This window comes from Stenella coeruleoalba, assembly GCF_951394435.1.
Source record: "Stenella coeruleoalba genome assembly, chromosome: 6".
Classification (NCBI taxonomy): Eukaryota; Metazoa; Chordata; class Mammalia; order Artiodactyla; family Delphinidae; genus Stenella; species Stenella coeruleoalba.
In genome coordinates this window covers 122,535,453-122,678,974 of record NC_137151.1, presented here as the reverse complement: position 1 = coordinate 122,678,974, position 143,522 = coordinate 122,535,453, and the positions used below count along the sequence as shown (strand labels likewise).

At 51.8% G+C, this 143,522-nt stretch overlaps 1 protein-coding gene across 1 annotated transcript; it reads right to left on the bottom strand.

The window, feature by feature from the left end:
* Window positions 1-35,876: 35,876 nt before the first annotated feature.
* Window positions 35,877-131,017, bottom strand: SH3BP4 (SH3 domain binding protein 4). Its single transcript, XM_079924406.1, has 5 exons — window positions 130,715-131,017; window positions 56,578-56,825; window positions 49,448-51,795; window positions 39,316-39,504; window positions 35,877-38,039 (listed from the first exon to the last, which is right to left on the bottom strand). The coding sequence occupies exons 2-5, from the start codon at window positions 56,693-56,695 to the stop codon at window positions 37,815-37,817; spliced, it is 2,880 nt and encodes a 959-aa protein (XP_079780532.1). The 5' UTR covers window positions 56,696-56,825; window positions 130,715-131,017; the 3' UTR covers window positions 35,877-37,814.
* Between the last annotated feature and the right edge of the window lie 12,505 nt (window positions 131,018-143,522).

Genomic DNA, 143,522 nt, shown 5'->3' with positions numbered 1-143,522 from the left:
GATTGGGTGTTGTGTTCACTGCTGTAACCCCAGCATCCCATGCATGAGCTGCCCAGTGGAGGTGCTTAATACGCGATCGCTGGGTGGATGAACCGTCCTATCAGGAAGACAAGGCAGCCTTAGTGCACATTTTATAGACGAGAAAAATGAGGCCCAAAGAGGTTATGCAGCTTGTCCGAGGCCCCTACTTGGTCACCTGTCAGGGCCAGGCGGTGGATGCACAGGTGTGGAAAGGGGCACACGCATGGTGGGAACGGACGGACAAAAGACAGGCTGGAAACTCGGACGAGGCCACGTAATTTGGACTTTTAAATCAACCAGAGGAGCTGGCTGCAGCCAGGGTTTAAGCAGGTGAGTGAATGTTCACAGGAATAACTTTTACAATTGAAAGAGACAGGCTAGGGGATTATTGACAGTGTTTTAAAACAAGAAGAAAACTTAGGGAGCAATTAGCCTCATTTCCTCATTTAATAAGGTGTAAAATTGGCACCAGAAGTAATAAACTTACTGGTCCAAGTTAGCCTGCCAGTAAAGAAAGGGCCAGAACCGAGGTTTTTTAAAAACTCTCAACACGGTGCTGTTTGTTTATGATGCATTGAGATTGTTCAAGCTTTTAATCGAGCGCCAGCGATCCTCTGTCCTATAATAGAGGCATACAGCTCTGTTTAAGAACTCGTACTGAGATAAACTGTGCTGGCTTTCTGATGTGGTCTGTGTTCTTTTCCTACTGTCATGTAGGAAACTGGCCTCCCCTCGGCAACTCAAAGCAGCCCCTTTCTTATCTCGTAGTTTCCGTGATGACGGTTGGCTGGGTTCTCTGCTCAAGGTCTCACCAGGCTGAACTCAGGGTATGGCCACAGGGGCTGACAAAGTCTCAGGGTGCTCTTCCAAGCTCTCCTGGTTGTTGGAAGAGCCCAGTACCAGCCGCCTATAGCCCCGAGGCCCCGGTTTTCTCGCTGACTCTCAGCTCCTGGAACCTCCCCCAGGTCCTTGCCATGTGACTCACAGCTGTTTGCTTCTCACAGTGGTTTGCGTCTTCCAGGAGGTGGGGAGCCTTAGAGGAGGTCACGCAATCACCTTGTCATGTAATGTAACCAAGCATCCATCCTCTCCCCCATCCTCACGCGTCCACCGGGAGGGGGTGTCAGTGAAAAACAACGTTGCCTGCCATATCAATAAACAAAGGATGCTGCAGCCGTCAAGCCATCACATTGCAGCCATCCCAACGGCGAGCCCCAAGGGAGCTCAGGATGGAGACAGGATGCCTGCTCTCAAGGCATCGGCCACTGCAGCCACCCCTATCCAGCGCACCCTGGGGAGACTCAGGATGAGAAAGCTCAGGAGACTGGCCCCAGGGAGCTGAGCTGCATATCAAAGGAATGATTTCCAGGAGCTCAGAGTTTTGCATCCTCCCATACAAAGAAAAGCGCTAAACTCCTTAACTTAAGATATCTGTGTTTTTTTTGTTTTTTTTTAAATTTATTTATTTAATTTATTTTTAAATTTTTGGCTGCATTGGGTCTCCGTTGCTGCACGCGGGCTTTTCTCTAGTTGCTGCGAGTGGGGGCCACTCTTCCCTGCGTTTCGCGGGCCTCTCATTGTGGTGGCCTCTCTTGTTGCGGAGCACGGGCTCCAGGCACACGGGCTTCAGTAGCTGTGGCTTGCGGCTCCAGAGCACAGGCCCTGTAGCTATGGTGCACGGGCCCAGTTGCTCCGCAGCATGTGGGATCCTCCCGGACCAGGGCTCGAACCCGTGACCCCTGCACTGGCAGGTGGACTCCCAACCACTGTGCCACCAGGGAAGTCCCTAGTTTTCTTTAATTAGCAGTAATCTTTTGATGTTCCTACACCTGGTCTTTGTTGCAAAAACTCTAGCTCCTGGCTTCTCCCTTCCCTCTTTGGAGCAGTCCCTCAGAGCTATGAGAGGCTGTGCCCTGGGCTTAAGTCCTCAGTTTTGTCTGCCAAATAAAACGTAATTCTCAGCTCTCATGTTGTGCATTTTGTTTTAGTAGACAGGGGTTATACCCAGGAGTACCCCAGGGGGCTGGAATCTTGCAGGCACCCTAAAATCCTGCTATAACACAACTGGTGAAACTGCTCTCCTTCTGTGGCATTTCATCAGGATTCTTTTGAGTTCATTTCCTACCTGATTTCTGAGAAAAACTTCTGGGGGCAAATTGAAGAAAACCTCCAAGTCGACCTTTGCAAGAATGTAACAATTTAACAACATTTCATGCGGATGTTAATGCTGACCTCGCTTTGAACCTCAGTACATTGACTCCCCACCAGAAATGGCATGTTTGGAATGCGATTTTGTTTTATATCATCCATATACCCAGCTGCTGCACCGGCACAGGTATCTCTCAGGGCTGCTCAAAGCTTTAGCTTTCAAACCCCATTTCTACCACATTTGCCAGAGCCCCCGCCCTTCTGTGAGTCTGTGAGCTGTCCTGCCCGCTTCTGGGGGCCCCTCCGTCCCAGGTTGACCTCTAGCCTCCTTCCCTGGTGGAGGCCTCGTCAGGAGAGGAAGATGGGGAGAATGAAAGAGCTTCTGAAAACTTCTTTGTTCGCTTTGATGTTTTGGAAATTCCATGAGGAAGGAATACAAAGTTCTTTTGTCTCTAGGGCACTTAATTAATGAAGAGTCACCCAGAGGCAGAACTGAGGGATTAAACCAACAAATACCAAATCTAGGGAGCAGATGCCTGGGCAACCTATTTATTTATTCAGCCTTTGTGCTGTGTGTGACTGAGCTCCATAAACGCTCTTACAAGAGGGGGAAATCCTCCACCAAGAGGGTTTCATACAAGAGAGGGAAAGAAGAGTCTGTTCTCCTGTCCCTCCTGGCTTCCCAGATGTTCCTTTGATGCAAACTCCCTGGCTCTAGGTCCCTACCTTCAGCTGATGACCCAGCTTGTCACAGCAAATGCCCCCGAGAATAACACAGCTTATAAACAACTACAGTGGCTTCTGTTTGTGTTTGTCTCTAAGAAGAAACTGTATTTCTCTATGAAAGTGGTTATTCTACCATAAACTATCTCCAGCTAAAATTATTTTAACAGAGTATTAAGCAATGATTTTAGAAAATTTAAGGAATTGTGGGGAGCAGCCATTATAAATCCATAAAAGATTGATTTTTAGGGCTTCCCTGGTGGCGCAGTGGTTGAGAGTCCGCCTGCCGATGCAGCAGACACGGGTTCGTGCCCCGGTCCGGGAAGATCCCACATGCCGCGGAGCGGCTGGGCCCGTGAGCCGTGGCCACTGGGCCTGCGCATCCGGAGCCTGTGCTCCGCAACGGGAGAGGCCACAACAGTGAGAGGCCTGCGTACCGCAAAAAAAAAAAAAAAAAAAAAAGAATGATTTTTATTGCGCAGCTCTGGATTGATAATAAAATCAAACTCTGATTCTCGGAACGCTTTCTGATTTGATGCTCTGGTTAATTTAGTTTTCAGGTGACATGAAAGCCAGTCTAAATACTTGTTTCAGTGCCGATGTGGAAACCGTTCCTAAAATGTGACGGCTGGAAAACGTAGACACTCCCCTTTTGGAAAAGAAAAGGTGGTTAATTCTCTTGCCTCCCAAGTTTACTGGACGGAATAGGAGCCCTTTAAGGACTCTTGTGATAGCTACGTTTTAGGATGTCTGCCCAGCTCAGAAGGACCGCTTTACACTGTCCTACCCTGGTGAGCTCTGGCCGTGCTTGCGGAAATGACCTTGGCCGCTGGTCGCGCGGAGCAAGCATCTGCCCAGGAGACCCAGGCAGAACATTTTCCCTGGGAACTCGGGACTAGGACCAATAGCAAGAGGTCAGCTTCTCCCAGCAGCAGTGGTAGCCCGTGAACTTGGGAGCTGACACAGCCATTTTCTATAGAAAGTCCACCGTGTGAGCTAAGGAACAGAGAAAGCCGGTCTGTTAGGGAAGAGGATTGAAATAAAGGTGAAAGTTGGAGAGTGTGTTCACCCTGGTCCCAGCTCCAGCTCTTCCTGAGGCCCAACTGCATTTCTGCCTCTACCTTCCATGGCCCCCCTTCTAGCCTTCCAGGAAATTGCCCATTTCCACTGAAGCTCATTCCTGTTACCTGATGTTACGGATGTTACCAGCATCCCAAAGGAAGAGAACCCAGTCCCTGAGGCCGTCATGCTGACCGCTAGTCCCCTGGGGGGCTGGGTTTAGCTCCTCTTCCCCGTCCTCTGTTTTCTGGTTCCACCATCTCCCACCATCCTGGCATGAAACTGGGATGTTGCCTTCAACGTCTCCCTCTGTCCCAGAGCCAATCAGATGCCAGGACCCATGGATTCCTCCTCTCTCCATCTCTCCCTGTGCTGACTTAAAAATTTTTTTTTAGTTTGAGATAATTGCATACTCATATGCAGTTGCAAGAAATAAGACAGAGAGATCTTGTAAACGTTTTACCCATTTCCCCAAAGGTAGCGCCTTGCATAGCTATAGTATAATATGGCGCTGATACAGAGACACAGAGAAGACCATGCGAAGACCAGGCAGAGGTTGGCATGATGCTTCCAGAAGCCGAGGAAGCTGTGGCCACCTGAAGCTGGAAGAGACAAGGATTCTCCCCGAGACCTTTCAGAAGGAGCACGGCCCTGCTGACACCGCGATTGCAGACTTCTGCCCACCAGAACCAGGAGAGAACAAGTGTCTGCTGCCTTAGCCACCTGATGGTGCTGGTTTGTCACAGCAGTCCTAGGAAACTGATGCTAACCTCACTCAGGGCTCCTCATTTGTGAAATGCGCTGTGTGTGTGCTTGTTTTTGTGCAATTTTATTTCGTGTGTAGATTCGTGTGACCACCACGACAAGACAAAGAAAAATCAAAGAAAATTCCCATCCCAAGGATTCCTTGTGTTGCCCTGTCATAGCCAAAGCCACTTCCCTCCCTTCACCCACCCCGGTCCCAGGCAATCACGCATCTGTTCTCATCTCCATAACTGTGTGCTGTAAGGAATGCAATATAAATGGACTCACACAGCATATAACCTTTGAGACTGGCTTCTTCCACTCAGCGTGGTTCCCTTGGGATCTTTCCCAGTTGTGTGGGTACCAGTGGTTGGGTCCTCTTTATTGCTGGGTAGGATTCCAGGGTATGGACGTGTCTCTGTTTTTAACCATATTCACCTGTGAGGGACCTTCTTGTTGTTCCCAGTTTGTGGATATTATGAATAAATCGACAATGAATATTTATGTAATCATGAGTGTGGAAAGAAGTTTTCGTTTCTCTGGGATAAATGCCCAGGAGTGCAACGGCCGGGTCATACGGTGAATGCATGTTGAGTTCTGTAAACAGCTGCCCACGCTCTTTCCCAGGGTGGCCGCGTATCATTTTACATTCCCACCAGCCACGTGTGAGTGACCTGGTTTCCTCTCATCCTCATCAGCCTTTGGTGCTGTCATTATTTTTTGTTTTAGCCATTCTGGTAGGTGTTTAGTCTCCTAACTCATTGTGGTTTCTGTCTGCATCTTTCTGACTAATGGTGCTGAGTATCTTTTTATGTGTTTATTTGCCACCTGTATGTCCTCGACTGTGAAATATCTGTTCGTGTCTTTTGCCCATTTTCCAGTTGGATTGTTTTTCTTGTTACTAATGAGTTTTGAGAGTTCTTTATTTATTCTAGATGGAAGTCCTTTGTCAGATATGTGGTTTGCAAATCTTTTCTCCCAGTCCATAGCTTGTCTTTTCAATCTCTTAACAGGGTCTTTTGCAAAGCAAAAGTTTTAAATTTTGATGAGGTCTAATTTAATCACTTTTTCCTTTTATAGATTGTCATTTGGTGTCAAGGCTAAGATCTCTGCCTATCTCTAGATCCTGAAGACTTTCGCCTAGGTTTTTTCTCAAAAATTTTTTTTCTTTCTTTCTTAGATTGTTTTTTTTTTTTTTTTTTTTTTTTTGCGGTACGCGGACCTCTCCCGTTGTGGAGCACAGGCTCCGGACGCACAGGATCAGCGACCATGGCTCACGGGCCCAGCCACTTCACGGCATGCGGGATCCTCCTGGACCAGGGCACGAACCCGCGTCCCCTGAATCACAGGCGGACTCTCAACCACTGCGCCACCAGGGAAGCCCCTTTGATTGTTTTTTCATCGAAGTATAGTTAATTTACAATGTTGTGTTAGTTTCAAGCGTACAGCAAAGTGATTCAGTCATATATATATTCTTTTTCTGATTCTTTTCCCTTACAGGTTATTATAAGATACTGAGTATAGTTCCCTGAACTATACTGTAGGTTCTGTTGCTTATCTATTTTATATATAGTAGTGTGTATATGTTAATCCCAAACCCCTAATTTATCTCCCCGCTTCCCCTTTGGTAACCATAAGTTTGTTTTCTATGTCTGTGAGTCTGTTTTGTAAATAAGTTCATTTGTATTATTTATTTTAGATTCCGCATATAAGCAATATCATAGTATATTTGTCTTTCTCTGACTGACTTACTTCACTTAATGTGATAATCTCTAGGTCCATCCATGTTGCTAAAATGTTTTAAATTTTACATGTAAGTCCATGGTCCACTTTGAGTTCATTATATGAGATGTTAGGTTTAGGGAGAGGTTTGTTTGGGCTTTTGGTTTTCATGTCCACAGTTGCTCTGTGCTAACTTTTAATAACTGGTCCCTGTCCTGTTAGTGTTCCTTTTGTATTTCACTCCCATAAAAACCCCTTGCTCTGCGTGTGGTGTGGAGGGTCAGGAGGGTGGAAGGTGGGATGAAGGGGTGGGAAGGGGAAAAGAGGAGCGGAAAAAAGGGGTGACTGTCTGGTCATGGTTCAGGCATTCTTGAATCAAATGACACAACATTCTAACCCTAATTCCTGACTGCCACTGCCCTGCCCACTCATGGTGCTGTGAGGATAAATTGAGGGCATGTATGAGAAACTAACTCATAACCATCAGCCCTTAGCAGACCTGGAGTTCTTTTTGTTGTGAGTCCCGCGTGCGGTCAGTCAGTGTTATAATGGAACCCCACCGGGTCACTTACAATCCTCCCGTATTTATAAAGCACACTTCTAAAGTGCTTTCATACACTATCTGCCTTTGCTCTCATAGATATTTATTCATTTTCAGTCAAAAATATTGAGACTATTACTCACCCATCCATTTATTAAATGAGCATGTATTGAACATTTTATTTGTGCTCACAGTGAAATAAGAGGGAAAATAGACACAGGAAGCAAAGTAAAAGGACAGATATTTACAAAAAGAATTGAAAATGTTAAAAAAATGCTTCTTCAGTGATCAGACACTGAGTTTCAAGGGCGAGTGAGCAAGCCTCCGGGGCTGCAGAGTTGGCCACACAAGCAGGTTTCCCTGGGGGGTCTGACTCTGGTGAATTCTCTGTACTTGGTTTCCAGTTCTAGTTTCCAGAAACCTGATTCTGTTACTGCCCTGAGAGTGGTTCTATCTCGCAAGGAAAGACACAAGTTAACTAGACTCACAGCGACTGATGTATAAACCTGAAACTGCTTTCTCCGTCAATCATGGGAGATGGGATTGTTGAAGGGGTGGCATGTCTCAACTTACAAGGCTCATTCTTCTGCAGGCTGGTCCCAGGGCAGCTGGATGACACATGCTGCTCTGTCCAGATAGAACTGAAGCCAGGCCGGTCTGGGGGTGTGGAAGGTCTCTCACCCACTCCTGGGCAGTGAACCGAGAACGCTTAGTCAAGCTCCCCTCACCCCCGGCGGGGCTGGCGTGGCCCTGCCCATTTTTGAGACCAGATTTCTATGCCTGATCAACAGCTTTCTTCCTCTGACACGGCCTGATACAATTCATCAGGTTTCTGTTGCTTAACTTAAAATCTGGTCTGCCTCGCCTCCCCAGCATCACCGCCAGTGTCTCCCAGCTCATCCTCCTTCCGATTTGGGCGATCCCCCAAGTTGGCTGCCTCAGTGACTGGTGATGTCCAGTGTACGGAATTGACCAGCTCGACCCCTGGTTTTTAGGAAACCGTGTCAGCGCAGCCCTGAGTTCTAGCTACAGTTTGACACACAGGGTTTCTATTACGTTGGGATAGGCTTTTCAAAATGAAAAATTGAGACTTTGGAGTAGCTGTGAGCTTTATAACAGCACTTTCTCTTCTCTTTTTCACCGCCATGTGTGGACCTCTAGGGATTCATCCGTATGCCTCGTTCCAAAGCAGCAGCTCATCAGGAGGAAGAGGTACATGGGCTGAGAAGGAAGAAGCACAGGGGTGCAGACAGACAGGAGGGCCGGCCTGCTCTGGAGGTGCCAATACGTTACCTGGCGAACACTTTTCCTTGTTTATGTCAAATCACTCTGGCGCCGGGCAGCTGAAGAATTCCGGCCATTAACCCCAAATCCGGATAGGATGGCTCCTAGGAAGGCTTCACACTGCAAGGAAACTCACCATCTGATTGACGATCACTTTCTGCCAGAGACAGGCATCCCCTCCAGCCCGGCTGCAGCTGTATGTGCAGAGAAGGAGGCATTTTCAAACGCTCTTTCACAAACTTATTTCACTCAGTTTATAAGCGCCCCAAAGGGCAGACAGAAGTATCCATCACATGTGAGAAAGTAGGGCACTGTGACTAAATAAAAGATTGCCCAAGGTCACTCTGCAGCTGGGACTAGAGCCTGAGCATCGGGGCCCACTCTCCTCGGGGTGACCCGGGGAAAGCCCTGCACGTTCTCAGTCTGCCTGACCTTGACCTGACGTGCAGGGCAACAGCAGAAGCAATGTAATTTGCCTTGTCTACATGGCCTTCCTGCTGGTTGGAAAGTGTTTGCTGGTGGGTGTGAACAGGAGCTGGGGATGGGGTAGGGTGGTGGTGGACACCATCAAAAGTCTGTGTCTTGGGACTTCCCTGGTGGGACAGTGGTTCAGACTCTGTGCTCCCAATGCAGGGAGCCTGGGTTCGATCCCTGGTCAGGGAACTAGATCCCACATCATGCCGCAACTAAGAGTTCGCATGCCACAACTAAGGGGCCCGCCTGCTGCAATTGAGACCCAGTGCAACCAAATAAATTAAAAAAAAAAAAGTCTGTGTCTTTGCAAAGTTATTAAACCTGTGAAATTTGCACAGTGTCCAGCAGATATATATTGCGATTTGGGCCCTCTTCTGCCAACACAGGGGATTGGGAATGGGGATTCTAACCGGGCCTGGAGAAAGTCAGCCGAGGATCCTCAGGGTGGAGTCTTCACGTCCTTCTGGGCAAATGGGCCAGGGGCCTGTGGCCGCTCCCTTACCCTGCTTGGGCCTTGAGTGGAGGGTTTAGAGTTGACTCCAAGCCCTCAGTGGCACCCGCAGACCCAGTTTTCTGTGCATTTGAGCTCTGGGCTTCTTTGCCGCGTGGCTTTCCTGGTGTTGTGTGGGGAGGGCTGCCATCTGCCCCGTGCCCGTTTTCAAGGACTCTTAGGATGGGGAAATCAGTGATGCGATTCTCTCACCTCTGACCCGCATGCCTGAGCCCTCACACACACAAAGCTCTTGTGCACGTGACGAATCACACTTGCCCCTGTATGTGGGGGTGGGGTGGGGGGAGCAGGGTGTCACCAGGAGGTGCCGGAGGCCAGTTCAGTTCATGCTCAGAAGCTTCTCATCCCTGGGCCCTGCCGTCCTTGTCCTTTCTCGGCCGGCCTGAGGGTGGGCACCAGCTCCTGCAAATCTGAGTTACAGAGAAAGCACCTCTTCTGTGACCTGTAGGACGCTGCGTCAGGGATATGAAAGATAAGATAGCTTTCAACTTTCCCAACTTTTTGTATTGAAAATTTTCTAACTTATGGCAAAGTTGAAAGAATTATCTTGACATTGATTCATCACCTAACATTTGGCCTCATTTGTTCCCTCCCTGTACGTGGGTATATATACAGACATTATTTTGCATATATCTTGTGTATGTATATGTACACGTACGTATGTCTGTACCTATATCTGTATGAACTTGAACTATTTGATATTTGGAAGTTGCAGGTATCCTGATGCTTTACTCTTAAATATTGGGTTGGCCAAAAAGTTCGTTCGGGTTTTTCGTAAGATGTTACGAAAACCCAAACGAAATTTTTGGCCAACCCAAACTAAAAAAAAAGACATTATCTGTTATCACCATTTATACTACTGTTGCACGCAAGAAGTTTAACTTTAATATAATAATACTATCTAATATTCAATCCATATTCAAATTGCCCCAATTATGTCCTTTATAGGTTGTTTTAAAATCCACGATTCAATCAAGAATCATGAACTATATTCAGTTGTCACGGCTCTTCCATCTTCTCTAATCTAAAGCAGCCCACTGTTCTCTTGTCTTTCATGAATGATATTTTCAAAGAGTCCAGGCTGGGCTCTGATTTTTCCCTAGTGTCCCATAATTTGGGACATTGTTTTCTCGTGATAGATTTGAGGATGGACGTTTTCGGCAGGAATACCGCACGGATGGGGTGTGTGGACAAGTGCACCCCATCAGGAGCCACACGCGATGACATGCGTTTGTCCCGTTGTTGGAGATGTTAAATTACCATTTTAAAATATACCTTATCCTTTAGTAAGTAATCTGTGAAGTGACATTTTGAGATGATGTGAATATCCTGTTCCTCAAAAGCCTTCTACCTAATGGTTTAAGCATCAATTATGATCCGCACTTGAACAGGTTATTACATCAGTGGCTCTAAAACGGCGCTTTTTCTAATTCTATTGTTTCTTCTCTATTAATTAGCTGGCTTTATTCCTTAAAGAAGACCTGTCCCTTCACCACTTTTTAAAGGTATTATTTTGGAATCATGTGTACTTTTCTAAAAAATTCAATGTGTTACAATCAAAAATCTTTTTACACCAAAATCATTCCAAATTTGTACAGTGAGAGACCCTTCACGTCTGCTATTTTCATGTGCCCTCATGCGTCTTTGGACACTTCCTTCTTTCTGACATTTTAAGACATTTCGGACTGACCTTATACTTTCCCTGCTCCAGGCCTGGAGTCTCATTTTTCCCTTTGGTGGAGAAAAGTGTTTAGAAACCAAGATCTGGGTACTAGGTGTGCTCCCTGCAGCTGTGTCATTGTTTTCTTATCTCTTCAGTGGAAAAGGACTCTCTCTCTCTCTCTCTCTCTCTCTATATATATATATATATATATATATATATATATTTGGTGGTACGTGGGCCTCTCACTGTTGTGGCCTTTCCTGTTGCGGAGCAACAGGCTCCAGACGCGCAGGCTCAGCGGCCATGGCTCACAGGCCCAGCCGCTCCGCGGCATGTGGCATCCTCCCGGACCGGGGCACGAACCCGTGTCCCCTGCATCGGCAGGCGGACTCTCAACCACTGTGCCACCAGGGAAGCCCCAAAATATATATATTTTTAAAAATCATGAGCTCATACTGATGGTGCCTTTACTTCCAGTGCAATGTCAGAGGGTTTGTCCTCACATTCCCACATCTCATATTAGTTTATCTCCCATCACAGCAAGAATCCTTGTTTCAAGAATCCTTGTTTCCCAACTTCCCTGGTGGTGCAGTGGTTAAGAATCCGCCTGCCAATGCAGGGGACACAGGTTTGAACCCTTGTCCGGGAAGATCCCACATGCTGCGGAGCAACTAAGCCCGTGCGCCACAACTACTGAGCCTGCGCTCTGGAGACCGAGAGCCACAACTACTGAGCCCACGTGTCACAACTACTGAAGCCCACGCGCCTAGAGCCCATGCTCCACAACAGGAGAAGCCACTGCAGTGAGAAGACCGTGCACCACAACGAAGAGTAGCCCCCGCTTGCCGCAACTAGAGAAAGCCCGCACACAGCACTGAAGACCCAGTGCAGCCAAAAATAGATAAATAAATTTATTAAAAAAAAAAAGAATCCTTGTTTCCAACATTTATATATTAACTCATTTGCCCAGTCCTAGAATACATGCAAAATAGTTTTGTAATTACTACCCCAATATCACTACTGAAAACAAACTTATTAAGTAAATTCCAACTTTTTTGTGGTTCTTTTGTCCTTAAAATATATCCCACTGGAGGGTCCATAGTCAGAGAAAACTTTTCAAAAGTTACTTGAATTCACTGTTTTTTTTAATGTGGTTATGATATCAATTTGATCTATAGTTAGACTCATCTATTTCTGCTTGTAGTCAATTGTATTTCATCCCAATAACAAAAGCCCAGAAAAATAGAGTCACTTTATATAAAACATGTATACAGCACCATGACAATGAAAGATATTATTCAGGAATTTAAAATGAATTTCAAGTAAACAGAAGATATTTCTCAAGAGATTTGGTAACATAAGGTTGACCAGACGTAGAGGATGTATTTTTCCGTCACTGTTCTTTTGAGCTATCTTTGGAGGTGTAGGGACACTTCCTAAATAGTCACACAATAAACAAGGGCAAAGATGAATTTGAGATGCAGGAGTAAACCCTAAAAGATGATCATGGACCAACCAAGAAAGGAAAAATAGTGTCTGCGGAAGGAGTACACAAGCGCCTAGTAATCTCAATGGATGCAAAATAAAATAAAATAAAATAAACCCTAGGATGCACTGGATATTAAGACTTGCCAGACACTTTTTTTTTTTTTTGGACTGGTAAATACGGTATAGAAGTAACTGACAAGATAGGGTCACACTGAGGACGGTCTGTATGAAACGTCAATGTTTTGGGTCATTTTTCCACTGATGTAATATACTGTTGCATTGTTTTTGGGTCATTTTTCCACTGATGTAATACACTGTTGCATTGTTTTTGGGTCATTTTTCCACTGATGTAATACGCTGTTGCATTGTTTCTGCTGGAGACGCTGCAGCCTTTCGATCTACAAATTGTTTTGACCAAAATTTGGCAGCTCAGTGACTACCTTACATCTTTATTTTCCCAAAGTGTGATACGTAATATTAATTAAGATTTCGATTCTCATGGGATTCATAAATTCCATAATTTTTAAACTTTGTGATACAAATAACTCCGACCTCCCCAAGGAGCTACTGCACATACAACAATAAAATTAAAATGTCAGATGTGAATGAAATATGCTTTTCTGCCTCAATAAATAACCGAATACGTGCATACTGTGAACTCAAATAAATTCCCCTGTGCCTCCTCTTCAAGTTACCTAGCAAGATGGTGATTCATCATCCCGGGTTTCCCTGGAAACCATTGATAAGATTTCAAAGCACTTCAAAACAGTATAACCCTTCTCTTGAGATGTTTCCTTGCTTGCCTAGGAAACCTGTCTCTTATTTTGACTCGGGAGTGGACGGAATGGAAATTCTTATGCCAGGAGCAAGATGGTTTCTGAAAATTCCTGAGAGGAGGGTCAGCCCCGAGCATGAGGGTCCACAGATGTTTCCATCTCTCCACCCACTGGATTTAGTCCACTGCCCTCCTGTTAGGGGCCCTCACGTCCAGGATGACAGGGCTGTGGGAGATCTCTGCCCCGAAGGCCACAGCCCTCATTCCTCACCATCCTCCCGCACAGCTGGAGGTGTCAACTTTTGGGAAACATGGGGGTGATGCAGTGTGTAATATCGTGGGTCCCTCTTCTAGGTTTCTTGCTGTTACCCAGATAATTCATAGAGACCAAGCCTGGAAAAGCACGTCCCACCCTCTCCTTCTCCTCCAGCCCAGAAGCTGTGGTGGTAGGCAAAGGTCTGGGGGAGGGGGGTGTCAATCAGGGCCTCCCCTGTCCCTTCCAGCCAAGGTCCGGTCCATGCTCCCAGCTCCCCAGGGAGCAGAGGGAGTGCAGCACCGAGGTCAAGGTCAGCCTCTCCCCCTGGTCTCATCAGAAGATGCCTCAGGGCTCCAGGGGGCTGTGGGGGGGGGGGCGTGGCGAGTGTCCCGTGGGGATGAAGACAGGGAGGCAAGTGGAGGGAACTGTGTGGAGACCCAACTGGCCGTGTGTGTCCAGGAGTGGGCGTGACTGGGCAGTGGGCCAGGACGGGCTGAGACCAGAAGGAGAAGAGTCCAGCCGCCACTGGTGGGAGGCTCCATGGGGGAGGGGAGGGAGGGGAAGCCCAAAAGGAATGTTCCAGAAGGAGTTGGAAGCATCAGTTTCCAGCCACAGGGTGAAGAGCCTCCTTACAAACACATAAATCCCCTTTTTAGAGAAAGCACAATGATTTTCAGGAAAGTAAAACTGTGTCACTCAGGCTCAATTTTGTTTTTTGTTTTTTTGGGGTTTTTAAAGATTTTTTTTTTCTTTTTGATGTGGACCATTTTTAAAGTCTTTACTGAATTTGTTGCAGTATTGCTTCTGTTTTATGTCTTGGCTTTTTGACCACGAGGCAGGTGGGATCTCAGCTCCCCAACCAGGGATCGAACCCGCACCCCCTGCATTGGAAGGTGAAGTCCCAACCACTGGACCGCCAGGGAAGTCCCTCAGGCTCAATTCTGAGTGATGAGTTTGACTCAGGTTGAGGCCTGATTCCCGGCTGCCCAGCCCTGTTGGAGGGAGAACCAGGCCCCCGGTGCCTGGGAGGGCAGAGGAGGGTTTTGGGAGCCTGGCTGCCCCCGGGCACACAAGGTGACCGGACACCACTGAGTCCTTGGGAGACGTGGGTGGGGACCTGGGGACCCTGCGTGTGGGACGCAGCATCTGCAGGAAGCCTGAGGTCGTATGAACTGTTTCTTACCCTCGAGAAGGAAGGAAGACACCCCCGGAGCAGCGTGATGGAAGAGTTGAAGGCCCAGTGTCTGGAGCTCAGGGTTCTGAAGGAGGAGATACAGGTGGGTCCCAGCAGGTAGAGCGAGCCTTGGGGTCCCTCTGCAGACAACTGAGGGAGCCCACAAGCCTGGCGGTGGCTTAAAGGCGGCTGAATGTGCCCCCCTTGGAAAAGTGGGAGATCTTCCTTTCCTCAGGAGAATGGGGGTACAGGCTGGATTCAGAGGAACCGCAGGCAGGTGGAGGGCATAGCTTGCGTCTGGGGCTTTTCACATCCCTGCAGGTGCGGCCAAGCCTGCCGTGCGCCTGCAGGCCGGTGTGTAAGGGAGCCGCGAGGTCTCAGTTCACACCTGGCACCACGCTCCCCTGATGGAGGACCACACCTTGTCAGGTGGGGACGGGCTCCTTCGCAGGCGGCTCTGCTGCTTGGGAAGGAGAGTGGGTCTGCTCCCCTAGCTCCAGGTCACACTCCCTCTCACCTCCTCAGGGATGTCAGTCCTGAATCTCCCTTGATCCTGCATCCTCCGTGTTTCCAGCTACTGGGTGATTCCCATTAGCAAATAAACTAAAAACAAACACCCACAAAACCACCTGGGGACCTTACCTGCTCCTCTGGCTGCTCCCGTTTTCTTCTCCCCTTCACTGCCCAGCCTCTTGAAAGAGCTGCTTTTTACACCGTCTCTCCTCCCATATCCATAGTCTCCTTCTGTGCTCTGTTGGGCCTCGTGGACACAGAATCGGATTCACCACAGTCCTCGATTCCTGGTCTACCCTCGTGGTCGGTCCGTGGCTGCCCCACATTTGTTTATTTACTTACTAGTTAATGTTAAGCACCTTTGAACTCACCACCCAAAATGAAAGCTGGCACACTGACAATGACCTACATGTCACCACATGGTCTTTCTACACCTGCCCATCCCCTGGCTTCTGCCACCGGAAGCTGATCATCACCCTGACCCTGGGTGCGTCCTTCCCCGGCTTTCCTTTCTGTATAGTTTTATCACCTTGCTGGGTAATAATGAAGAGGTCTTCTCTCCCATTCCCACGTCTTTGCTAAGGCCCTAGGGCCGCAATGAACGTTCCTGTAAAAGCTTCCTGTTGTATGCGAACACCGTCTCCAGGGTTTGTCTCTCTTTTTTTTAAATTACTTTATCCAGAACTATTTTCAGTGCGCACATATCTGTCTCCCTCAGGAATGCACACAACAGCATGTCCTGTTTCTACTGTCCTCATGTAAAGTTGTCACAAAGTCCACTGCAAGGATGTGGCCCTTTACCTGCCACCTTCCTTATGGGATGACTCACAGCTGATGCAAATGATTCCACCATGAGCGTACTGATGGCGTAACTTCCTCTGAACTCAGAATCTTTGAATCTAAGATCTTCTGGAAGCTTCTTCACGCACACGTCTGGTGCTTGGGCTGGGGTGATTTGAAGGCTGATGTTTGACCAGAGCTCTTCTCATGGCCCCCCATGTGGCTTGGGCTTCCTGCAAGCATGGCAGCCCCACAGGACCCCGTACATGGCGGTCAGGATTTCAAGAGCAAATGTTCCAGAGAAATGGCAGAAAGTAGGTGGTCCCTTCTGTCCTGCTTCAGACATCACACAGCATCACTTGGCCACACTCTGCTGGGTGAAGAAGTTACAGTTCTTGTAGCTTCGAGGGGAGGGTGCAGAGAATGCACGTCTGGATGGGAGGGGTGGGCTGGTGTCATTTTTATTTATTTATTTTTTTTAACATCTTTATTGGGGTATAATTGCTTTACAATGGTGTGTTAGTTTCTGCTTTATAACAAAGTGAATCAGTCATACATAAACATATGTTCCCATATGTCTTCCCTCTTGCGTCTCCCTCCCTCCCACCCGGGTTGGTGTCATTTTTAAACCACAGACAGCAAGGGAAGGAAGCCCAGTCTGAAAGAAAGGGCAGCTCTGCTGTGCTGAGAGTTCCGGGAGAGAGCACGGTGGGCTGGAGGTGGGGTGGTGGGAGCCCAGCCTGGGGAACTCTGAAGACTTGGTGCCTTGGTCACATTCTCCCAGAACCTGAGAGCTGGGCAGCTCCACAGTGCCCTTAATCCAGCCACACGGGGAGAAGGACCGACTGTCCAGACTCAAAATTGCTGAGGGGTCCACGCCTCGTGCTCTTCAAGCATCTTCCCCACGTCGTTGGGGCTTGACAGCAGCTCCCTGAGTAAGATAAAATGAGTTGAGGTTTACCTGGAACAAATCCATTCTAATGAGAAAGAAGAGAATCGGACAACTCTAGTAAGAGTGTTTGGGATCCATTGGCTGTTTGGCTGGAGAGAAGGAAGCAGGCTGGAGCTGGCAGAGGGGAAACAGACTGAGGACGGGGGTGGCCAGTGGCCTCAACGGGGCCATGGGGTCGGGAGCTGAGTGGGAACTGATAGTTTCTTAATTGTGAAAATGGGAACCAACACCTCTACGTTACTTTTCCAAAGATAAAATAAGCGTCTATGTGAATGATTAGTAAGAGAATCCCGTGTCCTTCATTTTGTTGTTTTTAAGGTGCGAATAATTTCCCCTTGGGGGCCTTTTTGAGAGAGGGATCTGGGACACAGGGCCACTCAGTGACAAAATCCTGCCCTCACAGCACTCCAAACTCAACCGTTATCCCCCTCTGTGCTCCGTGGATGTGTAAATGTTACTGCTGCCATGGTCACTAGCTGGAGTCCATCCCTGTGCCCCTCACCATTCCAACAGGGACTCCGTATTGGAATCCCCTCAAACCGGTAGATGCCAAAAACTGGTAAAAAAACAAAATACACCAAATTCCAAAACATGTCCTTGATCAGGACCTGTAGCTCAAGAGAGTTTCTCGTGGCAGGGAACGGAAATGCCTGCCCTGTAGTTGTTCTACACGCTCCCCGTGGGTGAGGGGTGGGTGTGGCAGCAGTCACAACAGTGTTTCTCAAGTCTTTCTTTCCTACAAAGTCCCGCGGGGGATTTTCAACATTTTTCACAAAGATACCTGGATTACTAAGAAGATTTTTTACATTGTTTTCCTTTTAAAAAATCTTTCGGTAGCAGTGCCTCATAGCTCTGAGAATACCAACCACATTGCTCTATGTCACTGTTTAGTGGGGACAGGGTTCCCGAGGCGCAGACTAACTTGTGCTCATCCCAAGAGTCAGACAGATTTGGGCATGTCTCTGTGGCCTCTGGGCTGATGTCACCAAGGTCATGTTTGTTGAGAGCCTTGGAGCTTCCTGGGAGGTACGTCATCTGAAGGGGAAGAGCACAGGGTGACCCAAAGCCAACTCGGGAGGGGAGGGGCCACTGTGACCCAGGACAGTGTCTATTACACAAACTGCTCAAGGCCCAGCCCATACAGACTCATGCCTGTGTCTTAGAAAGAGAATCTGGAAATTAAGAAGTGAGCTAGGAATGAACAGACTTAACGTTCCACTAAACTTCTCCCATTCTGCAGTGTGGACCATGACAGGGACAGGATGTAGAATGGGTGGCTTTGTAGCCTGTCCATCAGTGAGCTGGAATCAGGGGCTGACATCTCATACCTACCTGTGGCTCAGAATGTGGAGACAATTCCTAGGAGCTGTGCATGGAATGGTTTCTGCATCAGGCAGTTCAAAGGGCTTGAGGAGAAGGGCAAGCCAAGGAATAGACCAGGATGATCAAGGCCCAGCAAGGAGACCTGGCAAGGAGGCAGGGAGATGAATCATGGAGGACTCCCTTGACTCAAAAACTAAGCAACAACTAACATCAACCAACTAAAACAGACGGCTCTCATTTCTCAGCTGTCGAAGTGGCAAAGATAATTTAAAATGATCATTCCAAGGGGCAGCTAAAACCATTAGGGGAAGAGTTGACAGGCTGACAAGAGCTGATGCCTTTCATCTACCTTAATGTTGCCAAAAGTGGGGAAGCTAGACATCGTGTACCCCCTGAAGCTCTGCAATAGGAAGGTCTCAGACCCACCTGAGAAGTACTATTGCTTATAGATTGAACCTGAACCCAGTCGAGCCTTTAGACCTAACTGCCCATTCACAGCAAATGGGAAGTTGAGAAGAGATTTAAATGATGCCCCAATGCGTCAGCCAGCCAAAGCCAGAAGTGAGACATTCTGTTGGACAAGTGACCCGGAAAATGATCAGATTGTTTCTAAGAAATAACTGGCATGGAAAAACCAGAAGAGGAGGTAAACTGTTAAGATTACAAAAGAATTAAGAGTCATATTATCTGAAAGCAAAGAGTAGGGCAAATGAACCATAAAGGCACTTCTGAGACAATCAGGAAAATTAAAGGTAGATTGGTTATCAGGCAATATAAAGAAATTATTGCTAATCTTTTGGGTGTAATAATGGTATTTTGTGTGTGTGTTTAGCCTTGATCAACTATTTGGTAGAGATGAACACTGGAGTATTTATGAGTGGAATGATATGCTATCTGACATTTGTTTTCAATACTCCAAAGTTTTTTAAAAAGCTTTAAGAGGTCAAATGAAACACAAAGAGTAGAATTTGGGTGAAACGTTGACGTGAGTGATGAGCTCAGGGAGTATGTTTGAGATATTTTCATATTAAAAGATAAAAAGAAATTAGTTCCTCTGGATTGGCAAAGGCGTGGAGAATTTTTTTTTCTTTTTTTTTTGCCGTACGCGGGCCTCTCACTGTTGTGGCCTCTCCCGTTGCAGAGCACAGGCTCCGGACACACAGGCTCAGCGGCCATGGCTCACGGGCCCAGCGCTCCGCGGCATGTGGGATCCTCCCAGACCGGGGCACGAATCCATGTCCCCTGCATCGGCAGGCGGACTCTCAACCACTGAGCCACCAGCGAAGCCCTATTTCAGATCTGTATTATCCAGCTTATCAGTTTCCTTTGGTTTTATCTTCTATTTCTCTCTTCATTATGTTCTTATTTTCCTTAAAATTCTTAAGCATATTTATAACAACTGTTTTAAAGTCCTTCTCTGCTAATTCCATCATTTCTTCATTATCTACATCATTTCTGGGTCTGTCTCCATGACTGATCTTCATCACGGTGATGTGTCACATTTTTTCACACCTTTGCATGTAGTGAATTTTGACTGGATATTGGACATTGTGACTATTGCATTATTGAATGTCCAGTTTTTTTGGGGTTTCTTTGGTCTTCCTTTAAATAGTATTGCAGGGTTTTTCGGCAGTCTGTTAAGTTATTTTTGAATCAGATTGATATTTTTGAGTCTTGCTGTTAAGTTTTTAATGCCAGGTTTAGAGTAGCCTTTACTGTCGGGCTAGTTTTATCTATGACTAATGCATGACCTTCCCGAGCTCTTTTCTGAATGCCTTGTACATTCTGTGAGTTCTCTCCACTTGACTGGTTGGAACTGTGTGAGGTCTGGAAATGGTTAACCTTACCAACCCCCTAATGGTTGTTTCCCTGACCTTGGAGAGTTGGTCCTATGCAGGCACGTTATGATTTTCACCCAGAGACTCAGGGGCACGGAAGGAGGCTTCGCAAAGAGCGTTTTTTTCTGTGTAGCTCATTCCACTCCAGTACTCTGCTCCACAAATTCTGGCCTCCTCGGCCTCTCTGAACTCCAATCCCTGATGCTCAAGTCAGCGAGATCTCTACGACCTGCTTGGATTCCCTCTCCCTGTGCTGTGGTCCAGAAAGTGCCTCCCGGTGGCAATCTGGGGCCATGGTGGCATTCACCTCCTTTGTTTTCCTTCTCTCAATATCCTGCACTGACACACCGACTATGGTCCAGTGTCTGAAAGCTGCCGTTTCCTGTATTTTGTCCAGTTTTCTCGTTGTTTATGGTAGGTAGGCAAGTTCAGAGCTGGTTACACCTCCTGGCTAGAAACAAGAGTCCAACTTCATCATTTCTTTTAAAAAAGTCATATAACCAGTCTAGAAGCTTCTCCTACAAAATGAACCAAGACAGAAATGAGATCTAGTCAAAAATAGAATCAGTATTTTATGTCCAATATGAGGGACACCGAAGGGAAGAAGTGACCATGACTCATTATTTCTTCATGTGTTGTCTTTAGAGGAAGAAAAAAAAAAAGTGGACGAACGAAACAACAATAAACCAGAATAGGAGAGGGAATCAGTTCCTATATGCCTGAAAGACTTTTCAAGAATTCCATCCTTAGAATGAATAATCAACAAGCTCACTGGTTAAAAACAAAACCAAAAATAGAAACAGACGTATCCTTTGCTCCCCAGCCACTGACCAAGAGCAAGTCCGGAAGACTCGGTCTACTACCCACATATAATAGTATCTGGATTCAATACATTGTAAACTTGCATTGATCTCCACGGCAGGCACAGAGGGCTTTGAATTTCCAACAACAGTGCTTGAGTGGAGAGGTGTTGGTACAAAACCACTTTTACTAAGATTGTGAATTCAAAACCAATGAACCTGTTCGAGAGCAGTCAACAAGAAGGGAGGATGAACAGTGAAATGCCCACTCATTTTCTCTTTAGGAAACTCCCCACTCTCCTCTCTCTCTCTCCTCTCTCTCTCTCTCTCAAGCGCTCAGGTGCAGGGCAAAGCAGGCTTCTCTAAGTGCTGGGAGAGTGGTTGGCCTGGTGGAGATCACATCTGATCTTCCAGGGTGGAAGTGGGTTTTCTAGAATGTGGTTCAGGCCAGCCAGGGGGATACGAGCTAGCCACAGCCACCCATGTTCGCAGCTGCAGCTGTATCTCTAACATTCTGAGCTGACCTCCTCATGGACTTCCACTTGTAACACAAAGAATCAAGTGTTTTCCCTGATGTGAGGTTCAGGTTGACTTTGCAGAACTCAGGCAACATTTTGTCTTTCTTCATTTAACACTGGATGTGTATGGATAACTCAGGAGGAAAAAGCAGCAGTGGAAAATATTTGTTTTGCACAGCCAAAGGCTGGTAAGAGCAGTTAAAGTTCCTAAGTTTTTCCAGGAGACTAAAAGGAACTTCAGCTGAGCTCCTGTTGGTCTATGGCAGCCCCTCTATTTTGGTGAAGTTGAGCTGTAAAGTCACAGGCAATGGTATTCAAACCAGACGCCTGTAGGCAATTTTCAGAAACGTGCCGTACATTCAGATCTCTGGGTGTAAAATTATTTTTATAAAACGTGATGGCGGTTTCGTTCCTTTAAGCAACTCTAGGCACGACAGACGATGCTGCTTGAAAGCGACATTAAAAATGGTGCAGGAGCCGCAAGGAGGTTGGCCGAGTTCTCCAAACGAGGGAAATTCTTGCTCTCCGGCTGGCGGCGGCTGGCTGTCTGCCTTTGGATATAATCAAAGCACGCAGCCAAATTAATTCTGTGTTCAGTTCCAATTTTGAGCTCCGTAGGGGCTGTCAGACCAGACCATCCGTGCGGGAATTCGGGTGGCTCAGCAATGTGACCCCACCCCCGACCACCGCCCCACCCTGTCCCGTCCCCAGCAGCCCTCTCCCCTTCCCTTCCTTTCTTCCTCCACGAGTGTTTATTGTGCAGCCAGGGCTGCAGCGGGGAGCAGAGCCCCGAGTCTCATGGGGTGCAGACGTCACGGAAACAATCATATTAGAGAAGGTGTAATTACAAAGTGAGATCAGTTCTCTGGAGGAAAGGGTCATGGGTCTAACAACGGAAGCAACCAAGGCTAGGGATGGAAGAGCATCTCTAGGACACGCTGGGGAAGAAGCTCCCTGGGGGCGGGGCAGGAAGGAGACGATGGAGAGAGACCTGTCTCCAAGGAGGGGACCCCACGCATGCCAAGGAGGCGTCAGGGAACCGAGAGCAGCTCCCAGATGTGATTTTTCAGGTCTCAAATGTGACCCTCTGTTCATCCTGTCCCCAAAGAGTTCTCTGTTAAGGTATAGCACTCTATGGCCTGACAATGCGTTATTTGGGTCCTCCTGAGTCTGTCCAGATAAGGAAATTCTGGCTGTCTCTCATCGGAGAGACCGGAGCACCTTGAGGAGAAGCTGTACCAGACACCCAGCACATGTTCGTGGGCTGACTTCGCCCATGGCACTCATGGCGCCTACATTTTTTCCCCGGGTATCTCTTTAGTTTCGTGTGCAGCTCCCACCGGGACATTTTAAAGATTCACAAGCTGTCGTAGAATGCTTCGAAATACTCTTAAAGCATCAGACTACATGAAATCTACCTCTACAAAAACATTTTAGAGCCGTGATAAACAAAGAATATTTATGTTAAAGAAACAGGGATTTAAATTTATCCTCAGAAACTAAATGAAAGGCCTGACATTTCCCAAAATTACAGCTTTTGAATTACCTTACAGTTATTCCTTTGGGTGGAGAGAAAACATAAATCAAAGGTACTTCGGAAGACTTAAAACATACCAGCATGTGTCACCATGAAAGAGAAGCTATGATCTGAATTCGTTCTCCAATAATCTCTCTAAAAGGCTGAGCAAGTATCCATGTATTTTGAGTTTTCTCTTCTGGAAACAAAGACAATCTTACTCTTTTTTCTTAAGCTGTGGGGACTTCTGTAAGGATATGACACTCGGTATTTTTCCCCTCATGTGTTATATTTTGAGCCAGACACATCTACCATGTTCAGGACAACTATTATATAGTCATAAACAGGAGGGAAAATTTGAACACTGTATTTTCCAGTAGCATCTCTTTAAAATACAAGGTTTTCAAATGTAAAGAAAATGGAAGTTTCCCAAGGGAGAGAATGCTTTCAAGTTTATATTCATACTTAGTTTCTGGTGAAATGCTACCATTAATTAGTGGGTGCTTGGCCTTTGGAGAAACACCACATTGCAAAAGTTTCTTAACAAAATGTCCCCCAAAACAGAGAGAGAGACGGGCAATGGTAGGTGTGATCCCAGGAGGCTGGCTGTTATCCTGTGCGGAGAATGCTTTTAGTTAGAATTCGAGGTATCATCACAATAATAATGTCAGTATTATTTCCTTCAACTCAAATTCTATATCACTGTCTGAACAGTCACTCTCTGTGCATTTATACACCCGTTTGGTCATTTGGTCCAAGACCTACATCTCATCACTTCCGGCACCCACTTTTCCTCCATCAAAATTCCTCGCGGGTGATCCACATCATTGCCGGCCCCAGCCCCAGGCGTAGGGTCCTAGTTCGGAGGCTCATGGCATTTTTTGTTGATAACAGAGGCGCCCTGGAGAGTCTGCGCAGAATTGGAACTTCGGCTGAATCAGGCACAGGTGGTTGCTTCATTTACTCTTTTCTTGTAAGTCTTTTTTTGTTTTTTGTTTTGTTTTTTGGCGGTACGCGGGCCTCTCACTGTTGCGGCCTCTCCCGTTGCGGAGCACAGGCTCCGGACGCGCAGGCTCAGCGGCCATGGCTCACGGGCCCAGTTGCTCCGCGGCACGTGGGATCTTCCCGGACCAGGGCACGAACCCGTGTCCCCTGCATCGGCAGGCGGACTCTCAACCACTGCGCCACCAGGGAAGCCCTGTAGGTCATTTTTATTAAAATGTATTTTGCATTAAACTTATAAGCTTAACTCGCTAAACTCATAAACCTTCAACTTAGACGGTGCTGTACGTCAATTATATCTCAATAAAACTGAAAAAGAAATGCAGTTTGCTTCCATCAGGAATTTTTCCCCACGTCCCAGGCTGTGTCATGCACTTTTGTTGGAGTTACATTGGAATAGTTTAAAATCATATGATATTCAGCTTTGACTCTAATGGCATGAACGGATGCAGGTCTGTAAGTTACAGCCCCAGGCTGCACTTTCACAATGAAAGTATGAGGCCGGTTTTCAGGCCCAACTGACCGAATAATGCATGCTTGCTACTTCACGGTGCAGGAATAGGTCCAGACACACACGCTCCCGTGCATATGTACGGGCTCCACTTGGGGTCGTGCAATTGGCACTGGTCCCTATTCCTCCATCCTATAACAGGATTTCTAGTTGGTTTATGGTTACACGACAACCAATTAGTGAACAGAATGCTCCCCGCACCAGGCTCCCTTATAGCTGGGCGGGGGGCTGTTTGAGTGTGCGATAATGAAACACAAAGGAATTCTACTGAGTGCAGTTGCCAGGAAGGTTCTTGTTTCCCTTGCGAGAAAAAGACAACCGGCAGATCCCATACCCTTTGCCCTCTCCCCCTCTTGCTGACTGGAAAATGGACCTGGTACCCAGAGATGCAGCATGAAGCCACAGCCTAAGGATGGCTGTGAAGGGAGATGAAAGTCTAGTTCCCTGAGCTTGTGCATCAGCCCTGGACCGTGCACTCAGCCTGGGAACTGGTCAGGTTAGAAAAATAAACCCCTTCTTCGGCAGAGCCGCTTTCCGCCAGGTTTCAGCTGCATTCAGTCGAAAGTGGTCCCGGCAGACTGATCGAATGATGCATGTCATATATGTGATGTGCACGAGATGCACTTGCTAGAAACATCCGGGAAGGGCGTGCCCTGGGCGTGGGTGGGCTTCATTTGACCAAGGCCAGTACCTATGAGTCCCTCTCATACTCATTAATGCTCTGCATACGAGAGTCTTTTAAAAGGACATCGCCTTTTTTTCACAGCCTCTAGGCTAGTGGTTGTTGAACTTTGGAGGTCATGAACCTGTGTGAGAATCTAAAAAAGAAAACCTCCGGACATCCTCCTCGGAGGACACACAGACCAAAGTAAAGAAAAAATAAGCGCACCATTTGAGGGTTTCAGAGAACTTCCTAAAACCCATCGAGGGGTGCTGGCTGCAAACGTTCTGTTCTGTTCAATCAGTTTTGATGATCCCTCTCTAAAGGCTGACCGTGCTAATTAACAGGATGCTAATTAGGTACTTGTCTGATTTTTAATTTTGCAAATTGGGGTATTCGTTTTCTTCCTTGCAATTTACTAATTCTAAATTATTCTCATTTCATAAATCATTATCTATAGCAAAAAAGAAAAAAAATCACTGGTACAGCGTAGGAAATCAAATGGCACAAAAACATATACAATGAAACCTGAGTTCTTCCCCCAAAGGCAGGACTCCAGGCCCTAGCAACCCCCTGACGGAGCTCCTTGGGTGTCATTCCAGGAATGTTTTGTGTGTGACTTCCATAAATGGGAGATTTTATAGTCACTGTTCTATTTTGTTTTCCACTTAGTATATCTTGGAGATCCTTTCACACTAACTATTATAGATCTGCCTATTCCTTTTAATGGTCGAACAGTATTCCGTTGTGTAAGCGTACTGTGATCTATTTAACCACCTTGGTACTAATGGACATTTCTGTTGAGGCAGATTTTAAAATCACTCTTGGTTCAGCAGGCTCTGTGCTGTCTCCATGCCAGCCATGGAAATATGTGGAGAGAATACAAACTAATTACATCTGCTTAACCGAAGGAAATTAAAGACAAAAAGCCTGTTACGAACCCCTCCCCGCTTTTCATCACGTCCATGTAGAACATTCTGAAGTCAGAAATACAATTTTTGCTCTTTACCACTTTCAGTTATGCAAGTCCCCGTTTCCTCCTCTTGCTGGGGTTTTTGTCTCACAGGAAAACATCACCTGGGTATGGTAGGAATGGGGTTCAGCAAAGACCTTGGAGCCAGACTGCCTGGGTTTGAATCTCAGCTCCACACTTTGTAGCTATGTGACCTTGGGAAAGTTACTTAACCTCTCTGTGCCTTACTTTCTCATCTGTAAATGTGGATAATAATTTTACCGGTTGCACAGGGGTGTCAAGAGGATCAAATGAGTTACAATCTCTGAAGTTCTTAGGACTGTGACACACAGAGAAAGCGCGAAGTGTTGGCTGTTACTTGTCTAGGTGGCCGTGGAATAAAACTGAGGAGTCAGTGGCTTCTGCAGTGGTGGTGTTGCCCACGGTAAGGAATGCCTGGAGCCTGTCTCAGAAGCCTCCTTGACCTCTGGCGCAGAGGCCCACATGTGTGCTTGCACACTTGTGCACACACAAGTACACCCCACACACACCGCCCAGGCCCATCCGAGGTCTATTGAGCCAGGGATGGCGTGCAGGAGGGAGGGACTTCTGCAAAGTCCTCCTGGGGACCAGCATTAACCAAATGAGAGACTGTGCGTCTGCCTGCACGGTGCCTCCCACGGGGACGGGAAATCCCTACAGCCCTGGACATTAGCCCCCGAATGCAGAACACGGGGTAAGGCCCAAACCCCGGCCTGGCCTGGGGGGCACAGTGACCAGCGGGGAGAAACATCACTGCCCCTGATGAATAGGAGGTCTGAGAAGGCCCATGGCTGAGCACTGCCCCATTTATTCCTCCCATCGGGGATAGTCCAACAAGCCCTAGAGACATCGTTCGTATCAGAGAAGCCTCCCTGAAAATAACTGCCTGGATTTTAATTAAGGTTCAGCAGGAGGTGACTGAAAAGTGGGCCAGTGAGGAGAAGCCAGGATGCCCAGGAGAGGAGTCTGGAGCCAAAGCTGGGAAATATTTAGAAATCACAAAGCGAAATCCATACCCATCCCCTCCTACTCAGATATCATTTACATTTCTTTTCTGTCTACTGTTTTACCATGAAATGAAAAACTGAGCTTGTCGTCATGCTTCAGAGCACCCAAGAATCAGATGGAAAGCTTGGTAAATACAGATTTCCTGCACAGGTCCCACAGCATCTGACTCAAAAGCCCTGCGAAATCTTGGAATCTGCATTTTTAATACAGATGAAAATGCCTGCTGGAGAGGCCTATTCAGGTGGTCCGTGGATCACACATAAAAAATCAGGCCAGAGCTTCCCTGGTGGCGCAGTGGTTGAGGGTCCGCCTGCCGATGCAGCAGACACGGGTTCGTGCCCCGGTCCGGGAAGATCCCACATGCCGCGGAGCGGCTGGGTCCGTGAGCCATGGCCGCTGAGCCTGCGCGTCCGGAGCCTGTGCTCCGCAACGGGAGAGACCACAGCAGTGAGAGGCCCGCGTACCGCGGGAAAAAAAAAAAAAAAAAAAAAAAAAATCAGGTCAGTGGTCACAGCAATTACGTTTTTAAAAATGTCCTTAAATAGTGGAGTTATTTCATTTTCTCAAGGTTACCAAGCTGGTACCCACTTCACTTCCTCCCAGAGTTGTGGATCCAAACCTATGGGAATCCCAAATAATAAGGATATTTTAGCTAGAGCTCTGTTCTGATCTGATTGACTTGCAAAATACCCAAATAAGAGTAAATATTATAAACCTTTGAATAATGTATATATTTTGAAGGCATTTTGAGAATACTTATACTACTAAACCACCTTGTTTGAAGCGAAATATATGAGTACTGTGCAAAGTTCTTTCTTTCAGGGACAGAGTGCTGCCTGACACATCCAAGGTATCCAATCATACTTCCCGCAGAATTTTGGAATATATCACGTCACAAACAGAAAATGGAGTCGCTTTTACTTGGATATGAATTTCGGAATGCAAAACCAATTTATTTTTGTTTTGACAGTTTTAGATACATTGTGCATGGCATCGTGACACCAGCCATCAGGACATCTCTATGCGTTTTCCACAAAGCTAATATTTGAAAAATGATCACTGTCGTCCAGGTCCTGGGAAAAATACATAAACCTCCAAGGTCTGTGTAAATTATTTCTAACTAGGTCAAGTGCCCTGAGTCCCTCAAGACACATTCAGCACCTTTTCTGTCTTTCATTTCTCAACTCATCTACCACCTAGAAAATGTGATAATTAGAAATATGTAAAGGTGTTTTGAAAAATGACTTGCAGAACTGGAATATGATTTTCCAAATTATTTTAACCCATAACTGTTTTCCTATTAATTCACTAGTGGCACAAAGAATACACCTTCCTACAGCACTTCCCTCCACACGCAGGAGGTTGCATTTGTACATTTCAATCTCACATGTCATTAAGCTGACTTGGCAGCGAGGATTTTACTATAAATTCTGCAGATGTTGATTCTAACCAGGCTCCGGGTCAAAAATGAAAGTGACTCGGTTCTCCAGACCCCTTCTCTTCTAGGATTCCTTAGAGTTGCCAGGCAACCACCCTGCCTGCTTGACTCAGGTGACCGTCCAGGGAGGCGGCTCACCTGAGGCTGCAGGTGTTGGCCTTGTGTACCCACGCCTGCTATTCTCACCTAGGTGTGACCATCCACACCTTGGGTGTGAACTGGTTTTGCGCTTGGAGTGTAGAAAAATAGGCTGTTGTGTGAAAGATAAAACAAACACTCTTTTTTTTTTTTGTCCTAAAGTGTGAGCTTCCGCTGAGCTGAACATATGTAACGTTATAGTGGAAAGACCAGTGAACTAAAACAAGTAGAGATAGAACTTTCTAGAATAAAATCCAAAATGGACTCGCCACAAAACTTACATTTGTTTGTTTTTAAACATCATTACAATGACACACAGACCTGTTCAGGCACTTGGTACTTGGCCTCCATCCTCCCAAGAGAATCGGTCAGCAGTGGTCATTGGGAAGTTGTTTATTCAACAAGTCATTCATCCAAGAATGTATTGAGTGTGAGTGTGCGTTTCTCGAGCGTGAGCTGGACACTGTCGCATCTTCCTTGCCCAGTGTACAGTCTGTGAGGGCACAACAAGCAAACACACGGCTCTAACACGGACAGATTCGGGTTATATTTGTGGTAAGGGCAGAGGGCTGGCACGTGGGCTTGCGTTTTCTGGGTTCCACGCAGAGCAAGCGTGTCCTCAAGAGGAGGACAAACGGACCACCTGGAAAGCATAATAAAGCCGCTAGCTCAGTGAGGTCGAAACAGCCACAAGAGCAAAGAGCCAAGGAAACAGATAGTTCACCTTGTATCTCCCTTATTTGTCCAACGATCTGAGTCGGGAGCGATGCACGGGTGTTTGTCATCAGCCAACATTGTACTTTGCAAGAAAGGCATTAAAACAACGACGACAATTTACTATCTTTATCAGTTGCCCAAATAAAGGACAGTTAACACTAAAAAGGCTTAATCTCAGCATGAGGGAGCATGATCTACTTTCTGTAAATCTGGCTTTCATGAAAGCCCTCCGGGCACTGTCCTCATTCCTCTCATTTTGGGGGGACAGGTGGAAGCTTAGCAGGGCCAACAAGAACCTGTGCGCCAGCATCTGGGAGACCCCCCTTCATTGGCCGCAAGGGTGGGGGTTATGGGCATGGGTTTCTAGTTCACAAGGACCATGCTGGCGGCTGGGTGGAGGATGAGCTCAGGGGGCGGGGCTGGAGTTGCAGGTACAGGGAGAGGTGATGGTGGCCAGGACCAAGGTGGAGCCCCGGAGAGAGAGGAGAGGAAATGAGGGGGCGCGACCCAGAAGCCTTAGAGGTCCATGTGGTGGCACGGGTGTTGGGAGGGGAAGCCCTGTGGAGGGTGTCCGTTCAGGTTTCCACACTGTCTGCTCCAGCTTCTCACTGGCTTTTTTGGTCTATAATATCTCAGTGACACCTTCCATTCTTCTGTTTGGAGCCTAGAACTGCTCACCCCTCACTGCTCCCCAAGACAGCCACGTCCTCCACAGCTTCCCTCCCCGACCACGATGCTTAACCAACCCCTCCCCACTTCCCAGTGAAGCCGTTCGTCGACGCCTGGGACCCCCAGTCCTGACCCGCTGTGTTCTCAGACGCCCCTCTTGGCCTCGCTGCGCGATCAAAAGCCACACCGAGTCCATCTCCCCCTTCCGTCGCCCACACCCTCCGGCCCCTGACATCCAGGGCAGTGCAGGGGCTTGGGGACCCCGGGCTTCTCCGCGGCTAATCCGACCCACATGTCCTGTCCGGGTCTGTCACCTCCTCACCCCAATCCCCCAAAGCCTTCCCTTCCCTCTGGGTCTAACCTGGCATTAAGCCTGCACACGACCCTTCGTAGAGCAGCGTAAACCCCAGCGCCTCTGAACCCCTCGCTTGTCCCCAAACTTCGCCTCATCAGAGGCCTTCCAGGCCGTCCTGATCTACACCCGCTCCTTCCCCTAAGGTCACGGTTTTCTCAGTGTCCCTCATAGCGCTTAACCTCCACCTGACCTCACACTGAACATTGATCTAGTTTACCAGCTGTTTCCCCGCTAGCGCGTGGGCTCCATGGGGACACGGATTACACCCCCAGGGCCTGGAACAGTGCCGGGCAAACAGAAGGTACTCAATCAGCATCTCTTAGTAACCCCCTTCCCCTGCCCTTCCAGAATCTTTTCAGGATTTCCCCTCCACCTTGGGGTTTCTTCTCAGAACCCCCAAATATACAGCCACACTCTCATTCAAAGCCCCGTCACCCAACAGGCTCCCCGCTCCCTGGAATTCTTTCTTGGTCCACTCTCATGACAGTGCCTCAGTCTCCCTTGAGTGTTGAATATTTGCCCCTGCTCTGGGTTACAAACTCCTGGAAGCCCAGGAACTGACTCCTCTCCCTTGATGGGTCGCCCTTGAGCCTCTGCGTGCCCATGACGGCACCCAGACCACATATACCGACGAGCAGCCTGCTGGCCCTTCTGCCAAGCTGCCTGCATCCCGCTGGGGTCCATGCTGCTCCCTCAGTTTTGGTGGTTCTTTTGCTGTCCCCGAACTGGAAATTGCCTTGAAAATTGTACCATATACATATGACATGAACATAGATATTCTTGTATTGATAAAAAGTAAACCAATTGAAATAGAAAGTTGAGAAAAATGACTTGAGATATTAAAAAAGTCACAGACACAACCAGCTAATTTCTTCCAGTTTTTCTTCTCCCCTGTTAGGTACGCTATTGGCTCAGAGAAGCAAAGCTTTAAAAAGACTATTCTTGCCAACCTGGAGCAGAAAATATTAATACAAGCAATTCAAACAACAGGTATAGCAAATCTTGGTGATTCACTTTCCTTAGTAGGAGTTTTTTTTTTTTTTTTAAATAAGGGAAAAAATTGCATCTTTATTTTCATGAACTTTTAACTGAACATTAGCATTTCCTTCAAGTATGCATGGAAGCAACGAACCTCTGTAATATTAGAAATTCCTGTGATTTTGTAAACAACTGCTAAATCTCAGATATTTTTATGCCCATTAATGTTTTTGCAGCTATTGAAATCCTCATCACTACCTGGAGCTTATGGGGGATACGAGACCTGCTACTAGACAGTGCTATTTGGTACATAAGGCACATCACAATTTTAAAAAATCTTTGGGTAACTGTGTGTAAGAATAATTGCTTTCATTTGTGATCCCAGGTCACGAATGCACATCACTTGATGCATTTATGTGATTCTGAGGTGTCTACAGACTTCAACAAACTGTCAAGGGGGTCATGGCACAAAAAGAGTTGAGAGCCCTGAATCTCACTCCCTAGTTTTCATAACCAGACCCTGGGGGTGCAGGGAACTGGAGCTATAACTTTTTTCTTTCACATTAAAAAAATTGTGGTAGGGCTTCCCTGGTGGCGCAGTGGTTGAGGGTCCGCCTGCCGATGCAGGGGACACAGGTTTGTGCCCCGGTCTGGGAGGATCCCACGTGCCGCGGAGCGGCTGGGCCCGTGAGCCATGGCCGCTGAGCCTGCGCGTCCGGAGCCTGTGCTCCGCAACGGGAGAGGCCACAGCGGTGAGAGGTCCGCGTACCGCAAAAACAAAAACAAAAAAAATTGTGGTGAAATGAACATAAATTTACCATCTTCCTGATTTTTAAGTGGTTCCCCCAGTTCAGCAGCGTCAAGCACACGCATATTGCTGTGTAACCCACCAAGGATGAGCTCTCGGGTGGAAACGACTGGGTCTTAAAAAAGGAAAACTTTGTCTGTATGTTCACTGTACCTCAATAAAGCTAAAATTCCAAAAACAAACCCAAAAGGGAAAACTTTGGCTAAGTGCAAATATTTTAAATACTCCTGATTTTAGGGAAACGGCCACAAAATAGTGATGCCCAGCGTGCACACACATCCCGCCAGAGATCTGTGAGGGCAGAGTGGAGACACCCGTCTAACCCTGACCCACAGCCGGGCTGTCAGTGAAACTGCCCCGGCTCTGGCTTTGGGCATTTGCTTCTCAAGCAATGGCCTTTACGCCGTTCCTGCTTCTGATGTGGCACGGCTGGGGGTGGACAGAGCTGGGCGTTGGCCACTGGGCCAGCTGGGCCTGTTCGCTTTCCCTGAGTCTCAGGGTTCCCATTTGTGAAACCAAGGTGGTCCGGGGGGTTAAAGAGAACCAACCCTTCATAGAGCACTGGCGCTAAGCAAAGCCTGGGCACTTGGCATTCCCTTTTGCCCCAACATTCAGGTTACTTGACTATTTAGGATGAGGTCATTTCACTCTATTCTATGTAAAACTCAATTTTTATTACAGCAAAAACCAAGGTCCAAATGTACGTTGCCCTTGTGCCAGGAAATGAATCATCAGGGCGTGTCATTGTTGCTGGCGTGCACTCCATTGAGTTCCAGCCCTGCCATGCTTTTCCCTTTGAACTCTTTTTATTTATTTATTTATTTTGCGGTACGCGGGCCTCTCACTGCTGTGGCCCCTCCCGCTGCGGAGCACAGGCTCCGGACGCGCAGGCTCAGCGGCCATGGCTCACGGGCCCAGCTGCTCCGCGGCATGTGGGATCTTCCCGGACCGGGGCACGAACCCGTGTCCCCTGCATTGGGAACGCGGAGTCTTAACCACTGGACCACCAGGGAAGCCCCTGAACTCTTTTTAAAATATGAGCTGGGTTTGATGCCTTCACTGCTGGACAAGTTCCACTTATTGCTAACACTGGTTGTAAACCCAGTACTAAGCCCATTCTACGCACTCCAGTAGCCAAAGTCATCCACACTCTGAGACGCATTCTTATGGCAGAGATACGGGTAGTTCCCTCATGCAACACTCATTTATTGCACAAAGCTCTGGGGACTCAGAGACGAGTTTAGACACGGTCACTGCCCCAAGGAGCTCAGTGTGGCTGATGAAGGAAGGACAGGTGTTTCACCTCAAAAAGAGCCCAGGCAAAAGCAGGGAGCTCTGAGAAGGGGAGATAGTCAAGGGAGCTCTGCAACTGGGGGTGGGGAAACCCAGAGCTGACTGCACAACGGGCACTAGGAGTGTCTCTGGGTCTTCCTTTGTGTCCCATGGAGCGGGGAGGAGCCTGGGCAGGTGGACTTAGGTGAGAGGGTGCTGGAGTAGCTTGGCCATAAAAAGGAATGAGAGCAGAGACACCAGGCAGAGGTCGTGAAGTCCAGGCATGGCAGTAGGAATGGTTGGAGGACCAACTACGGGCTGCGGGGATCTGCAGACCAGACCCCTGGAGGGGAGGGTCCCAGGACTAAAACGGGGCTTGGCAGCTGTGGCCAGGTGACCGGAGACTACCTGAGGGGTGAGGTCTTGGTGACCACAAAGCAAACGATCTGGTGCACACCCCGTCTGACGTGACTGCTCGACAGTCAGGCGAAGGCCAAGGCAGGAACTGACCACGCGCAAAGTGGCCCTTTTCCTGGGAAACCAGAGCACAGCTTTTTTCAACGAAGTCTTTCTTCTGAATATGTGGTCCTCAAAAACACCTACAAATACCATAACTGTATATGCCAATTATTACCATTATCAATGTCAAAATCAACATCAATAAAGGACTGGAAATTTTAACCAAGCTTCTTGGAGTAGCCTAGAGAATATTCAGTACAAGTAGAAAAGTCGTTCACGTTCAGACTAGTAGTGGCCAATTCCGGACGTGCGCAAGCCAAGGAAAGCTAGTGTGACTAAGTTCTCTTCATCTTTACCTGACATCATCCAGGTGTGAGCGGGATGTCGCCCTTTTAAGAGCAAACCCGTCACCCCTCCAGCTTTCCCGTTTACAGCAGTAATCTGGGAATACCGGGACCTGAGATTAAAGGGATGCTGGCCGCCATAACGCCACAGCCTCCAGGGCCTGGAGGTAAACTCTGGTTGCTGCAAGGAAAGCCTTCAAAGGGGTCATTCGGGGACCTGGGCTTTGCTGCCTGACTCTTCCTCACCTTTAGGTCCCTGGAATTCCTTCTGTTCAATTGGGACAGTGGAGGGCTGCCCGGAAGGTTCTACGGGACCGGCCTGATGGCGCCTGTATCACCAACACTCATGTGCCACTCGCTGAGTCACTCGGCCACACTTACTTGCAAGGGAAGTTGGAAAACACTTGAGCTGTTTGCTCTGGAAGAAAGTAGGTTTGGTGACCTAGCCAGTCCCATCCCAAGTAGTTTCCCCTTTTAAAGATTTACCTTCCTCTGCCCCTCTGACTTTTGCATTAACCTGGGCAGAGACCTCCAGATACTTCCAGCTGGATTCCTTCCCTACCTTCCCCCAAGCAAGCCACATGCAAAGGCCTTGGAGAAGGAGGCGGGGCTGTGAGTTGAACGCTGTCCTTCAAGATCTGTTGGAGGTCCCATCCCCCCAACCTGTGAATGTGACCTTATTTGGAAATAGTGTCTTTGTAGAAGTAATCAAGTTAAGATGAGGTCACACTCAACTCAGGTGGGCCCTCGTCCGTGACTGGGGTCCTTAAGAAAAGAGAGGTTTGGATGCAGACACAGGGCAGACGGCCAAGCGATGCCTCGATCTTGGATTTCTGGCCATCGGAACCTCAAGAAAATACATTTGTTATTTTACGCCACCCGGTATGTGGCACTTTGAGACAGCAGCTCTGGATTAAAACCTCCACTTCTGCCACTGGCCGTGCAAGTCAGTCAACTGCAAAATGGGTGTCAGGATACGGCTGGCGGGGCTGGAACTGAGAAGCACGGAGGGTACAGGTGCACCCCGAGGTTCTTGCTTGTACAACACGCCCCAGGCCCGTGGTGGGGAGGAGGTGAGCCTTTTGTGGTCCCCGTACTCTCTCTCGGTGCTGCAGACACCCTGTTCCCCAGGTCTGCCTGGCCTTGGGCTCACTGGTGCCTACTCAGCCTTTGGCCTTGGGTTCAAGTTACTTCTCAAGGGGGCTCTCCTTAGCCCCACTCCTCCCTGCCACCTGCAGGTGGGGCTGGTCTCCATCAGTTGCCCCCCTACCCTCATCCTGTTCTCTCCCTGGGCTTGGTGAGCGCAGGGCCCGTGGGAGTCCGGCCTGTTGTAACCTGATGAAGATGCCCGGCCCTGCCCGGCCCTCAGCTGTGGATTGTGGGTTTGGGATTGGCCAATTCCAGGTACACAGGACCAAGAAAAAGGAAAGCCACCCACTTGAACCCTTTGGGTGCTCTAGGCAACACTGATTCCCATTAGTTAGTTGATGACTGAGATCCCTATATTTCAAGAACAATTAAATCAATAGCAAGAAAACAGATACCCACTAAACCAACTGTCACACTGTCACCTAGGGGAGACCGGGTTGGGACGGAGCCATGGTTCTATGCAGATACTTACGCTAGGTTTTGTGTTTTATTAAAAGTCTGGGTGCGTACGGAAAAAACACACACACACTTATGTTAAAATATCCAAAGAAAATTTACTGCAACTTTCGTAGAATTGAATTTGTGCTACAAGACATGTTGCATAGGAAACTATTTAAAGCCCCTGAGGAAAATAATCTCAGTATTTAAGGTGCGACTGGTTTTGTTTCTTCTTTGGGGAAGAGTGAGAGACGCTCTCTGGGAAGACTGAAGGCGGAGAGTGAAGAACCAGTACGTAAGGTGATTTCGTGTGATGATTTGGGGGAATTGTGTATCTTGGTTCTTGCAGCATAAAACGTGTAGTGTTTTTTTTTATTGTTGTTTTCTAGTCAGTTGTCCTTCTGTATTTGAATCAATAGATATATAAGGATGTTTTTTTTTATTGTTGTTGTTTTCTAGTCAGCTGGCCTTCCGTATTTGAATCAATAGATATATAAGAATGTTCTTTTTATTGTTGTTGTTGTTTTCTAGTCAGCTGGCCTTCCGTATTTGAATCAATAGATATATAAGAATGTTTTAGCCCAGTAAGGGATTTACATTGATTATACTAAGTAATTAGCATGTTTCCAGAAAGCAGATTTAGAGAATGAGATGCCAGAACCCCAGATGGCCCAGTATCACTCACGTAAGCACAGCGCATATCCTGGCCCCTTCCTGGGGATCAGCTCTATTGATCTGCCAGTATTTCTTCCTCCCTGTCCCTCACTCCCTTCCGAGATGCACGCACAACCCAACTGTAGAATTCAGCGCAAGTTGATCTCCGACCATCAAGGTTATCAATGCAACAGTCCGCCAAGTCCCAGATTTTATGTGGGAAACATTTTCAGACGACATTCATCCTGCACAGATAATCTTCATATTGTTTAAAAAAAAGAGATTCCTCTATGCTATTTATTTCCAAAGAGAGACGGGCACACCAGGAGGGGAGAGGGGTTACGTGTTAGGTGGAATGAAGTAGAGAGTTTGGCAAATGGCAGCAGGAACCTCTGGACGTCAGCGTAGGGTGTGCTTGTGGTGACGTTTTCTTCGTGCCCAGAGGAGAGGCTTCGAGCTCTGCAGCAAGCACTCCCCTGTCCCCGGGGAGAAGCAGGACCTCTCAGAGCTGCAGGGGCCGCCTCTCTCCACGTGGCGTAGCTCTTTTTTTGGATTAAGGGCACACAGGCAGGGGCCGTAGAGAATGCCACCTGCCCGCCGCCTTCTCATCTCAAGCGCACCCAATCGCTCCTGCTGGATTTCACTCCTCCTGCTAAAGCTCAAAAACGCTTCCCCTGTGCTGTGGCCGTTCCTCTACTGCAACACGAGGCCACGGTACAGAAGGTAATAAAAATCACAGGGAATCGCAGGCCTAGGACAGCCTCAGGGAGAAGGCGCACGGACCACACTCATTGACTGAAACACCACGTTTCCTATTTGATTTCTTTTCTTTTTTACAAGTACAGAGGCAAAAAGGTCCAACGTCTGAACGAGTGTCTTTCCGTGCTAAGTGTTGAAATGCAAAGAGAATCCGGCAATCAGAAATGCCCCCATGACCCTTAAATACATATATACATCTGTAACATAATTTAAAAAGGTCTTTATAGAACATAAAAACCTCAACAGTATCTGCCCCTATGAAGTATTTTCTTTTTCTTTTTCTTTTTTTTTACCTTTATGGTCCATTAAAAAATTAGATACCACCTTTCTCGTACGCCCCCCCCATACTTTAAAAAAAAGTTATTTAAATTTATACTTAACAAATAGAAAGCTATTTGATTGGCAACAACCTGCAGTAGAAATTCCCTCCAGGTCTCTCCCGTGACAGAGGAGGCGGGTGGAACATCGCGTGTGCTCGGTCCTGGGTGTGGGTCCAGCCAGGAGGGACCCTGGGTCTGTCTGAGCTGACCTTCCCTCCCTCCCCAGTTCTAAGTGCCCGCCTGGGCATCCGGGGCAGACAGAGGGCACGCACCCCGGGGCAGCCCTCTGGGAGGGCGTCAGAAGGTCGCAGACCCGTTCAAATCACGAGGTCGTCGTGGTCCACGGGACTGAAAGCGGCCGCTCGCAGGATGTCCAGGGAGTTGACCATGATCAGGGTCCCTGTGAGGTGTTTCCAGCGCTTGGTGATGGGGTTTTTCATCTTATCCAGGCCAGTGTGCAGCTCCTGGATGACATCCCGGTAGCTGTCCCCGACCTGGTGGCTCCAGGTGAGTAGAAAGTCGTACGCAGGCTTCCACATGGCCTGGGTAGTGGAGTTGTCCAAAACCAAAAGAGAGAGAAAAGATTAGGGGACACTGAGAGACTGGGTCCTAGAACCTCTCCTACTACCAGTGTCTCTGTTCATCACTGACACAACTTTTTTTTTTCCAGTATGCGGGCCTCTCACTGTTGTGGCCTCTCCCGTTGCGGAGCACAGGCTCCGGACGTGCAGGCTCAGCGGCCATGGCTCACGGGCCCAGCCGCTCCGCGGCATGTGGGATCCTCCCGGACCGGGGCACGAACCCGCATCCCCTGCGTTGGCAGGCGGACTCTCAACCACTGCGCCACCAGGGAAGCCCCACTGATGCTACTTTTTAAAAGTTTATTTATTTTATTTTATTTATTTTTGTTTTGCGATACGCGGGCCTCTCACTGCTGTGGCCTCTCCCGCTGCGGAGCACAGGCTCCGGACGTGCAGGCTCAGCGGCCATGGCTCACGGGCCCAGCTGCTCTGCGGCATGTGGGATCCTGCCGGACGTGGGCACGAACCCGCGTCCCCTGCATTGGCAGGCGGACCCTCAACCACTGCGCCACCAGGGAAGCCCCCTGATGCTACTTTTTAAAGAGTGAAATGAACCCAAAGAAGCCGCCTCCGTCCCGGGCCAGCACATTTCAGAGGGAAGAACCACACGCCTTGTGTGAGAGCAGGTGTTTAGTACCAAGCAGTGACCGCACAGATAGAAAGGTTTCTCTCTCCTTCCAACCTTCCGCAGCACTTTCCGTTTATTTAGAAACTCCTCACATCCATCAAGGATGCCCTTATTCTTGGGACTCCAGCTTCCGAGGTCCTGCAAGCCTGACCGTCTTTCCAGAAACTTAAAGTGACCACCACTAGACAAGTGAGAAAACAAAGACTCCCTGAGCAGGAACCCAACCAGCCTTGGCCGAAGCTGACAGCATCCCAGGTATGCATTTCACACCGTGTGGGGTGGAGCCCCAACCAGAACTGATCACGAAGGGCTCCGTCAAGCACCATCGGGCGGAAGGTAATTTAAGATCAGGACTAGGGACGGATGGGCAGCTCCGAGGATGCTGTTCCAATGCCCCACTTGACGGGAGAGTGGCCTTGCCGCCGCCAGGGCCCGGGCTCACAACTAAGGATCCCGGGAAGGATGAGACTTGCTCCCGCTCGGCGAGAGCCTGCTATGTGCCCAGCACCTGCCTTCACGTTTTACCTAGGTTGTCCTCGTAAAAACGCTGTACAGTAGACATGGTCCTCACTGCATTTTACAGGTGGAGGGAAGGGCAGCCCCACTCACCTCGCTGTCCACCACCCCATTCCTGTCCCGGTGGGGAGACTCGTATGCGTCCATCTGCTGCTTGGACACCTTGGCGAGCTTCTCGGCCAGCTCCCTCCAGCGCTGGGCCACCTCGACCGCCGTGGTCAGAAGCACGAAGTCCTGGATGAGTCTGACCACCAGGCCCTGGCAGTCCATCTTCAGTAAGGCCTAAGGAGGAAGGAGCAGGCATGAGGCAAGACACAGGGCAGGCTCTGGTTTCACGGGAAGCCTGCACCGCAGAGACCACGAGCCAGCACCCTCAACACTGCAAGGCCCGAGCGCCAGCACTGCCGGGACTCCCAGGTGCAGGAAAAACCACGATCTGTGGGAGGTACTGGGTCCCCCGCCCACAAATTCTCGTCCTCCTGGAACCTCCCAACGTGACCGAATGTCAAAGTAGGGATCTTTGCAGATGTAATTAGCTAACATGAGGCCCCATTGGACTAGGGTGGGTCCCTCGTCCAATGACTGGTGTCCTCATAAAGAGAGAAACAGACATGCAGAGACAGAGAGAAGTAGTCCACGTAAAGATGGAGGGAGACATGGGGTGATGCAGCCACGTCACTGGAGCCACCAGGAGCTGGGAGAGGGGCACGGGCCAGACCCCCTCAGAGCCTCCAGGAGGAGCCAGCCCTGCCGACACCTCCAGACCTGTCACAGGATAAACCTCTGCGGCTCAGAGCCTCCCAGCTTGCGGTACTTGGTCGCAGCAGCCCCGGGACGCTGACAGGCAGGGTGAGTGGGATGACAGCTGTTCATCTGTTCCCTCCCCGACTGGGGCACCTGGAGAGGTGATGCCCTTTGCCCAGACAGCCAGCTCGGCATGGCCTGGGGCTCAGGGCAGGACAAGCTGACGTCTGCAGGTGGGGAGCCCCAACGGGCAGGAGAGGTGCAGGTGAGGGCTCAGACCCAGGCCTCTCACGTTCTCGAGACACACGAAGGCCTCGCGTGGCGGGGAGGTTAACAGGACCATCAAGAAAGTCTCCAGGATTGACGGGACTGTTCCCTCGGCAAAGCTGCGAGAGGCTTCTAGTGTCTCTAGGATGGGGATCACTAACTATGGAGGGACAGGGGCTCAGGAGGGAAACAAACGCCCGTCAGCCAGGAAGGAGGCAACGGCCAGAGCCTTGCCCAAGTCCCGGCACGGCCCGAGCAGCACAGGGCCACCTTGGACTCGATCCCCCATCCAGGAAAGGGGCTGGTCAGTCAGGTGGGCTTCCAGCACAGCGCTCGAGTCCTGCGGGTTCTGAGTGGCCCCAGGCTGGAGGCTGTGTCACATTAGCATTTCTGGCTCAAGGAAACAAAGCCACATAAGCAGCACAGACCCGCAGCCCTCCTGTGCGCACGCATCACCCCAAGCTACGAGCTGCACGGACGGCTGCTGCGTGTTGGGCTGCGGGTCCGGTGAGAGCCGGTACAGTGAGTGTGCAGCTTTGGGCGGCCAGGATGGAGCCCCAGGCAGGGGGAGAAGGCGCGGTGAGAACCAGACCCTCATCTGCAGAGCCTCTGCCGTCCAGCACATCCTCGGGCTACAGCCTGACACCTGCAGAAGCGGACGTCGAGGATGCAACCAAAGAGATGCTGCTACCAGTCACCGGGCCCGGCCTTCTTTCTGTCCCTCTATGCTCTGTCCAAGCACCTGACGTCACTTCAAGGCTCCGAAGAGAAAGTGTTAAAAACAGCAACTGACCAAGCAGCAAGGCCCTCCCCAGCTGAGCCAAACGCACGGCTCACGCGCTCCCTCCAACATCCCGTGAGGACGCAGGCGGCCTGGCGTCTGCACAGCATCAGTCTGCGGGGCTGCTACTTGAAAGAACGCTGCTATTTCTGAGTATTCTCACCTGCGTTTTATGTTTATTTGGGGGGAACTTAACAAATGAAGAAATGGTGACTTTTGGGGGAGTCCCTGAATTCAGAGGCTGATGCCCCAGCATCTCAATCTTTGCCTTTAAAACATAGGATCAATCTGAGGCCGTCCTGGGTCCGAGGGGGCCATAAAGGTGGGAAGGCAGAAGGGAGCTTGAGGACCACATGGTCCTTTTCTGATTTTTGTTTTTGATTTTAAATAAACTACCTTCATTGAGTATTTCCAGTGAGCCGGGTGCAGGGCGCATCTACCTCTCAGAACCCCCATGAAGGGAAGCCAAGCTCACCCCAATTTGCAGGTAAAATCGGAGGGAAAGGGAGGGGCTCCCATACCTGGTGAGGGGCTCCAGGCAGCCTGTCCCCAGCTGCTACCCACCATGTGGGTTGCACGGTGTCTGTTTTATAGACCCCGAAGAGGCTGAGTGGCTTGTCCAGGGTCCCACAGCTCGAGGGCACAGAAGTGGAGGCAGGCCCAGACCTCCCGGTGCTCAGGCCAGTGGTCTTTCCAACTGTGTGGGCACCGCGTGACATCAGGAACCGAGCACGAGGCGTCATCTCAACGATTTACAGACTTCAGAAAATGGTCTCTGAACTTTGGTATCTTCAAGTGAAATTGTTTGAAAGAACTTAAATGTTTACTAGCTTTGTGCTGCAGAAGATGTGAAGAGTATCCAGGGGTGTGTGTGTGGTATGGGAGAGACGTGTGATAAACTGGTAGAATTCTGGATTGAAATTCTTTTGCCTGAATAAAAAACAACAACAAGGTCCTACTTATAGCACAGGGAACTACATTCAATATCCTGTGATAAACCATAGCAGAAAAGGATATGAAAGCAGTGTACATATATGCATAACCGAGCCCCTTTGCTGTACAGCAGAAATTAACACAACAATGTAATTCAACTCTACTTAAATAAATTAAAAAAAAAAGTTAAAAAAAAATTCTTTTGGCGTGGTGTGGTTTGAGCCCAGACACACAGGAGAGGCAGGGTGCCCTCCAGCCACGCCTGGTGTCCTGAGAAGGTGTCTGGCCAACCTCCCGTGACAATGGTCCCACCCAGGCTTCCTCACAGTGTCCCAGCAGTGTCTGTGTGCTCAGTTACCAGGCTCCGCAGGTGGCCTTGTTTTCTAGGTAACAGAACACTTCAGAGTCACCTGCTTCTGATTCGGGTATCCCTGGCGGGGGCGATCAAAGCTGCTCTCTCCCAGGACACCGGGTGCAGGCACAAAGGTCCTGAGAAACTCAAACCCTCTCTCTGGCCCCGAGCGGTCACAGCTGGGGCAGAGCGCTGCCCACACCACCGCCAAGGGGTAGTTCATGCATTTTTTTGGTCTGAACGGCACATTCTGGGTGCCCACCAAGTCTCAGCAATAGAAAATTTCTCAGGGGCGGGGATACGGTGCTGGAACCTTTTCCCTGTAGCATCCTCTTTGATTTCTGCACACACACCGGTATACACAGGTGATACCAGAAATAAAGCACAAGGCTGGTTCCAGCTGGACTCTCGCGAGCTGGAGTGACCCATGACTTAAGTCAGGGTGGCCAAGTCTGTTCCAAGGGCAAGACAGGACCTATTTTTGGCTTTGTGGGCATGGCGTCTCTGCCTCAGCCCCTCGACTCTGCCAGTGGGGCGTGAGAACAGCACGACAACACTTGAACGAGTGGGCAGGGCTGCGTTCCAGTAGAATTTCATTTACAAAAGCAGGTGGCCCGCGGGCCAGTGTGTCAATCCCTGTTTGAAGAGACATTCTTATGAAAATACAACAAAACATCACTTTGCTGTATGTTCACTTCACCCCAGTCGTGCTCTCATTCCTGAGATGCTGAAACACCAGAAGGGCAGTCACCATGGCAACTCTGCTCCTCCCTGTAGTAGCAGCCTTGGGCTGTGGGACCACCTGGCAGGAAGTCCCCAGGAACCCCCCTAAGTGCACAGCAGGTAGTTAACTGTGTCCTCTTCTGAAGGATAAAGAGATTTTGCTCCTGATTCAGAGAATCCCTCCACACGGTCCTCTCCAGCCCTAGCTCTCCCCGATCTCAATCCCCCCTTATTTCCATTAGTTTTCAAGGTTCTCAGTGTTGATTTCACCCCGCACCTCACTCCTAAAGCAACCACCCACCTTGACTTATATCCTACAGTAACTTTCCCTTTTTCAGAGAAACTTCTCTGAGAGCCCAGAGCATCCATTCATCCTTCCTTCCTTCCTTCCTTCCTTCCTTCCTTCCTTCCTTCCTTCCTTCCCTCCCTCCCTCCCTCCCGGCCAGGAGGACAGACACTGTGCCTCTCGTAATCCCCAAAGTTGGGAATAATCTTACACTGAAAGCGTGTTGTTGAACAAAAATACTTCCAGTTCAAGGAGAGCTGGGTTCCTCAGGGTTCTGTCTGCCACCCTCCACACACACACACACACACACACACACACACACGAGATGGTCATCACCCAAATCCACGCAGCTCTACAGCACGAGCCAAATCCTCCTCTCTCCTCAGTGCTGAGTGTTGTCATTAAGTCCTGGTACAAACACATAGCAACGTCTTCTGCTTGGGCTTTCGACCACGCTCAGAAAACCCTTCCCCAAACCCACAAAGTGTATGAGAAGCAACATTAATGCCCTAAAAACAGAGGAACGTACTCTGTCGTTTCTTGCCTTCATGAAACAAAACAAAAACCGACATCGAAACCCAAGGCTCAGAGAGGGGAGGAGAGTTATACACACACCAGCAGGGCTATTCAGTCTGGTCGCTGCAGTGATAGCTCTTGACACCAGCAGGGCTGTTAAGGCATCCCCTGTCATTCTCAGGCCTTGCACGCCCCGAAGTGACACCCACTGCCACGCGCCAACGCTGGCTCCTCCTGTCTCGGGAGGGCTCCTACAGCTCGCAGAATGTTGTCACGGAACGGACAGGGACAAGCGTGCAGAGCCACGGGGCCGGGACCCGGCTTGGAGCAGAGCTGGTAATGGTGAGACCAGGCACCGCTGCCCTACCGGAGACCGAGCACCAGAGCACCTGCCCGGCTGCGGGGCGCGCAGGCTCCACGCAGACACAGAGCCGCTTGTACATGCTCTCCGGGCGCGTACAGGATGCAGAATATGGACAGCGCAGGGCAAACTCCGGGGACTGAGGAATATCGGCAGTGTCTACACTGCAGACCACTAACACGGGCCGCCTCTGGGAGACGGGCCGGGCACTTCTGCTGCTGGCCCTCAGGACAGGCAAACAGCACCGCAGAAAGCAGCATCTGCTGTTTTCACAAACAGAAAAGTCAATGAGGATGATCTTCATTCCGGAAAAAAGCAAAACCCGGGGTGAGCCACGGCAGCGGGGCCGACCCCAGGACCCCAGGGGTTCTGACGGTCAGTACGCGTGCACGTGGCCTGGGAACTGCCGCAACCCAGACCCAGGGCCGTCGGCCATCCAATCCCCACCCGCCAGGGCAGGATGCAAGAACACCCCGGGCTACAGCACAGGGCGCCCTCTTGCTAAGGTCGGCCAGGTCTGAAGGCAGATGTGGGTAAAAGCCAAGGGATCCAGGCACAAGCGTGTGAGGGGCTCCCCGCCTCGCAGCACTTCCGTTTGACCTGTACTTTCCATCTCTGACCTCTGCTAAAAATGACCTGCCCACTCATTGCCTTAACAAGAGGAGAATCCAGGGGTGTGTGTGAAAATTAGATCCTCCACTGCCAGGTGTCCCGGTATTCTGAAAGAATGACACTCAGAGGGTGTGTGGGGGGGAGGGGGAGACTGGCTGTCACCTGAGTGGCTCTGAGACTAGAAGGCAGCAAGGAGCAACACACCTGGGTAGATCCCCAAGGAGCAGGGACACACCTGGATCCCCAAGGAGCAGGGACACACCTGGATCCCCAAGGAGCAGCACACACCCGGATCCCCAAGGAGCAGGGACACACCTGGATCCCCAAGGAGCAGGGACACACCTGGATCCCCAAGGGGCAGGGACACACCTGGATCCCCAAGGAGAAGGACACACCCGGATCCCCAAGGAGCAGGGACACACCTGGATCCCCAAGGAGCAGGGACACACCTGGATCCCCAAGGAGCAGCACACACCCGGATCCCCAAGGAGCAGGGACACACCTGGATCCCCAAGGAGCAGGGACACACCTGGATCCCCAAGGGGCAGGGACACACGTGGATCCCCAAGGAGAAGGACACACCCGGATCCCCAAGGAGCAGGGACACACCTGGATCCCCAAGGCGCAGGGACACACCTGGATCCCCAAGGCGCAGGGACACACCTGGATCCACCTGGCTCCCCTTCACGTCCCCTAAACACTTAACACCCCCCTCCCCAATGCCCACAGAATAAAGCACAAGCATTATCCAGCCCAGGTGGCTGCGTGCCTCCCTCCCATCCCCCCATGTATCATCATCTTGATTCAACCCAGCCTCCGGCCTCTCCCAGCCTCTGGTTCTACCCCATCCCGTTCCTCTGCACCCTTGGCCCTTGCCCATACTGTACTTTCAACCCGACAGCCCCTCCCTGTTGGATGGGATTCTGCACATCCCTCCCTCAGTCAGGGGGGATGTTTGCCTTTCCCTGGTCCACCCATGCCAAGGGGATCTTTTCTTCGGGGCCCATCACGAGTCTGTCTTGCACTCCTGTGGTTGTTCACTCGGCATCTCCCTCGGGGAAGGCCCAGCACCCAGCACCCGCACTGAGCACGCAGTAGGCACCCAAGAAGTGCTGATGAGTTTGGGGCGCAGACACCTGCCTGGCTGGCGGCGACGGCTCTTCCGAGCTCCGTCAGAAGCTGCAGCCGTATACCCGCCACCCGTTCTCGCTGTGCCCATTCCAACCCACAAGTCCCCCCAGCTAAGAGATCCCCAGGGATCAATGACCTCTAATGCCTGGGGACTCTGGGAGCTCTGTCCACCCTGGTCACTCTCTTTGGGGTCAGCCCAGCATCATGCCTCCTCCCATTTTCATTATAGTCGGGGGGGCATCATCGGTGTTGGGTGGCCATCCTCTGTCACAGACATGCATGGCTTCTACTGGAGAGCTGGGCGGACCGGGGACAGAGGGGCATTTCCCACGGTGGTCGCACCATGCGCGTGAGCAACGCAGCAGAGGCACAGCAGGAGGTCATACGGGTACATAAGATGCCTCTGGACCAGCTCTGAGATTGAAAACATGCACTAGAACAACAGAAAGAGGGGACGGAACCAGAGAACAGAAACGTGTCTGACCTCACGAGACTGCGTCCAGATCAGATTCTTAGCCTGCATCCGTTCATTCATTCACTCATTCATTCACTCATCAACCATCTGGTTGTTTCCTATGGGCCAGCATCCCTTCCCTCGTGGAGTTCATATCCAGTTAGGGTAATGACAAGAACCATGAATACAAGTAAACAAGACCATTTCGGATTCGAGAAAGCACCGTGAAGACAATGCTACAGTAACACAGACGGTCAGTGACCCAGAGACACAAGGTTGCTTTATCCAGGGTTGCAGGAAAGGTCTGACAAGAGGACATTTGAGCTGGAATCTGAAGGACGATAAAAAGCCACGACGTGAAACTGGGGGAAGATAATTCCAGGCAGAGGGAACAGCACGTGCAAAGGCCTGGGGCAAGGCAGCTGGGTGTGTCCAAGATACAGAGAAAAGGCCAGAGTGGCCGGTGTGCAGGGGCAGGCAGGGGCCCCCGGGCTGTGATAGGCGGGGCTGGGTCTGACAGGGCCTGTGGGGCGGAGGAAGGGGCTGGACCTTGTGCTGAGAGCAGTGGAGGGAGGGACAACTCAGTTCTTGATTCTTTCTTCCTTCCCATCTCCCTGCAAATTTACCATCCAAAACCTTCACCACTTCTAATTCGTTCAATCACTGCTTCCAAACCAAGGAGCCATACTAAACAGAAAACTACCTTCAGAACGAGAGCGGTGGGGAAGAGGTGGTCTGGCTGCGACACGGCCGGAGCGGGGGCGGGTTAGATCAGTGGCTGAGGCCCCAGGAAGCCCGAGTGCTCAGTGGTTTGTTACGTCCCTGGAAAAAAAACACCTGGTTTCCAGTGACTCCTGAGACACGCTGGGATAAATCAGCCTGTGGTTTCTAGAAGTCTGGCCAACCATTCAAATCTGCCAGCCCACAAGATGAAGAGATAGGAGAGGGGGTGGTGGGGTGGGGGGTGGGGGGGGAATGCTGCAAAACCGGTTTCACTTCTGTACCGCAAATCTAACCTGTCTCAGGGCCACGTTCCTGCCAAGGTCAAGGTTCATTTCCTCCTCTCTGGGAGTCCTGGTGGCTGTGGGCCTGGCGGGGGGTGGGGGTGGGGGGAGGGGGGGCAGGGAGATGGTCTTGGACGCACACAGACCCCCGTCCTCACACACAGTAACCCAAGGAAGCCACCTGAAAAACCTGCTCTCAGGGAAAGTTCTCCAAGTTGAATAAAACAAGATGGAAAGAAATGAGCAGGAAATGGAAGTGAGAGCCGCCTCTGTGCCGCCCAGGTTGATGCATCCTGCACCTCTGCCGGTTGCAGGTGAGCATCTTCTAGCTGTGACGAAGGAACGGTCGATACCCTTTATGTTCCATGAATGCACATCATTCCACCGTCCACGGAGGATCCCGGCTGGACGCTCACCCCGGCCCGCTGTGCGAGGTCCATCGCGAGGGCACCGGGGAGCTCGGGCTGCAAGCAAGCTCTGGGAATCGATCTCACAGGTGGGCCGGCGAGGCGAGCCCCTGAGGGGAGGGTCCTGGGGCCCAGCTGTGCGGGAGCCCCATCCAGCGCACGGGTAGCTTCCTCTGCTGCCCATCCCCACCCCCGCCTCACCCCTCCCCATTGCCATGACAGCCGGCTTCCTCCCCACCTCCCCCAACTGAAGCTGTCATCGGCGACCCGTCAGCGATGGATGCCCCCAACGACCCCCTGGATGCCACCTCCAGTTCCCGTCTCCCTCCTCCGGGCAACGTCAGGTTCTCGCCTTGCTCCACGCATCCGGCACTTTCTAGTATCTTGGGGCCACCGACAAGGGGTCTTTCTTCATGCCCCGATCCCTTGCCGGACTGCAATGCATACTCCCTGCGGCAGGGGCCATGCCACCGTGGACCGTATTCCCTTCTGTCCCCCCAGCCCCACGGGGCAGCCCAGGACGTGCATGCAGTGATGACCCTCGGCTGTACGCCTCTGTCCACGCGTGCATCCTCACTCACGCAGACACGCTTGGCCCATCCGTTCCAACAGGCATTCACTCAGGATGGCAAGTGCTGGGGGGAAGGAGGGGAGTTGAAGCGGCAGAAGTTCAGGGGCGCTGGGAGTCACACCTCACAGAGATAAGGAGGCGAAAAGGACTGTGTGGGGTCGGAGGAACATGAGAGAAGAGCCTGTGACCGAGGCCTGGGGGTTTCCCGTGGGAACAAAAACTAGGGGCGTGTCCACATCACGAGGACCAGGGAGAGACCCGAGTCGGCTTCTATCACAGAAAGAAGTCGACAGAGAATGTCCGGCACAGATCTGACTAGGGATGCCCAGAGGACATTAGGCTTCTCCCAGGTATAACTCCTCCAAGGCCACCACAGCCGAACTGTGGTGAACAGTTAAGAGTGGACTACCTGAGGGCGTCATGACTGGCGCAGAGCCCAAGCCTGTTGGAGGCCGTGATCGGGTCCAGAAAGCTTCCCATTTGGCTTGCGGGCCGGCTGTGCCCAGCAGTGGGACTCCCCCCTCTTTACTTCTTAGGGTCCAAGTTCCCAGTTGTGCTGGCAAAACAGCGGCCGTCCTCACCCCAACTCCAACACACGCAAGAAGGAGGAAGAGGAAATGACACAGAGAGAGGGGAGAAACTTCAAGTAAGGCCTGGAGAGAAAATCTCACAACAAGATAAAGTCAGACTTTGGGGCGAGTCACAGGTCCCGCTGGGAATCTGATGAAAGGATGGATCTTGTCCCAAGAGATCTAAACAGGGGCAGGTGGCGCACAGGGTCCCCCCTTGCGTCCCCGACCGGGCAGGCAGAGATGCATGCCGGACCTCCAGAGGAGCTCACAAATCCAGCAGGAGGAGACCTGGACAACCCTCGCCGCAGTGGCTCCGAGCTGTTTGGGGGCCCCTACCGGTCCCACGTCAATGCCTATCCCCAGGCGTGTGTGAGTTTCAGGGAGCAGAACGGGGGCCCAGACCCCGGCCCACTGACTCCCGACACCACACCCGTTCGCACACGCGCAAGGGCAAGGCTGAGGCTGGACCGAGCCCCATCCTCTAGGAACCCAAGCCCCACCGGGCACTTACCATCATGAGCTCCTTCTGGAAGGATTTCCGGTCTTTGTTCTCCGTGCTGTTGCAGTCCTCCTTCAGCTTCTCCAGGACGGACGCCACCCGCTCGGGCTCGCTGTCCAGCTCGGCCCGGCAGAAGAAGGTGAGCGGCAGGTTCCCGTAGCCCAGGGCGTCGGCGAAGGAGCGCCAGCTGCTGATGTTCTCCATGAGCAGCGTGCGGACGGAGGCGTAGATGTAGGTGAGGAACTTGCACGGGCGCAGGATCTGTTCCAGCAGCAGCGACGTGCTCAGCTCGGGCCCGGAGAGGAGGCTGGGCCGCGCCTTGCCCACCACCAGCACGTTCTTGGCGTGCACGAGGCCGACCCTGCCCTGGTGGTAGCCGATGTACCACTCCTTGGTCCACAGCTGCCCCTTCAGCCGGATCTTCTCCTCGCTGAGCAGGGCGATGGCGTCCCCCTTCTTGTACTCCAGCAGGTAGTGGTTCTTGCTCTGCCGCACCACCGTCTTGAGTAACTTGCCGAACTTGAGGCTGGACACAGGGCGGTCCTGAAAAGTCGGGTACTTGGTGGTGGCAGCAAACGGGGACAGGATGATCTTCCCGACCTCGTTCTTCTTGAGGAACCGTCTCTGCCCGGATGGCTTGACGACACTTTTCGGGGGTGGCTGTGGGGTCTGGACGCAAAACTGGGTCAGGATGGCCTCCTGGTCGTCTTTCACCTGGACCCGCAAGGTGAAGTCGGAGAGCTCGCTGGCGTTGTGGCAGCTGATGGAGAAGATGAGGCGGCTTACCTTGCCCAGCTTCACCTGGAAGCCTCTCACGGCCTTGGCCTGCTCGCTGGCTTTGACCTCGTAGTTGGTCATGTTGGAAAACATGCAGACTCGGAGATCCTGGGGCCTGGACAAGACGAACTGATGCTTGCCCCAGAGCTGCAGTGCCACTGGGGCCAGGCTCGGGGCCTGGCGGGTGACCTCGCTGACCAGTAGGGTCTTGGGGGCACAATCATGCCCGAAAATGGTCACCACCGTCTTGAAGGATGGGTGGATGTGTTTGGGGCCATAGAGACCCACGGTGACTTTCTTATTGATGAAGTCCCAGACCGTGGAAGGGTAGAGGATGTTCGGGCCGTGGGCAACGATGGCCAGGTACATACAGGGCTCCAGGTCGTCCAGCTGGGCCTGGACCGTGTCCCCATAGCTGTAGGTGTGTGGGATGGGGACATAGGGCCCCTCCTTTGAGTCGCTCCTCAGGCACTGGAGGCCCACTGTGCTTTTGCTGAAAATGTCACTTTTCACCTCAGCTGAAACCTTCATCTCCAAGAGGATGTGGGTTTTCACCTCCAGGGTGCTCAGCTTCACCTCCAGCACCGGGCTGACGCAGCTGCACCTGTCGCTGTTGAGCTCCAGCGGGGGGTCCAGCAGAGCCTTCATGGAGATCTGCTGCGTCTCCCCTGGAGCCACGTGGCCTTCGGGCACGTGGATGCTGATGCTGGTGTCGGGAAGCTGCACGGCGCCCCCCGAGCTCTCCAGCTTGCACACGATGTTCGTCTCCACCGCTTGGGTCTGGCCCCAGCCGGGACTTTGGCCCAGCAAGTCCAGGTCGTGGCAAGACCGGGCCAGCTTCCGGTGGCTCAGCCAGGCAGCCCGGAAGTCCTCCCGGCTCTGGAACTGCTCGGGGGCCGGCGATTTCAAGCCCGTGAAAAACCCCGAGGATGCGGGAGTGTCGGACTTGGCTTGGAGGACGGAGAGTTCCGAGAGGCTGTAGGAACGCTTGCTCCGGAAGAAAGGGTTGTCCCGCCTGACCGTCGGCTCCGCGTGAAGGCGGCTGGTGGCCGGCAGCTCGTCGAAGATGTTGGTCGTCGCTGAGCTGGACTCAGTGAACGAAGATGTGCCCGTGTCAAAGAGGAGCAAGTCCACGGTGCTTTGGGGAGTCGGTAGGTCCACGCTGGGCAGCGCTGGCACATTCCCATTGAGAAACGGGTTTGTCTGGACACCGTTCCAGAAAGGATTATTACTGTAGGTTTTGCTCGACTCCCTCCTGTCATCTGTCCATCCTCCGAGCAAATCTAACTCCTTGGCTACTTCGTCCGGGCTGTCTGGAAGATTGTCGATCATCCCACTGTCACTTAAGGTGGAGTTCCGGTAGTTTAAGGGCTGCACGTAAGAGGAAGGGATGTAGCCCATCTCCGTGGTGTTGTGTGCGTACCACCACTCCCCGCCTGACGTATCCAGGACGTAGAGGTGGTCGCCCTTGGAGAACTTGAGGGTGGTGAAGTTGGTTGGGCAGTAGTCCTTGATGGCGATCACTTCCTTTGCATTTCCAAAGGGCGTGGGATTGTCTACTAGCAAGGCACTGGGAGAAGGCACTGCGTAAACACAAAGAACAGGAGGTGAGGGTGGGCCCTCAGGGCGAGGCAGAGCATCGTCAAAACCAGGGAGAAGAGAGGTCTGGAAAACCATCACCCCCGACAGGGAGACAACGTGTCCGGCAAGTAAACGACAGAAACAAACCAAAGTAAAATCTGGTGGGCGATTCACCTGACCGACAGCCTAAATCGAGCATTGTCTCCCCAGATTCCATCACATCCCAACGCACGGTCTGAGTCAGGTGGAAAGGCCACAGAGAGTCTCTCCACCATCCACAGAAACATGAATCAGCATAATGGGATTATCAATTATGTCCCAGGTTTTAAACATCTCATTTTGACCCAACTTTTCTTTACTGTTACTAACTTACCAGGACTGCTGCTAGGTCGAAAGAGAAGCTGAATGTGATTTACTTAGAAAACACAGTGATGCTGCGTTAAGTGACCCACTGCATGTAACCAGGGACTGGAAAAGACCTGCAACAGAATCTCTCGATGTCTAAGAGCTGATTCCATGTCCTGCCTTCAGCATAAAATACATAAACCAAGGGGAAGGTTCCCTTGACTATCAGGCCCGTTTCCTAGTTTCCAAGTTGAACCCATTCTTCATCAAACTGTTTATATGAAATAAGATTTTTGAGGTTGGTCTCTTTCAACCTCTTTTTTTTTTTTTTTTCTTCTGTATGCAGGCCTCTCACTGCTGTGGCCTCTCCCGTTGCGGAGCACAGGCTCCGGATGCGCAGGCTCAGCGGCCATGGCTCACGGGCCCAGCCGCTCCGCGGCATGTGGGATCTTCCCGGACCGGGGCACGAACCCGTGTCCCCTGCATCGGCAGGCGGACTCTCAACCGCTGCGCCACCAGGGAAGCCCTCTTTCAACCTCTTTTAAACGATCATTCAGAACAACATGGAAATGGTCTCTCTGTTACCCCTTGAAAATCAAAGGTTTAGGTCTGGTTGTAATTCACATTCTTTTTGAACAACTCTTTAAGCAATCTGAAAAATGCCAACACTTTAAACAGCGACTCAAACTAATTTATGGTTCTTGGCGTTCAACTGCGTGTTACCAAGGTAGACAGCAATTGGAACAGCAAAAAAAAAAAAAAAAAAAAAAAAGTCATCTAAACAAGTAGGGTGTGTTTTGAAAAATAACAGATAATTAGAAATCTAAGTGTTTTCTCTCCCTCCCATACATAACAAAGTACATATACTCAGAGGATGAAGAAACTTCTTTCTGATGGAAATAAGCCCATATATTTCTCTCCAACTGCCCCATCCCAACTGTCCCTTGTTTTACGGTGTTTGCTGCCTTCCTGTAACAAACAAATGAAAGTAAACTTTTTTTAATTGCTTATGTAAACAAGCAAAGAAAGGACTACATTTTTAGTGGAAGGACACCTACATCTCGTCTAATATATGATTAAGTCAACAGACATCCTATTCTACCAAATTGGTCCTCCTCCCCCCCAAAAAATCATTTGCCAGTTTCCTTTTCCTTTAAAAGGAAACAATGAGGGGACTTCCCTGGTGGTCCAGTGGTTAAGACTTGGCCTTCTAATGCAGAGGTTGTGCGTTTGACCCCTGGTGGGGTAGCTAAGATCCCCCCCCCACAAAACCCAAAACATAAAACAGAAGCAATATTGTAACAAATTCAAGAAACACTTAAAAAAATAAAAAAGGTCCACATTAAAAAAAGATCTTTAAAATTCAATAAAAGGAAATAATGAAAATTAAATTGCACGTCCTCAGCAAAGTCTCAGGCAATAGAGTAGGAAGCTTCTATTTATTTACACGAACTAAATTACAGAGATATGCTTCTTAGCAGGGTGTGAACCTGGGCCTCGAAGGCTGTCACCTACCACCCTGTCTGGGGTGTCGGGGAGAAGCTGGTACTGGGATCACCAGACCTGGGATTTGAATCCACACCCTTAGCAGCGGTGTGATCTCTGGAGCCTGACATTCTTCACGGTGGATGAACCAACCACCTTCCCTCGACGGGCTCTGGCAAGGATTAAGCAAGACGATGGTGATGACGTGATTAGCACAGCGATGCTTAGTACAAGGTAAAGACTCACACAATGTTATGTTTAAAGAGACATCTCCGGCCCCCTCCTAATTTAATTTTTCTCCACAGCATTGGTCATGAACCAATATAAAATGTACCATACACATCTGCGTTGGTTTTGCCGGGGAGGGCGCCATTGCCCCACTAGGGGGTAAGCTCTGTTCGGGTATGTTTTGCTCGCAGTGGTGTCCTTGGAACAGGGCCTGTGTCACGTAGCAGGTGCCCAATAAACACCCGTGGAATGAATGCTCATCCTGTGCGCTTACAACAGAGACGCCATATCCGTGTTCCTGGGACAAGGTGTTGTCCAAAGGCTAAGTTAGAATCCCCCTGGGCTGTGCCCTTCTGCTATAAAATCACACTTGACCCTGAAGGGGGGCAGTGACTAAAAACAGCCAAGTCAGAGATAATGGCTTCGAGGGGAGGTGGCAGAAGGCAGATGGGTCAGCTGGGGTCAGGGGATAATATAAGATTTCCGCCCCCACTTTGTTTTCCAGTCACAGGCTCCAGTTTCCTGGACACATCTCATGAAAATGTCACGTCAAAATTAAAACCAAATGAAAGTCAAAGAAAGCTGGCCAGCTACTAAAATCTTGTTAGAATTCCTCAAAAGTTTTATCCCTATTGTGTTCCTCCAGAATAGTTCCCTTACAGTAATATTTTTTAAATTAAAAACCAAAGCTATTAGGCAGGCTGTGTACATAACCTGAGAAAACGTATCAGTGCCAATGATCACTTTAGTCTTCTTACCAGACCAGAGAATAAAACTGGTTTTACTCAAAATTGCAAGCACTCTCCTTAGGAGAGGAGCAGTAATAGATATGTCACTCAAGGATGAGGCTTGTCTGATGGGAGACGGCGCCCCTTCCTGTTGTGCCCCCCGTGGGAGTGGACCGCGGCGTGAGCTCCCTTCCAAGACCAGCCCTCTGTCAGACAAGGGCCACACAGACACCTGGGGTGTACACAAGGCTGGGGCTTCCGGCCAATCAAATGCAGGAAAATCCGTATCGAATTCCATCTTAATGAATTCTGAGAGTGTTGCCAGATTCCCAGGTACCTTGATTTTAATACAAGAAAAATATGCCTGGGTGTCAGGAGGTTCAGTTCGCTGAATAATACATTTCCTACCCTCTGCCTCGGGTCTTATGCAGGAAAAACACTCATTAGGGCAGAAAATTCTGCAGCAGATATTCTGGTTGGAATAGATTCCCGCCTTGAAGCCGTTTTTACCGTCGGCACGTGTGGGGAGCAGCTGGGCCGAAATGCTGCCTGGGCCACAGCCTGCCCCTCGGCAGTGGAGTCAGGGGGTCTCCCCCCCCGACCCCCCCGCAAGCTAACCAGCCCCTCCTCAGCCTTCCTCCCCCAGCTGCAGTGTTCTTTGAGGAATAACAGCTCCTCCTAGATCAACATCATCATCTTTTAAAATTCAGCTCTCTGCCCCTCGTTTCAAAATCCCAGCCCAAACGGCATGACTTGAGCTCCCAGTTTCCCACTTCAACCATGACTAGCTGGGTTACAAGTAAGAAAACAATGCCCATCACCAGACTACGAAAAACAAACGGCGCGATTATTCACAGCAACACCCAGTAGGTCCGCTGCTCTTATTAATAAAACCTCATGATTCCCTTGCTAGGCTTTTGTTTAAAAGAACATTTTAAGCGATGCTCAGGGCCACAAGCCTAAAGGCCAGACAGGAAAGAAGGGGAAGTTGAGGATAACGGGAAGAGAGAAGAAGAAAGGCAGAAACAGGCACGGTATGAATTTAGTACATTGGGGTCGTGCATCATGATTTTATCTGCGAGGCAGCAGATTAGCTCCGGAAATATTTATTTAGCACCGATTTTGTGCCAGGGGCTAACGATACAAAGGCAAAGCGAAAGCTCTTGCCGTTGAGCTGTCTGTGGGCAGCGCAATGGATCATTTCAACAGAATTCGGTGAACGCGGTGGGAAAGTCAACTGACGGTGGTGATGGTGATGAGGGCGATGAAGTACAAGATGCCAGGAAGCTCAGGGGAGACACTGACCGTGGCCAGTGAGGGCAGGATGGACTCTAGAAGGAAAATGACCCGCTGGCATCCACCTCGGTGTCCAAAAGATAGGCTTTATCACCAGCCCAGTTTTACGCGGCTGTTAGGGAAACCCCGGGGCCACCTCTAAACCAGGGGTTGGCAAACTCTGGCCCCTGGGCCAAATTCAGCTGGCCGTTTCTGTAAAGTTCTGCAGGAACACAGCCATGCCCGTGACTGCTTTCTCGTTACAATCTCGGAGTTAAATAGCTGTGACAGAGGCCGTAGGGCCTACACAGATTCAAGTATTCACTCTCTGACCTTCTGCAGAGAAAGCGTGCTGACCCCTGTCCCCGGACCCCCTTTTATTCTGCAGTGGCTCTCAGGACCTCATCGACTTAGTACGCTCTCCTTCCCCCTACTTTTGTACGCCACCAAGCTCTTACCTTAATGTCACCAAAACTCATGGAAAGAGAAACAAAGTCTGCATTAACAAGAAGTTTCATTACAAAGAGGAAAATTCAAAACAACCTCCCAACCCATCAAAACAAAACAAGTGGGTATTGTTCCAGGGCTGAATTCATAACATGATGAAGTTTAGAGAGCTAAGATTTAATTCTCTGAACGTGAACTTGGCAGCCTGTAAGTAGAGGAGTCCTTGGGTCTTAGAGCTCTTGCAAACCCCAGCCAGTGCTATTCCCAGGAGCTCACCTTTGACATCATTAAAGCTTGTTTCTGAAAACCCTTCACTCAGGTCAATCAAGGTCCCCTCGGACTTGCACCGCGGGAGGCCGCTGGAGTTGGCAGCTCGGATGCGCTGAGCTGCCATCTTGAAACTCTCTTGCCGGGTGAACGGCTAAGGTTTCATATTTCCCCTCCAGTTATTCCAGCAATTGCTGAAGCTTCTGTCTCAGGCAACCATGCTGCGCTACGGCATCAGCTCTGCAACGTGCTTCTTCCTGTGAGCAGGGGAAGAAGAAAGGAATTTCCCTTGAGCAAGTGAAACACGGTTAAAGAGTAAACTGATGGCAAGTGGGAATCCTCTTTCTTGCAGAGGCCGTGTCACTTTTCCTGGCCCGAGGGAGCAGAGCAGGGCTCACTCCCCGGATTCTATGCCCACTTTATGCCCGTCTCATCTGTTCTGTCGCTGCACACAGCCCCGGCAGTGTTCCCTATCCTGCTGTTTGCACTCCCTCTTCCTGGGGCACAATGAGGCTTGTGAGATCTGCTTGAGCGCCTGGCCGGCCCATTCATTAGTCAAAGAGGAGGACAAAACAGGATCTGTCCACACCGCGAGTTCCAGGGTTCAGGGAAGGGGAACTAAATCTCCTTCTGCCCAGAAAGTGGCTGGTCCCATCGTAGGAACAGCCACCGCCGGGCAAGCAGCGCTTGGCATCGCTGCAGTGGGTTTGAGGGGACGGCTCCCTAAATCCTCCCTGGACCCCAAATAAACAAACACAAATAAGACACACGTGGCCACTTGTGGATATAAGGTATTCTTGTGTGACTTCTGCAGACGAAACGTGGTATATTCACTGGATCACTGTGCTGTTACCAAGCCAGCAAAGGAAATGTTTGTGGGAAAGAACACAGATTCTCTCCTTGGGCCTCGGTTTCTCTGGGAAACGGGCACCCGGGCATGTGGCGGGTTCTGGAGGTGAACAAGGTGACTGGCTCCAAGCAGACCTCTCACCAGGGCCAACGGACAGGAAAGGACCTGCCAGGAGCCAATTTCAGAGCAGGGAACTTCACATGCTCTCCCAGAGCGGACCTGGGCAGGCAACGCTCCAGCTGGCCACAGCTGGCCACAGCTGGGCCACAGCACTCGGAGCAGGGGGGTACCCAAGGGCAGGTGAATTTCAACCCAGTATGGCTGGGTTCACGTAACCTGTCCTCAGGTCCCTTGTTCTTTGACTGCTGTCCACAGGCAGCTGGAAATTCGTCTTCTGACACAGGTGAGTGGCCCTCCTCATGCGAGGGACCTGGGGGCCCAGCGCCACCCTCTGCAGCTTCTGCAGCGGGGATGACACAGCCCGGCCCCAGGCTCTGCGTGCAGTAACCATGCAGCAAGCAGACGGAGTTTGCATCCACGCTCTGTGTCTCCCGGGGATGACCCTGAGGTAAACAGCTTACACAAGATTCACTTTCATCTTTGCAACATGGGATAGTAACAGCACTGTTCTGATTTGATTTGCGTGAAGGAGAAAAAGAGAACCCAGGCAAGGCGCTGAGAACAAGGGGCAGGGCTCAGTGACTACGGGAACCCCCCCACCGCCTCGGCCAACGCAGGCGCGCAGCAGCAGCCCCAGTCCTGGCTCTGAGGGGCCCGCTGGCAGTGGCTCCAAGGTGGATTCCATGTCATCCCGAGGCCACAGAGGCCGCATTCCTGCACCTGAACACCCTGGAGAGAAGACCTGGGTTATGGGCTGAGCGCGGCCCCCTCCAAATTCATTTGTTAAAGTTCTAACACCCAGTGTGGTTATATTTGGAGGAGAGGTCTTTGCCGGGGGGCGGGGAGGGATGAGGTTAGATGAGGTGGGTGGAATCAGGGCTCTTACAGGAGGAGGCACCAGAGAGCTCGCTTCTCTCTCTGCTGTTTGCCAGGTGAGGACACAGCAAGAAGGCAGCCGTCTGCAAGCCAGGAATCGGGCCCTCACCCAAGATCTAAATCAGCACCTTGGTCCTGGGCTTCGCAAACTCCAGAAATGTGAGGAAATAAATTTCCGTTGTGTAAGCCCCCCATCCTACGGCATTTTGTTACAGCAGCCCTAGCTGACTCATGCTGCGTGTGCGGAGGGCAGAAGGGGAGAGCAAGGGCCCTGTCATCCTCAGGGCCAGGGGGCCTAGACACACATGCACAGGAGGCGGGACAGCAGTGGCTGCCTCTCTGGGGAGGGAGCAAAGGTGGGCCCGGGGGTGACACGTCCCTTAAATACATGCCCAACCTGCGCCCAGACCGCCGTTCCTCCCACCCACATCCCATCCTGGAGTTCTCCAGTCCATCCGGAACACCCCCCGCAAAATACACACACACACACACACACACACACACACACACACACACACACACACACAGACACACACAGACACAGACACACACACACACACACACAGATACACACAGACACAGACACAGACACACACACACAGATACACACAGACACACACACACACAGATACACACAGACACACACAGACACACAGATACACACACACACAGATACACAGACACACACAGACACAGACACACACAGACACACACAGACACACACACACACACACACACACACACACACACACACTTCTATTTGTGACTCACGGATCAGCACTCACAAACATGCCAGTTATTTGAAGGAAGGGGTGAAGCACCTGGATGGTTTCCCCAGCTGAGTGGGATCCCAGATTACTTCCATGCCTGCCCTGTGCCGTTACAACGGATGTGACCACGCGCTCGGACTCCCTTTCCCGCCCCCGGGCTCCTCTTTGCACAGAACTGTGCACAGAGCTGGGCCTCCAGGAGAGCACAGCACTGACCCAGCTGGAGGCAGAGGCAGCTGTGGCCAGGAAGTGCTGCCCGGCGTTGTCTCCCGGTCCCCACGCAGTTGCATGGCTCCTCCGCATGCAGGGTCCACCCTCTAGCCGGGGACACCAGCCCCCACCCATCAGCCGCGGTGGCCGCACGGCTCTGTCCGCACAGGCTGTGTCGGAGCCAGACCAGATACCTGGTCACCGGGCTGTCATGGCTCTGCCCCGACCAGGCAGCCTGTGGCCACGTGTGGAGCTGTTTACTGAGACGAGAGAACGTGAAAATACTTCGGATCCAAAAGATGAAGACTCGTTTCCTGGCGGGAATCAACGCAGAGGATAAAATGGGATTCGTGGGTGGGCGGGCGGGGAGGAGAGCTTTATGATGGTTTTGAGCCCGCAGCCTGTGTGTGACGGCTGGGCTGTCACATTAATGACAATTCCTACCTGAGATTCTGGGTCTGACCGGGCCTCTTGGGAGGCGGCAGCCGGACACAGGGGAAGGAGCTGGGAGGCGGCACAGGGGAAGGAGCTGTGGGTTACGGCCAGGGGATGCAGTTAGCTGCGGGATCTGACGGTCCCCGCCCAGGCCAGGCTGCTCCCGGGACTGGGACTGAGAGGCACGCCCAGAGAGGGGACCACCCTTCCTGCTGCACGTCCTCCAGGCCCCCCACCCCACAGGCTCCTGCTCAGGACACGGGAACCCCAGCAGCGGGGCGTGTCAGGACACAGGACGCCAGGGCTCTCCCAGGGCAGCGCATCCTGACCACGCTTCGAGAGATGGAGAGAACGAGGCCCCGGTCCTGGCCCCCACCGCCCTTGGGAGTGTTACCGAGTCCCACTCAACATGGGGGTGCGGAGCACCTAGTGGAGGGTTTTAGAAGAAGCCCAGACGGGCGCAGTGTCGAGGCCTTACTGCACAGCCCTGCTCCCGAGGACCCCAAGGCCTGCTGTAGCAGCGAGGCTCCGCAGAACCGGGCCAGTTGCCCAGAGGAGGTGAGGTGCGCCTGGGTTCTAAGCGGGGTGGGCGGGGGGCATAGCCAGGCAGAGCAGGGCACGCAGGCCTGGAGGACACGGCGGGCCGAGCACAGCAGAAGCTGGAGGGCAGGGGCCAGATCGTGACGGCCAAGGGTCTGGCCTCGGCCCTGGACGCTCCGGGAAGCCCCAGGAGGCTTCTGATGACATAAATGGAAGCAGCAATGCCGTTCTGTCTTTGAAAACTACTGACACAGTTTAGGAGAAGCTGCTGAGAGAGCTGGTGGAGGGGAGAGACACAGGTGGACATGCCAACGGAGAGGGGACATCCAGACGAGCCCCCGCCCACCTCAAAGCCCCGCACAGACGGCCACGTCCTCAACAGAGGAGCTGGCTGAAGTCCAGATGGGGTGGATTTGACCCAGGGCTGGGAGAGCGATAGCCGAGAACTCAGCTGAGGCCCCTACAGGACACCGGGACAGCTTGCCAAGGGCGGCCAAGGAAAACGGAAATTAACATTTAAGAGCGATCAGATTCCTGCCGCCCCTGCCAACAAGGCAGGAGGGCTGGGGGCGAGGCAGGGGAGGGCCGCGGAAAGCAGGGCCTCAGGGCTGGGCAGGGAGAACAGAGCACAGACCACCACTGGGACTCTGGGAGACAGATCCTTGTTTCTGTTTTGTCACTGATGGGGGACACAGTGATTACCCTGAGCCGCTGTGTGTTAGCAGCTACATAAAGAGATGTGCAGTCCTTTTAAAACACAGATACACGCACTGAGCTTGCCATTCAAGGAAGGTGGAAGCCACTAACTGCACGGCCCTGACAACGTCGCCACTTACCAGCCGGCGACTGAAGTCTGAGTCTGATTCCCGGACCACCAGGAGCCTCGTTCACAGGAGCTTCAATGCGCCCATTCACTCTCTCTTCCTCGGGACCAGGACCCTTTTGTCCCGTGATGCTCAATGCCCCGTGGGCTGCCCAGAATGGCAACTTTTCCCAGGGGCAGGGGGAGACCGTCCTTGGAGCCAGTCCTGACATCCACCAATACATTTGCAGAGAGTGCAGACACCAACCTTCGCCTCGGGCATGTTATTTTATAGCAGAGAAAGACAGGCAGGCAGCCTGGCTGGGCCACGCCTGGGGGCTCGCCCCTCCTGGCACCTCCGTGAGCTGACACCCTCAGGGTGAGGGCTCAGGGCTGAGGCTCTCTGTCTCCGCCTCCTCCAGACCCCAACGGAGGCGCAGCTACAAGATGCTGTCAGCTTCCCGCCCTGCTTCACAGAGCTCACCACACCTTTGCGGCTGCCTGTGGCAGTCAGATCCCTGAATACTCCTTCCCTGGTGCAATCCATATGTGACCTTAATTTTCTCAAAGGTCCCTCCTGCAGCTCAAAACCCTCCAGGTGTGACTTGCTTTTAAAGGTGGACATCCCGCCCTGGCACTCAGAGCCCTCCACTGCTAGGCTCACCTGGGCACCCAGGTTTATCACTTACCTCCACCCCCATGTGAACCAGGGACACACTTCTCAAGCATGTGTGTTTCACCTTCCGGAGCTCGCTGCCCTCACCTGTGGCACCAGGAAAAGCGCCTTCTCTCTCCCCACCCTCTTTCTGCTCCGCCCTCCTCCCCGCAGCCCTGCAAGCTCCAGGTTGACTCAATGTGCTGACCTCAGCTCTGTAGCCAGTATCCTGCAGCCTCAAATTCAAGCGGCCCAAGTTCAAGGCCACGCCACTTGAATTAATCCCTGCTTCATTAGAAAATAATGTGGGAAACTGAGTTATTTGTAGTGAGGTGGATGGACCCAGAGTCTGTCATACAGAGTGAAGTAAGTCAGAAAGAGAAAAACAAATACTGTATGCTAACACATATATATGGAATCTAAGAAAAAAAATGGTTCTGAAGAACCTAGGGGCAGGGCAGGAATAAAGATGCAGACGTAGAGAATGGACTTGAGGACGCGGGGAGGGGGAAGGGGAAGCTGGGATGAAGTGAGAGAGTGGCATGGACATATACACACTACCAAATGTAAAATAGATAGCTAGTGGGAAGCAGCCGCAGCTCCGAAGCTCGGTGTTTTGTGACCACCTAGAGGGGTGGGATAGGGAGGGTGGGAGGGAGACCCAAGAGGGAGGAGATATGGGGACATATGTATATGTATAGCTGACTCGCTTTGTTATACAGCAGCAACTAACACACCATTGTAAAGCAGTTATACTCCAACAGAGATGTTAAAAAAAGAAAAGAAAAGAACGTGGGGGTAGACAACCTGATGCTCTGATCTGCTCTACAATGAGCTCACAAAGGTTCACTAACACTGCATTTTACTGCATGTTATACTACTAGTATATATTGCTATACGCTATGCTGTTTTTTCTATTTTTTAACCATTTCTCTATTTTCTTATTTAATTTTTATTATTATTACTTTCATTATTAATTATTTTTACCATTTTCTTATTTATGTACATATTTCAAAATGTTCACAACAAAACATTTTTAAATTAGGAAAGTAATACCAGGAAAACTTCATCACCTGCCTTTCCACGAGGGACGCGTCAGGAATGAAGGTGTGTGTGTGTCTGTGTGTCTTCTATTGACTGGGAAAAACTCTACGGAGCCCTAAACCCAAATGCCCAGGCGGCCTGAGCCCCCTCACAGCACAGGTGGCCGTGGCTGGGCTCCCACTCACCGACAAGTGACCCTTGAACGCCAGATTCAATCACCGAGGGCTCCCCTTTAGGACTGATGGACATCCAGCACCTCCCAGGTCCAAACCCAACTTGGGGTTTGCCCCAAACCTCCTCCCCAACTTCACCATCTCAGCCCACAGGTGAAGGGCTCACTCAGCCGGCCCCAAAGCCCATGTCCCTCCCCAGCGGCCCCTCCCTTACCCCCTCTCTGTGGAGGGTGTGCACTGCCTGTGTGCACGCCACCACGGGCAGCTCCGGCTGAGCTCCCCTCAGCACCTCCACGCCACTGTCACTGCTCAACTCATCAATCAGCTCCCTTCCACCAGGTCTCACGTGTCCAGCTCTGCCTTCCCACAGTCCACCCCTCCATTAGCAGTCCGGACTTTAAAAAAAGCCAGTCGGGACTCTGTTCAAAACCCTCCAAAGCTCCTTAGTCTTTGTGCTTACAGTGCCCTCGAGGCCAGCATCCTGGGTCCTGCTGGCTCTTTGGTCCCGTTTCTTGAAGTTCTCTCCCTCCCACTGCAGGGCCTTTGCACATGCTGTTCCTGCATCCTGGGAGGCCCCTGCCTATTATTCGCCAGACTGGATCCCTCACTGCGTTCAAGCGTCTGCAACAGCAACACCCCTCAGCCCACCCTCTTCCCCCACTTTCCTTTTTAACACTAGATATACCCTGTGCTCTTCGCTTTCTAGCCTGATTTCTCCAAGAGAACGTAAGCTCCCCGAGGCCACGGGACTCAGCCTGTTTCCTCGCTCCCTGGGTTGTGACAGGCCTGTACAGAGCAGGCTCTCAAACGTGAATGAGCGAATGAACTCCATTTAAATAAAGAATACAGCTTTGGAGCTATCTGGTAGGTATCCCTGGGATAATCTCCTTGAAAGAGCCCAGATCCCCCAAAGTGTCAAATGTCCCCCCAGATGGCTGATGTGACTTAACTATACTCAGCAGGCTAAATTTAGGAATCTTACCCTCTCTTGGAAATCCAAGTTATACATTTCTGAAACACTGGCGGGTTAGCTGCGTGGGCACCTGGGATGTACCTGGGCAGCTTGGCCTACAAGTTTGGCCACCCTCCACTAGGGTCTGGACTTCACCCACGGGCCCCAGGAGCCACCACCTCTCCGGGACAGCCCGCAGCTGCATGCACTCTCGGCCAGGGCGGCCGGCACTGGACCTCAGGACAGCTCAGAAGGGTAGGCTGTGGAAGCCCCTGCATCCCCCATCCCCGAAGCCACGCCTCGACTTGGGAAGCCTCCACTCCCCCCTTCACCTCCACGTGGTAGGAGTCGGGTCTAAGAAGTCGGGACGCTAAAGCTTACTAATGTCTGAGTCACAACTAATGAGCTTTTCTTATCTTTAGTATAAAGGCCAATTCACTTAGAGAGAAAAGAGCCTGCTGCCAGCTCCTCCCTGGTAACTATGAGGCTGGCCTCTGAACAGACAACACCGTTGTACAAGGACAGACTTACTTACAGATTCCGGTGGCAAACTCGCGACCCCGCACACAGCCCCTCAGCTACCCCTGTGGATCTGCCGCTCCCCAGATCCTAGAATCCCAGAATATTCTTGTGGGGGCCTGTATGCCAACGTTCTGCCCGAGGAACAATTTAAAAACAAACCAACCAAGAAAAATAACGGGACACGAGCATCTGCAGGATGGAGAACACCCTGGTCAGGACCCCAGCGTGTGCACAGCCAAGCGCCAGGTCCTCCGGGTGGCCCAGACCCAGGAAGGTGCAGAAGGAAGGCGCTGGGCCTGGACGCCTCCCGCAGGAGGGCATCGCGCATCGAGACTGCCTTCGGCTACTCCCTGGAGAATTCTGTTCGTGCCTTGTTTAAGATGACTCATTCTCCACATTTGACTTTAATTTCTGGAGTAGGAGTTTCATGTTGATTTCATCAGCTTTCCTCCGGGTTAAAAAGAGAGCATGAGTTCTACCCGCTCCGGGGGACGTCAGTCACCAGGCTCTGTGGACAGGCACTCCATCCCATCTGTCCCCACCTCACTCTCTCCCCAAGAAAGAACATGTTCCCAAGGATGAAAGTAATCCAGAGATACCCTCCCTCCCAAGCTGATCTGCTTCCTGTGAGCAACTGCCCGAAACCCAACGCCCTGGGCTCCCAACCCAACGGGCTGCCACGGAGAAGCCGACATGCCCGGTCAGGCTGCAGGGATGGACCAGGGACATCTGGTTTCACACCCCCCCACGTTGAGGAAGAGCCCGCGAGGAAGGTGAGCTGGTGGTGACCCAGCGGGGTGACAGTGAGCCTATCTGCGCGCCTGTGGACATCTACGACATCTTTTTCCCTCCAAAGCAAACTGCCCTGGAGGGAGGCCCATCCCACAGACTCCAAACAGCACCCCAGCTCCCCCCGCCTCCTGATCTTTGACCCGACCGGTCTGGGCAACGGCCCAAGTGGAAAGGCAAAACGTGACTGGTGTCCCCTTTCCAGGCTCTCCTCTCTTGGCAGGGAAGGCACAGGCTCCGGTTTCGAGAGCACGGTCCTACACAGCGAAATTCGAACCTTCCCATTGCGGTGGCGGGACACTTCCTCCCACCTACAGGAGCCTGATCTCCAGAACCCTTCTGTATCCACCTGGAGCAGAGCCGAAAGCACTGCCCGGTGGCCTGGAGGAGGGCTGCCTCCTTTGGGGGGAAAGCGCATGGCCCCATCGGAGAGAGGGGACCACAGGGAATCAGCTGGCTGTTCCAGTGTTTGGGATGTATTTCACTTTGGTTCAACTGTGACCTCAATTGATGAGCAGCAGCTATTGGAGGCCTCCAGCCGGCCATCTGGGCAGAGTGATGAGGTTCGCGGGCAGAATCGTGTGTCCTGGTCCCCGGGCGCCTCCCGAGCAGGGGACCACATTGCCTGGGTGAGCAGCCCACGAGAGCTGCACCTACTTCTAGGAACAGGCTCTTGTGTGCAGGCGCTGGGCTGGCAACATGCACATGTTCAAGGCCTTCTCTGTCCACGCAAAGCTGGTGACTCAAGCTCAACACCCCCTCAGGCTCTACGGGGTGCGTGGGAGGGGACCCCGCAGTTGTGGGTGCCCCCTTCTCACTTGCTGCTTTTATGGTGTAAAGTGTGATCGTTGCAGAGAGCTGGCCCAATAACTCGGGGTGTTTTCACCAGCCAGTGACAAAGTAAGAAAATCAGCCTGGAGAATCACGGGTTGTGGGTAAGGGTCAGGGAGGGGAAGGGGTGGCCAAGCCCCTCTCCACCGCCTCTGCGGGGCCTGCGCCTCTTACGCCCTGGCTTCTTGTCTCCAGCCTACTTGATGCCCAGTGGCGAGACTGTGCTTCAGGGTGGGCTGGACCAACCCCATCATTTTCTTGGGTAAAAACAACAAACTCAGACTTCCCTGGTGGCACAGTGGTTAAGAATCCGCCTGCCAATTCAGGGGACACAGTTCGATCCCTGGTCTGGGAAGCTCTCACATGCCACGGAGCAAATAAGCCCGCGAGCCACAACTACTGAGCCCACGTGCCACAACTACTGAAGCTCACACGCCTAGAGCCCGTGCTCCGCAACAAGAGAAGCCACTGCAATGAGAAGCCCGTGCACTGCAACAAAGAGTGGCCCCTGCTCGCCGCAACTAGAGAAAGCCCGCGCACAGCAACGAAGACCCAAAGCAGCCAAAAATAAAATAAAATAAAAAATAAATTAATTAAAAAAACAAAACAACAACAATCTCAGCCTCTTCAGAGGCTCCTACAGTCTGCAGACGTCAATCCAAACCTGGCTCGTCTTTCCAGACCCTCCTTGCACTAACTCACCCTCCATGTCCGCGTCACAGTCTCGTTTGGATGCCCTGAGCTCGCCAAGCACAGCGACTGTTTCTTTCACTCTGGTCCAAACACCCCCACCATCCCCCGACCTTAAGCCTCCATCTCTCTCCGCACCCCACTGACCTGAAGACCCAACAGTGCCCCCAGTTTCTGCTACGTTAGAACCTACCCATTTGAGAGAGACCCCCGTCAAACAGTGCCTTTGCAGATGGAATCCTACCTCTTCTCTGAGCTCTCTGGGGACTCATCCGTCATCTTCTCTGGACACTTAACTGCTTGCAATCTGGGCATCACAGCTGTGATTCTGCACGTGATTTCTTAGTTCCCTGACAACTACCCTCGTTTCCTCGAAAGCCAACTGGATACCTGGCTCCTCTGTCATCCTCCAGCAGCAAGCACAGTGCCCGGCCCAAGCTGGTGTGTGGTGTCGTCTGTTAAAGGACAAATGCTCCACCCAAACATTGATTCAGCATCACCGTGCAGCGGGGACCACCAAAGACACAAGTGGATGGAGACCTGGTCTTCTCCCTCAACTGCTGATCATTTAGTTGGGATGACAATGTGTATGAAACTGACCCCAGGAGGAGGGGGAGGGGTGATGCCTCCACCACACCTTCCGGGCCTGCTCGGGACCTTCTGGGCCTGCATGGGGCTGGAAGCCCAGACACCTTGGTTTGCCCAACACACCGTGTGTGCTATGTGGATGCCTTCCACCCACATGTCCTCCTGTCCCATCACCCTGCTGCTGACAAACAATGGCAAGGAGTTCAAAGATGACCCGACACGTGCATGTCAAGTGCTCCCCAAGCATGGGGTTTAGGAGGTCTGGTGGGGTGGGGTCAGCCTCCCCGAGTCACATGGGAAGAGCTGCAGCAGACAGGCTGGGAAGTAAAATCTTGTGATCAGCCCGGACTAGAAAAACTTCCCCACTCTGGTCCCCAGCCAGCGACCAGAAAGAAAAAGCACGATTATCTCTGCAGATGTTACAAAAGACATGAGAAGAGAGGCCCATTCACTTGATGGGCTGGTTGGGGGTAGACTCAGATTCCTGACACCCGTTTGATGAGTTCAACAAAACTGCAAAACACAAGCACTGGAAGGACTTGTGGTTTCCAAACATTAACCATTGATCTACTGTCTTCCTTAAAAAAAAAATCAAATTACTGGGCTTCCCTGGTGGTCCAGTGGTTAAGACTCCGTGCTCCCAATTCAGGGGGCCCGGGTTCGATCCCTGGTCAGGGAACTAGATCCCGCACGCCAGAACTAAGACCCGGAGCAGCTAGCTAGCTAGCTAAATAAACAGATAGATAGATAGATAAATAGATAAATAAATAAATGTTTTAAAAAATCAAATTATTTAATACTTCTCTTTAAACCAACCTACTTTAACAATGTAAGTTTATTCAAGAAAGTTATTTTAAAGGCAGCTTTCTATATCTTTAAAAAGGAAGCTTCTATCCTCTAAAAAGAAAGGTCTTCCTTAGATATACTGATAAATCTTTTCTAGTATATATTAACTTAAAACATTTTTTTAAAGTTCATCTTAGCTACCATTCTGGGGAACACAAAGTAGCTGGTGCCACTCATTTTACAGGTGAGGAAACTGACGGTTTTTATTGAAAGAGGTTTTCCCCGGGGTTCATTTCTGAGACTCAGATGAAAATGCCGGGTTCAGACAAGCTAGCTTGCCTGGGGAGGCAGCTCCTAAGGCTTCATGATGCCCCCAAATCTATTGATGGTTCTCATTAGTGATACATGTGCCACATCTGAGGCTCAAGTTTAAGTGAAGACGGGGGAGGAGGCAGGAGTTGCAGAGACCAAAGTGGTAGGGGGGTGGGGGGCGGGTGATGAGCAGGGTGAGAACACTCCCCAGGCAGAGACCAGAGCCACGCCCACCAGACGGTACCACTGGAAACAACCAGCAAATACAGTGAGAGCCTGTCGATGGGCCCCCAGAGCTGGGAGAGAGACGGCTACGTGCGGCCCAGCTCCTGAGGACCGAGGCGAGGTCAGTGCTCAGCTGACTGGTTCCCTGCTGCCTCTCAGCCACACCCTCCCCTGGATGGAAGAACTGTTCCAGTTTTATCCACCCATTTATCGAGGATCTGGCATCTAGCCCAGCAAGCAACCAAAGAAACTCATGGAATGAACGAATTTCTTGACAGAAGTTCTATGGTGTCCATGAACTACGAACTGAGATATCCAGGGTAATAAACCAATCACTGATCTATATACTTCATCAATATTTATTAAGGGAAGGAGAGAGGACAGGATTCTTCTTGTCTCCCATCCCAATACCCCTCAAACGATCTGTCCTTGGGAAATCAAAGACGTAGGTGAAGTGACTTATGTACAGCACTGTTTACAGTGATCCAGGAGGGGTTCTACCTCCAGGACGGGTTACGCAGTTGTTAAAATTTGTTTTCTAATACTCAACAGAATGGAAAACGCACACGACAGAACGCTGAGAAAAATGAAATCCACAAACGTCACAATAAAACTCACTCCACTTTGTTCTCAGAAACGTATATTTACTAGAAAAAAGAAGAGTAATGTTCACACCACATGCTGACAGCAACCACGTCCAGGTACGGCAGTCATATGGCTCATTTTGTTCTTTATTTTTCCTAAGTCTTCTACTTTTTGTAATTAAAAAAAAAAACACACATTTTATAAAATCAACTTCCAGTCTCCTTCCCAAACACCATGTGTCCAGCAGGTTCTTTCCAGCCTTGAAAGGCCATTTTCTGAGCATGTATAACAGTATGCCATCTGTGGGGTTAATTCCGAACACTTTCCAACACTTGACTGAGCGCCTAGAACGATGTATTAATCCCAGTGGATCTAAATCCAGCCTTCCCACTTCCAGCTCCATGACTTGGGGAAAGTCATTTTCCCAATAACTGAAAAAAATGCACTCCTATTCCTCCTGGCCTCATGATTCTACTAACTAGGAAACAGAGGATACCTGACTGTGATATTGTGATTTATAGTATATAATATATATAGTAAATAAATAAATATATATATTATATTATATATATATATATGTCTGTGTTCTATTTCTGGCACAGAGCTCCCAAAACCCTGGGGGATTTCTTAAGCAAATAGAGCAGTTAAAGTATCTTTTGTTATGTTAATGAGGTGACTTTGGGGCCGCCCCCAGGTAACCTAAGGATGGGGGCTTTCAGTCCTGCCCTCTGGCTTCTGCGGAGGGGAGAGAGGCTGCACAGCTGCATAGATTACAGGTGGCCAATGATTTAATCAATCATGTCTGTATAATGAGCCCCCGGTAAAGTCCCAAGGCTGGAGTTCTGAACGCCTCTGGGCTGGTGAACACACGGAGATTTGGGGCGGGGTTGCTAGGAGAGGGCGTGGAAGCTCCCCACTCTTTCTCCATGCCTTGCCTTCCGTGTCTCTCCCATCTGGCTGTTCCAGAGTTATATCCTGTTATACTAAACCTGTAATCTAATTAGTAAAATGTTTGACTTCTGTGAGCTGCTCTGGCAAATTAATCAAACCCAAGGAGGGAGGGTCACGGCAAGCCCCAATCTATAGCCAGTTGGTCAGAAGCACAGGTGACAACCTGGACTTGTCATGGGCGTCTGAAGCGGGGAGGTGGGGGGCAGTCTTGTGGGACTGAGCCCTCAACCTGTGGGACCAGACTTCATCTCCAGGTAGAGAGTGTCCGAATTGAGCTGACCGGCTGGACAGCCAGTGTCTGAGAACTGGCAGTCGTTTTTGGCAGGAGAAAGCCCTTTGCAGGAAAGAGCTCTCTGCAGGAGGCCCCTCCGTCCTGTCACTAACCTTAAACCAGGTGCCCCCATGCACTACTCACCTCTGGCCCTAGCACACCTTTCAAATCTTTTGATCACGAAATACTCTGCCTAACCTGTTGGTTCCTTCCGTAGATGGAAGAAGTAGAAATGAAGAATAAGTAATTAACGGAAGACGAGATCTCTTCCCTAGCTCCCCCTTCAGTAATTTCGCCAACAAACTGTGAATAAAATAGTATCTAAAGATAGACCAGGAGGAGCTGACAAGCCTGTACACAAGCCTGCATGCAAGCCTGCACACAGTGGGGGATGGCCACAGCGCTGACCCCCCTACCTCAGTGATTAACAGAGATGACTTCCCTGTTTCCCTTCAAAAGCTTTCATGGCTAAGCAGAATCTCTGGAGGTGGTTTTGGGGGGACGCTGAGTCCACCATCCCCCCAGACTGCCAGCACTCCGATTAAGGGCATCTTTGCTTTCTACCAACACTTGTGAGCACTGATTTCGTATGCGGCAAGCAGCGGGACCTGATTCAAGAACAGAATCATTCCTGATGGAAAGTCATCACTAAAGCTCCGACCAGCGGGGCTCGTTTTCAGGTCTGAGGAGGGGGGGCACCCTGACCTGCTGCTCACAGAAGGCTCCTAACTTTCCACCACTATAAACGGCAGGGTGGTTGGCGGCCATCTTTATCCTTAATCTTCCTCTGAATTGTGGATTCTTTTCTTAAGATGACTTTCTAGTAGGGGACAAAGCATTGCCAAATGCTTTCCTGGAAAGCTGCAGACATTTATCCTCGCAACAGCACCGGGGGTCCCTTTTCACCCTTCTGCCAGCCATTTGAGAAAACCTTCCCTAATATGACAACTGGGCAACGAAATACCAAGTTTAAATTCACATTCCTTTGACCATCGGTCAGAAACTTTCAAATATGGACGACGTCTTATTTCCTGCTTCGTGACTATCATTTTGCATCCTATGCTTGATTAGAGTCTGAAATTTCATATCAGTTTCAAGTATCTTCCCCACTGTTGCTCACGCACACCCATCCATTTGCTAACTCTAGGTAAAGTCTCAGTTCTCTGACCCTATCAATCCTTCCTTTGTAATTTCACCCTGAAGCACAGAAAAGGCTCCACTAATGAAAAATTTGATAAACATTTCACATCTATTTTCCTCTATTTAAAAAGAAAATGGTGTGTGGACTGACATCAATGTACAAAGAATTTATTTTGCTGCTCAGCAAGGAGCTTTACAAAATTAATTAGCAAACAGCTAAGCGATTACTCCTTTATCGGTTCCCGAACAATCTGTCCCCTCCGTGATGTCATCTTAATGCTTTTTAAATGTGTATAGAGACACCAGGGTTTGAATCTGGCCAATTCCATGTCATGAGTCTGCCTATTTTTATAACAACACCAGCCCTTATGTAACTCCGGGAGCTTTACCAAGTTTGGCCATCTGGAAGGACCAGCCCCCAAGAACCATTCTATTTCAAAGTCTCCTATCAGTTATTTGAACCTGTTTTTTTTTCCCTCCAAATGAACCTGGGAGTAATTAAGTGATATGTCTTCCCACCTCTTCATTCCTTCAAAAAAGTTACCCCACTGGGTTTTTGTTTCTGTTGGCACAGCAATGGTAAGAAGTGACATCTTTATACTATTGTATCTTTTCTTCCAGAAATATGGTGGGTCTCTGTTTATTTAAAAATGAGTGCCAGGGGGCTTCCCTGGTGGCGCGGTGGTTGGGAGTCTGCCTGCTAGTGCAGGGGATGCGGGTTCAAGCCCTGGTCTGGGAGGATCCCACACGCCGTGGAGCAACTAGGCCCGTGAGCCGCAACTACTGAGCCTGCGCGTCTGGAGCCTGTGCTCCGCAACGAGAGGCCGTGATAGTAAGAGGCCCGCGCACCGCGATGAAGAGTGGCCCCCGCTTGCCACAACTAGAGAAAGCCCTTGCACAGAAACGAAGACCCAACACAGCCCAAAATAAATAAATTAATAAAAAAGAGAAAATGAGTGCCAGGACAGTGTATAGGGACTGGCACACTCTTCCTGTAAAGGGGCAGAGTATAAATTACGCTCTGGGAACCATACGGACTCTGTCAAAACCCCTCAAAAATCCAGGCAGTTCCACAAGTCCAAGCGATTCCACCTCCGAAGTATGTGGATCTGACTTCTGCTCTCTGCTCTCTGCTCCCAGCTGAGCATCTCATCTCTCTCTGGACTCACCTCAGCAGCCTCCCACCTGATCTCCCTGCTCCTCCGACCCCCAAAACACACCACGAAACCATTCTCCTTAGAGCAGCTGGGCCCCTCAGCAAAGTAAGTCTCTCCAGGGGCATTTCCCTGCAGTCTCGAACCTCCTTATTGGGACTACGTGACTATGGCCCCACCTGCTCTTCCACGGCCCTGTTTCCTTCTAGCGCACTCAGTTTCTGAATTTAACTCATTTCTGTCCCAGGGCCCTTGCACCGGCAGTTCCCTCTGGCTGGCAAGCTCTGTCCTGCAAACTTCACTTGCTGACAACTCTTGCCACTCAGGTTGACTCAGGTCAAGGTCACACTTCAGAAGAAACCCACCTGACCACTCACCAACGTAGCCATGCTCAGTCTGACCTTTGTGCCTCACTGTTCCCAAGTGCAAGAGGACCAGAGAGAGAGCTTGCACGTGGGAATCACGTGTGCACACACAGGGCACAGGGGCCCCCAGGCACGGTACACACCCCCACAGAGTTTGTGGTCATGCTGTTTACACTGACTCAGTTCACGCGTAAGCCCTGTACTTTTCACCAAGTTCGAGACACACCTGTTTTTTTACACACCACCGTGGTCTGGAATGCTGTGAGTTTCACTGCAGCAAAGAACTAAACTTCCTTGGCTCACAGGTGCTTTACTAAATGAGGTAGTATAATTTCTTTATAAACCACTAATCACTCCATAAATTCTATCTCCATTGCTAGTTACAACAACTGTGGGTTGTGGGTCGTGAAAGTTCAGTATCACTGTACCTTATTTCCATTTGCTTGAGCTATTTCAGGCCCGACCACGGGGTTCAGGTCAAGCACTTAAGCAAGCATCTTTTGGCTAAAACCTAAAAGCCACCAGGTTGGGGAGAGGACGGCACTGAGAAGTCACATATGGTCACGTTTTTCTAATACCCTCTTGTTATGAGTTGAACTGTGTCCCCGCAAAGGCTGCTGAAGTCCTAACTTCCATACCTGCAAATACAACCTTGTTTGGAAACAGGGTCTTTGCGGATGACCACATTCAGATAAAGTGCTACGGGTGGGCCCTCCTCCAATAGGACAGGTGTCCTCACAAAATGGGGAAATGTGGGCACAGGGTGAAGATGACATGGAGACAGGGAGAAGGCGGCCGTCTGCAAGCCAAGGAGAGAGGCCCGGGACAGCCTCTCCCTCGCGGCCTCAGAAGGAGCCAGCCCTACCGACACCTCAATCCTGGACTTCAGGCCTCCAGAGCCAGGAGGGAATGAATTTCGGTTGTGTTGAGTGACCCAGTTTGTAGCAGTTTGTTCTGGCGGTCTCAGGAAAGTCACACACCCTCCTAGGGGTGTGGACACAGATTCGGCTTCTCAGACCTTCCTTCACTCTCCTTGGCCGGCGTGGCCTCCTGCCCCCAGCGAACTTTTCCCCGGCTTCCTCTCTTTCTGTCACATCTAACAAATGGAACTCCGCGAAGCAAATGAAAGCCAAGACCCCAAAACAGAGTTCCGGCCTCTGCAAAGTGTGGTCTTGCCTCCACACTTCCGGAACACTCTCTCCTACGATCCCAAACTACCTGGCCATCGCCCAACCGCCACTCACCTCACATTCCTGACAGCTGAGTCTGATGCCGGGGGCAATCGGACCTCTATATCCCGAGTGCTACTGTGGGAAATCTTGCTAAGTCACCGCAAGCGCCCCGCAGAGGCATTTCTCGGTGGCAACCAAGTAAGTCGGGGTGTGCAACAAGCTACTCTCACCAAGATTCCGGAGCTCTCCGAACATTTCGACTCACTGAGAACACACTAGAACCATTAGAAAATAGGAGGCCAGTGCCCCCTAAGCTGCGGGGAGAACCGGGGACAGCCCCCTGCCCCGGGCTCCACCGCAGGGGCTCCGAGGCCACGAGATCAGGTTCCTTCTGAGGGGGCCCAACCGGTCTGCAGCAGGACATGAGCCAAAGGAACAAATATTTAGTAACACAGAAAGACACCCAACGTAGTGACAGTGAAGAGGCACAACCCCGACAGAAATTTCCAGCGGCTTAGAAGCCGAGTGGGAAAGCAGCTGAGGGTGACAGATAAGCCTGCAAGGGGCACTCGGGCTCCCCAGGGACATGGAGACGGAGCGGGCAGGGGAGCACAGCTCCGGATACAACAGAGATTCGATGGGACCCGCTGTCCGGAGAAAGGCCGGCTGAGGGAGTGACAGGCCGGCGGGGAGGGCAGAGGCCTGCAGGCCAGACAGCCTGCTGATGGGCATTTAGGGCGTTAATATGTCTTCTGGCACAAGCCGGATCCCACCTTCCCTCATTCCTCGACTTACAAGAATACTGGGAAAACACCAGGGAGGAAAAGGCTGCTTTGGAAACGTTTGTTGTGAGCGGATACAAGCTCATCCTCTCCCCCCAGGCCAACCGTCTCTACAGCCTAGGAGATAAGCAGTTCCTTTCATCCGGCACCAGGAGATAAGCAGTTCCTTTCATCCGGCACCACAAAGGGGAGACAATGCAGGTTTGCACGCTCAGCACCTTGCCTCCAGCCTGGATGTGGAAAGGCCCAGCTCTGTTCCCTGAGGCCCTGCTTGGCCTTCTAGCGTTCCTCACCTGATCCTTTATCACCAGAGTCTTCCTCCTCCGACTCCTCCCCTGTAGGCGGGACTAAATTAAGGCTGACAGCATCCTCCAAATAAGGAAGAAACACAGGGTTTTGGGGCCAGATCAGAGTGTGACCAGCAGCTCCAGCTGTGTGCTCTTGGACAAGTGACTTAACCTCTCTGAGCGTCTATCTGTATCACCTGCAGCAGGAAGAGAGTAAAATCTGGCTCACCAGGTGAGCGCATAGGAGGCGCTCAGTAAGGACCGTTCCTCGTCATCGTGCCTGGAGATGGAACGCCGGCCGGCCCAGCACTGATGTCCCCAAAGAGGGATGTACCAGGGACTCGAACCAACTTACAAAGTCTCCTGCACACCACAAAGTCTCTGCATTTTCACTTGGAGGCGTTGGCATTTACTCAAAACCCAGGTCACCACCCGCTCACCTTCGATGACCTCCCCTTCATCCCTGGTGGAACCCCTCAGATGGGCGTAATTTAACTTCCTGGGGCCTCCACTTCCTTGTCTATAACTTGGGGAAAATTACACTCTTGACCTCTTCAGAGCGTGTGGATAAAATCTGCTCGTTCATGCCGCGTGCTTAGGGAAGAGCCGGCACACAGCTCTCCCCAAGGCAGGGTTTCCTGCTCTTGGTGCCAGAAACACTCTGGGTGGGACCGTGCTCTGCGGGGGACCGCCCTGCCCACTGCAGGATGCCTGGCAGCACCCCTGGCCTCCACCCGCCAGAAGCTGGGGGCATCCCCACCCCCAGACAACCCAAATGTCTCCAGGCACTGCCAAGTGTCCCCCAATATCGCCCCTCTGATAACCACTGTCCTCGGTGAGGGCTATTGTTATTAATGTTATTTATCCTCTTCCTTTACCTTTAAGTCTGAGCCCCGCTGGTGTGTTGACACCTCTTCTCTCTGGCTCCCTTCCTTCCATTTCCAATCTCCACCTCCCATGCTCCACCCCATGGTCACGCCCGGCACCCCTGCACCCCAAAGGGCTCCTCTTAACAGTTTCCCCACCCTGGATGCCAATGCCAACCACCTGGAGAGGCTTTTGAATAACACGGTCCCACCCTGGAGATTCAGCAGTATTTTTAAAAAGCTCTTCCGGAATTCTAATGCACACACAGGGCAGAGAATCACTGTGCAGCCCGGACTCACTCACCAGCCACCAAAGAACCTACAACAGTCCTTTCACTTAACCCAGGCTCCACTGCCTCAACTTCAAATGGTGGTCCGAGGTGCCCCCCGACCTCTTGGAAAAAAGCCCACTTGTTCAACGCCCTGCTTCATTCCCACCCAACCCCCAGCTACAAGGGTCCCGAAGGCCAGCTAACAGATCCCCTCCCCAAATTCGGCACACTCAGCTCGGCATGCTACTCACCTTACCTGGAAGGTTCCCTCTGGCTCCTCTAACCCTGGCCAAACCCATCTACCCTTCAACAAATCCTTCCCGGACGGCTCTGCTGTCACTGATCCCACACCTCCACCCATCACAAAACCACCCAAGGGCAGTTTCTGGGTCTTACACACAAGGTCCTGGGTCAACACACCCAGGGAACTAAAGTCCTGGAGGCAAGTTCTGCAGACATACACGAGGCACAGACACAGGGACGCTCCAGAGGGATGACTCATCCCCACAGGGCACAAGCCCGCAATGCGGGTGATGTAAGCTCTGCGAATCCATGGGCCACTGTGCCCTAGAAAACATTTGACCTTGAAGGGATCAACATGTGTTTTTATTTTTAAAAATTAATTAATTAATTTATTTTTGGCTGTGTTGGGTCTTCGTTTCTGCGCGAGGGCTTCCTCTAGTTGCGGCAAGCGGGGGCCACTCCTCATGGCGGTGTGCGGGCCTCTCACTGCGGTGGCCTCTCCTGCTGCGGAGCACAGGCTCCAGACGCGCAGGCTCAGTAGTTGTGGCTCACGGGCCTAGTTGCTCCGCGGCATGTGGGACATTCCCAGACCTGGGCTCGAACCCGTGTCCCCTGCACTGGCAGGCAGATTCTCAACCACTGCACCACCAGGGAAGCCCTCCACATGTGTTTTCACAGGTAAGTGACGGCTGGAGGCCAGACAGAGGGCCCAGTACGGAGCAGCCTGATGTGGCCTCAGGAATGCCAGGACCTCTTCATGGCCTTCAACCCCAATTCGTGGTGTCAGTGTTGCTGCCTCCAGAACAGATCCAACCGCACTTCGCTGGGCGTCGAGTCTGAACTGAAGCAGATGACAGGAATACCAAGCACCTGGGAGAACTCCCCGCATCAGAAGGGCCCCGGGAGCATCGAGGTTTTATTTTTAGAAGCAGGACACATTCTTCAAAGAAAATCTTTGCAGAAACCTTGAGCCAGAACTAGGTAAATACGAAGCAGCTCTGTCAGAAGGGCGGAAAGGGGAGGCGTGAGAACAGGTCTGGGGAGGAGACGGGTCCACCCGCTAGCCCACCTGCTGCCTGCCCAGCCCCCTCACTTCCTACCCCAGATGGAGGAATCATTCACTGACCATCCACCTGCACGAAGGGCAGCATGAACACTTTACATGCACCAGACATAGCCATTCCACCCCAGGCACACGCACTCAAGGGAAAAGGAAGTGGATGTCCACAGAAGGGCTCGCGTACAGATGTTTGGACTGGATTCATTTTTCATAATGGCCCCAAACTGGAAACAACAGTGACGTCCAGCAATAGGATAAAATAAACCAACGGCGGCACATTCATACGGCACCACCGATAGGAAATACACGTCCACGCCACACCGAGGTGGCCCACAGCCATGAAGGTGAACACGAAAGCCAAACCCAGGAGCACGCGTCTTATAGGATGTATGAGAACAGGCAGGTGGACCCTCAGACGTCAGCAAGAGTGGATGGCAGGAGGAGGCGGGGCCAGAGGGGGAGGGGCACAGGGAGCCACTGGGTGATGGGAACGCAGCTTGAAGGAGTGTGGGTGACGCAGGCGTCAAACCTCAAGGATGTATGACGTACGGAAGTGCAACGATGACATGACACGCCTTTCAGAGTATAAAGAAGTATAAAGAAGCAACCGAAGCAGAAACGTGGGGTTTCTGCCTGCAGTTCGGGAGCTAATCACAGAGCTGGGCTGAGAACCAGGCCTCCGGGGAGCCTCCACGGACTGCAGGGTTTCACTGCGCCGGACGGAATTGTCTGGCATCACCTGCGGCCGAAGCCCCAAGCCTGGCCCCCACGTGCCTACACGCACCAGGGTCTTCGATGACCTGTTTCCCATCCACACAGACAAAGGCCTACCTGACCGCCCCTCCCCCTCCCTCCCCCTCCCCACGTGGCCGCTCTGAGTCCCCAGGGGCCCCCGGGATGTGCTGTGCTGGCTAACACCTCGCCAAGGTGCCCTGGGGTCAGCGAGGCCTCGGACGGGCTGGTTCCCAAGCTGCTGTAACAAGTCACCCCAAATTTGCTGGCTTAAAACAAAGAAACCGTTCTCTCCCACCTCTGGATGCTGGAGGTCTGCAGTCAAGGTCTCTGCAGGGCCCTGCGCCCAAAGGCTCGGGAAGAATGGGATCCAGGCCTCTCTCCTGGCTCGTGGCGTCACAGGCAAGCCTTGTCTTTCCTTGGCTTGCAGGTGCCCCCAAATCTGCCTCCATCTCACGTGGCCTTCTGCCCTGTGTCTCCACGTGGCTGTCTTCTGAGGACACCAGTCATGGGATTAGGGTCCACTCACTTTGACTAAGCCAGTTACATCTGCAAAGGCCCTATTTCCACAAAAGGTCACATTCCGAGGTGCCAGTAGACGTGACCTTCCGGGGACACGATAGCACTTGGACATCGAGTAACAAGGGAAGGCAGGTCGGGGGAAGGCCAGGCAAGAGGCAGGCGGCGGGCTGGTTCCTGCCCAGAGCAGCCCCGCGGGGACTTCGGCCCAGCCGGCCGGGCAGGTGAGACCTGAGCCCTTGTGAGAGTGGCCTGGGACTTTGTGGGACGCTGGCTGGGAGTTAAGGGAACGTCCCTCTTGTCTAGTGAAGTGGTCACAATCTCAGTCAGACGCAGAGGTGTCAACCCCTTCGGGGCCTTCTTTACCTAAGACATGCACATAAGGGAATCCAGTAACAATACGGGTGAAAACTTGGCAGGTAACTTGGGTTTCACCCTCAGCTCCAGTTAAAAGAACTTCAAGGAGCACGTTCTTAACTGTTACGCTTCTCACCGGGGCAAACAGAGCCTACTCCGATGACAGACTGTCTGGCGAAGATGCTGGGTCAGTCGCTGCGTCAGTCACTAAACTTCGCCGTACCGCGGGGGCCCGCGGGACCCGTGGGCAGGTGCAGGGACGTTCCCGTCCCCTGTGTGCCCATGCTAGGGCAAACAGGGAGCCTGCCAGAGTCTGAGGGACGTCCCAAGTCCTTAAAGCAATAGGCTGCCCTCTGCCAACACCACATCTGTGGTCACCAGCCCTGGCACCCCGGGCTCCCCTACAACAGGACCTAATCGCGTGACTCTAACTGCTCATTTAGTTGTGTGTCTCTCCAACCAGGCCGTGAGCTCGAGATCAGCAAGGACCTCCAGCGTCCCTGGCACACAGCAACAACCTCTCAATGAGTAGCACTTACACCAACCAAGGGCTTACAGGTTGCTCCAATCTCACAGTATATGAACGGGGCGGCTTCTCCAAAGCAAGATTTCTTATGTTCATAGCCTTCTTCACGTCTGTCCTGAAAACCTGAAGGTTATCAGAAGTGGAGTCCTTTTTTTTTTTTTTTTTGCGGTACGCGGGCCTCTCCCGTTGCGGAGCACAGGCTCCGGACGCGCAGGCTCAGCGGCCATGGCTCACGGGCCCAGCCGCTCCGCGGCATGTGGGATCTTCCCGGACCAGGGCACGAACCCGTGTCCCCTGCATCGGCAGGCGGACTCTCAACCACTGTGCCACCAGGGAAGCCCAGTGGAGTCCTCTTTAATTTAAGTCACTACAGGGGTGCTAAGCACTTGTCATGCACCTTGTTAGCTGCTACAAGAACACAAGGAAAAGCAAGACCACCCTGCTCTTAGCAGGCTCGCGGAAATGATGAAGACACAGACGCGAACTACAACAGAAACCATAATACAGGTAAAACAGCCAACCCCATCCACTGCTGTCAGCTGAATGGTGTCCCCCCAAAAAAGATATGCTCGAATCCTAAATCACGGACAAGCCCTAAATCAATCACTGGTGTCCCTATAAGACACTGGGATACAGAGACACAGACACACAGAGAGAAGATGGCCACGTGACGATGGAGACAGAGATGGAAGTGACGCAGCTCAAGCCAGAGGGCGTCAAGATGATGCGTAAGCGACCAGAGCTGGAAGGAGGCCAGGAGGAGTCCTCCTTGAGCCCTCAGGGGGAACCTGCAGACATCTTGACTTCAGACTTGCAGCCTCCAGATTGGAGAGGATCCATTTCTGTTGTTCCAAGCCATGCAGTTTATGGTCATTTGTTATGCAGCCCTGGGAAACTACAGGTAGACCTCCGAGATAACACAGGTTCGGTTCCAGACCACTGCAATAAAGCACATATCAAGATAAAGCGAGTCACATGAATTTTTGGTTTCCTGGTGCACAGAAAAGTTACTCTACACCTGTACTGTAGTCTACTGACTGTGCAACAGCATTGCCTAAAAAATGTGCAGGGGCTTCCCTGGTGGCGCAGCGGTTAGGAATCCGCCTGCCAATGCAGGGGACATGGGTTCAAGCCCTGGTTCGGGAAGACCCACATGCCGCGGAGCAACTAAGCCCGTGAGCCACAACTACTGAGCCTGCGCTCTAGAGCCCACGCGGCACAACTACCGAAGCCCGTGTGCCTAGAGCCCATGTTCCGCTCCAAGAAAAGCCAACGCAATGAGGAGCCTGCGCACCGCAACGAAGAGCAGCCCCTGCTCGCCACGAGAGAAAGCCCGTGTGCAGCCACGAAGACCCAACGCAGCCAAAAATAAAATAAATAGAATAAGTACGTGTATTAAAAGATAAAAATAAATGAAAAAAATGTGCAGGCCTTTATTAAAAAATACTTTATTGCTAAAAAATGTTAACCATCATCTGAGCCTTCAGTGAATCGTGTTTTTGCCACAGTCACATCAAAGATCCCTGATCAGGGCTCCCCAGCACAAATATAATAGTTATTATGTGAAATAGTTAAATAAATATTTATTTTAAAAAGTAACAAAAAGTTTGAAATAGTTGAAGAATTACTGACACGTGACTCAGAGACACAGAGTGAGGAACTTTCGCTGGAAAAAGGACGCCAACAGACTTGCTCGATGTGCGGTCGTCACAAACATTCAATTTGTTAAAAAAAAAGTATCTGCGAAGTGCAATAAAACGAGGTGTGCCTGCCGCCCCGCCCTACCCCCACAGCTTTGTTGGTCGTGTGTCAGGCACTATTCTAAGTGCTTCTTAGAATCAGGCACTGATTTACATGTCACAGCCACCCCATGACACAGACCGTTGATCATTCCCTCCAACCACAGTCGAGAAAACCGAGGTGCAGAGAAGCTAGGTCACTGGTCCAACGTTTCCCAGCTGGGTGGCCGCAGGGCCTGCTGCGTGAGCCCGAGGCTGGTGTGAGCCCAGCACAAAGATGGCAGGGTTGGAGCAGCTCCTTTCTAGACCATTCTGAGACCACCAGCTGCTCCTCCCCTGTCCGCTGGGCCAACAGCAGCCCGGCTCCTGGAGACCAGAGCAGGACCCCCAAGCTGGGCTGCTGGGCAGAGCTAGCAGGATAGTCTAAGCGTCTGCTCTGTGGTTTTGTTCTGTTTTTGTCATCAATGCATAAATTAACAAACCTGGCGTGAAATCACTCCCTGTTTTTCTGCAGAGCCTCTGCTACAAGTCTGTACCAGGCAGAGATGAAATGGAATCCAACCGACCTGACAGGTTTCCTGCGGGGAGGGTGAGTTCACCAGAGGCCCTGGAATCCAGGTCCCTGGCCTTTTGATAATCAGCTAATTTCCTTCCAGTTCTGAGGATGACACAGGAGAGGCGCTTGGCCAGGGAGAAAGTGTGACCTGGTTCCAGAGGGCAGTCGGAGAAGCTTTCCTTTTGCCTCCAACTAAGAAGTGCCCGGGGATGATTATTTTATACAGAGGGTAAGAAAAAGGATCAGGGGAAGAAAGAAATGACCCACAGTAGAAAGGGGCTTCTCCTCAACCGTTCCGTCCTCTGCTTTGTTTTGTCACCATTCATACCCAGCCATCTAGCGGCATCTTCTCCCTGCTGCCACCCCTCCCCCATCCTTCCTCCTCCTCCTGGTCCGCAGGAAGGCTGTGCCCTCTGTCACCCAGAGCCTCGGCTGGGATCAGAGCCCCGGGCGGCACCGGCAGCTGGCTCGAGCCCAGGGCTCATTTCTGCATGGCCCCTGAGCTGCTGCTCTCCTCCCCTCACCTCCCCCGAGGCGGCTCCTGCCCCAAGCCTTGGACACACTGCTCCCATTGGGGTTGGTGACGAGGCCACCAGAGCCCCAGGTCCTGAGGGCATTTTCCTACGTGCGTCTCACCGGGCCGCTTTCTAACCACTGACCTCTCCATGGCCTCCCAGGGTGACGGCCCTCTCCTTCTTCTCTGAGCTGGCCTTTGAGGCTTGTCTTGCAGGTGTCTCCCCAGCACCTGCATGGCTGGTCCTTCCCCCTTCCTTCCGAGATTTCCCCTCCTCTGTCTGCCTTCAAGTGTCCAATGTCCTTGTCCTTCTGCTCTTGTCGCTTGCAGCATTCTCCTTAGGGGGCCGAGCCACCCCAGGGAACAGGGCGGGGATGGGACCACCTAGTCTCTGCTGATGCCCAAAGCCTGGTCTGCCTGGCAGCCCTGTCTCTGCAGCACCTCCCACATGCCCTCAGGATGGCGACCTCAGGGCCAGCATGCCTGTCTCATCTTCCCCCACCCGAGCCTGCCCCATTTCCCGCATCCCCATTCCAACAAAAGCACCGCCCACCTCCCCCGAACCAGTCCGTTCTCTAGTTGAAACAGGAATTCTTTTTTCTGGAAAGCATCGTTTCTCAACCTTGGCACTACTGACATTTGGGGCCGGATCATGTTTTGCTGTGGGACCCGTCCTGTGCACGGCACGTGGCCAGCAGCACACCTGCCTCCACCTCCCAGATGCCAGGAGCTGCCCCCAGCCTCAGCTGTGACAAGCAAAAATGTCTCCAGACGCTGCCAATGTCCCGTGGGGACACCACTGCTGCAAAGGGCCAGACAGGGAAGATCGTGGGCTTCGTGGGCCACTTGGCCTCAACTCCAGCCACTCAGCTCTGCCCCTGAAAGGCAAAGACGGCCAAGACGGTGAGTGCGCATGGCTGGGTCCCGATCAAACCTTACTGACAAAAGCAGGGTGCATGCAGGATTTGGTCCTGAGGCCACAAGCCACTGGCCCCTACTCCGGGCGTCACCTGCTCTCTGGCCGGCTCCCATCCCCTCCGTGCCTTCTTTGGGGCACTACCCATGCCTCACCTGGACACCCACGTCCTTCAAGTTGCCTGCCACCTGGACCCCCTACTCAATTACTCAGGTACGAGCCCACCCTGACCCTATAAAAACAGAAATCGTTTGAATCCTAACTAGGAAGGTAACACCCTTTATCGTGGGCCAGGCCCTGTGCCACAGGCTTTATCAACTAATTTAAATCTCCAAAGCGGATCCGGTGAGTAGAGATAACGAAGCAGATGTGGAGAACTAACTTGTCCCTGGACACACAGATACCGCGTGGACCCCACACCTTCATCCTACCTGGATCCCACGTGGACAATTCGCTGCTGTCACTGCCCGACACTGCCCCCCCACGGTGCCCTCCTCCCCCATCTCCTGTCTCGGCCCCTCTGGGTCCACAGGCAGGGCCACGGGACCGAGGGGTGGCGCTGGAGGCCCGCGGCAGCACAGACCAACACTCGCATCCTTGGACGGATGGGCTCATGCCCTCCTGGGGACACGGGCCCAGCAGATATCCAGGCCGGCAGCCGCGGGCAGCATCTCAGAGTGAGACCCATGGTTCTCAGCAACCGGTGGTCCTGGCTACCTCTGTCCAGCTGGTTTCCTTTCTGGGAGGTTTGTATTACACTTAAAAATCATTAAAAATGAAAAAGAATATACTTTGTTTCCCATAAAAATGCTAAGCCAGAGGTTTCTGGTTGATCTCTTCTTTATCAAAACCTAGGAATGTCAGGTACAGTACTCCCGAAGCAGCAAGTCGTCCTTATGAGGTTTTCTGAACGTGCCCAGGCCCAAAGGAAAAGAAACAAGAAAAGAAACGAAGCAGCAGCTCCCTATGGGAAGAAAGCAGGAAGAGATGGGGGCGGGGGCGAGCCTGAGCCCCCCCCACATGCCGTCCTTTCTCTGTTTCGCGCCCCCCGCAGTTAGAGAGCAGGCTCCCAGCACAGCTTCCCAGTACAGAGAGGGCAGCTTTCTCGGGTGCCCCCGCTCGGCCAGCCCAGGACAGGATTAGGGTCAGAGCCAGAGGGCTGGAGCCGGACAGCGGCAGGGACTCTACCCACTCCCCACCCATCCACCCGGAGGTCAAAACCCCTCCCTCGCAGGATACAGGCTCCTGGGCCCACCTTGAGGTTCTCACTGGGTAGGGACAAACAGGCTGAGCTGTCACTCAGATTAGCACCATTTGAGTTGAGTTTAGTAAAGGGACAATGACAGCAAGGTGGGAGGTTGCAGGAATGCCCTAGGGTAGTGGCAGCAGGGGGGTGGTGGAGGGGGAGGAAGGTACTGGAATCTGGGGAGACAGGGAAGGGCTGCTCCAACCTCCCCACCCCCCGCCCGCCTTTCTACTGGAGGCAAGGGAGCCCACCTGATGCACTGATTTCAGATGAACCCCCCGGGCCAACACCCCCACTCCCCCGCTGGTGTGGAAAGAGCACGAGGGGCAGCCCCAAGGCAGTCACCGCATGCGAGGCCCAGGAAGCTGCTTTCTCGCAACAAGTCTCCCTGCGGTCCTGATGCAGGCGACCGAGGGGCCACATCTGGAGAGACGCCTGGCCTGATGCCCCTCACTCAGTAAAGCAGCCCTTCCCGGCACTGCCGTGTTAGCTCACAGATGGGGGAATCCACAGGACCTGCCACCGCATGACAGTGACCCAAGCCAGTCCATGCCAAGGGCGACTTCAAGTCCAGGGCAAGCCCTGGCTCTTGGAGACCCATAAGATGCCAGGGACAGGCGTGCAGGTGGAGGGACAGGGCTGGTGGGGGCAGGGAGCCGGAGTCTAAAACTAGGGTCTCGACAAGAACTTGGAAATGAGAGAAGATGGCTCTTAAAATTAAGTCAGAACATCACAGGGCGATGGATCCTAGGAGCGCTATTCACAACAGCCCAAAGGCAGAAACAACGCGAGCATCCGGTGACAGATGAACAGACCCACACAGCGGGGTCCCTCCATACGGTGAATATCACTCAGTGCGAAAAGGAAGGACGTTCTGACACATGCCGCAATGTGGGTGAACCTTGAACACACTACGCTAAATGGAAGAAGACAGTCACAAAAAGTCACGTATTGTACGGTCCCGCTTATAAGAAATACCCGGAAGAGGTAAATCAAGAGAGACAGAAAGCAGGTCAGTGGCTGCCAGCAGCGATGGGAGGGATGCCCCGTGGCTGTTCCCAGGTCTCCTGTTGGGTTGGTAAAAGGCTTTGGAACTAGAGGTGGTGGTGGTGCAACTTCGTGAATACACTAAGTACCACCACATCGGGACACCTGAAAACGTGCCCACCAGAAACCCAATTCAGGCTAAAGTGTGTGTGTGCACGGAAAATAGTCTGCAAAGATACCTTTACTTAAAACATTGTATACGTTGAGATATAGCTTTGTTATAAGCGGGGTAAACTACTAAGGGATGGAGAAAAAAACCCTACATGTGGTCAGGAGGGAGGCTGGCCCAGCAAAGGGAAGAAGCCATAACAGGAGGAACCAAGGCGAACTGCACCCCAGTTACGGCCAGGAGGCAGCCGCTGGTCAAGGGTGCTGACCCAGAGCCCCCAGGCAGTGTGGTCCCACTGGTGCAAGGCATCCCCAGTAGGGACAGGTGCGGGGAATCGGGGGTGGGGGGGGGGGCGGCGGGGTGGGTTGAGGACTCTGAACACGCAACTCAAACGCGCTCAGCAAAGATGGGAACAGACTGGGGCAGTCAAAGCCAGCTGCGGGAGGACGGGATGGGGGCCTGGAGGCACCTGGATGCAGAGACTCAGGCCTCCCAGCCTGCGGGCCCTCGTCCTCACCCCTGTGGGTTCACCTTCATGACACCAGATCCACTGCTCCACCACGATGTGGGAGCGAACTGTGAAGGCACCGCCCTCCCCTAACTGCAGCCCCCATCCCCATTCTGCAGAAGAGCAAACTGAGGCACCACTGAGGGCCGGTGGGCAGAGCCACACAGCTTTAGTGACTGAGATCTGCCTGCGGACGGGCTTGTTTCAGAGTCCAGGCCACACCCTGTGGCCAGGACCCCATCAACCGGAGCTTAGTGAGATTCACTGTGAGGCCCACTCTTGAGTGGTACCCTGAAGAATGTCTACCAAAACTTAGCATCCCAAGGAGAGCAAACTACTTCCTAGCGACATATGCAAACCTGCCTCGTGACAAATATTTATGCCCAAGCAGATGGAGGCCTGGTTCTCAAGTTACATTAGGTCCACTGGGAATCCAGAGATCCCTGGGGTGTCCTCTGATGGAGCCCGATGGTCTGGGCCTTGGCCATTGAACACAGTCTTCATCAGTAACAGGCGTGTCCCCGTGGGGTTTATGGACCTCTAGCTGTCAGTCCATTTAGAGGGTCCTCAAGACCCCAAAATGATAGGTACAACTTTACAGGTATAGCTGATTTTCTAAAGGGAAAGCCCATAGCCCTTATCAGAGTCCTCAAATGATTTTTGCCCTCGAAACCCCTGACTTGGAGGAAGGCCTAAGACCGGCTTGGAGATAAGGTGACCGGGAGATAAGCCCGTGTTGGGTCTGACTGAGGGCCTGGAGGTCTGCCCTTGACCAAGAGTGTTCAGCCCAAGCCCAGATGAAACTCTTCTTTCCTTTATCTGGTTATTATTTCTGTTGCTTTTTGTTCAGTCCCAATGATATTTGCTCCTTTACAGAATGGGGAGGACCTGGCTTATGAAAATCACCTTTGGACTGTAGCTGACCTGGGTTTGCTCTGATTCATACCTGAAAATCGGAGATGCTGTGCGGGAGGTCAACAGGGGCAACTGAGCCCGCGCGTGCTGCCACTACTGAGCCCTCGAGCCACCTCCTCACTCTCCCGGGAGTTTCACTGCCCGGTCCAGGCACACCCCCAGCCTGGACACCCCATGGCCCCGTCCCCTCCGATGGGTCAGCAGCAGATACCACGTATAGGTGAACCAACCCACTGTCTGCCTGCCGACGCAGCAACTGAGGACCAGCTCAAAAGGGTCAGTGGGGCCCGACCCACTTCTAAGAGCAGGGAGCTGAGAAAGTCAGAAGTGGCCCAGGGGCACGTCCTGCACGGGACGTGCTGGCTGGTGGGCGTTCCTAGGCCAGGTGCGCACTGGCTGAGCAGCAGAGGCCGGGTGACAGGGGAACGTGCAATTCAATTCCTGAAGAGCAGTTTCACTTCTCAAATCCCGGCTCCCAGGTCTTCTGTGATCTGGGGGCTTGATCTCTGGATCTTTCCAACAATCCTCCCACTTTTTCTCTTGAGCAAGTTTCGAGTGCATATTCGATTCCTTTTTATCTCTGAGAACCTTCTGAGACTGGCTCCATCTTTACAGATGAGGAAACCGAGGACAAGGAAATTAATTTATGCAGAATGCTTATGTGCTCCTAATTGAAATCTGTCTCTGCTTGGAAAAGACCAATGCGATAAGCTCTCTGCATAGACATTTTTCTGACCCAAGAATGAAATACAGTCACTCAGTCCCTCCTAAATTGCAGCCAGCCCAGTCAACTTTAAATAATGAACAAAAGGGGAAAACTCCAGCCAGAGATAGGGAAACTGCGGTTTTCTGATTAGATTGGGAAGTTCTTTGTAGTCTAAGCAGGTTTCATCGAGAGACTGGAAGGCTCTGGGAATAAACAACAGTGGAATCTTTCTTTGACTCACCTATTTTATCTCCAGAGCCTCAAGTATGTTAAAAATGTCTCAGCAGTCCTAATGACACGCCTGCTTTTAAGAAGGGTGAAGAGGCAGGCCGGCGATGAGATTAAAACACAAGACCTGTAAGGATGCAGACGCCGTTTCTGGGGGAGCGCGTGGGTTTCTCACCCACCCGCATTCTCCAGGCTTCACTCCGTGGCACCTGACCTCACAGTCAACTGCAGCCTTTATTTAATGAGGCAGCACTTACGTGAGGCTTATTCATACAGAGGTTTTGAAAGAGGCTGAGCGCTGCCCTACATTCAGGCAATGCGTGGCCGGGTCCCCATCCCCCCAGTGGATCACCTGCCGACCACTGTGATGTCAGACCTCACCTCCAGAGGGGCCCTGCAGGCCTGGGAGGCCAGCCTTGGTTGCTCTGTCCTGAGGACACCTGAAAGCCAGGATCTCCCTTACATACAGACCGGCCCCCGATTCAAACCTCAAAAGTAAACCAGTTAGTGGTGGCCAGGGCATGGGGACAGGGGGCAATGGTAGTAGTTACTTAACGGGGCGGGCGGTCTTCTTCTGGGGTGATGAAAATGTTTTGAGACCAGAGACAGGTGGTGGTCACACAACACTGTGAATGTGCGCGCTACATGACAACCAATCTGTACCCTTTTAAATGGTCAGTTGAATGCTGTGTGAATTTCAGATCAAAAACAAGACAAACTCACACAATCAGAAACTGCGGAGATCCCGGGTCTGAAAAGTAACCCCTGCAGAGCAAGAATTTGTCAGTGACTGTACATGTGGTCCAGACGGTGCCGGGCCAGAGTCCCCTGACAGGAAGCGTGGACAAGTCCAGGCAGCTGGACAGCACCAGCCTTTGAGATCAGCCAGCTTACTTCCTAACTGTATCCTGTTCGAAGGAAATGTACCGTTCTAAGAGAAAAACTTTAATTCCATCTGTTTATTTTGACTCTAAAAATTACCTACGTGGCTCACGTTTCTGACTCACAGTTGACAGCTACCGGCCGGAGTGGGACTCGGGGATACTGGCCCACGTAGCTCATGTGTCCTCCCAACAAGGAAGGATGACTTGGGGCACACACACAGGCTTATTAATAACTCTCGGAACTTGAACTTGAATGAGGCACTCTCTGAGCCTCACTTCTTGTCTGTAAAATGGGCAGGACATATGGAGTGTTCCTGGGCTGGAGGAGATACGACAGAGGAGGGTGAGCGGAGGCTGGAGCTCCCGCTTCCACGGCCACTGGCAGGATCACGGGAACCAGCCTTGACCTCCGTCTCCCCACAGAGCTCCTCCTTGGCTGGCACACCCCCCCAAGGAGCGGTCGGGCCAAGTTGTTACTTGCCGGTTACACTGGTCCTTCACAGGGGTCTTAAAGTGACGGGAACTGGAGCCAGGCATCTTTCCTGCTCCCTCACCTGGTCCATCACCTTGAATAGCAGCTTCCACCGGCCCTTCAATAAACTACTCCTGACAGTGATAACAGAGGGGGAATTATATTCAAATCACAAAATTAGGCACCAGCAAAACCCTGGGAAGCTCTGCCTCACAATGAACTTGAGATAAATCAGATCTTGAATGTTAAGAAGCAAAGAGGAAACACTGCATTTATGTTTCTGGAGGAAAAAAAGCCACACAAATCGGCCAGATGTCAAGATCCCATTTTGGTCACAGCCAGTGGGTGGTCTCTTTAAATGCTGGGAGACACATGCCCACTCCCCTAAATTCCGCACAGGGCCCATCTGTCATCTCCAAGGCAAGCAGAGGTGATCCGCCAGGAACCCCTAAGGACAAGAGGAGAGCAGCGGGCACTGCTCCAGCTCATCTTGAGATGGAAGGCTGTCCACCTCAACCTCCTGTTTCCTCTTCCCAGAGGTCCTGCTGCCCCGGGTATCCTGCCTCAGTGCCGGAAAAAGCAAACCACATAAATGACACCCAGGGGAGTGCCAGAGCCAGAGAGGGGTCCCAGGTGGGGCCCCACTGACCTCCTTTTCTGCTTTGCTCAGGAGGGGGTCTGCACCAGACCCCCAATGCAAACGCAGAGGTGGGATCCTGTGGGGGTCAGGCAGGGAGCCCTGCCGCACCACCGCTGGCATCTATCACGTTTATCTACAGAAAAGAACCCAGCTGCATACTTGCTTTGCTGGACTTCAGAAACCCCAGCGTTCAGGCCCATGCCAGTCCAAAAGAATGTGAGGAATGTGGATGCCTTCACTGGGTTTCACTGCAACCCAAACAGACCACAGCCTCCAGGGCTGCTTCCTGGGCAGAAATATTTTAAGTCTCTAAGACCTCAGCGGGGTGAGGATTAGTCCTGGGACAAGAACACCCCTGAATTCCTCACTCACCATTAAAAGTCCCCGGGTCACAACCTGCAAATGTCCCCAAACATTCTTTCGGTCCTAAAACACAGGCTGATACCGGAAAACAAAGAAATGTGATATAAAAGGTGGGGAGGGAAGAAAGTTGAACCAAAGCCAATCATCTTCCCCCAGGTGAACAGAAGGCGCCCAGGACGTAAAGAATAACCTTTACTAATTCAAGCAGTTTATTTGGAACGGCTTTTATCATTCAAACCTGACCCTGAAAGGAAGTAGCCTCTGAGCTGTTCCGTCTCAACTCCCCTCTTCACCCCGGGTCTGCAAATGACCCCTTTAATTTATACCCACTCCTTTCACCTGGAGAGGAAAGTCTCATTTTTTTTAAACACATGAAGTCTGCACTGTATTATGTAGATGAGCTTACTCAACTGATTTTACAAAAGATGGCTTTTCCTACTCGTATTGCCAGCCGCAGGAATAAAGATCAAAAACGGCTGAGAACGTATCCCCGAACATTCTACCCGGCCACCCTTTACGCTCCCTTCTGCTGGGAGTTGCCGGATGCCTCCCATTCTTACTCCTGAACACGGGCTAATGCTTCCTGTTAACATTTTCTGCCATCGCACTCCTTCCCAGGACTAACCTCTCCCAGACCCACACAGCCAAACGCGCGCACCTCGTCACTGGTGGCCATTGTTCGGGAAACTCAGAACCTCTTAGGTTTTAAGAATAACTCCTTTGTGTAAACACACAGGACAGCCAACCTGGGCTCCTCCGTCCCCAGGCTGTTCCGGGAGGAGGACAAGCTGCCCGGCTGGTTTCTGGGGAGAGCGAGAACGTTCCACCGGTGGCCACAGAGAGGAACGTCGCGGAGGTAAACAGAAACCAGGGGCTGTTCTGGGAAATCGCCGGTGCCAGGCACACCGGCGACATCTGACCTTCCCACGTGGGGACACGGACAGCTGACGAGGATGTGAAGACAGGGCTGCAGAGCCGGGAAGGGCTGAGAAGGGTCATGGGGAAGGGACCTCTCCCTCCCGAAGCTCTGCGGGCACACGGGGCCCGTCTCCCAACACGGGTCTGTGCCTCTCGGTCACGACACAGCCACCTCCATGCGGCAGGCCCCGGTCCGGCTGCTCATCAGACGCCTTGCAACCGGGCCCAGCGACGTCAGAGGACCAGTCCCAGGGCCTGGCCTTCTGTCCAGAGGAGGAAGATGCTACCAGACAAAAGGGGGAAACATGACTAAGATTTAGAGTCTCGTTCAGCTGAAGAACTCTTTTCCACCTCTTCCCTCCAAGACTCTTCCACACCAAGAGTAGATTATGTTCTAAACTGCATTTATCGGGAAGGTGAGGACGGCAGTGGATGGCTGGGATGGGGCACCAGGACCCCTTTGCACCCCGGCTGCTGGGAGTGTGGCCGGCTTCCCAGAACTGCCTCCTGGAAAGAGGCACTCCTCCCCCCAGATCATGGCCCCGCCCTGGGGCGGCTACGAAGGGGTGAAAGGATGCCCGCCACCCCTCTCCCAACCCGGACGAGTGGGAAGTGCAGTCCCAGGGCCGGAGTGTCTGTGGGGTCTCCAAGGGCTTCCCTCTGCCCCCAACCCCCAGTCTCTTCCAAGGGGGCCGACCCCAAGAGGGCGTCACAGTAAACCTGCATGGTGACCTGTGTCACCGTTGGCTTCTGGGAGCCCAGCCTGCCACAAGGGCTTTTTCTTGCTTGTGTCTCCCCGATGCTGCACCGTCTTCCCTCACCTGCTGTTACTTCTGCTGCAGAGACGGGCAGTGTTGGCTCAACAGAATAATCTTATCAGCTGAACCCAAAAGATGTATTCCTGGTGCCTTCCCAGCAGTGGGGTTTCCTCCCCACTTGCTGGTCATTTAGGAGGCGGTTACTAACAAGTAACCATGGAGGCCACGTCTGTGACAGATTCCTTAAACAAGGATGCTGATGGATGGTGGAACTGAAGGTACCAGCAGCGCATGGCAGCCCCCCGCCACCCCAATGTTCTGGACGGCAGTAACAGAGCTGCTCCGAGCTTTACAGGAACCCTGCACCTGGCCAGACTGTGAAACAGGAGGAAATTTCATCCTGGATACCTTCCCTAAATCACTGTCCTTGCCAGAACAGACAGCCCAGAACAGACCCTCGGCTGCATAAATGATTAACATGCAATTACAAGGAGCATCACCAGAGGGCAAGAATTACCCCCTGCGATGCCGGGGCCGCTGGCCCGTCCTCAGAACATCGTTTCCCCTTGGGACTTCCACGGTTCAATGAATTCCGGATCTACTGAAAGCCCAGAGGGAGGGAGAGGGAGGCACGGAAGGAAACCAACCAGAAGCAAAGAGAAAATCCGGCAGGTGTACAGTTAACTCTCGAAGTAGAGACCGACCTAAGCGCACAAGCAATGTACGAAACCACAAAGGCAAAAGCAAAAACTCCAGTGAAATCGATGAACGCCACGAAAAAGGCAGCAACGACCGAGGAAATATATTGAAATGTGACAAGAGGTTTAGATCCTGAGAAGATGAGAAAATGCGGGAATGAGGGAGAATGTTCAGGACTCAGAGGCCGCTGTCCACCCATCGCGTGGATTTTGGATGCGTCCGCCACACTGCTCTCGGGTCCAAGGACCGCGGGGTATCATCAGATGACTCGCGGTACCCCAAAGACTGTCAAGACAGAGCAGGTGGGAACCTCGTTGTATTAAGGGGGCGGAGGCACTGAAAAGGCCCGGGGCAGGTGAAACATTGCAGAGGTAGCCTCTCGGAAGTGGGTTCACGGTTTTTGTCTGCTTTTTCTGACTTCTCTAAGCTTTCCACTTTGTTCTATGGTGGGAATAGTATGCATCTATTGTATTCTTTTTTGTTTTCAAGTCACTATACCAGCCTAAAAGCTTGGATGTCTCCTTTCCTTTATAAACCCCAAAGCCCCCGTATCTAGGCTGGGGGATGGGACTTTCTATCTACCCTACATCCCGACCAGGGGCCCACACTGCTGGGCCTCTGACCCCTGCACGGGTCCATCTGCAGGCCCTTCAGGAAGGGCGAGAAGTGGCTGGGGGCTGGCGAGGCCACGGGGTCTCCCTGCAAAGAGCATCTCTGTGCAGCTAACGGCCTCGGCCTCTGGCATCCACGTTACTGCTCACGCTAAAGCCCATCTCCCAGACACAGAGCGTGACCGTACACTCTGCGGAACCAGAGCAGACCGCCACCAGGTCTTTCTGAAGAGAAAAGTATGTTTCCCCTCTCAGTCCTCTTGCAGCATCCTCATTCACTGCAAGCCGCCGGGCCGCTCAGCACCTGGGGCAAGGCCCTAGGGAGCCACTGGGCTTTTCTCTTGTCTACTCCAGCAGGCTCCTGGGTACAGAGCTTCTGTTTACAGCCCAACGGCCCTGAAGCTGAGCTCTATTCCCTCAAATGGACCCTGGCAGGTTCCTGGATGGGCCATGGGCAGGTACGAGTGCACACCTGGAGCGCTCTACCCTCTCGGTGTTCACAACTCTGGCCGTGAACAGTCATGCCGATGAGGTCCAGGGTCGGGGGGATTAGGTGAACAGGACCAGCTGGCCCCTTTCCACCTCCCCAGCTCCAGGCTCTACCTCTCTGGAAGCCCCAGGCTTCTGCACAAAGACCAGCTTTCCTGACAGGAGAGGGGTGTGGTCCTTCGCCCAAAGAGGGAGCCGCCAGTCACCAGGGGGCCCATCAGTCCCCACGGCCCCCAAAAGAAAACACGGGACTTAGTGTATGTGGACCAAGTTAGCCCAAAGCTCTGGAGTGTAGAACATGCCTAATTCCCCGATTTTTCTCGTTTGTTTCCAGACACATCAGTGCTTTTATTAGCCGAAGTTTGGGGGAAATCTCCGAGAACCAAAGAGCTGTAAAAAGCAATCCTGAGAAGACTCTGTTGTCTTCCAGAGCCTCCAAGCAGGAGTACGGTCCAGTGAGAACAGCACTGAGGGCACCCTCACGCATCACTTAGCAGCTGTTTTAGCCACAGCTTACAATCTCGGCTGACGATGTACCTACAGAGTTAATCCTACCTGAGGAAGTCTGGAAAGCTCCGTAGGTAAACTTAGAGGTTCAAGAAACGTAGACAGTAGACTCTATTCCAACAAAGACAGAGATGACGGCCCTGTCTTCAATTCTCACCCCAGGACAGGCCCCAACAAGACACTCAGCCATTCTCTCCACTTGCCCTGTGTCATGAATCAAATTATGCCCCCCAGCCCATGCCTATGTTGAAGCCCTAACCCCCAGACCCTCAGAATGTGACCATATTTGGAGAAAGGGTCTTTATAGAGGTCATCAAGTTATAATGAGGTCGTTAGGGTGACTCTAAACCCAATATGACAGGTGTCTTTACAAAGGGGTAAATTTGGAGGCAGATACACACACACAGGCAAAACTCCACATGAAGGCAGGGGTCAGGGTGATGCCAAGGGTTGCCAGCAAACCACCAGAAGCCGGAGAGAGGCCTGGGACAGCTTCCCTGGGACAGCTTCAGAAGGAACCAACCCCGCGGACACTCAGTCTTAGAGTTCCAGCCTCCAGAACTGGGAGACAATACATTTCCGGTGTTTAAGCACCCCCGCTGTGGTCATTTGTTACAGCACCCTGGCAAACTAATACAACCTATCTGCAAAACGGGATTAGGAATTCTCACCATGCTGCCTGTCTTCAGAGCTGAAAGTGACGGATTCAAAAATGCTCCGTAACCCCGGATCCACCTGGACCGACAGCTTGGCCTGTGTTAACCCCACGAGAGCCGTCCGTGCTGCAGGACCAAGGCTCTCGGGGCAGGACCTACGTGGTCCTTTGATGTCAGTGAACACCCACACCTGCGTGCTTTGTTCCTACGATCCCAGTATGCGCTCAGTGGCCCTATATCCACGCAGACGCCCAACACAGTTCTTCAAAGCTGGAGGGGAAGCGTTTCCAGGGGGGTTTTGGGGAGACTGGAAAACCAGGAAGCGTTTTCCTTAGGTTTCCAACCGTCACGATGGAGACAGACGGATCCACCAACCAAAGCATCCTTTCCATCCCGCATCTGACAATAGCTAGACTAGGATCTCTCCGCCGCAGGGCTCGGTTCTCGCCCACCCCGACCCACCACACCTGGAAACACCAAAGTAGCAGCGCTAAAGCACAAAGCAGAAGCCAAACCCAGCGCGACACACGTCTCTGCCCGTGAATGAAGAACAGTTTTCAACAGCTGGAGGAGAAAATCAAGACTATTTCATGACATAAAAACTATATGAAATTCAGGTCACAGGGTCCAGAAATATAATATTATTGAACACAGGCACACCCGTCGTTCCTTTACGGTTTGCCTGTGGTTCTTTTGTGTGTCAATGACCGAAACACTTACCGCCTGGCCTTTTACAGTAGAAGTGTGCCAGCCCCTGCTCTACACCAGCCCTACACAGGCCACGGGGCAGAGGGCCAGGCCGGGGTAGGCGCAAGCCACGGAGAAGTGGGCGGCACCCGCGGCGGGTGCATAGCCGAATGGCCGAGGGCTGGCCAGGTAGCGGAAACGGGAATGGCCCAAAGGTAAACTCATCCACTGGAAACTGTTTACTGGAGCTGGCTCCAACCTCCAGTGAGGAGGGCTCCCGGGCCCCAGCCCTGAGCGCAGGTTAGCACCACTGTAGCACTATGGGATGCTCAAGGCACGTCGGGGTCCTGGGGCCTGGCCGTGGACTTCACCCTCGGTTTTTCATTGTTTATGGAAGAAACTACAAGGCCACCAATTGACAAAACTGAGAAAAATCACGCTTCTGCAGACTGACCTTTGTATTTAATGCTAACAAAATAAACACTAGTAAAACTGTTCACTGAAACGGTATTTAGGTACGTGGTGGGTGATGCGGCCGAGTGAAATCGTGCCTGATCTACGGGGCAGAATCTTCTTACACAGAATACGGAACTGGTTCACCTACCTCTCCTAAAATTTCACCACATTTCAAATGGTATAGATGGTGCGGTAAGGAATACCCTTTCCTCTCTCGTGTATGAAACCAATATTGAATATGAAGCACAAAGAGGGTATTACTGAGACACACATCAACCAGACGCCCACAGTGGTTTCACCCTGTACATCTGTGGGTTCCCACCTGGTGCCTGACATGGTATCAAGTGGGTGGTTTAGTTCATTGTGCGCGGCCGGCGTTTCTGAGCATCCTTCCTCCCTGGCAGGGCGGGGAAGAGGTCTCTCAGGTATGTGGACGCCCACACCTGTGGCCAGAAGGCTGCAGTCTCCTCCTCCTTTAGGCTTCTGCTCCCACTGGATGGAGCTGGTGGGCCTTGTTACGGACATTTTAATGGATTTAATTATCACATAAATAATTATGTGAGATGAGCAGTTTCCAGGACTCATCAGGTGGAATATTTTGTAAAAGACTCGATAATGGGGAATCGCTTAAAAACAGGCTGGTAAACTAGACCACGTTAAACATTTAAGGAAAAAACAATAAAACTCCAGAAGAACTCTGGACTCAGACAGCTTTGCCAGCCTTTGTGTTGTCACTTAACTTTAAATGGGGAATCAAGAGGATGTACTAGGTTGTGGTCCATGCCAGACACAGCCATGAAACGCACACTCGGAGAAAGACCTTCACCCCATATAGGAAGACCGGAAGATCCACATACACTGGCTTTTTCCATTAAAAAAAAAAAAATTCTATTTCTTCCAGGCTTAGACTAACTTCTTCTACTCACTGACCAATGACTTAGGGACTTCTACAATCTGACCCGGGTCACAGTTCTGGGCTCCCAGCTGGGCTGGAGGCTTAAATCCAATGTCTTGATGATCACCACTTAAAAGCTGATGAGGGGGCTTCCCTGGTGGCGCAGTGGTTGAGAGTCCTCCTGCCGATGCAGGGGACACGGGTTCGTGCCCCGGTCCGGGAAGATCCCACATGCCGCGGAGCGGCTGGGCCCGTGAGCCATGGCCGCTGAGCCTGCACGTCCGGAGCCTCTGCAACGGGAGAGGCCACAGCAGTGAGAGGCTCTCGTACGGCAAAAAAAATGCTGCCGGGGTAAGTTCTAGGGTTTTTTTTTGTTTGTTTTTTACATCTTTATTGGAGTATAATTGCTTTACAATAGTGTGTTAGTTTCTGCCTTATAACAAAGTGAATCAGTTGTACATATACATATGTTCCCATATCTCTTCCCTCTTGCGTCTCCCTCCCTCCCACCCTCCCTATCCCACCCCTCTAGGTGGTCACAAAGCACCGAGCTGATCTCCCTGTGCTATGCGGCTGCTTCCCACTAGCTATCTACCTTACGTCTGGTGGTGCATATGTGTCCATGTCACTCTCTCACTTTGTCACAGCTTACCCTTCCCCCTCCCCATAGCCTCAAGTCCATTTTCTAGTAGGTCTGCGTCTTTATTACCGTCTTGCCCCTAGGTTCTTCGTGACCTTTTTTTTTCCTTAGATTCCATATATATGTGTTTGATGCTGACCGTAACCTCCTCCTTTGAATAATCGGGGAGCCGGCGCCAGCCCGGGGCTGGGTGTGGGAGCTTCCACCTGAAGAAAGGCAGCCTGGAAACGGAGGCTTCTGAGATGGTCCCCAGTCAGACCTGTGGGCTCACAGGTCAGCGCCGCCCTTCACTGGCCTGATGACCTTTGCTCCATGACCTAAGTTGACTCTGGGCCTTGGCTTCCTCAAGTGTAAAAGGGCTCTCATATCACGTGAGAGATTACTCTTTTCTCTCTTTTTTCCTACTTTATCATCTTTTTTCTCCGTATCACATGAGAGTATACTCTTTCCTTCTCTTCTACTAGCCTATGGACCACCTCGAGGGCAGGGACCCTGCCTTTCTCTTCCTTGAAACATAAAAGTCCAGAGATTTAAGCCAAATACACAGCGGAAAACTCACGAAATGCTTATGGCATAAATGGCTGAGAACTTAACTTCTCACACGTGAACAAAGCAGTGGTTCTCAAACACGGGCACGTATCAGACTCACCTAGAGGGTTTGTTCAGACCCAGACTGCCGGTCTCCACCCGCCGAGGCCTGAGCCGGGCCTGAGAATATACATTTCTAACTTGCACCCAGGTGCTGCTGGTGCAGCTGGTCCCTCGACCACACTGTGAAAACCACTGATATCATGCACGGTAGCTGACAAGGTGCTTGTCCATCTGGCCTCCTGGTGGTTGGAGGTGGGCAAGGCCGGCATCACCGTGTCCTTTTCCGCAGACGAGGGAACTGAGGTTCAACAAGGGTTTCAATGACTGATCGAGGTCAAGAAGTGGGAAGCTGGGATCATAACCCCCGGTGCAAAGCAGCCCCCATGACCTTGAGGAACAGACTAACAGTCCAGTGCAGAGAAAACAAAGGCAGAAAAAGGAGACTGCAGGGGCTTCCCTGGCCGTCCAGCGGTTAAGACTCTGCGCTTTCCATGTATGAGGCGCGGGTTCGATCCCTGATCAGGGAACTAGGGTCCCACATGTCACGTGGCTTGGCCAAAAAATACAAAAAGAAAATATTAAAAAAGAAAAAGACAAAGCAGGCTGCAGTCAGAGCAGATGTCTCCACGTGAGGGTATAACATGCCGGCCTGGGTTCCAACACTGAACGCCTTCCTTCTTTCCTTCTTCCAAGACAGCAATTAGAACCACACGCCCCCTTCCCAAGTCTACTAAAGTAGGAAGAAGTGCAGTATCCTGCCTGATATGAGCCACAGGAAGGGAGTTTCTGTGCCAGTCCCGGGAGATGGCACAGAGAGAGCCTCCCGACACACGCAGAAGAGGCTGAAAATCCCGGGACAAGTCGGTGGTGGAAGCTCAGCCTCTGTTGGAACAGGGCCTCAATCCCAGCTCGGCCCCTGAACGTGTGACCCCGGGACGTGCACCCTTGTTCCTCGGTGCCGGGTGGGGCGGGGAATTACCCGGCCTGTGTGGCAGCCTCGGCCCCTGCACACGTGGTGTCCAGCGCTGGTCCCTTTCTGCCAGAATCCCAACAGCTACCTCCTTCCTCAAAGCTGCCCTCCTGCTGGCTCACCCCTCCTGACCTCGGGCAGAGCTGGGCAGAGCTGTCACGATGAGGACCACCCACCCTCTGACCTATTGGATTCTTCTTCCTGGGGACCTTCACCCAGGCAACCTCTCACCTTAGCAACTGTGAAAGAGGCCGGAGGGGGGAATTGCAGCTGGAGCCTCCCTAGCGGGCCTTTCCAGCCGACCCAAATTCCCCTCCACGCCCGACTCACCCAGAATAAGGCCCCCGAGAGGCCCCTTCCCCGCTGAGCTTTGCAAAGAGGGCTAATTTCAGTTCCATAAGCCTAGTCGAAGCGGTGGAGAAAGGGCGGAATACCTGCTTTATAAGAGCATCGAGTGATTGGTCATTCGTTAATCCGCTATGTATTGCAATATCACAGACCACCCCCTACTTTTAGATAACAAGTCCTGCTCTCAAAGACAGGTAGAAACTGGGTCAGAAACAGAATCACTGCAACAAACATTTTCGGAAGCCCGAGACCTGATTCTGGTTATAAGAGGACCATTCTGTATTTTTATTTTTTTCCCCCAAAGTGAATCCTCAGCTTCTTAATCACTTCTTTGAGATAAGCACAATGTTACGCAGAAATGCAAGGCAGTCCCCAACCTCGGAATATCCTACTTTTTGAACGAGACTTTTTAAAAAAATGCAATCTTCCCCAAAAAAGTTTAAAAAAAAAAAAACAAAACAACTTGAAGAAGCCATTTCAATGGCCGGCTCTCCACTGGAGTGGTGGGCATTTGGGCAGATGCTTGCATTAGTGGACACAGGGCTGGGGGACCACACTTCCCCACCACCAGCAAGGCTGGGCAAAGGGCGCAGCTCCATGGGGTCATATCTCTCCGATCCCCCAGCTCCTAACTACAGGCTGGAACGCGTGCGCAAGTGTGGAATCAGGTCCTGGTCAGAACCCTCCAGCCCAGGTAGTTATTATGCGACATGGGAGGTGGGTTGTGTTTACCATCCCTCACTCCCCGCCAGAGCCATCTGAAGCTCTATGATGAGTCTCTCCTCCCACTGACTGCTCTGCATACCTACTTATCCTTACCTTCGTCACAAGCAACCACCAGTTAGGTGTAAAAGGATAACACCACTTTAAACACAGTTCAAGCTCTCCTGGCTGGTGCTCGTTTGGTTTTGAGGGACATGAGGTTAGAGTGTCAACAGATCCCTCCGCCGTCTCCCAAATCCTCACTCCGGCTCTGTTCCTTGCAAGCTACAGAGGGATGGACAACATAAATACAACACGTGGGTCCTGCGCTCTAGAATGGAAGTTTAAGAGAAAGCAGGTACCTAAGGCTGAAAACAGAAGATGCCAGGACGTAAAGCTGCTGGTGTGAGTACAGAACTAGATGGAGAGAGAACCCCTGGGTGGAGAAGGGGTTCCTGGGACATGGAGGGGGTACCATCTGGGCCGACTGGGCTCCAAACAGGTATCGAGAGGATGCTACGCACAGGGGTCAAAAGTCCTTCTGCGGGTGAGGTGCTCAGTACCTCTGGGTCCCCATCACTCCCCACACACACCCGAAATTTCTCCGATGATCTTCTGAAAACCCTTTGCTTTGCTGGTGACTGACAGTCGTGAGGACAGACCTTGGAGGCTGTCTCAGCTCTCGCTGGGCGGGGCTGAAATACCTGCCTTTCTCACGACCCACAGGGAACAGTCAAGCCTGGTATTCGTGGAGGCCACACCGTACTGGACTTGTGTGCAATCAGTTACCCCCTTGCTGTGCTGTCAAGATGCCCTCCAAATGGGCGGCTACAACCCCTCCACAGCAGCCAGGCCCACAGCCCTCACTCAGCTTGCAGGGACACGCTCCCCAGGACAGCCCCTGTCCTCCAGAGGGACGATGCTAAGGTTCCTCGGGAGCGTCCCCAGCAGTCACGGGGACCACGAGCTCAGCAGTAACTCACCCTGCACTTGCTTCCCCAACTTCCTTATGTCGCCCTCCTGCATCCCATTCCTGCTTCTGGGGACCACCTCTCCCCAGAATACCAATCCCCAAGTCCTCGCCTCAGGCTCTGCATTCGAGGGTCCCAAACGAGAACAGACGGCCAACGTCAAGCTCGCACTAGGCCACTGGGGGCCTTCTGGTCAAGACACAAGCCCAGCTGAGTGATGCGTGTGCACATCCCTGGTCATTTCTGGTCAAAGCCGGTGGGCTATTTCGTACTGTTAGAAATTCCCGATTTAGAAAGCCAAGGAAATATTTGGTTCCATTAATAAGATACACTTACACTCAGCTAAAACTGGAGAAAAGCAAAGGGTATTTATATCCCGACTGACATTTTTACATTAAAAACGTATAAAGGCACTGCGGCTCACGCAGGTCCAGGCTGGAGGCCATCGGAGTTCATGGTTCCCAAGGAACTTCTGACTCTAAGCTGGGCCTGTATCCCGGTTCAGGCCCCATGGTCCCAGCGCACAGGTCAGCAGGGAAGCCCACCCCCACCTTCTGAAAGCATCATGAGTGAGGACCTTCGGTCACCCACACCTAGGGCTCTGCTCGAATGTCACCTCCTCAAACCCCCAGGCTTCTGTGTTACTTTCCTAGGCTACTGTTACGAACTGCCACAAACTTGGTGACTTAAGAACAATTTATTCTTACCGTCTGGAGGCCAGAAATCTGAAACCAGTTTCACTGGGCGAAAGTCAAGGTATTGCTGGGTCTGGTGCTTTGTGGAGGCTCTAAAGGGAGAAGCCGTTTCCCTGCTGGCATCCTAGCGGCCACCTGGATTCCCGGCGGGTGGCCCCTTCCTCCATCTTCAAAGCCCATCACTCTGTCTCTGTCTCATCACATGGCCTTCTGCTCCGTAATCACATCTCCCTCTGCCTCTCTCATAAAATGACAACGGTCATTACATGACATTCAGGGCCCCTCCGGATATACGGGGTAATCTCTCGTCTCAAGATCCTTAAATTATCACACCTGCCAAGTCCTTTTTGCCATCTAAAGTCACATGCACAGGTTCTGGGAATTAGCATGTGACTATCCCTGGGGGGCCATTATTCAGCCTACTACACACCCTCTCAAAACAACACAGCTTTTCCGTCCATGCCTCCACCTGGCTTCAGGGATCACTTCCAACATTCTTTGTTTATCATCTGTTTATTTCCTTTCTCCTCCACCAGAGAAAATGCTCCTTGAAGGCAAGGACTCCATGCTGTACATCCGGAACCACCTGGAACACAGCAGGCACTCAGCAAATTGCTACAGAATCCCCTCGAGGAATCAGCATCTGTATCTTTCACGAGCTCATCTGTAGGGTCCATGGGCAGGAATCCACCCTCCTGACTCAGTGTTGCATCCCAGCCGCTGCACGGAGCACGAGGTAAGATGCTCTGAGTCCCTGCTGCCTGAACATAAAAGAAAAGTCCCCCCAGGTACCTGTGATCTGCACCCCAGTTTTGGAGCAAATGATCAGCTATCTCCCGGATGGTCCCAGCCGCACCTACACCATCCATACTCCGGCTCCCTCACCTTCAGCGATTATTCCCCTACCCATGAACACAAAGTGCCCTTCTGCCTCCTGCCACCACCCCACCTGGGGGCCAGGCTTCTCTGCCCCGGCTTAAGCTCTCCCCAGCTTGGCCCCATCCCACCAACCTCCTTAGCACCCACGGCCAATTCCCTTCACTCCGGCCAGATCAGCCGCCCACCAGAAAACTCCTACACACACATCCCACCCCCTCCTTCAAGGCCCAGTGGCTAGCCAGGGCTCCCACAAAGAGACCTGTCATTCCAGGTCTTGGTGACACGCATGCCACCCCCCCCACCCCCCCGTTAAGGGACGGCACTTCCGGGCAGTCCGGTGCAGGTGAGCTTGTGATGCCTCTGGTTCCCTGGGTGTGAGCCTCTGATGAGCACTTCTGTTCTCCAGGGAAGATGACGCTCCGTTTCTCCTGTGCCCTCCAGCCTCTGGGCTTCGAGTGACAAAGCAGGAGGACTCTGACGTTTCTGAGCTACTCGAGCCGTCCGGCACGCCCTCCGTCCATAAAATGGGCGCAGCGCGATCCACGACCGCCTGACCGCAAGCTTTACCCCAGCAGGTGAGAGCGACCGGCCCAGCGCTGGCACGAATAAGTGTCCAAACACAAAAGGGACAACCCTGGAAAAGCCACAGGTGCCACCAGCCAGCCAAGAGCAGGCGACATCCCTCCTCATCTGGGAGAGACCAAGAGAGACCAAGCCCGAGAACCACAAGGTATCACCGGGGGTGAGGTGGGGGAGGTGTTAGGGCCTCCAGATAAAATCCAGGACGCCCAGTTAAATTTGAATTTCAGATACACAACAAATAATTTTATTACTCTAAGTATGTCCCAAAGAGTCAAACATACTGGGATGTAGTACATTTTTACTTGCTAAACCTGGAGGAAGGGGGGTGTGAGGGTGGGCCCCCAGGCTGTGCCAATCAGAGGGGGCCCCCCAAGAAGTCCAACCTCAAGGGGAGGAGAGGTGGGAGGTGGCCACCCTGGAAGGGGGCAGGGTGAGCCAAGCCCCCATGGGTCCAGGTCCTCTCCTTCCAGAGTTCACTGACAAAGAGATGCACTCCACGGTATCAACTTCCCATTAAAGAGCTTTCTCAAAAAAGAAAACCTTTCTTGCTAGCTATAAAAAGGAGTTGTTTCAAGCATATTTTTTCATGCTGGCATAATTCTACAAGAAACCACAAACAAAGCCGTGATTCTGACAACAAAGATTGCCATGGAAACGAATCACCTCCATCCTGAAAATCATGACTTCACCTCGCATTCCACCAGAAACCGACCCCAGATTGTTACCAGAAGAATCCTTGTGCAAACAAACACCAGCCAACTGTGGCTGAATGGCAGGAAGTGTAGCCGCTTTTTCTAATTTTAACTTCCTCCAGGAATGCATTCGTTCTAAACAGGCTGCGCCCAGGCTCCCCAGACCCCGCGTTCCTTCAGTAAAAACACCCACCTCCAGGGGCCACAGTGAAATGCAGATTTAAAGCTGCAGGGCCGGGAGGAAGTGCACCCCGCGCCCGCCCGACGTCCAGTGCTGACTCAGATTTTCTCCAAAAATGACTAAGAGACTAAAGCAAGCAGTTGGAGCAGGAAAGCCTCCCAGACCAGAGGGTGAGCCAAGAGGGGAACAGAAAGGGAGAGACGCCTTGCGAAGGCAGCAACAAATAATTGCAATAAGTGGGACCTAATCTCCCAGCCGCGACGCCTTGGCCAAGACTGAGGACCCATGGGCCAGAACTGGAAACGCCTGGAAAACAGTTCTGCAAATTATCGCCCAGGACTGGATTCGGGAAGTGCCTCGCTGGATTTCTGAAGCCCGTGTGGGCAAGTAAACTGGGAGGCAATGTTTGCAATGCTCACAGCCAAGAAAGGCTTATCTTCCAGAAAATTCAAAGAACTACGATACGGTAAGAAGAATAGGAAAAACCATGAAAACGATCTTCAGATCAGAAGAAACTGGAGCGGCCAATAAACATTAGTTTATGGCTGATAATGAAGAAAGCATAAATTAAAAGCCCTCTCACTTCCGTCAGGCCTCCTCCCAAAACGAACAGTCAGACAACGTCAGGGATGGAGGGACGGTGAGGACGTGGCACCACATGAATGACCTGGAATGTGGTTGGTGGGACGTGAAGGGGACACCCTCCATCCCATGGCCAGATTTGTCCCATAGATGGGTACAGAGGTGCTGTGCTGAAAAGGTGACTTGTAACAGCAAAGTGCTGAAAAGAGATCTGATCCCCAAGAGCAGAAGGAATGAGGAAACGGAGGTCCAGTACACAGAAAACCATGTCAGAGAACTGCAGCTGTGGACCTCAAGAACACGCGAGCCAGGAGGGAACACTCAGAAGGGCGTCCATCAGTTACCTACTGCTGGGTAACAAAAGACCACAACCAGGAACCCAGGTGTGACTTAGCTGGGTCCTTGGCTTCAGGCTGCGGTCAACGCCTAGGCCGGGCTGGGGTCTCACTGAAGGCTCGACTGGGGAAGGTTCTCCTCCTACACTCCCATGCTTCATGGCAGCGCTCGGTCCCTGGCTGGCTGTTGGACTGAGGGCCTCAGCTCCTTGCCATGTGGGCCCCTCTATATGGAAGCTTGCTTCGCCAAAGCTAGCCAGAGAGAAAGTCCGTTCTCAAGAAGGACGTTATAATCTTACGTAGCCTGTTTGGGGCAGGGACACCCATCACTTTGGACGAATTCCGTCAGTTAGAAGCAGGTTGCTAGGCTGGCCACATCCCGGGGAGGATGACACAAGGCTGTGAATGCCTGCAGGCAGGGACCACAGGGGCCACGTTAGGGATGGCCAGCCACAGACAGAGAGCGCGTGGCTCCATTTACATAAATGAGAAGACGTGAAAAACAAACGATATTGCTTAAGGAGACGATGCTAGCTAGCTATGCTGTACAACTATAAATAGCAAGGGAATGACAACCACAAAAATCCTGAGGGACTACTCTGAACACCTATATGGCATATCAGATAAAACACATTCGGAAGGGGGCAGGTGAGAGGGTGTCGGGATTGGGGAGGGGCAACAGAACTCCAAAGTCAAGGGTAAAGTTCCACTTCTTGGCCTTGGTAGAGGCTATACCAGTCTATACGAGTGTTCACTGTTTCTGCAATTTGCTATTCATCCCAGATATTTAAGTTTTATTTGTATCTATTCAAGATTTAGGGACCACATGGCTTGGCCCCTGATACCCCACGGAATAGAAGGGGCAAAGCACTGCAGGGCTGGGGATCGAGCCACTGCTTCCCATTCGCCTCGCCCTGCGGAGAAACAGACCAGCTGTGACCTGAAGTAGGGCCCCACCTAGAAGTCCTCCTCCCAAACCAAACTCACAGGCCTCCAGCTTCACCTGGAAGCCATGTCCTCCCGGGCTGGATTAGGACTCTCAGAATTCACCCCAGCTCTTCCCACTCACTCCCCTGCAATTAAAGGCGCAGGTCCTAGACGCTGCTGAGCTGGGCTCTTCACTAATCCAGGGCTCCCCACAGGGCCCTGAAATGCCCTGTGATTGTGGGGTTTGTCCCTCTTCAGGCAGCAGAAAACAAGAACCTTTGGTTGCTGGAAGTTGGGAGTGACCCAGACCACATCCTGTTTGGCTACGGCATGGATTCAATCATGGCAATATCATGGAACAAAAGAACTTTCTACGCGGGCTGATGGGCGAGACTGCAGCCTGCAGCAGGGAAGGAGCCCAGCCAGAGGTCAGCGCACAGGGTGACCCTGTTCGGTGAGCACACACGGCCAAGTAAGTGCACGCCAGCTGGGCCTGGGGGGTCGTGAGGTGCAGGGAAAGGGTATCTGGTCCCTGCTGCCCACGGACGGAAAGCAGACTGTGCAGGGAGCCCTGCCCTTTGCCCACGCCCTACACCCCCGGACGCAGCGGGCTCTCAAATACTTGTTGAATGAATGAGTGACAAAGCACGTTCCAGATGGAGTGAGGAAGGAAGGTGAAGCTGCTCTTGGCCGTGAGAGCAAAGCCCGAGGACCACGGCAAGGCGGCCACCCTGCTCCTGGGGCTCCTGTCCCACAGCCGGCAGAGGCACAGGGAACATTCAGTACCGAAAAATCAGGCTCTCTGTAGAAACTCCTCCACAAGCTGCACAGCCTGCTGGCACTGAAGAGCTGAAAAGCCCAGAAAAGGTGTTTTCACAGCACACCCGAAGCGTGTAAGGAATCTGGAGGAGCTTCTTCCAGGAAGGCCTGGGGAATGTGGTGGTCTTATCTCAAACGGGGGATGAGATCGGCACACCTGAGTTTGGGAAGCAAAGAGTGGTGAAGAGAGAACCTTTGGGAAAGCCCAGACAGCAAGGAAGAGGCCCCTGGTGGGGTCAGAACACCGAAGCGGCCATCCCGGCTCTACGTCCATCACGTACGTGAGCCTCCGGACCCAGCGCTCGTCTGAGAGAAGGGTGACCCCAGAAGTTCCCAGGACCCGGAGCTCACCCAGTGCAGGGACCCTAAGCTCCGGTTTGATGCTCGTCCGTGTAAACACATCGGCTGGGAAACCCCACCTGAGCAGGTGCCGGGCTGGGTGGGTTGCCCGGGGTCCAGAGGCGCAGCTCCCACCCTCGTCCCACCAGTGGGACTAAAGCAAGGAGCAGACCTGCCCTCATCTCTAAAAAGGTGCAGAAGGGGCCTCCCTGGCGGTCCAGTGGTTAGGATTCCGCGCTTCCACTGCAGGCGGCACGAGTTCGATCCCCGATCAGGGAACTGAGATCCCTCATGCTGCACGGCATGGCAAAAAAATTAATTAAAATAAATAAAGAAAAAGGCGCAAAAACGGCATCCAAGTGGACATCCACCTCGCAGGCTGCTGCGGGGAGCGCATGGTACACGTGAAGCGCTTAGAACAGCTCCGGGTCCTCGGTCGACACTACATAGGCGCTCGCGGTTTTACTCTCCGATGAGGGACCACGTGCGCACACAAGGGCCGCCCAGGACGGCTGCCATCTCTCCTGCTCTCCCACCTGCCAGCCCCTGGTCGCTTGCCAGCTGAATCTCATCCCTGTTCTCACGTTCAGGCTTACCTCCCGATGTATCCACCTGAAAACATTGCAGTCCCGGCCCCCAAGGAGAAGCATGAGCCCCACTCCTTGCAGAAGTCACCCCCCACCAGCCCAGACTGAGCCTCTGCCACTCAGAGTGCGGTCCCCGCGCCGGCCACCTCCTTCCTGTCACTCGGGAGCTGGTCAGGAACGCCCGGGCGATTCCTGGGCACGTAAGATTGGCCGGAGGACGGCAGGTCCAGCTGGAGATGTGGACATTTGTCCCCACGCCGTCCTGGAGCTCGGTCCTCTAGGAAAGCCTTCTGGCCTAAGAAGATTCCAAGCTCCAGGGCATGCAGGGGCCCTGTGCCCGCGTGCGTGTGTATGCGTGTGCATGTGCGTTCAGTGACTTTCCCAGTGCTGGGCGTGTAACAGCGCTCACTCCCTGAGCCCTGACTCACCGCATCAGCAGAGAATATCGAAAGGAGCAGATGCCTCGATGCAGCCGTGCATGCTTTAACCAGCCATCTTCGGAGGAGAGACACTCTCACCATCTCATGCCATTTTCCATGCATCAACCCCTGAGCCGCTAACAGGATTAGGGGGACCCTCGGTCACCACCGCAACTCCCACCGCCAGCCTAATGCTCCACATTCTGAATTTGAGAGCAGTTTATACACAGGCCCATTGTCCCCGCTGCTCTGCTGCCTTTCTCAAGTTCACCTGGCAGAGATGACCCGTGTTTGTGTTTGGAAGCCGGCTGCCTCGCTGGCTGGGAGAGCAGCTCACCGTTCAAAGTCTGGTCCAGGAGCGAACAAAGAACACGCTGGCCGGAAGAGACAGGCCATGGCCTGACCTCGAGGGGGCTGGGCACCATGTTTGGCAGAAAAGGCAGCTACTAGCCCGGGTGTGGAGGCCTGGGCTTCTCCCTGGCAGGGGGCGGCCGGTACCACTGGCCGGCGCTGCAGGGCACCCTCCGGACACCAGCTGCGGTCACTGTGCAAAGCAGATGCAAGAGCAGAGGGCCATTCCTGGCCTGAGAGCCGTGCCATGGAACCCCTGCCACCCACTGGCCTTCCCTTCCGCTGCTTTGTCTCTTTTCTAAAATAAACTTTCTTTCAGAATAGGTTTAGATTTACAGAAAAGATAGCACAGGGCATTCCCATACGCCAACCAACACCTAATTTCCCAATGATTAAATCGTGCACTAGGACAGCCCGTTCGCCAACGAATGAGGATGACACGTTATTACGATCTAAAGTCCGTCCTTTGTTCAGATTCCCTTAGTTTCTCCCTAATGTCCTTCTTCTGCGCCAGGATCCCATCCAAGTGCCACATGACATTCAGCCCTGTCTCCTGAGGCTCCTCTGGGCTGTGACAATTCCATAGACGCTCTTTGTTTTCAACGACCTTGACAGTTTTGAGCAGGACCAGGCAGGTAGCTTGTAAGTGTCCCTCAGCTGGAATGTGTCTGATGGTTTTTTTCATGGTGAGACTAGGTTTGTGGATTCAGGGGACGAAGGGGGCAGAGGTGAAGTACCCTCATCACACCGTATCAAGGGCACGTACTGTCAACAGGACTTGATACTGGTGATGTTGACCTTGGTCACCTGGCCTGGCCTCTACGAGCCCCCTTCTCCAGGTCCCTCCCTCCTTCTCCGCTGAAAGTCCCCCTACATCCATTGCCAGCCAGAAGGGCCAAAAATACAAGCTTTTCTATTTATTATAAAACAAGCAACAGAAGTGCTCAGCCCAAGTGCAAGAGAACAAAAGCCTAGCACGGCTGCAGGAAGCTCTATGTAAAGGCTTCTCAACCACACACACACTGCCCTCCGCTCTCCTGAGGATTTAAGCTGGCGACTCAGAACTTTCAGCTGACTATAACATCAACAGGAAGTCACAACCTGAGAGGCCTGGATAAATAAATAGAGGTGAAAACCAGGCCCGTATTTATAAAAAAGCAATTTCTAGGAGAAGGGCCCAAATACCACCTGTCCTGTTTGGGCCTTTATACATACCGGGCCAGGTGACCTGGAGGGCCCCCCTGCACGGATGGATGGATTACCTGATGAGGTCCCTCAAGTCTGTGGGCGTCCTTCAGAGGGGTCACTGGATGAGAGCTGGGCCCCGAACCCTAGGAAACGCCGGCACGTATGGGGACATACACCGTCGCTGACACTGAACTCTGCCCCAGACCCCTGTGCTCTGGAGTCATCAATCAGTTTAGAGAATTGCTCAGCGTCTGTGTGCGACCTGGAAACTTTGGGTGGAGGAGCCCCGAGGATGCGACGGGAGGAAAGAAACACATCTCTTTTAGCTCCTTTCTGGAAGAGAAGCAGCAAGGTGGCTGGGGGGCAGGGAGGGACGAGAGAAGCCTCCAAGTCCAACCACTTTTGTTCGATTTTTGACCCTCAAAGTTTGGGGGAACTTCTTGATGCCTCGGTTTCCCCAAACGCTGCATGAAGAGGCTCACAGTGCCTGCTTCCTAGGTAGGATTCTAGAACCAGGCATGAGCCTCCAGGCAAAGGAAGGTAAAAGCTGGTTACAGGATGGAACTCGGGCCCTGGATGGAAGGGGCCCCAAGCTCGGGGGCAGCAGGACGTCTGGGTTCAGGTCTGCCACGGTGGCCTTGGCACGTGACTGAACTTCCCCAGGGAAGTGTTTCCAACTGTGAAAGTGACAAGGGGCAGCAGCTGCGGGCAGAGGGCTCAGTACTGCGCTGCCCCAGAGCTCACAGGCCGGAAGGATTCCTGTTGGGGAAAACAACTCAACCCAAACCAAGCTCCTTTCTCCCGAAGAGCTCTCCACAACAGAGCTGCGGGACACCGGCAGGCACGGCCAGCTCTGCACCAAGCCAGTCCCAAGGAATCACCGTACCCCCAGCCAACACACACCCACGTCCCTGCCCTGTCTCCTCGGGGGGCCAGGCCGCTACCAGCTGGGCTGAGATGTGAGCCAGGCACACTCCACACGCGCCTGTGATCGGGGTTAAGTTTTACGATTATCCCCATCGCAAATCACCATGTGTCTCGGGCAGCAGGCCTGAGCGGCTAAGGATGAGCTGCATGCCCCGGGGTGGGCACACAGACTGGCTCAGAGCCACCTCATTCCTGCCCCTCCTCCCACCCAGCGGCCAAAAGCAACCCAGTACCTGCCAGTGAACGGGGAAGCCGGTGGGGGGGCTACAGAGAAGCCGGAGCAGCTGTGCTGGGCACGAACCCCTCACTCTTTCTGAGCTAAGGAAGCTGGTCCACGCAGCGAGGGAGCAGAGCTCCAGCCTCGCGGAGCAGCTGAAGGGCCAGCCCATCAAGGCAGGAGCCTCAGGGCCAAGTGGAGCTAAAGATTCCAGAAGCTTCTGGGCTCCCAGCGGGCCTGGCAAACCCAGTTGCACTTCAGGTTAACTGTTAGCCAAGGGCTGCGAGTCCACAGGGCCGCCCACCCTACCCGCCCCCCACACTGCACATTTTAGGGGGCAGCAAAGGATCCAGTTCACGCCTTTCCTGAATCTCCAACTGACCCTCCCCCAGGTGAGGAGCTGACCCACTGAGGCAAGTGAAAACATTCCTTCTCGAAGGTTCCAAACCACACCTACCAAAGTGGACGCAGGAAAAAGACTTCCAGATTGGCTCGCACTCGGGTGGGCAGTGCGAGCTACAGTCCCCAAATTCAGGCTTCAGAAAAAGGAGGGGTCTCTGGGAAGCGTCCAGCTGAAGGGGCGAGGCAGCCTCCCTGTCCCAGAGGGTGTGTAACGTGCATTTCTTCTCCGGAAGCTGGAATCACTTTCAGCCTGGTGCCATCGCAGAACAGGCAGTGATGAGATAGCTCCTTGCCGGCTCCGTTTCGGAACAGAGCACCGAAACTACCAACCTGCAGCTCATCCTGCAGAGAAGCGAAGGGAAGGTGCTTCTCCTGCCGGAGGACGCCTGTTACAATTCCACCTTAGGCAGCGAGGCTGGGAGGGAGATGTCCAAACTGGAATGCACAGGAGTGGGTGAGCTGCTGCTTTCAATCAATGCAGGGGTCGTGAAGAAGTGCTGACATCACCTCCTCAGACCACGGCACTCAACTCGTCCCAGGGACGGCTAAGGAGCCGCGTGGCATGGGTGACACTGGTGTGGCCGGAGAACGCTCTTCCGCACAGCTGCCGAGTGAAAAAAGGCTGCAGGAGGGGGCATGAGTGACCCCGTTCCTAACACCACGTCCGTGTGACAGTGAGGGGTGACAGGCAGTCAGATGACTTTTCATTTCTCCTGCAGGCTGTATTTTCCAAATCTGTGATAAGCATGGATTACTTGTAAAGAAACAGAGAAGACAACCGATGGCCCCTCTTTCAGAGGCACTGGGTGGCTTCAATTCTTACATTTCAAGTCTACAGGGTGACAGTCGTCACAACACACTTGAACTATATCGACTCTTTAAACAACCCGCAAAGGGGAACGTGGCTTTCTGGGATGAATGCGGGGAAGGGGGGGTGGGGGCGGGGGTGTGCCCACTTTTCACAAGGAACTCCCCCTTCTAAATGGTCTACTCAGAAATAAGCTCCCCCAGCACATGTACGTGGGAGAATCCCTCAAACTCTGCATCAATCCACTTGAGTTTTCATTTTTACCACAAGTACCTATAAAGAAAAAGGCGCCTCAAAAACGCTGTAAAGAAAATCTAACTAAATACTGTTTAAAAAGGGCAGGCTAAGCCAATAAGCGTAGGAAAAGATGCTCAGTACACGAATCTTTAGAGAATGCAAATCAAAACCATGGGCTGTCACCTCACACCCCTTAGGCTGGCTACGGGCAAAAAACGGAAACTGACAAGTGTGGACGAGCATGGAGAAACTGGAATCCTTGTGCGGCGTTGGTGGGAATGTAAACTGGTACAACCGCCGTGGAAAATGGTATGGAGGATCCTCAGAAAGTTAAACATAAAACTATCCTATGATAAAGTAACCCCACCTCGGGGTATCTGTCCAAAGGAAGTGGAAGCAGCATCTCAAAGAGATATCCACCCACCCACATTCACAGTAGCGTGATTCGCAATGGCCGAGAGGTACAAAACAAATGTCCAAGAACAGAGGGATGGATAAACAAACTGTGGTCTCTCCATATAACAGAATAGCTTTCAGCCTTAAGAAGGAAGGCAGTTGTCACGTGCTACAACCTGGATGAACCTTGAGGACATTATAAGTGAAACAAACACCAGTCACAAAAAGACAAATACTATATGATTCCACTTACATGGGCTGTGTAAGAGTCAAATTCACAGAAACAGAAAGTAGAACGGTGGTTAGTTAGCAGGTGGTGCTAGGGGAGAGGGGGAATGGGGAAAAGTTTAATGGGTAAGTTTCAGTTTTCCAAGACGAAAAAGTTTTAAAGACCTGTTGTACCACCATGTGAATACAATTTACACTACTCAACTGTACACTTTAAAGAACTGTTAAGATGGTAAATTTTTTACTAGGTTTTTTTTTTTTAAACCACAATTCAAAATAAATAAAATTTTTAAAAAGAGAGGGAGGGGGCTTCCCTGGTGGCACAGTGGTTGAGAGTCCGCCTGCCGATGCAGGGGACACGGGTTCGTGCCCCGGTCCGGGAAGATCCCACATGCCGTGGAGCGGCTGGGCCCGTGAGCCATGGTCGCTGAGCCTGCGCGTCCGGAGCCTGTGCTCCGCAACGGGAGAGGCCACAGCAGTGAGAGGCCCGCGTACCGCAAAAAAAAAAAAAAAAAGCAAGATAAATGCGCTAATATCAATAATGATTAAAACATGAATATAAATTTGGAAGATCAATCATTATAGCACTGGGGTTTAAAATAATAGATAAGCAGGGACTTGCCTGGTAGTGCAGTGGTCAAGGCTCTGCGCTCCCAACGCAGTGGGCCCAGGCTTCGATCCCTGGTCAGGGAACTAGATCCTGCATGCCGCAACTAAGAGTTTGCATGCCGCAACTAAGGAGCTGGCGAGCTGCAACTAAGACCCGGTGCAACCAAATAAGTAAGTAAATAATTAACTAATTAATTAATTAAAAACAAAACAAAAGCCCACTTTGAAGAGGGCTTAAGGAACAGAAAAATAGAAAATGAAAAAGAGGGGAGTAGGAAACCTTTGCTTTTAAGGCTGGAGAATTTCCAGAGAATTTCTCTTTCAAAGAGTTGTGGGTGGGGCTTCCCTGGTGGCGCAGTGGTTGAGAGTCCGCCTGCCGATGCAGGGGACACGGGTTCGTGCCCCGATCCGGGAAGATCCCACGTGCCGCGGAGCGGCTGGGCCCGTGAGCCATGGCCGCTGAGCCTGCGCGTCCGGAGCCTGTGCTCCGCAACGGGAGAGGCCACAACAGTGAGAGGCCCACGTACCGCAAAAAAAAAAAAAAGAAAAGAAAAGAGAGGGAGGTCCTATACAGTAGCCTATTTTGTTTTCTTCACGTAGTTTCTGGAATTTCAGTCTGGCAACGCCCCGCGGCAGCACACATGGAACTCCTCTCCACTGGGGCCTGGGGGCCCCACAAGACAGGTCCAAAGCAGTTTAAAAAAAAGTCTCCTTGCCAATCGCTTTACGAGGCAAAAAGTGATCCTGACCCCTAAAGCTAACAAACCAGAAAGGAAACTATACCTACGCCCCGCTTGGGAATACAGACTCGGAAACCTGAGCGATACAGGTCAGCAGAAGAATCCACAACACAATGGAATTGGCCCTAGGAAGGTGGTTAAAAGCAGAGACACAGCCTGCTCCAGTGGGGACGAGTGACTCACTTTTCACTTGCCAGGTGTCGGTAATATTTGGAATTGTCACAAAAGCACTCTATTCTGACGATAAAACAATTTAATAAGCACCGTGACATTTTGAAAAAGCATCATCTAAGGAATGGTGCCATTCAAGACATGGGTTCCAATGGGGGTCGCTCTAAGCTGGGCATAGAGTCACCTAGGATGCTTTTAAAACGAAGGATGCAAGGGGCCCAGCCCAAGGCCAACTGACACTAAGGGAGGGACCTGAGCAACCCTCACAGGTGAGTGTGATGCGCGGAGAACGAGAGAAGCCCAGCTGAGGTACAGAGGGTCACCAAGACCGCCCCTTAAGTTCAGGAGCAAAGGAAGGATGGCATGCAGGCCAGTCCTCAATACCAATGACTGCGACGGTTGTGACCAACGTAGCTGGAGCTAACACAGGAAGACATTAGGGGTTACAGTGAGTGAGAGAGACAGAGAGAGAGAGAGAGAGAGAGAGAGAGAGAGGGAGTGTGTGTGTGTCTGTGTGTGTGTGTGTGTGACATTTAGCCTGAAGGCCTGAGGAGGAGGGTCCACACGCATCAGGTTGGGGACCACTGTGGCGTCTCAGGGACCAGCGGGCAGCTGCAGAGACGGGCAGGCCAGACAGAAAGCTCGAAGGCCGGCCTTCCAGACCCAACGCCGTGCTGAAGAGCTCAGGCTTACTCTGTGAAACCAGGAAGGCCTCGGAGTGTGCAGGTCAGGAAGAAACACGATCAGCTTGTGTTCTCAGTTCTTGGCAAAGGGCAAAGGTCATGGCTGAACCGTGTCCAGCATGCTGAAGCCGCCAGGCGTGTCTGCTGAGGGAACCAAGGAATGAGCAGCAAGGACGGGGTGGGGTGGGGGTCGGCCCCCCAGGCAAAGGCAGGTCACAGAGCCACGCCAGGCACAACCGAGGCCAGCACCCAGCGCCATGTGACCACGGGGTCCCACCGAAACCCTGTCCACGTGACAACACACAACCTCCCAGACGCACAGAAGGGACCGAGCGCTGGGGAGGGGGCCCCGAAAGTCTACAGGCCAGGCTCTGACTGCACCTCAGTCATCCCCAGATCCAAGTGTTACAGAAAATCCAAGCACACTCAAGACTGCAAACCCCAACTGATTAGAGAACCAGAGAACTCGGCAGCATCACCGATGCAACGTCACAGGAGGAAAACGGCGCCCGTGGACCCTGGGAAGAGGGGACCTGGGGGAGGAAGCCTGGCTGAAACGCTCACTTTGTCCGGGGAGCAGCAGACCCGAGTCCTGACACGGCTCTCAACACGCCCCAAGCACTTACAGCAGGAATTTCTCCTTTTCAATGAATGTAACTAAGCCACGGGCCACGGGTCTGCCTTCCAAACCACAGTCAGCAAGAGGACACGAGAAGCAAGCCCTTCAAGGAACAGGGCAGCAATGGAACCGAGCGTACGAGTTAGTACAACAAACGTGAATCACCCAGGAAGGGGCTCTAACCCAGTGAGGAGAAGCATTTGTCTCTGCGTGAAACACCTGAAAATGACCCAGAAGGGGTGACAGTAAAGCGGTATCAGAAAAGGTGAAATTCAGGCCACAAACACTGAATACACACACAAGAGCATTTTTTGATTGACAAAATGGTGAAGCGATCAAAAGATCCAATTATGCTGAAAGAACAACTAACACGTACGAAGGAGAAGCTGCTAGAGTTGATCCAGAGAACTTGACAAAACCGCAGTCACGTCGGGAAACAGGAGCCCGACCCTCGACTCTGACAGCGCAGCGGACAGAGCATCATCTGGTTACAACGTGAAACATAACACAATCAACGAGCATAATTTAAATGATCCACACCCACCTCCACGTCCTGGAGAAGATGCAAAAGGCCGTGTGAGTATCCAAGGAACACTCGCAAACACTCAGAAGCATTCTTGACACCCGAAAAACTCTCCAAATTAGAAAACTGTATGGGACAGCCCCTGGCCCCAGTGCAGTCAAACCAGAAGTTAACTAGAAAGTAAGAGGGAGGAAAAAGGGGAAAATAGACAAGGAAAAAATAAATACTTAAACAAATAACTCTTGGGTTAAAGAGGATATTAAAATAGAAACGAGAGATGCCTTAGAAAACAACAAAGACGGCACTGGGGTCCACCTGGCACCAGGCACTCAGGTGATTCTCCAGAGTACCATAGCACGGAAACACCACTGCAAACCCACCCACCCCACGGCCCACCAACGGTTCTACTGATGTTGCTACTTCCAAATATTCCCCCATGAGTTCAAGCGGCCAAAGAGGCAAGATCTGGAACCTTTCATCAGTCATCACTGTGGTCACCAAGGTAACCGGGGTCCCAGATCCCTTGGTGGACCAAAGCCCACCTTTCATCCCGTCAGCCGTGGATGCATGGGTCCCAGAGGACCAGACGGCCACCCTCGCTTGACGGAGGGAAGTCCAGTGCGGCTTCTCCGTGGCTGGCAGGCAGGAAAACCGGAGGCACCATGACGGTAAGCAGGGAGCTTCCCATACTGCACTAATTCTTAGTTGAACACGTCATGGCTAATCAGAAAAGCACCATAAAACAGAGTTACTTGAGTACAAGCTCTTTAGGTACAAAGATTTACCTCTAAAACATTTGCCACGCAGAGTCATGAAGACACCTTGACCGAATGTCTGGCACAAGGCCTGATGGGCGCAGATCTTGATAAACGACAGCTTTGAAGGAGGCAGGAGAGGACTGGGCCACAGCAGGAGGGCTCACATGTGTGCCGAGTGTGACAGTGCAGTGGGGGGGGTGGATTGAGACCCCCCCCTTCCTGCCCAGCTCCCCTGCCGCCCCCCAGCATTAAGGTCTCTCCTGTGCTCAAGCCTTGGCTCCGGCTGGGGGTCGGGAATCGTCCCCGTCAGACGAGCCACCTGGCTGTTACCTGCCCATCCTCATCTCACCTGAGACCTCACGTTCCCTGACCCGTCTGCCCCCGCCCCCGGCCTGGTTCCCATAAGCACCTTGTTGGCCCCAGGATTTCCCTGCCTGGGGGAGACCTGGCCCCCGGTGCGGAGCAGAACAGGTAAAAGTTGATGGCTCAGACCCAAATCCTGGCTTCTGCACTCATGGGTCAGACAAGTCCCTTCCCCTTTGGCACCCTAGCTTCCCTGTGATCCAGACATGCTAAGTGTCCCTCCCATCATAGGATGGAAAGATGAATCGTTTAGAGGTAAAATGCTGAAGACGTTGGCTGGCATACGGCATATGCTACTGGTGTCCTAATTATTACCATCGTTATGAGCACAGCATAAAGGTGCTACGCAAGAACGCCAGACAAGGACCCAAAGGAGAGGGGATACGAAAACACAGTTTGTTAGCGAAGTGGGATTACGTACCTTTGTACTACTCCTATTATCAAGGGTAATGTCAGCTTCGTTAAGGAGAGCATGTATGCTTTCTCCACGGACAGGCAATGTCTACATTAGTTTGATATGGGCACCATTTGCCATCAATGAAAAGAACTATTTCCGAGGTTTCTGATCCTTGTAATTCAGAGGAAGATGAGAGAGTCAAGGCACAGGCATCCTCAAATGCAGGATGTGAGAAAGAGTCGATATAACATTAAAAACAAGATGCCGCTGTCTAAGACGGGCCCACAGGGGCGAGAAGTGGGAGGCGCGTGGCAGCGCTGATCTGACAGGTGCTCGTGAATGAATACCCTCCAGGGCAACGTCTGGTTCTGTGTCATTTTCAATGCACTTAATCCTCCCACTCCAATAGTCCACGTATCCACAGTGGGACGGCTGCATGTACGGCCTGGCATTCATGTTTTGGGTAAATAACCCCCTCAGTGAATATCCAGGCATAGAGACCACATAAAAGTTTACTCCCTGGTATATTCTGATACTCGCTGTGTCCATGGACACAATAACTATCCTCTTGGTTTCAGTTTCATCATCGGTTAAGACGTGAACAATGCCACCTACCCCTCTGCGTTTTGGGAGGATCTCATGTGTAAGTGAGAGGACCTGGTACACTGACTGCCTGTAGGTCTTTTACAAATATTAGCCGTCATTTCTCCTTTTTCTCCCCAAAGCATGTTAAATTTACAGTTTACTTTGTTTTGTTAAAGACAACGGAGGGGCTTGCGGTTGGGTGGGAGATGACAGCCCCAGACCTGCCCACCAATTTTCACACCCAAACCACTGTTATTTCTGTTCACTCCCTTCCAGCCCTGTGTGTAAGCTCTACAGAGCTGCCCGTCTGCAAATTCCCAGCACTAAAACCGGAAGGCAAAGGACAACCGCAAACAACCTGACATATTCAAAGTCACACACGCTCAAGTTTTCCCCTTCTGCCTAATTTACAGTCATCTGCTAAGCCGTAACGGCGTGTCCTGAATGCCTTACTCACCTGTTACTCTCAGGCTGCCAACACCGGACCCCCAAGGGAATCACTGCTAGTCTTTCCATGTTCCTGCTCATCAAAATAACCCCGCTTCTTTCCAGAACAATAATGACCCTCAATTTAGCAAGCAGCCAACTTCTTGACAATTTCACTAATGACAGAAAAAGCGGTGTTTATGACATCATTTTCCAGCTTTCAGTTCTGTTCCTTTTAACCTTGATAAAGTCACGGTGTTACCCCGAGCAAGTTGAGGACAGCTGGTTGTCCGACTGGAGCAGAAGTTTGTCCCCAGAAGTAGACACAGGATTAGCCAGGTTAATGTGGGTTAGACACAGAAATCCTCCACAAGGCCAGCAAACTCTGCAGTGACCAACTCAAGTGGGGTAGAGAAGGGGGATGTCAGGAGGGGAATGACTGCCCGGCCTGGTGAGGTTTGCAACCTGACAAGGAAAACCAGGACTCGCCCTGCCTGTGCTCCCGAGCCGTGTCCTGGGGGGACAGCCACGCTCAGAGACCGCCAGGGACTCAACTGACCAGGGCAACAGAGCCGTGTCCTGGGGGGACAGCCACGCTCAGAGACCGCCAGGGACTCAATTGACCAGGGCAAGGTGCTCTCATCTGTCTCACTGGGTCCCTCTGATGTTGTTTTATCTGGAAAATCTCCACACCTTCATCAGTACCTTTTCCTTTCTGGAATATAAGATGCTGGGACTCTTTTAACGACCCGACAGTTGGCTCAGTTTCTAAGTATCATTTTGGGTAAGAAGCGTAACTCTTAAAACTGAACACGTTGGTCATTTAATCAATCGGATGATTCTGTGAGACTCTCACAGCAGGTCAGGAGGGAGAGGTGCCCCGTGTGGGTTGCAGAGTGGGGCGCCAGGAGCCCCAGGAGGGGAACCCAAGGCGGCTGTGGGGCATCAGGGCTGTGAGAGGAAGGCACGGTCATCAGCTCACCTCCCGGGCCCCTTGCAAGTCAGGCTCACACGTGTAATCGTCTTCCTGGTGGCCTGAGATAAAAGTTCAAAGCTGACTGAAGCCCAGAAGGACCTGCCCTTCCAGCCACCTGCCCCCTGCCTCTCACATCCCCACCCGGTGCTCCCAGAAAGCCGGCACCCCTATCGGTTCCTGGCACTCACTCAACCACCCGCTGCCCCCAAGTCCCCCCTGTGGGCACCACCCAATTCCTTCCAGTCCCCCTACTTAGTAGGGCTTCTTTGGGGAGCCAGTCCCGAACCCCAGCACACCCGGGGAAACTTGACCTCCTCTCCTGGGGCACTGGTGGCCGATTCCCTGCACAGAGGCTGTCCCTGGTGGTCTCTCCATCCTCCCAATCCCCCACAGCCCATCTGGCACACACTGGATTCGGAGTGAGGGAGGGAATGAATGAGTTCAAGTCAAACACGAGCTAACGGGGGGCGGGGGGGGGGGGGCTAGGGCAACGTCCCAGAGAGTTACAAGAGGGCCTGGCTCTCAAGCCCCCCAAAACTCCATGAGGTGGACCTGGCACCCAGAGCAAACAGCCAGCACGAAAGGACAGCCCGAAAAGTGCCGCCTCATCTACCACCAGTGAACAATGACTCATGGATACCTCGGAGCCAGGACAGAGGAGGCAGCCAGGCCCCCGGCACAACCACACGCAGGACACAGGCCAACAAACATTCCGCCCGTAACTCAGCCTCCCTCTCCTGCCAGAATGAAGAAGTCCTGTGACACCAGACCACAGCTAGAAATCAAAATGACAGCCTTACCATCAGCGGAAGGTACTAAGTACTTTCTCCTCTTACTGAACCCAAAGGTCTCAAAAAGCAAGTCTGTGCCGTCACCGCGTGCCAAATCAAACTGCAGCTCATCAAGGGACGCAGCTCCAGGAATCACTCAACGCCCACAGTGACAGGACCCTGGGGAGCTTGGAGTGCCAGTTCCTGAAGCTGAACGCGTGGAAATCGGACTCGTCCGCTTCTGGGAAGGAAATCGGACTCGTCCACTTCTGGGAAGGAGTGAGCCCTGAAGACGCCCCCCAGAAACATCTCCTAGGTTTTAGGACACACGGTTTCCCCCATATGTTACTGTTTCTGAAAGTGGCATGTATGTGCTCTCCCTAAAATTGAGATGTGCACTTCCAACCCCTGCCCGCGAAGCTCACGATGCAGAGAACATTAGCACTCTTGATGATCAGAAATCAGTTCCCCCCAAAGGAGTCCCAGCAAGGCTGAGACTGGTCTCAAAGTTCACCAAGTCTTCTTCAAAGTACTTAATACCTTCCACTGACGGAACTTTCCTGACTATCACTACCTTTGGACATGCTTTTCTGAGCAGCAATTATACGGTTCACTCAACCATTAATATAGTTACAAGTTCTTTATACATTTTAAGGATAAAAGAACAAAACTCATTGGAAGAAGAAGCTTGCATGTATTGAAAGATGTTCACTGCAGTGCTGTTTATAATTTCAAAGTCACTGGAAACTGCCCATGAATGCAGACTTGTTAAAGAGGGTGCATCCCCGAACAAATGTGACGCAAAGGACAGGATGCAAACCTGTACTTATTGATCTGGAGATATGTCAACAATTTTCAATAAAAAGCATAATGTTCATTCAACAATGAATGACTGATTGAAGGATTACTACACATCAGGTATCTAGTGAACTAAAAACAAGTTCCCACTCCACCATCCTGTTTTGTTTGGAAGAGTCTAGATTTACATGTGAAAATACCTGAAAGACACAAAAATGCCCAGAGCAGTTACCCATGAGTGGCAGAATTCCACTGATGAAATTTTTTCTCCTTTTGCATTTTCTAAGGTTTCTAAGATGAACATACTATTACTTGAGTAACTGTGGGGGGGTGGGGGGGACTTAAGCAGACAGGGTTTTTTTAAGAAAAGAATGAAAAATCACAGCAAACTCTTTCCCTCTTCCCATACAATTCATATATCTAGAAAGGACGTATGTTGAACACAAGATGCTTCACCTCCCTCCCCCACCCCCCAAGGTAGCTAGGGCAGGTAAGGCCTTCTTGCAAAGAGGCACAGAGGCCTCCAGCCACTGGCTGCTGGTCCCCCCAGCCTACCAGCCAGGGCCATTCTGGATCCCAGGTCTCGGACTGGGGTGTCACTTGCTGACTCCACCCCTCTCCTCACTTGTCACCTTCCAGTCCGTGAAAACTTATTTCAGCTATTTCTGTTCCCTGACGATGCACTGGGTACAAACAACAGTGTTTAGAAGAACACGATGGACGGTTAGTCACTTAATTCTTGAATCACCTACAATGAATTTCAGTTGTGCAAATCATGTTGCTTCATATTTGATTGACGGAAAAGCAAGAGCCATGTGCAGAAGACTCCAACACGGGCCTGAAATGTGACCAAAATTTGAAACGTTGGTTTCCTAATCCAGCACCTAAAAGTGAGGTAGCCAAAAGGCTGCCGACCGGCACAAAACCAGAATAGAGCTGTCCTCCTAGAAATGTCGGAAACGCTGACTTCCGAAGCCACAAGGGGGAAAAACCCACAACTTCTGCAAGAGGGTATTTGGGACGGGATGATGGGGAGGAAAAGTGAGACCAGACCACAGTAGGTGACTGCTTTTACACCATCACTACCGCCACCACAGGCTGCCGAGGGGCCCTGGATCACAGGCCCGGGCCCAGCCCTTCACATGCATTACTTATATGTGCTGTCAATACACCAGCTCCAACCATTATTCCCAGTTAAATTCAAACACGGACCTTTATTTTCTACTTCTGTAAGGGACATATACAAATATTTGACACCACTTGTCAAAACGACGCTTCTCAGGGTAATTTTAAAACACTTAAAGGTACCTGCATTTTTCAGATACTCCATTTACAGATGGTCCCTGACTTACATCTCTTGACTTTACGAGGGTGTGAAAGCAACATGCGTTCAGTAGAAATAGTACTTCGAATTTTGAATTTTGCCCTTTTCTGGAAGCTAGCGTATGTGGGTTTGACGCTTTCCCATGATGCTGGGCAGGGCAGGGAGTGATCACCGGGGCCAGGAACCAACACACCTAAAATGATTCTGCACCCCGACAATCATTCTGTTTTTCACTTTCTGTACAATATTCAATCAATTACGTGAGATATTCAAAACTCGATTACCAAACAGGTTTTGTGTTCGATGATTCTGCCCAACTGTCGGCTACTCTAAGCGTTTGGAGAACGTTTACGTTAGAGAAGGCCAAACTATGATGTTGGGTAGTTTAGGTGTAATTAAATGCACTTTCAACTGACGATATTTTCAGCGTACGATGGATTTGTCGGGACACGACCCCATCCTAAGCTGAGGAAGAGCTGTATTTCTCTGTATCCGAAAGCTATAAACATTAAAATCCTTCCCAAAAGGGCCACAGCATGAACGGGTAAACAAAGGCGGGAAGCCGGACTCAATGAAACGGTAAAGGGCAGAGCTGCGAGGGGGCCACTGGACAGCGTTTACAAGTCAGCTGATCATCATTCACAGAAATTACTTCTATCCTTTAGCGTCATTTTTAGCTGTGAAGATGTCTAAGAAGGCTCTCGGCGCTGCGGCTGTCCGGTCCCTTGGTGGGGCACCACCCTCGGTCTTCATCCTGGCTGGTCCCTCTTCACTCACCGAATGTGCTGTCTGTGCAGCGAGGATGCAGAGATAAAGACGCAGCCCCATGCCTAGCAGAGCCCCGCCTAGGGGGACAACGGACAGGTGAGGAAGCAGCGGTCAGCTCCTGGCCTGGGCAGTCAGGAAAGCCTTCCTTGAGGAGCCTCAGGGAGCTGGGACTCAGGGGCAAATGAGGCCCCCAGCCAACCCCCAAAAAAGGCTGGTGAAAAGGCACGGGGGCGAGGGAGTCGTCTAACCAGTTGCTCCCAATGACAACCACTCACACCCACCTCTATCCCTGACAGTCCCCAGGGCCGCCCACACCCCCTCACTGGACCCTCCATCGCTCCGCACTGGTCCTAACACCCCGTCAGCCCCCAGCCAGGCCTCCGCAGCCCGGAGCATCCCAGGCCCTCTGACTCAGCTCTGGGTCCTTCCTGCCTTGATATCCTCAAAAGACAGTCCTTTTTCTTTTATCACTAACTCAGTGGCCTATACCCCTTGTCCTTGGTTTTCTAGAAGCTTCCCCACTACCACAGTCACATGGCCCTAACAAGCCAAACCCAGTGGCCCCTAGACTTCCGGGGGTTAATTCTCTGATGATTTGTAACCAGAACCGTCCTGTTTGCACGGGGCTCCCTTCCCCCACCCCCCAACCTTCTCCTCGGCTTCAGGGACACGCGGCACACATTCTCCCACCTCCAGCTGCTTCTTTCCCCCGCCCCCTTGGCCTTCCCGCCCCATCTTCATGGGGTGACTGAGAAGCGTGCTCCCAGGCCCACTCCACACTCAAGGCTGCGGTGAGCTCTTCCACGATCACGGGTTCGGCTCTAAGGAAGTGAGGCCCGAGCCAGCCCTCTCTCACACGGGTGACCCCTGACCAGCAGGGCGGACACTGCGTGTGTACAACCCAAGGGCGATGCCTCCTTAAGTCTGCACCTGAGGGCCTGGCTGGCCCCTTCCTGCTCACAAGCCTGGCTCAGAAGTTCAGTGACACTCCCCTTCCCACGCGCCTGCTGCCTCTCGAGGAAGTGCTTACATTTTAAATAATTGGTCTGCTAATTATGACAGAGAAAAAGTAATCAGCTTGCGTGAGCAACCAAGCTCAGACGCGTGAAGAGCCCTCAGCCGTTGAGCTTCTCCTTTCTTCACTTGGACGGTCCTGGGAAGCTCCTCTAGACGCCGGCTCTCTGCTGCGACATCCGAGGTCAACTCACCAAACCCACCCAAGGAGCCATCTCCCCAAGGAGCGCTCTCTCACTTCATCCTGAACCCCCCCTTCCTCCGCAAAGACCCGTCTCCGTTCCAGACCAGCAGAAGCAACCAAGGCAAAACAATGTCGTCCGTCACCACGGAGGAGCCACCGGAGTCAGACTGGCGACTGGCAACTGGGAACATGTGGGCCCTTCCTCCACTCCGAGGCTTCTGCTGGAAAACCTTCCCTCACCCCGCACGGAAAACGTTCAACTCCTTGGCCTCAAATACAGGGTCTGCCATGCCTAATCTCAAACCACACCTCTAATTTTCTTCTTACGCAAATTCCCTACATCCGTGGAGTTCAACCCTGGATACACACAGAATGCCGATTCCACTGGGCAGCTTTTAAAATACCCCAGGTGATTTTAACGTGGAGTCTGAGTTCTGAAGCACTCTACTCTTGCTGGCCAAACTAGGCTACTCGATGGCATCCAAATCCTCTCAGTACGTATAGCTCCTGGGCAGCCATGGCCCAAGCAGAAGCCCAGGCAACCATTCCATCCATTCTACAAGGGGGGCTGAGCTGCTGAGCTCAGTGCGATGAAAGGCAAGCTGCAGCCCACTCTAACTGGCCACACAGATTGTCAAATACTCAGTAATATTGCCAGACCCGACTGGCAGCTTGAAATCAGCCATGGTGGGAGGATTTACACCAGGGCAGTTGACGGATGCTACCATCAAGACGCTTTGTTTTTTTCCGGGGAGCAGGTTGCCCAGCACACTTCGGGCTCAGGGACCTGCAACGTGGAAAAAGCCACGAAAGGGAACGTGTGAATTCCTTCCAGGCCTACAGAGCTTAGGAGGCTTCCCTGTTTCATAAGAACAGGGCAGGGTTTTCCTCAGTGAGGCAGACTGGGAGAACAGGGAAGGGGAGAGAGATGGGAGGGAGATCTAGTAAGAATATGGAACCACAAAAATCCTTTCTCGGAAAGGATTCTTTTCAATTTGTTCAGAAGAGTTGGGCTACCAGGCATCAGCTCTGAGAGTTCCCCAAAGACCTAGCTTTGATGGAGCAGGTAGGAATAATCTCATTAGTATATCCTTTATTTGATTGTAAAGTGGAAGGCAGACCCTTAGCTTACATTTACTCAACAGCCTTTCCATAACCTTAATCTTATTCTAGTAACCTCATCTGCCCAGAATACCCTCTTTTCATGGTACAAGGACAAACTTCAGAGCAGATTCTGTCTGAGTTGTCCCACCTCCAAAATCGCAATCTTCCAAATACATCAAACTTTACCTTGCAGACCGGGCACAAGGGCACGGCTCCTGGGGAGCAAAGGTGCCAACGGGTTACTTTCCGTTTAGACGATGAAGATTCCTAGGGTTTAAAGATTTCATCACCTTTTTTTGGTCATTGTGTAAGGGAGGCAGGCACTCTGCTATCTCCATCCCTGTGTCTTCACGCTTCCGAAGTTGTGACCTGTTTCTTTCGTTCTGGCACACTGGGAGTTAGGATGAAGGGCTCTGGGCCCAGGCAGGTCCAGAATCAAATCAAGCACTTACTGGGACGATTAGATTGGAGCAACGACTTCAATTCTAGCTTCCCTGTAAAATGGAACCCCTAGCTGTTTTTGCAAGGATAAAAGTGTGCACACCGGGGCTTCCCTGGTGGCGCAGTGGTTGAGAGTCCGCCTGCCGATGCAGGGGACACGGGTTCGTGCCCCGGTCCGGGAAGATCCCACATGCCGCGGAGCGGCTGGGCCCGTGAGCCATGGCCACTGAGCCTGCGCGTCCGGAGCCTGTGCTCCGCAACGAGAGAAGCCACAACAGTGAAAGGCCCGCGTACCGCAAAAAAAAAAGTGTGCACACCGGACCTGGTCTATCACAAACCCTCAGCAAGCTATGCCCGTTAAAAAACAGCCCGAATCTCGACTTAAGTTAGTTGAACTCAGTACACCGTTCTATTCCCACGAGCCCATATTTTCTTACTGAAGGTTTGGGAAGCTACTTTCTACACCTGGTGGATGGGAAGCAGTGAGGCACGATAAGGAATTTCACCCTTCCTAGAAACACATCACACACCCTGTTTCTAAAATACCTTCGGCATTCTCTTGCCTTCTAAAGGCTGAACACCGCGACACCCTTTCCCCTGAGACGCTGATACTCATGGCATCAGACACGTGGTCCAGGAACACACGATGCCCTCGGGGCCCACGGAGAAGCAAGCTCGGGCTCCCCGGAAGACCCTGAGTAAGTAGCTGGATGGTTCCCTTGTGTGTGAGGGCTGGCTGAACTGTTTTTTTGTTACTCTCCAGGGTGTGATGGGAGAACATGGGACTTCTATTGTGCAAACAGCTGGGGAGGCGGGGGACCCAGCTCGCTGGAAGCCCAGTGCAACACTGGATGGCCCCCGGGTTCCCCTCCGGGCCACGCAGTCACAGTGAAGTCTACTTAGCTGCACGGTGACCCTTCCTAGTTCCTGGTTATCAGGCAGTGACCTCAGGGCAAAGAAGTCCTAGTGTCCATCTCCAGGGCCTTAGGAAATATCCCAGGGGCCTGAATCCAATTCTCAGAAGAAAAACTGCAACGTGGCCCAATTCGGGTGTCGAATTTGAAAATAACAAAGCTAAGGGAAACCCACGTGGATGGAGCAAGGCCCACTGGCTGAACAACGGCTTCTCCTCAGTTGAGTACCGGGCAGGCACACGGCTGGTTCCTCAAACACGGAGCCATGGAGGTTTGCCCCGAGCATGGGGTGAGGTCAGCCAGGGCCCAGCACAGCGGTTAACTCCTAACCTTGTTCGGGCCAAGGGCTCCCCTTAAGAAGCTGAGGGAAGCCAGCTGGCCTCCTCCCCGGGAAGAAGGAAGCGCACACACCCTCCCACACTTCACAGGCCTGAGTGCCAGGATTTAAACTCAAGAGTGGCCTCCCAGAACCCGGGGTGCAAACCCCATTGACGTTAGCAAGTCTTATCCTCACACTAGAACCATTAGAATAAGAAAAAGGTCTGTTGAAGCAGCCGGCAGGAAAACAATTCCAGGCTGCTGGGTAACCAGAAATCCAGTTAGCAAACAGCAGCAGAGAAGAAAATCCAGGAAGACTCCCCCTTTCCCCCCTACGCGGAGAAAATTCGGGGCACAGTACTAAGAGCTGACGAGCCCCGGAAGGACACTTATTAGCAACTTGCCCAGACCATTTTCTGGGTCCCCCCTGTGTCTGGGCTGTGGTCAGCTACTAGACATTGGGCAGAACAGAGTGCTGGTGGGAGCGACAATAAAAAAAAATGAAACTATCAAATGACAACTGGAGCCCTGGAGACCTGCTAAAGAAAGAGGAGCTTCCTTCACGGCGGCTTTGCAAGGGGAACAAAAGGCAACCTGTGTGGCACCTCCGGCTTTCGGTATCAGACGTTAACAAATGATACGAGTTTCTCCCAATTGTTTAAAAAGCCCCGTAAAGCACGATGCCAGAGGCTTGGGACAACAGGAAGAAAATTAAAGCTCACAGAAGCTTCTCAGGCACCGCAGATCTGAGCTAGTCATTGTTCATTTCGTAAACAAGGGAGCCATAAAACAAATGCCTAGGAAGCCAGGGCTGCTCGCAGCCTGAGCCCTGCTCCCAGGACTAACTGTTCCCTCTCGGATCAGCAGGCCTCGGCATTCTGGATGGCCGGGCATCAGGCCTGTGAATCCTGGGGCCCGTCTGAACGTCAAAGCCCCCTTACACATCTGCCCACGTGCAGAAAGCAGACAGGCAAGGTGGATTGGGGAGTTCTGTCTCCTTCCAAGCCCCCCATTTTCTGAGGGGCTTAGCCTGGGCCGACTGTACTGAGCAGGGAACCAGGAACCTTCTCCAGACCCCACCAGTCACTCCTGGCGCCCGTTTCCTGGTCAGGATGGCCAAGTAGGAGATAGACTGTTTTATTTGATGACGAAAGCAAGGGACACTCCCAGCCCCGCAAAGTACAGCGGCTGTCCACCCAAGGGTGTCAAAACGCTTTGCAAACCACCCATTAACTTTTATGGTGCTCTGAGCAGCGGACTGAGAATCATTACCTTCATTCTTTCAAGGCAAGGAACCAAAACCACAGCCGATCCAGTCTGAGCCAGTGGTCTAGCCGACTGCTGGCTTCTCTCTCCACGACTCCAGCCTACAGAAGGCATGGAGAACACCACACACTGGCAAGGGGACTCAGCCTGAGAAGGGAGCCTGGCCGATACACCCAAACTTTGGTGCTCGGAGACAAACCCATTTAGAAGGGTGGGAAGGGGAGAGGTGCACAAAGGGATTGCTTTCATTTAGTCAAGAGAGGCTCCACTGGTAAACTTATCGATTAGATCGGCAAGCCTGTGAAATGTGACTATCAAAGAGTGTAAATACTGAGGCCGGTAGGAACTGTGGGATCAATGATGGTTTGTTTTACTGTTTATGCTTCTGATTTCTACCCAGAGAATATATTGCTTTTGTGATCGGAACAAAAGTTATGCGAACTTCTTACTACTGACAAAGCACACGGTACCGATCTGCTGCACTAACTTGGAAAGAATAAGCACGGATAAAATCCAGCCCGGCGTTCCCTTTTTAAATCTCATTGACCGGTGAGGCTCCACCGGCCTCTCCGCACGCAGGAAGCCCGGCCGCCGTCCCGCTGCGCCCCCCTGGCGGCACCGCCGGCCGCCCAACACCCCGGGGAAGGGCCAGCGCGGCCTGGTCCCACTGGCTGCACGACCGGCCCCGGGCTAGGAGTCGCCGCACTCCAAGGCAGGGATCCTACAGACCACCAATCCGCACCGCGGAGCGGGCTTCCCGGGAAACACCACTCAGCAACGTGCGTCTCTGCCGGCCGTCCCCACCCGCCCGCCGCCGGCGCTGTCACCTCGCGGCTGCTCGGTCCCCGGACGGCTAAGCCAGAAATCGGGGTTTTCATTTCCATCCTAAAATGAAAGGTCTCCGAAGAAGTTGAAATATGCATTGTCACCAAGTTTAACCCGGGACCGCGCGCCCTTCCCTCCTCCCCAGGGCCGCGCCAGAGGAAGCCCCGGTCCCTCCAGCCCTCAGAGCGCCCAAGACCCCCGAGCCGAGCGCCCCGAGGACGCGTCCGGTCGCCGAGGCGGGCCACCCTTCAGGGCCAGCCTCGGGAACTGCAAGGGCCAGGAGAGAGGGATCCCCCGGGCGTACGCGGGGGCCATGAGTGCCGCTCCGGGTCCGGAACCCCGGCTCGCCCGCCTGCGCCGGGGTGACTAGGTCCCCCAGGAGCACGAGGGGCGCGAGAGGCTTCCCGAAGCCGTCCGGCGCCAGCCGCGCCCGGGCACGCCGGAGCCCCGAACTCAGGCGGCAGGGGAACGAGCAGCGCCCGCGAGGCGTGCAAACCCGCCGAGCCCCAGCAGGCGCCGCGGGAGAGAGGCTGGGAGCGGGGCTGGAGCGGCCCGCAGGGGACAGCCCGGGGTGCAGCCTGCCTACCTGGCTCGCATTGCGTCCCACGGGTTCCTGCGGCTCGCCTCGCGGTCTGAGAGCTCTCCCGGCCGGCGGCGCGCGCGGATCCGCGGGAACCACCGCGCGGCGGCGGTGGCGGCGAAGGGCCGGGACAGCCGAGAGTGCCCCGAGCGCTTGGCCCCCGCCTCCGCGGGCGGAGGGTGGTCCCCGCACCGGGGCGGGGCCGCGGGGGCGGGGGCGGGGCGCGGGAGACCAGGACCAGGGAGCCAGCTGCAGGGGTGGTCTCCCGACCCGGGCGGGGTCCAGGGGGCGGGGGTTCGGAGGCGGGGCCGCGGGCGAGGGGTGGTCCTGCGCCGGCGCTGGGCCTTGGGCGACGGGGGCAGAGTCTGAGCCGAGCCCCCTGGGGAGACTGGGGTGGGAGGAAAACCTGGAGAAGGAGGTGACGGGTCCTAGCCTGGGCCTCCGGGAGGCAGGGGCGGAGTGTGGACTAGCAGGGGGAGGGGCAAGCTCAGAGGGGGCGGGGTCTAGAAGGCGGCCGAAAGGCGGGGCGGGGTGTGAATAATTAGTGGGCGAGGCTATAGTGGAGGGGCGGGGCCTATCTGAAGCTGCCGAGGGGAGGGCGGGGGTGAGGGGTGGAAAAGCAGGGGGTGGGGCCGAGCCTTTGTCGCCTGGAGGCTGGGGGAGGGGCAAGCGGCGACGCCTGTTGGCGGGGGTGGGGTGTGGTCCGCGGGGGCGGGGCGAGGGCTGAGGGGCGTGGCCGAGCCGGGGCGCGCGGGGAGGCCGGGCGGGGTAGCGCGCGCAGGCTAGGTCTGGCGCCGCGTCTCCCCGAGCCCCGGCGGGGATCCGGCCTGGGCGTCTCCTCCTCTTCCTCCTTTAGGCGCCGGCAAGGGAGCGAGGTCCAGGCGGCCGGGCGCCCCCGGGATCGTGGTCCTTGATACCGAGCAAATCTAGAAGTGGCTGTTGCATATCGACATTTTGGCAGCGCTCATAAGCCCCTGGCATCTCCATCCTCCCACTCCTTCACTGGGAGCCCCAAGCGGAGACCCCTGGGTGAGGTTTGGATCCGCAAGCTGGCGTTGACCAGGCCGCGGACGGTGGCGCCTAATTCTCAAAATCCTTCTTACAATACACTTGTCTAGGACCGTGGAAAAAAAGCAGGTGCGAGACGGCGGACCAGCGCAAAGTTTAAGAAGTAAGAACTAGAAAAAGGCAGTCGCATCGAGAATTACAAAGAACTTCCTGCGAAGCAGATCGCAAATGGAATACATAGCGTCTAGCCATTTACACTTTCAATGGCCGGTACACCGCTGGGTCACCAGCGCTTAGAACATGCCTGGCACGTAGCAGGTACTCAATAAATGCTCTGTGAATGAACGCACCACTTACTGTGTGGCAAGCACTTTCCATGGACTGGAACATTTAATCCTCAAGAAATCCCACACTTGGCTACCCTCCTTAGTCCATTTCACACATGAGTAGCCTGAACCTTGGAGAATTAATTTGACAGCAACAAACTGGTAGAACCAGAATTTGACCCGAGGCCACTCCAGAGGTTGGGCTCTAACCACTTCGGGGACCACCAACTACCCTACTGCAGGCCTGGAAGCCCCCTGCAACGCAGAAACCAGAGGGAAGCACAGGTCTTTAGCAGGAGAAACGCCAACATTTGTTGTTCCGTGGCCAGAACTAGACACTCCTTGAGTCATTCATCACCATTACCTAGCAAAGCCAAGAGTATTACTATTCCCATTTTGTAGGTGACTTTAGACCTATGTACTGTGTCATGATCCCTTGGGGCATGAGTCTAAATTTAAACCCAGTATTTTCTGGATCCCAAGCCCTTGCAGCTCCGTTGGTCTTGGAGACCTCCCTTTACCTCAGGGATCTGGTTTTCTACCACCTCAACTTGAAGTCCGTGTTGAATTTTCAGAAGGAGACACAGGAAGATAGAGACATGGATCTGGAAGGGTGGAGACTGGTGTTCTGATTTGGGTGTCATCTATGTGTTAGGACAATTGAATTTCTGAAAATGGATACAATTAGCCCTAAAATATATGTTGCAGATTTCAAAAGGAAGCAGTCACCCTGAAAGGACAGGTAGAAAAACCTCGGAGAGGAGAAGGGTGTCTAGGGTGTGTGAGGGCCCAGGATGTCCTTAGTGGTATGAGAACACGTTTGGAGCACTAACCTGGGAGCCAGACTGCTGGGCTTGAATCTCTGTGACTGAGGTTCCGAAATGAGAATGAGAATTCAGTGGAGCATGCAAAGCGCGCAGCAGAGGGCCTGGCGCACGGGAGCGTTCGTTATGCTGTAGCGACTATCACCACTGCTTTTCCCAGCGACTCATAGCCTTACTGTGTAAAAATGCCTGTAAAGCGCCGAACAAGACAGGCCAGTAGAGAATGGACAAAGCGCATGAAAAGACAATTCCCAGAAGCACACAAATGGCCCAACGCATGGAAAAGTTTGCAAGGGCAAAACACAAAAACAATCAAATAAGAAAGTCAAGGTCCAGTCTGGGAAAAGCTGAGTCCACTGATCCGTGAGGGAGGAAGAGGTGTTAAAATTCACAAAGAACAAATTGCGGTACAAATGCAGGGTACAGTGCAAATAAGCAAAGCACCTGCTCCATTCACCTTGAGGGACAAAGAGCAAGTCTCATGGTGTCCACAGCTGTCCCAACCCAGCACTTGGTATTGTGGTGCCATGAGCATCTTCAAACCAGCCGGCATCCTTCGAGAGGATGAATTTATGGAAGTCAGAATGTTTTGTTTGTTTTTGCTTTTTGCGGTACGCGGGCCTCTCACCGCTGTGGCCTCTCCCGTTGCGGAGCACAGGCTCCGGACGCGCAGGCTCAGCGGCCATGGCTCACGGGCCCAGCCGCTCCGCGGCACGTGGGATCCTCCCGGACCGGGGCACGAACCCGCGTCCCCTGCATCGGCAGACAGACCCTCAACCACTGCGCCACCAGGGAAGCCCTGGAAGTCAGAATGTTTAAAGAGAGTTGCGGAAAAGACGTGAACAGATTCTCTTGTACTCTCTTACTGCCGAAGATCTTGGATTTGAGGCAGGAATGAGCTGGAGAGACAGTGTCCCATGGCCAGGGGTAAGTTGTCTGTGGACTGTTCTGTCTTTGGTGTTCTGGAAGGCAAGGAGGTCTCAAGATGCTGCTCCTGTTAACTTTATGCTTTCTCATCCTGCCAGTTTTTCCTACTTGCCCTTCCAAAGGCAAAAGAAAAGAAAAAAACATGAGCCATACTTAACATTCAGTGACTCAGTAAGCATTTCTAGTGGAGACATTCAGCAAAATCGATAACTTGGTTTTTTAAGTACAGAAATAATCCATGTTTGTTTCAAAGGATTCAAATGATTAGAGGAGTAGTGTAACAAGTAGGCATCGACCCCCAATTTCATACCCTTTCCCCCAGTTAACAGAGTACTGTGTCCACCCAGAAACTTTTCTTAAGCATTTACATATATGTTAGCATGTGTGTATGTATATATGATACATGTGTGTGATGTGGGTGTGTGTACATATACATATAGGAGTGTACATACGCACAAATAAATAGAGTACTGAAATCAAGCTGCCCGGGGTCGAATGCCAGCCCCACCACTTAATGGCTGGGTGTTTTCTCATCTTGAGATGGGCACAATACTTGCAAGGATGAAATGAAATATTCTGTGAAGATTGCTCAGCGTAGAGCGTACAGCATTTATAAATATAAGCTATTGTTACCATGTTCACACACACACACTTACAAGTTATTCTTTCATTCCTGGTTTTTTATCAGCCGTACATAGACATACCTTTTTGCCAGCCACCTTAGTTCCCAAGGAGCCGACCTCATTACCCTGAGGGAAAAGTGTTGATGAGAGAGTCCAAGACAGTGACCTTCAGACTTCACAAAATGACTTCACCTGCCAAATTTCTCCAGGAGTGTGGGCTCCTCTATTACGGCATGTACTCAGTGTATCGGAGAAAATGCCGTTTTAGGGAGTCTCCTGTGTGTAGGAAAGTGAAGTTAGAGGAGGCTGGAGTGGATTTGGGCCGTCAACATGGCGGCGCTTTTATTTAAGGCAGCGGTGGTGTGGCCAACCACCACCACCAAAGATTCATTCCTGGGGCTTCCCGAACTACATACAGCACAGCCAGAAATAGCAGCTCAAACAAGAATAACTCCTAAGGGATATATACTGCCCTGAACTCTACCAAAGCTTGCTAACGTTGCAGCATTCTAGCCACCTGTAAAAATATTCTTCACATTAGGAAGTAACTACTCAGAAATCTCAGGTGGGCTCATGGTGAAAGTATCTTTCTATGTACAAGGACATTCTCACAAGGAAATCCAAAGAATAATGTTCTTTTGGTGAAGTGAAATCAGTAATGACCAAATGGCCACGTCATGGGGAAAAGAGAATAAAAAGATACAAAACACACCAGCTAAGGGAGAAAAGACGAGCGTGAGGCATAAGGTATTTTTCCAGTGGAATCTATATCATCAACGTGGCCGAATGGAATTTCAAATTTGCTGTCTCTGACTCCGAATGTGAAGAGGGGGTCCTTGGGAAAACCCTAGCCTGGCTGAGTACCCTCTGTGGATTTCAGTTGAGGGAGAAGATGCTCCCGGCATGAGCCACGAGCCTAAAGAGTGACAGTTGTGCACTTGAGAAATATTTATTGAACACCTGTGTGCTAGGCCCTGGGCTCAGCCCTGAGAATCGGAGGTTGGGCGAGACAGCAACAGCTCTGCTCTCTCGGTGCTGAGAGTCCAGTGGTGGTTTGAGACAGAAGGAGAGGGACAGGCCTGTGGGTGGCACATGCTCTAAAGGACATCACTTGAGCCAAGAGATAATGAGACGCCTGACTTAGGTAGGACAGCTAGAGAGGGCCCTCAGGGGAGGGGACATCAGACCCAAAGTGAAAGAAATCAGGGAGGGGCACGCCAGGCAGAGAGAACAGCATATGCGAAGACTCTGAGGTGTCGATGGAAAAAAATGCACAACCTAAAAGCTGAGTGTTATGTTTTATTTGGCAGACATTCCGCGGACTTCAAGCCCAGGACGCAGCATCTCAGATAACGCTAAGAAACTGTTCTGACGAGGCAAGGGCGGTGGAGGGAGCCAGGATATATAGGAGTTTTTGCAACAAAGACCAGGTAGTCGGAACATCAAAAGATTACTGTTAATAAAGGAAAACCAGCTATCTCAAGTCAAGGAGCGTAGCGCATTTTTACGAATGGGAAGGTGCAAGGGTCTGGGCGTACTGAAGTCATTCCTTTGATACGCACCTCAGCTATCTGGGGCCAGCATCCTGTGCTCTCTTATCCTGAGTCTCCTCGGGTGCACCGTGCGTGGGATGGGTGGCTGCAGCCTGATGATTCGATGCGGGGGGGGCATCCTGCCTCCATTCAGAGTTCCCTCGGGGCTCACCATCAGGGCAGCGTTAATGTGATGGCTTGATGACTGCAACGTCCTTTGTTTACTGATACAACAGGCAGTATTTTAGTTCACAGAGGCGAGAAAAAGCTTCATGCCCTCTGGAACTGCCATGACGGCAGTGCAGTTGGAATGAAAGAGTGAGATGGAGAACCGTGAGAGGTGTCGGTGGAGAGGTTCACAGGTGCTGGGCCCCCAGCGACTGTGCAGGGATGCGGGGAATCAAGGGGCGTTCAGATGCTGCTCCATCCTCAGCTGCTCCCCGACTCAGCTCAGAATTCAACAAGTCACGAGCTGCAAGAGTGTCTCTGTTTGGTCAGAAAATGTTGGGTGACCTATTTGCCGTTCTCGGAAGCCTCTATCCTTCGCACCCTAAAATGCTGTGACACTGAGCCCTCCATCCTGCTGGGTGTCCTTAATGAATTCATACGCACAGGGACATGACTAGGATGTCACAGGTGCATGTGCAGAATCCAGAAGGGAGATAGCCAAAAAAGTCAGCTGAAAGGAGTTCTGTGCCTTTCTGGAAACTTCTAGAAATACTTCTAAATAAATATTCATTTCCTTCCTCATTTATTCAGTTACTTATTTAACAAATATGTCTAGAATTCTTATTATATAGCAGGCAGAGTGCTAGGAGCCCGGGATAAGAACATAAGTACAACCTAGATCCTTTTATCTAAGAATCAGACAGCCGTGGGAACAAGAAATTACTCTGTAGGGTGTTAAGCAGTCAGTTAGGTGTCAGGGTGCACACAGGACAGCCACCTGACCCAGCCTGGACGCAGGTCGGGGTGGGCACCCTCAGGGCTGGATTGCAAAGGGCAAGTATAATTTGTCTTAGGCTTAGAAGCCGGGAAGAGGGGCAGAGTCCCAAGCAGAACCTGCTCTGGGAAGGAAACAAGCTGTTTACTGGGTGTCGTGCCAGGTAGGATGTGTGACCCCAGGGACGCTGTGGCTGGACAGACAGGCTAGCTCCAATCCTGGGGTGTCCTGCACAGCACAGAACCCCAATTGCATAAGGCTGTCCTCACCACAGTGAATATTTCAATGTCAAACTATGAGAGTTTAACAAAATTCAGTCAGTTTGAGAATTTAAGGGTGAGGTCAGTTTGGGAATTGCAAGCGGTGCTTAGGAAGCAGCACGAAGAGCAGAAAAGTCTGCCTGGAGGTCTGAGATTTGCCTGGACTTGTCCCTATTGTGTGCACATGGCTTTCCACGTGACCAGGGGCATGCTGGTTTCTTCTTTTTCAAAAAAATCAGTTCCTACTGGTCATATCAACATGAGTTTAAATTAGGCTTAAATATAGGTTCAAATTGGGATTAGAATTTTCCAGAACCAGTGAAAATTGTTGCACTGCTGCTGTAGGGAGTGCTGATTCCTTTTCACAGTGCCCTTGCAGTAAAACACGTAGTCCACTGCTTTCTGTTCAGGAGTCCTTTGGGAAAGACCCTTGGGTGGATTTCAAATATGTCAGCATGGCAGGAAGGAGAGCCTTAGAATCCTTAGAATCCTAGGTGTCTAAAACCTTCCAGGGGGAAGTCATTGTTTATAAGAATTCATTGTTTGTACGAAAAAGAGAATTACACTGGAAAATAGTACCTTGGTCCAAAACCCACCAAGTCTTTCATAAAACTCAACTATCAACATACATTTTTCAATTTTTATAGAGCATGAACGGCCACAAGCAGCGTTAGACTCTCTTCCTAATGACAGAGAATTGATGTGGACACAGATTCCTTAGCAAAGTTTTTCTTCTGTTTTGCTGCTATGTCTCCTGGTGGAGTGGGTTTTTCTATGTATAAGATTTTAAGAAGAGCATTCTTCTCCTTCCCTCCCTCCCTCCCTCCTTTCCTTCCTTCTTCTTTCCTTTCTCTTTTTCTCTTCTGTGATAAGAAGCTTTTCTTCACATTGTACCCATCTTAGCCACATTTTTGTTTTCATAGTCTTTTTTGGGGTCAGAGAGAAAAATGGACTTGAGGTGACTATTTAAATAGAATGTTTCTCACTGGATAGAGTTAAAGTTCTGGTCGTCATGTGGTTTTTAACCCTTCAAAAGTTAACAACAACCATTTGAGCTACTGGCTTCTAGTGTGTGCTTGGATTATCTTATCTACCATCTAAACCCCCTCAGTTTCTTTCAGGGATCATACTCTCATATGTGTGCTTCTAGTAGGGCTCACCCCACCCCCAGCTCCAGGCCCTGCCAATCAGAACTTCCAAATCTGGGGCTTCCCTGGTGGAGCAGTGGTTGAGAATCTGCCTGCCAATGCAGGGGACACGAGTTCGAGCCCTGGTCCGGGAAGATCCCACATGCCGCAGAGTGACCAAGCCCGCGAGCCACAACTACTGAGCGCGTGAGCTGCAACTACTGAAGCCTGTGCGCCTAGAGCCCGTGCTCCGCAGCAAGAGAAGCCACCACAGTGAGAAGATTGCACACCACAACGAAGAGTAGCCCCCACTCGCCACAACTAGGGAAAGCCCACGTGCAGCAACGAAGACCCAACACAGCCAAAAATAAATAAATAAAATAAATTAAAAAAAAAAAAAAACACTCCAAATCTTAGGTATGGACACAGAACAAGTCAGCCAACAGGACATAAACCTGTCATTTTTTCTGGAAGCGTGGCCCTGGGATGTAGAGGTTTTCAGGTAATAAAGATGGTAATAATTGCCACAGTGTATCAGTCCTGGCAGGGGCCTCGCGCCAGCACCTTAGGTGGGTGACTATGCTCAGTCCCCACAGCAGCCCTAGAAGGTGGGCATAATCCTCATCCTCCCCACTCTGAAGTTATGGAAACTGTTTTCAGGGTACCCAGGATTTGTCCTAATCGTGTATGCTAGGACATGCAGATGCGGAAGTGACAAAGACAAAGAAGCCTATTATACTCACAGTTCCCTAGAAACAGGAGACGTGGCACACAGGGCCATATGGAGAGGCACCAGGCTTTGGTGGGAGGCAGAGGGAGTAGGGGGATGTGGGCAAGAAAGCTGTACTGTGCTTTCCAAGGAAAGAATGGGCACGGCAGGGTACGCAGGCTTGGACTGGCTATTTTGAATAATTGCAGCAGGTTCTGGGGCATAGAGCTGCCCCTAGCTGTCTGCTATCTGGCCCTAGTGTAATTAGGGCAGGTGGATAATAGCCTGGAATGTGAGGGCCTAGTAAATGAGGTGGTCGAGTGTGAACTCTGGACTGGTTGCTCTGCATTTGAAAAGCATGCTTCAGGGTAAGTTGTTTACTATGTCGAGGAATTGGCCCCAGGTGTCAAAGTACCACATGGTTAATCCAGAAACAGAGACTCAGAGAATTTGAATGACTCGACGAAGAAGAAGAATAGACATAGACTTTGACTCTGGGTCTGCCCCACTCTAAAATCTGAGATTCCAGCCACTGACGAGTGCACGGGCCCTATTTCTCCAGTCCACTTGGCATCAAGGGGAGGTCATGCTCATTGGGCCTCCACAACAGTCTCAGTCTTTTCTTTTTTGCGGTTCGCGGGCCTCTCACTGTTGCAGCCTCTCCCGTTGCGGAGCACAGGCTCCGGACGCGCAGACTCAGCGGCCATGGGTCACGGTTCCAGCCGCTCCGCGGCACGTGGGATCCTCCCGGACCGGGACAGGAACCCGCGTCCCCTGCATTGGCAGGCGGACTCTCAACCACTGCGCCACCCGGGAAGCCCTCAGTCTTGACTTCATGATTCATTCTTCCCCAGACACCAGCAGACCTTATTGCTTATCTGAACGTCCTGGAAGTGCATCTGGAAGCTGTCAGGCAGACTTTCCGTCTGGTCAGCAGCAAGTCCAGCATCCTCGGACCACTACACAGGAGGAGAGGATGGTGCTGGGAGGTGGCCTGCTCTGGGCTTGGCCCTGGGGTGACCCCCACCCGGGCTCCAGTGCCTCCCTTTGAGCTGATTGTTCAGCGTATCAGCCTGAGGGGCTTCCGCCACTGTCCCCCAGACAAGGCCAAATTAGGGTTAGGGGAGGGCGGAGGGCAAGCGGCAGTTGATCTGCTGTCTCTCCAGATAACCAGGTATGTTCAGAGAGAACCGTCACGAGACAGCAGTCGGATAGATTCTCTGTCCAGATGCACTTAGAAAGAGGGCCCGTGGGGCTTTTTTGTTTCCACTCTGAGCATAAGAATCTAAACTTTCAGAGATGGGGGAGGGGAGCCATCTGTTTCTGAGTCGAATATGTTAGAGACTCTTTTAGATAGCAGCAAGAGCACTTGCTCTTGAAGTATGGATCAAGAACTGTCACATGTTATAAGTGTATAACCATATACTGCACACACAAAAAGATGCCCAGGTGTCTGGTACCCATTTCTGGTTCTTCCTCCTAGAGGCCAGGGTGTGGCCTTAAGGGAGCCAGATGCTGGTTCCTGTGTTGTTTCTTAGTTCTTTGCTGAGCTGATCTATTTTTTGTTGTTGTTTTTTTGTTTTGCGGTATGCGGGCCTCTCACTGTTGTGGCCTCTCCCGTTGCGGAGCACAGGCTCCGGACGCGCAGGCTCAGTGGCCATGGCCCACGGGCCCAGCCGCTCCGCGGCGTGTGGGATCTTCCCGGACCGGGGCACGAACCCGTGTGCCCCGCATCGGCAGGCGGACTCTCAACCATGGCGCCACCAGAGAAGCCCTGAGCTGATCTATTTCATCTGCACTAGGACCCTGTGGCTAGGTCCTTGGTACTACATCTCTCAGATGAGGACTCTTAGGCCCAGGTGATTGGCACTCTGTTTACACACTTGCTCAGAATCCAGCTTTGGATTCCAAGTCTTTATCAGTTGTTTCCATGGGAAGCTCCTCCTGCCGTTTATTCTGCTCTGCACCGTGCAGGTGGGCCACCTAGCCTGAGCTTGGGGACTCTCTGATCCCCTCACCTCTGGGTCTAGCTTCACAGGCAGCTGCAAAAAGAGTCAAAGGCACAGATGATCTCCATCATCATAGGATCCCGAGCATGCTTTCCAAGGCAGCTGTTCCCCAAGAAACACTGAGTCAAACTTAACTCACAGTTCTTGAGCGCTTCTAGCAGGCCAGATGTTATGCTACATGCTTGACCTCATATGATCTTCATTTTTACAAAAGTCATTCTAAATGATTAAATAGGTGCTCAAGATCACACATAGCTAGAAAGTGGCACAGTGGAGACTTGAACCCAGGTCTGCTTAACATCAGATGTTCTTCACCAGCCACTGTTGCACCTGCTACTGCTTCCTAGCAAGTGAGGCCTGTAGTCCTAGGTGTGGCCACCACGGCCTCTGTGACCATGAATGGTTGACTTTTCCTCTCTAAGTTTGGGTCAAATAAGCAGATGGCCCAGACCATCTCTGAAGTCCCCTCAAGCTCCAAGATTCTAGCTTCATTTATTCACTTAACAAATACTGAAGAGCTGTATGGGCTGAATTGTGTCCCCCATGCACCATATTCCCAAGTTGTAGCCCTAACTGACTGTATTTGGTGACAGAGACTTTAGGGAGTTAATTAAGGTTAAATGAGGTCATGAGGGTGGGGCCCTAATCTAAGAGGATTGGTGTCCTTATAAGAAGAAGAAGAGACACCAGAAAGCTCTCCCTTTCCAAGCCAAGGAAAGGCCATGTGAAGACACAGTGAGAAGGTGACCGTCTGCAAGCCAGGAAGAGAGCTCTCACAAGAAACCACATTTTCCACACCTTGATCTTGGACTTCCAACCTCCAGAACTGTGAGAAAATAAACACCTCTTATTGAAGCAACCCAGTCTTTGATATTTTGCATGACAGCCCAGCGGATTAATAGAAGAGCTTTCTATGTGCCAGGGGTTGTTGTAACCATGGGGAATATAGCCAGGGGTATGCACTCACAGCATTAAAAATCTGGTAGAGGAAACAAACAATAAGTAACTACATTAAAAAGTCTAGGTTGGTTGTTTTTCTTTCTCCTTTCCCCAAACATGTCAACCATTGCAAAAGAAGATCATCAATGGTTCAGAGGGAAGAAAGAACAGTTCAGAACAAGGGGTGGCTACCATCAACAGGGGTGCCCTGGGCTGCAGGTAAGCCCCCATCAGGGGCTGGACACACCTGAAAAGGTGTGATGGAAAGAAGGGAGATCTTCCTTCAGGCTTATTTTTCATGCTCATGTGTCTCCCAAAGGATTTAGACAGTTTATGATAAATAATACATAGACCGTAAAGCGATTAAAAGGAAAATAAATGTTTAAGAGTCTTGAAATATTATTTAAAGATGGAAGTAGTTTTTCCCCTAGCAAAACTTGACCGATCAGAGTGCCTGCAATTGAGTCTAGAATTGAACTCTGTGCTCCCTGGCAACCAAAGAGAAGGGAAAACCCAGGAAACCATGCATAAGTAAGTTATCTATTAACAAGAACTTTATCACTTCATCCAGAGAGACCAACGGTTTTTACATCTAATGTGCAGAGCCCATCTTATGGATGTATATTTTTTCTCTCTCTCAATGTACTTAGAAACTTCTTTGTTTCTAGATTGTGAAATTTCTTGAGCTCTCTCTTGATGTTTTTCATCTATTCTGGTTTGTGATGGATAATTTAACAGCCCTTTCAATCTGGAAACACATATCTTTAAATTGTGGGAAATTTTTCTGAATTTTTTTCTTTAATAAACCGATAAATAGTCACTCCATTTTCTCTTTCAGGAGCTCCTATTATTCAGATGTTTGACTTCCTGGATTGATGCCCTGTTTTTCTTATATTTTACCCCCACCTATTTTCTATCTCTTTGTCCTTTTGCTCTGTTTTTTTCTCTTTTTGTGTGTGTGTGTGGCTTTTATTCTTTTTTTTTTAACATCTTTATTGGAGTATAATTGCTTTACAATGTTGTGTTAGTTTCTGCTGTATAACAAAGTGAATCAGCTAGACATGTACATATATCCCCATATCCCCTCCCTCTTGTGTGCTCTGTTTTTAAAAGATATCACCTCCATTTTCTTTTTCAAATATTTTACCAAATTATCTTTACTTCTGCTATTGTATTTCTAATATTCTTTTTTTGCCCACAAATGATAGCATCCCATGCACAACATTCTGCAGCTTGCTTTTTTGCATAAACAGAATATCCTACAGATGCTTCTGAAGCAGTTTACAGAGCTCTGCCTCCTTCTGTTTAATGAGAATAGTGTTTCTTTATATGGATGTGCCGGCATTTACTTAACCAGCTGGGGATGTATTTTGAAGAATGATAGGCATAAATTAATTGAAGAGGTTCCAGGCATTATAAGCAGAGGAACAAGGGAGGCGGGTGGGGGAAGGCATGGGGATACAGAACAGCAAGAGATAAAGCCAGGGCTCACTGGTGACTCAGGGGTGGGATGGAAGAGTGTGTGTGCGTGTGCGTGTGTGTGTGCTGGGGAGGAGTACACTTAAGAGTCAAATAATGGACAGATTC

What these genes read in the sequence shown, in the direction of transcription:
- SH3BP4 (XM_079924406.1), bottom strand. Translation starts at nt 56,695, where the DNA reads ATGGCAGCTCAGCGCATCCGAGCTGCCAACTCCAGCGGCCTCCCGCGG. An exon ending in AAGCTTTAATGATGTCAAAG is followed by an intron (nt 51,796 to 56,577) that starts GTGAGCTCCTGG and finishes GTGTTTACGCAG; the next exon opens with TGCCTTCTCCCAGTGCCTTG. An exon ending in TCCAGAAGGAGCTCATGATG is followed by an intron (nt 39,505 to 49,447) that starts GTAAGTGCCCGG and finishes CTTCCTCCTTAG; the next exon opens with GCCTTACTGAAGATGGACTG.